The 121896-nt window shown below is 36.3% G+C and overlaps 1 protein-coding gene across 9 annotated transcripts; it reads left to right on the forward strand.

The window, feature by feature from the left end:
• Window positions 1-38557: 38557 nt before the first annotated feature.
• C2CD5 (C2 calcium dependent domain containing 5) lies at window positions 38558-121242 on the forward strand. 9 transcript variants are annotated; one of them, XM_079936962.1, is made up of 28 exons: window positions 38558-38740; window positions 38858-38976; window positions 48615-48701; window positions 50093-50264; window positions 51540-51635; window positions 53916-54071; window positions 54916-55114; window positions 60345-60496; window positions 63393-63584; window positions 65249-65334; window positions 72906-73014; window positions 84799-84913; window positions 87985-88080; window positions 90847-91038; window positions 94564-94750; window positions 98038-98202; window positions 99774-99914; window positions 101820-101883; window positions 102644-102705; window positions 102916-103014; window positions 103485-103574; window positions 104053-104140; window positions 105114-105200; window positions 113633-113683; window positions 114583-114684; window positions 116013-116203; window positions 118924-119070; window positions 119769-121242. In XM_079936962.1, the coding sequence occupies exons 2-28, from the start codon at window positions 38887-38889 to the stop codon at window positions 119898-119900; spliced, it is 3348 nt and encodes a 1115-aa protein (XP_079793088.1). In that variant the 5' UTR covers window positions 38558-38740; window positions 38858-38886; the 3' UTR covers window positions 119901-121242. The 9 variants fall into 9 exon arrangements, 8 of the variants coding, with proteins under 8 accessions (XP_079793088.1, XP_079793083.1, XP_079793082.1 ...); XM_079936961.1 differs by lacking the exon at window positions 63393-63584 and having other exon boundaries at window positions 38717-38740; XR_013830500.1 differs by lacking the exons at window positions 63393-63584; window positions 113633-113683 and having other exon boundaries at window positions 118967-119070; window positions 119769-119905.
• The last annotated feature ends 654 nt before the right edge of the window (window positions 121243-121896 follow it).

The raw sequence follows: 121896 nt of genomic DNA on the forward strand, positions 1-121896 counted from the left end.
TGAAGCTGAGTCCTAGGCAGCTCAGTGTTGTCACTTACAGAAAGGGGAAGCGTACAAATAAGTTCACACTCAGTGTTTTAAAGTTCTACTCTGGATGTGGCATATATTACTTCTGCTCAAAAGGACTTAGTCAGTGGCCACATTTAGCTACAACAGAAGGTAGGAAATGTAGTCTTCAGCTGGGTAGCTGCATGTCCAAACATAACTATGTTACATGAATTTTAGTAAGCAGCTAGCAATCTCCTCCACACTCTTGTAAGAAAAAATAGTTTTTACAAATTTTGACTTATAGAACAGATAAATGAGAAAGTGCGTTTAGCTGATCATTTCTTTGATGCATAAACTTCATAAGTACTTTTGTATAGTTTAGTTAGATGAAATATAGTTTCACATCGCAAACCTATAGCAAATAACCTAAGTTAGGGTAGAACCAGGGGATTAGCTCACCACAAAGTGGTGAATTAGGTAAGATTTATTTCAGTCATGATAACATTCTCATTCTTATCCATTTTTTTCAAATACCCTCTCCACTTCTCTCCCATTTTATGAATCTCATCTTTCAATCTTAATTTCCAATATTTTATTTTGAAAATTTTCAAACGTACAGAAAAGTTGAAAAAATAGTGCAAATGAATACCTGTATACCCTCCATCTAGATTCAATAATTGTTAATTGTTAATATTTGCCTTATCCTTCTTTCTTTATTTAATATTATATGTATATATTATATTATATATATATATATTTTTCTAAACAAATTGAATATTAGTCACAGATGTCTGGGAGGAAGAAATTTTCCTCTGTCCTTCTAAGTTCTTCTGCCTGCTCCAAGAATTAAATTGGCATGGGATGGATTAACAGGAGAAAATCAAACAAAAATTTAATAGCATGCATAAATGGGAGAGCCCCAGGAAAACTGAGTAACTCACAAAAATGGCTGACATCCTCAGCAGAGATACCATTTTCAGCTAAAGACGAAAGAGGATGTTGGGGGTGGTGGTTTGGGACTTCAAAGAGGAGGAAGGCAACTGACATGGAGATGGAAAGGCAAATGCTCCAGGTTGCAGGTTGGGTGCAGGTGTACTCTATGTGTTTCTACAGCAGCTACCCAGGTCAAATCACCAAAGCACAAGAAGACAAGACAAACTGTGAGCACACATAAAGCATGTGCTCACACAATTTCCTATCATATTATATTCTGTTGGCCAAAGCAAATCACATAGCCAAGCCCCAAATCAGTGGAGCAGGAAAATAGAGTCCACTCCAAGTTGGAAGAGGGGTAGAGTGAATATTTGTGAAACATTTATTTTATCTATTACACTAAGATTTCCAGGAATATGGACACAGAAGAGGATAGAAAGGATAGGCTTCAAAGGGCAGGACACAGAGAAGCTTAGCTCTGGCCATGATTGGTGTCGGGAAGGGGGAGATTTACCCCTCTAGCTTTCTTGGGTTCTCGTGGCTGGACTAAGAGTAAAACTGACAAAAGTCAGATTAACAGGAGTAAAAGGAACAAATGTTGATTCACAGAGGTCTCATAGAAATGTGACCTAAGAAGTGGACAGGGGAGGCAGGTTTTATACTTTTTAGACAAAGAAACAGTAAAACTGTGAGGAATTGACAAGACAAAGAAACTTATGTTTGGGGTGCTTAATTGGTGAAGAATCTAAATAGAGTTTAGTCCTGCGGTAATTAATTAAATAAGTAACAGGGTTTTCAATTATATCTCAATAGAACTGGAATAATTTAAAAAAGGACGGGCTTCCCTGGTGGCGCAGTGGTTGAGAGTCTGCCTGCTGATGCAGGGGACACGGGTTCGTGCCCTGGTCCGGGAAGATCCCACATGCCGCGGAGCGGCTGGGCCCGTGAGCCATGGCTGCTGAGCCTGCGCGTCCGGAGCCTGTCCTCCGCAACGGGAGAGGCCACAACAGTGAGAGGCCCGTTTACTGCAAAAAAATAAATAAATAAAATAAAAAAGGAAAAAAAGTAGTAACAAGGTTGGTTTATAGAGGCTTTTCAGCCTAAATTTCCTACCTCTGTCAATAAGGGTGTCCTCCTCCAGAGACTGGGAATGCACCTTGCACATGAGACATTTATTTTTTGCTTGACAGAAAGGAGGGTCAGGGTTTCCCTCTTTCATTGACAGTTTCTTAAGAAACTTTAATTTAAAATAATCAATATGCCATTGAGACATATTTGGGGACAGCCTACCCTGGGTCCCAACATTAGAGATGGAAAAGGAGAAACAGCTCCCCAGACATCAAATATCAAGAATTAATGTGGAAGACCTATGATGTGGCGTATGATGATAATAGTGATGAAATGATGATGATGCTATAGGTATCACAAAAAGTCATAGACACTGATGCTGGGGAGAGAGAGGAAGAATCCAGAAATAAGAGGGAAAAAAAATTTATTTTTGATTGTGTATGATGAATTACAGCTATTTGTGTGAGCCGCTTAGCCTTTATGATTCACAATCCTTATGTACAGTAATGATCACAAACATTGAATATGTCAAATTGTGTTATTTTAGTTATAGTAGAAAATTTATAGAATGAGTATTTATATATTTTTGGCATGCAATCTGATTTTTTGCTCATAATTAGAGGTATGCATGATCTAAACTAGGATAGAAACTAAGAGAATAGAAATTGTAAAATATATTTTAAACTATTTTACATAAATTAGGATAGTCAATAATTGGATTAGGTTTAAAGGAGATGGAAGAATGTAAGATACTTATGTACACAAGCCTATGTGACTTCTTGAATAGTACAGTCAACGAAAGCAAATAAGTTGTGAGGGGTTTGAGAGATAATCTCCAAAAATGACTGCCAGCAATTCCTGTCCATCCTGTACAACACATGCTGCTCCTCTCATTCAAACTGCCTTATGACTTGTTTTGACCAATGAAATATGGCAAAAGGTATATTGTACAGTTTTACCGGGCAGTTATGGGCCTTTTCTTCAAGGAGTGATCTTGAACTTTTCAGCCCTAGCTGAGCTCCCAGCTGGCTGTAGCTATAAGGGAAACCCTAGTCAACACCAGGTTTGCAGAGTTACCATTCAGCTGAACCTAGTGGAGTCACAGAATCATGAGAAATTATATTGTTTTAAGCCATTAAGTTTTGGGATAGTTTGGTACTCAGTAATAGATAACTCAAAGAGAAATTGGTACTGGGCGTGGAGTCCAGTCACAACAAATACCTTAAGATACACAGCATTGGTTTTGGGATTGGGTGGTGGACAGAGGAGGGAACGATGCAAGGAGACTGTTGGGGGAGGCTGGAGAATCAGGGAAGAAGCTGTCAATAAAGGCTGGAGAAATTGCAAGAATAACACTTCGTGGAGACTGGAAAGGCAATGAGGAAATTACTACTGGGGACTAGGAAAGAGGAAGTCGAAGTACGTGGTGGCAGAACAATTAGCAAACATGATAGCTGTAGTAACTTGGAAGAGAAGAAGTACTCGGTGAACCTATAAATTTCTTTATGGAGTTTTCCAGGCAGAACATTGAAAGTGCCAATTGGTTTCTACTGACAACAACATATGATAAGGTATTACAAGAGAAAAGTGAGAGTTAAAAAAGGGGATTGTTCCGTTTTCAAGCAGACTTTAGAGGCCATATAAAGGGCCCAGGACGGTCTTTCCACCAAGCAAAAATGTCTCAAGGCTAAGAAATAACCTCAGAGCAAAGTGAAAATTCAGAGTTCTGCCAGTAAGACACAGTCAAAGCAAGTCAAGGGTGCAGCTGTAAGACCCTTTGTTAAGACCTCAGAATGATTAAGGAAGTGTCTTGTGGATCCTAAGAGTTACACAGAAGGGCTTCTAAGAAACATAAGGGCTTCTAAGAAACATAAGGGCATCTGACCATGGCAGCCTAATATGCCCCAAATAGAAACACATGCCCCAAAATTCTAATGGTAGAAAGCAGGCTGCGAGAATGACTTATGGAAAAGGAATGATAATGTAGGGGAAGCAAAGATCCCACAGAGGCTAAACCAAGAATCAATTAGACAATGAATTTGGAAAACTCCCAGGGATCAGAACTGGGACCCATCCATGGGGTCTGAGGACTGGGTCACAAGCTGATTTCAGATTGCTATGGACCAGTGACTTACATGTACCTTTCATGTCCTTTTTTAGAACTTGAGTTCCTCTTGCAGTTATCTTATCATTTTCTCACCAATGTATACTGGTATGTCGGGGAGTAGGGAGTGGGGATGGGTAGACAGGTATTTTTAACTCACAGGTCTCCAGGTAAAGATGAAATGAACCTGAAGAATCTCTTCCACAACTGGACCTAATACAGATGACAAGATCGTGGACTTTTTGCTAGCAGCATAATGGGATGAGATTTGGGGGAGAGGGAGAGATGAATGTATTTTGCATATGGATGGAAGGTAAATTGTGTTGCTGGAGGCTAGACTGTGGTAGATTGTTTCTCAAGATAGCTATCTTAAGAAACAACTGAGCCAACAATTCCTCCCATCTCTGAATGTGCATGTTACTTCACCAATCCAAAGGTAGATTCTAATTTCCCTCCCCCAGAATATGGGTTGGATTGCAATTTACATGGACCTATAGAATGTATTAGAAGTGATGATCTAAGTTATTAGAGAAATGCAGATCAAAACCACAATGAGGTGTCACCTCACACCTGTCAGAATGGCCATCATAAGAAAGTCTACAAATAATAAATGCTGGAGAGGATGTGGAGAAAAGGAAACCCTCCTGCACTGTTGGTGGGAATGTAAATTGGTGCAGCCACTGTGGAAAACAGTATGGAGTTTCCTTTAAAAACTAAAAATAAGACTACCATATGATCTAGCAATTCCACTCCTGGGTACATATCCAGAAAAAACAAAAACACTAATTCAAAAAGATACATGCACAGCAGCGCTATTTAAAATAGCCAAGATGTGGAAACAACCCAAGTGCCCATCAACAGACGATTGGTTTAAGAAGATGTGGAATATATATACAATGAAATATTACACATTCATAAAAAAGAATGAAATAATGCCATTTCAGCAACATGGATGGACCTAAAGAACATACTAAGTGAAGTAAGTCAGCAAAAGACAAATATATGATATCACATATGTGGAATCTAAAATATAATACAAATGAATCTATATACAAAACAGAAACAGACTTATAGACATAGAAAACAAACTTGTGGTTACCAAAGGGGAAAGAGGGGGAGAGGAAGGATAAATTGGGAGTATAGGATTAACAGATACAAACTACTATACATAAAATAGATAAGCAATACTCATTTACTTTGTAGCACAGGGAAATATACTCAAATCTCGTAATAAACTATAAAGGAAAATAATCTGAAAAAATACATATATATAATTGAATCACTTTACTGTATACCTGAAACTAACACAATATTGTAATTCAAATATACTTCAAAAAAAAAGAACTGAGATTCTAGAACATCCAAGCACAGGTGGCCTTAAGAGGTTTCTACTTTTAAATTATAGTACAGATATGGATTTTAGGCCTCAAATCTCTGCTCTTGGTCCTTTGTATATTTTTTATTGTCATTATTATTGTGACAAGCCAAAGTTGAGCACTTGTTCTTGTGTTCAGTATTGTTTGTGGGCATTTGAGACTACCTGCATGAATACATTGGTGCAGACTTAATCACTCGATGTCCCTTTTTAAAGTAATAGTTTAACTACCACACACATAGCTGTTTCAGTAAACCCCTTTATCTGAGAAATATGGTTAAGTGGTTATGGTCTTAAGGTAAGAGTAATGAATATCTGCTACTGTTTTCTTCCCAGAATCTACCCTATTCAACTGGCAACAGTATCTGAAATTTTCTTAGGGGAAATGAATCCTTTATAAATCGGCAGTGTGGTTACCGTGGGACGTGACCCTGCCCAGGTTCGATGCATCACACTTTCCCTGCCCAGAGAGACTGATTCCGAGGTTGGTGCATGAACCGGGTCAGGCCAATTAGTCAATGTACTGGAACCCTTTAAAAAGAGAAGCTATTTGTCTCAGAGTCACTGCTGGTAGATTTAAGCTTAGAGCTGCTGAATGCCACTTTTATTACCACATATGTGGAGAGTCTGCATGAAAGTGAATCCTAGAGGGAATAGAGCCAAATCGAGGGATGGAGGGAAGCAGAATCCTGATAGCATCATCTGAGTCTTGGAATCTAGCCATACTTGGGCTTTTCAGTCATGTGTATCAGTCAGTAACAGTCCTTTTTCTTGATACATTATTAGTTCTTGATTATTATTTTCATTGTTATATATCATTATTAAGTCTTAATAAATAAAAATTGTTCTTCAGCCTATTTTTTAGGGTTTTTTTGAGTTTTTTAATTGAAGTATAGTTGATTTACAATGTTGTGTTAGTTTCAGGTACACAGCAAAGTGATATATATATATATAGGTTATTACAAAATGTTGAGTATAGTTCCCTGTGCTGCACTGTAGGTCCTTGTTAGTTATCTAGTTTATGTATAGTAGTGTGTATATGTTCCAGCCTATTTGAATTGAGTTGTAATTAATGACTAAAGAAGTCTGACTAGAGCTTGTTTGCAGAGCAGAGGTAGAGTCACAGATGTGGAGGGCAAACTTGTGGTTGCTAGTTGGGGGGGCAGGCGGGGAAGGGGCAGTGGGGGGAGATGGATTGGGACATTGGGATTGACATATACATACTACTGTATGGAAGGGTAGATAACTAATAGGAACCTGCTGTGTAGCTTGGGGAGCTCTTCTCAATACTCTATAATGACCTGTATGGGAGGGGAATGTAAAGAAGAGTAGATATATGTGTATGTGTGACCAATTCACTTTGCTGTACAGTAGAAACTAACACAACATTGTGGATGAACTATACTCCAATAAAAATTAAAAAAGGAAAAGAAACCTGACTAATACAATGGCATGTAAAATCATCAATTCTAGAACTTGGAATTTCAGATTATTCTGATCTTACCCCAGTGTCTTTCCAAACTGAATATTGGCTAAGACTGGGCCATACTAATGAATAACACTTTCTCCTTATCTAGAAGTGAGTTGTAAGAACCAGTGCAATTGTGCTGCTCCATCCACATGCATGCTTATCCCACAGTTCCTGCACAATATTTTTTTTTTCCAAAGGCGTGGAGAATGTTGTAGTATAATAGAGGAAATAAACAGAGCATTCTTAAGTGACCGGTTTATTCATTTTAGGAGAGAGTATATATAACGAAATGCAGTTTTGCTCAGAAATGAAAAGGGTCCTTCTGCTACTGTCAAACTTGTTTTTATAAATTCCTATCTTATATTTTATTTTGGTTTCTCAATCTTGAGTACTTTATCGTCAGGTCTTCATTGGTAAACCCCTTCCCTATGACAGTACAATGTGTACTCAATTTTGGAGCATAGAAAATACATGTGCTTGTTTTGGACCTGTAGTTTGGATATATAATTGACAGCTTTGTGCTTTGGTGTTTCAAAAATTTTAAGGCTATAATGAGGAGTCACATTTACAATATATTTACATCAATATATTCTCTACAATGAATATGCTCCCTTAATTAAATCATGATACTGGAAAAACACACACACAAACACACACATACACACAAAGAGGTTTCTACTTTTTGGGGATCCAGCAGCAATATAAGTAAGCTTGGGCTAGACCACTGAATAGTGAGAGACCATGCACTTCAAAAGAAAAGCCTGGCTGCCAGTGCTCCCTGCTAAGGCCCCAGACTTATAAGGGAAGTCGTCCTGGGTATTTCCATCCAGCTTAGCTCTTAGATGCATGAACGACTTCAGCTGGCACTATATGAAACAGAGATAAGCCATTGCCACTGAGCCCTGCTCAAACTGCAGAATCATGAACAAATAAGTGATCGTTTTTAAAAGCCACTAAATTATTGGACTGATTTGTTATGCAACAATAAATAACTAAAACAGGGTGCCTAAGAACATTTTTGGGGATGGTGGAACACATTTAGGGAAACAATGGTTTAATAATTAGGGATTCAAATATGTTGAATTTGAGATCAGAGTGGGATATATAAACAGAAATGTTCTGCTGTCAAATTTATAACACCTTAAAGGAGAATAAAAGAGGATTATGTATTTATAAAATAATTTAAGTACTGATTGATTTAATAACGATTTACTGGTATCTATTATGTTCCAGGCATTCTGCTAGGGGTTGAAAGACAATGTAAATGTTTCAAGATGTCTTAAGTTAACTTAGCCAGTTAGCAATTTTGAGAATATTTTTGTATGTATTTGTAGCTCTCTCTCCATTCCCAACAGCCTTGATATCAGTAGTATCTTACAAGAAAGATAAGCCATAGGCCAAATTCTGACAGATGTACTAAGATTTATTAGAATATCATTTTAATTTATATAAAAATTATGGCCCTTCCATGATGAGAAAGCAGAATTCTATTTAAGAAACGCATATTAAAGTGATGAAGGAAAGCAAAATTACAGTATTAATATTTTCATGGTAGGTTTGAGAATAAGTTGTTTGTCATTGGTATATTTTAATGTTTTGTGTTTTGCTGCTTTGAGGAGTATGGAGTATTTAATATTTTATAGATTATCTTTATGATTCCAATATAAAAATTTCATTGATTTATGTTTGCAGTTTCAAGTTGAAAGGCATAAGACAAAGTTATTAGGCTTTATAAATAGCATTATAACTTTTAAAATAACTTAAGATTCAATATAAATATATACACATATTTAATTTTCTAGATTTAGGAGTTATTTACGTACTTGGGGAGTTTTGCCGATCAGACAATTGAACTATTTAACTAAAACTATAAATGTGACCAAATATTAATCAAAAGCCTCTTAAAAGTAATTGTTAAATTTTTTCAGATTTATAAATTACTAACTTGGTAAGTGAAATTAAAAGCTTAAGAACAGATAAACTGACGGGCTTCCCTGGTGGCGCAGTGGTTGGGAGTCCTCCTGCCGATGCAAGAGACAGGGGTTCGTGCCCCTCCGCGGAGCGGCTAGGCCCGTGAGCCATTGCCGCTGAGCCTGAGCGTCCGGAGCCTGTGCTCCGCAACAGGACAGGCCACAACAGTGAGAGGCCCGCGTACCGCAAAAACAAACAAACAAGAACAAATAAGCTTTTTAACTTATAACTTTAATAAATCAAACATTAATTTTAATTTTAATAACCTCAACTAATCTTTTGGAGTCATTGCCAAGGACACCAAAATATTCTCATTGGCATAATGCAGATCGAGAGTTCATCAATGTTAGGTGCAGTCTTTGTTGAAAAGGAATAAATGCTACCATGTATGTGTGTTCTTTCGCTTTGTTTTTCTATTTGTTTAACGGCTAAAATTTACATTTCTAAAATTTAGTTTGAATGTTTAAGTATTTCAAGTAATAAACTGCTAAGAAAGAGATTTTTCTTTTCTTTTCTTGAGTACTACAACGTGAGGAGCCGAATTGTTTAAAAATGGCCCAGAGAACTCACTGCAGTTTTCCCAGACAAAAAGCAGCTATCTCCCAGGGGGCGGGGCTGCCGTTGACCTCAGCTATCCATCAGCTGGTGGCTTCTTCTACCTAGCAGGAGGGTTACAATTTTCCATGGGTCGAAAGATCTCCAGAAAGGGCTGGATCTAGGATTTGTGGGGCCTGAAGTTTACAGTCTCCTTTTGATAACTTTCATTTTTATTTCCCCAATAAATCTTACTCTTTAACCATATCATGTGACACTGTGGAATTCACTTTGACCCGCTTCTTAAGTTCTGCTGTTTGTGTGCTGACTCAGTGCTATTACTTTACATCTCTTTCACATGCAGCAATGGAAGAAATTAATTTGAAATTTTATCCTGCTCAAATACAAAGGAAGTGTAAGATGCAGCACTGCAGTCACAATTACGTGCAAGTGGAATGTGAGAAAGCTTAGAAAGACACTTAAAATAATTAAATTATAAAGTGTCATTCCTATGAGCAAATTACAACAGATGTGAAAAATGTTTTAGGAATAAAAGAGGATATTGCTGTAAATTATGTGTTTTTGCACTATACAACCCTTTTTCATCTATGCGGTTAACGTACCTTTTTTAGTAAATACAAGATCTTCAAGAGAAAACCTATCTTGAAAGAAAAAAACCTATCTTCAAGAAAAAAACATCTAAGAATATGAGCTTTGGTTTCTACACATGCTCCCGAGTGATAAGTAGTTTTACAAAGAAGACTCTAGAGGTTGGGGTTTTGGTCCTGGCTCTGCTCTGCCTTTTTCCTGCCATGTGACTTCACTTGAGATCCCAGGTAAAGCAGAGATCATACAGCTTACTCTGCCAACCTGACAAAGTTATTTTGTCGTTTAGCCAAGTGGACGTGAAAGGATCTTTAAAGTTCAGAAGAGAGGTGCTATTGTACCCATGGCTTAGTCATTGCTCCATAATCATGAGCACACAGCCTGCCCCGTGCCTGGAATACACTGCGTATTGGAAGGGCACTTCCCCTTTAAGTCCATGTTCAAGAGCTATCACTTCCTAGAGCTTTCTTGTGGGTGTTCAACTTCATCTGAAGTCTTCTTTAGTCTGAAAGCATTTACTGATCATCGGATTATTTAGCTCATACTTTTTGTTATTTCCTTGAATTATTGTATATGTATTTTTTAATTTGGCCACGCTGTGTGGCTTGTGGAATCTTAGTTCCCCCACTAGGGATTGAACTCACACCCTCGGCAGTGAAAGTGCGGAGTCCTAACCACTGGACCGCCAGGGAATTCCCAATTGTATTTTTCTAATGGAGTGTAAGGTCACGTATTGAAGGTAGGAAGCGTATAATATTCAACTTCACAGGCTGAGCGGATGTCTACTTATTTTTTGCTAGGCAATGTGGCGATTCTAAGGTGAACATTCTTCCTCTTTCTAGGAGTATCATAATGTAGTAGTAGAGATGAGACATTTTGCTTATTAAATATTCATATTTATTACCACTGAACACTATAAAATCATTAACATCTAGACGGTATCTGAAGCCCTAGGAATAAAGGAGCTTGATCTGAAAAGATTTTAGAGAGAAGAGAGCCTAGGGGAGAGAGCCTCAGAGATTCAATATCTAAGACATCAGGAGAGGATACTGAGAGTCCAGGGAAGGCTGTGTGCCTAAAACTGCTCTTTCAAAAAGTCTATTTTTAAAAAACGAACACCGAAAAAAAAAATTACTCAGTGTCATAAGTCATGAGGGAAATACAAATTAAAACCACAGTAAGACACCGCTCCCCATCCACTAGAGTGGTTAATTAATTTATTTATTTTTGGCTGCGTTGGGTCTTCGTTGCTGCCCACGGGCTTTCTCTAGTTGCAGTGAGTGGGGGCTACTCTTCGTTGTGGTGCCTGGGCTTCTCACTGCAGTGGCTCCTCTTGTTGCAGAGCACAGGTTCTAGTCTCGCAGGCTTCAGTAGTTGTGGCTTGCAGGCTCTAGAGAGCAGACTCAGTAGTGGTGGAGCACGGGTTTAGCTGCTCCGCGGCATGTGGGATCTTCCAGGACCAGGGATCAAGCCTGTGTCCCTTGCATTGGCAGGCGGATTCTTAACCACTGCGCCACCAGGGGAGTCCCTTTCATGTGGTTTTAATTTGTATTTCCCTAGTGATTAATGATATTGAACTTCTTTTCACGGACTTATTTGACACCTTCAGGTCTTGTGAAGTATGCGTTTGCACACAATTATGAATATTAGTATACAAAACGAATTTTTCCTCCACAGATTTCTTAGTTTGTTAGGATTATTGTTTTTACCGTGATGCTGTGATTCATCAGTAGTTTGTATTTGAATAAACTTTGCAAAAATTAAGTTTCAATGCTGATATCTTTAAATGGAATTTACAGTAACCTTCACAATCATGTTAGACGTTTAGATGTTTTACCTTTGACAGAATGACTCTCAAAAACTTAATTTTGATTGCATGAATTGTATTAAAAATTATTGAAATGAACTGATTTTTTAATTTGAAGCATCTGATAACACTGACATAAAAACAGGCACCATTTAACTATTTGCAAAGCTCTTATTCTGCTAATGGAGCCAACACATTAACAGCTCTTGCTCCACTTTTCATAAGAGCACAAGAAAACGTTCAATAAACGTTCAATAAACGTTCAATAAACGTTCAATAAAAAAATGAGTGAAATTAATGGAAACAGTCGTTTGACCTAATGCATCACAAAGTGATATGTTAATGGGTTTTCTACATCTGCACATGTGAAATTTTTGGTCTTTGGGCATAGTCTTTTTAAAATAAGTACTTACTTTTCAAGTATGCACTAATGCTCCTTCCAATGATTTGTGTCTTCTGGATTTTTAGCAGTCATTTAGTAGTTATTACTGTTGTCCCCATGGTAGATATAAATAGTGGCAAATATATTGTGCAAGTAACACTTCTATCATCAATGTTCTTAAGAAATGGAAACACAGTACTTAATTTTTCATTAAACATGCATGTTATGGGTTGAATTGTATTGTTTTCCTGAAAATTCATATATGTTGACATCCTAATTCCCCACATGACTGTGTTGGAGATAGGGCCTTTATGGAGCTATAAGATCATGAGATCAATGAGATCATAAGGGTGGGGCTCTGATTCAATAGGATTAGTGTCCTCATAAGAAGAAATGCCAGAGAGCATGCTTACTTTCTCTTCAACATGTGAGGACACAATGAGAAGGTAGCTGTCACCAAAGAGCTCTCACCAGAACCCACTTATGTTGGCACCCTGATCTTGGACTTCTAGTCTCCAGAATTGTGAAAAAAATAAATTTCTGTTAAGTTACCCCGTCTATAGTATTTTGTTAAGATTTCCCAAGCTAATACAGATAGGAGGACACTAGAAGGTTTTGAGACAAGGAGTGACGTAATCTGACCTTTTATAGAGACTATTCTGGCTGCTATGTTGAGAAAACCTAGACAACCATAGGTAGCTAAGGGAAGAAACAGGAAGACCAGTTAGAAATGTGGTGGAATAATATACATGAGATATGATGGTGGCTTGAACCACTTGGATAGTAGCTAGCAGATGGTGAGAAATGGTAAGAATCTGGTTTCTGAAGTTACAAAGTGTGCTGACAAATTAAATGTGATGTACAAAAGAAAGAGGGTATCGAGAATGGCTCAAAAATTTTTTGCCTGAGCAAGTGGACATATGATGAGAACAACTAATGAGCTAGGGAAGAATGCAAGCAGTAATTTAGGCGAAGACTTACTAGTAAGATCAGGAATTCTATCTGAGAATGTTAAGTTTGAAATACCTATACACATCCAATCTGCAAGAGAATGATTCAGGCTGTAGATATAAATTTAGGAGTTGTGAGCACTTAAATAATTTTTAAAGTCATGATGTAACATAGAAGAACAAATCTGACTCCATATTGAATCTATTGCTTGAGTTCTAACCCTTGTGCTCTGTTACCTGTGCTTATCATGCTGGCTCTGCACCTTTTGTAAAAGAATGTTGCCTATAGCCTGAAATATGCAGGAGAGCCTATCCTTAAGGCTCTGACCTTGAAAAGTTCTGACCTTGAAAAGTATAACAATTTTCCATATAGATATAGAAAGTTGCAGAACAGAGAATAACATTTGTCTTGTTGGAGTTTTGTAAGAACGTTGTGACCAGACCTATGTGGACAACTGCAAAAACAAAGGATTCTGGCACCAAGAAGTTTGCAACAACCAGCCACACTTTTTCCTGTTTTAGTATAAAAGAAGCCTGAATTCTAACTCGAGTAAGATGATTCTTTGGGACATTAATCTTTTTGGTTTGCTGGCTTTCTGAAAAAAATCGCTATTCCTTGTCCCAGCAACTAGTCTCTCAATTTATTGGCCTATTGTGTGGCAAGCAGTATGAGCTTAGACTTGGTAACCCTTCAACCAAAACAACATAATTCCAAAGGATTGAGTAAGAAGCAGAAATCAGCATCCAGCTGGCTCCTATTAAGCTAGACAAACTAGACCAGGAATGGGCAAACTTTTTCTATAAAAGTCCAGATAGTTAATATTTTAGGATTTGCAGGCCATATGGTCTCTGTCACAAAAATGCAACTCTTCCATTGTAGCGGGAAAGCTTCCATAAACAGTATGAAAGTGAATGAGCATGGCTATGTTCCAATAAATTTGTATTTACAAAAATAGGCAGTGGGCTGAATTTGGCTTGTAGGACATAGTTTGTGGACTTCTGGACCTCTAAAATGGACAGTAAAGAGATTTTCAAAAGTGTAAAACAATGTCAGTTTTTTCACTAATTTCTTCTGAAGAATACAGTTTTGTTTCATTTTTCTTTCATTAAAAACATGCCCTTGTACACTGCTGATGGGAATGTAAATTGGTGCAGTCACTATGGAAAACAGTATGATGTGATCCAGCAATACCACTTCTGGGTATTTATCTGAAGAAACTGAAAACATTAACTTGAAGGCCATATGTACCACCATGTTCATTGCCACATTATCTATAATAGCCTAGACAAGGAAACAACCTAAGTGTCCATTGACGGATAAATGAATAATGAAGATGTGATACACACACACACACACACACACACACACACACACACACACAGTGGAATATTATTCAGCCATAAAAAAGGAGAAAATCTTGCCAATATGAATGGCCCTTGAGGGCATTATGTTAAGTGAAATAAGTCAGGTAAAGAAAGACAAATGCTATATAATCTCACATATATGTGGAATCTTAAAAAAAAAATGAGCTCATAGATACAGAGAATAGATTGATGGTTGCCAGAGACAGGGGGTGGAGGTTGGTGAAATGAGTGAAGGGGGGAAAGGTACAAACGTCTAGTCATAAAATACATGTCATGGGGATGTAACGTATAGCATGGCAACTGTAGTTAATAATACAGTATTGCATATGTCAAAGTTGCTAAGGCAGTAGATTCTTAAAAGTTCTTATCAGGCTTCCCTGGTGGCGCAGTGGTTGAGAGTCCGCCTGCCGATGCAGGGGATGCAGGTTCGTGCCCTGGTCCGGGAAGATCCCATATGCTGTGGAGTGGCTGGGCCCGTGAGCCATGGCCGCTGAGCCTGCATGTCTGGAGCCCATGCTCCACGACGGGAGAGACCACAACAGTGAGAGGCCCGCGTACTGCAGAAAAAAAAAAAAAAAAAAGTTCTTATCACGAGAAAAATTTTTTGTAACTATGTGAGGTTACATACCTAGTAACTAGACTTATTGTGGTGATCGTTTTGCAATATATGCAAATATTAAATGATTATGTTGTACACCTGAAACTAATATATGTCGATTATATCTCAATAAAAAGAAATTTTTTTAAGGGAATTCCTTTATTTTTTATTTATTTATTTTTGGCTGTGTTGGGTCTTCGTTTCTGTGCAAGGGCTTTCTCTAGTTGCGACAAGCGGGGGCCACTCTTCATTGCGGTGCGCGGGCCTCTCACTATCGTGGCCTCTCTTGTTGTGGAGCACAGGCTCCAGACGCGCAGGCTCAGTAGTTGTGGCTCACGGGCCTAGTTGCTCCGCGGCATGTGGGATCTTCCCAGACCAGGGCTCGAACCTGTGTCCCCTGCATTGACAGGCAGATTCTCAACCACTGCAGCACCAGGGAAGCCCAATAAAAGTTTTAGTAAAAATAATTTTTAAGTATTTATGTTAACATGTAATGGGTTTTTAATTATCATTGTAAATGAATTAATAGATTTTCTAAGTCTCAACTTTAATTTTTAAGGGAGTAAATATTAATAGATATAAGCCACATAACCAAAATCTCTTTGAGGTTCTCAATAATTTTGAAGAGTATAAAGGGAGTTCACAATGTTGGACGAAAGTACTGCTTTAGAAGTTGGGGACTTGAGTAGGAACCAGAAAATGGGACCAAAGAGGACCAGCTCATGAGGAAAGAGGAAAACCAGAAATGTGATGTCCTGGAAGCCAAGTGAAGAAATTGTTTTTCGGAGGGGGTGAGGGTAATTGTGCCAAATGATTGTCAAAATTCTAATGATAAGGACACAATAGACAAGAAATTGTGGAGCTTCAAGGGAAAGGAGGGCCAATTATTTGTGGTAGAACACTGAAGAAGAAGAAGGTGATGGCATCCAGAGCACTGGTTGAAGAATTTGCCTTAAATGAGTGAAAAGTCCCCACTTCTACAGAAACAAGAGGTAGTAAATGAAGGATGAGGGCAACTCCTGGCAAATTTGTAGATGCAGGAGCAGGAAACTGAAGGAGTGCCAATCGAAGGGCTTCTATTTTCACCGAGAGGTTAGAAGTGAGACATCTGTTAGGATGAGGGTGTGATGTGTTTGGAGGCTTAGAGAGTGGAAAAAGTGAAAGGTGAGAAGATAGCTGACTAGAGAAATGAGAAGGCTAAGCAGGTAATGTTGAATTTCCATGTGGGGTTAGAGATATGAATGTATCATCTAATTCACCAATTGATGTAATTGATGGATTTTCTCTAGCAAATATTTAACAGCTCAGGTGTTGGGACAGAGAAGACAGACAACAGAATGGCTGGACCAGTGATAGGTAAACTTTTTCTGTAAAGAGCCTGATAGTACATATTTTAGGAGTTTGGGTCATATGGTCTCCATCACAGCTATTCAGCTCTGTCTTTGTATTGTGAAATCTGTCATAGACAATATGTAAATGAATGAGCATTGTTGTGTTCCAATAAAACTATTTACGGACACTAAAATTTGAATTTAATATATATTTTTTGTATTTATTTATTTAAATCAGTATTTTTTTAATTAAGTAATTTTTTTTTTTGGTCACACCATGTGGCATGTGGGATCTTAGTTCTCTGACCAGGGATTGAACCTGCACCCCCTGCAGTGGAAGCACAGAGTCTTAACCACTGGACCACCAGTGAAGTCCCTAAATTAGTTTTTATATATTGCAAACTATTATTCTTCTTTTGATTTTTTTCAACTGCTTTAAACTGTACAAGTAAATATTAGCTTGTGGGCCATACAAAACCAGGCAACGAGTGGATTTGGTCTGTAGGGGCCAGAGTTTGTGAGCCCCTACACTAGACAATGTGACAGATTAGGAAAAGTTGCACCCTTGAAGAAGAACTGTCCCAGAACTTTGAGTAGTGCTAGGATTGGCTTCCATTTGTAGGGTGCACTTGTACAGTACACAAATGCACCTATGTATGTGATGGTGCTCACGGAGTTAGAGTCTATCCAATGACATGACAACAGGAAACAAAGCATAGGAATTAAGGATATCAGCACAACAATGGCTGAAGTGATGTGTCACTGCAGTGTAAGCTGAATAGGAGTGGAAGTGAAGGTGGAAAGGGGCTGATAGACACCCAGGCAAGTGAGTCAAGGGCCCTTAAGTCTTGATAAGCCCAAGGAACTGATGTAGTAGGAATGGTGAAAGGAAGAGTTGGAAGGAAGATGAAAGTCCTAGAGTGGTGTGTTTGAGTTCAAGATTTTAGAGTGAAAGGTTTTCAGATAATAACAAGATGTATGTGGCTCATCCAGGGGTCAAAGTCTGTGATGAGAAAGAAGGAATAAACAAGTTGTCAATAAGTGAATGTACAAACAAAGGTTAGAGTTTGCTACAGCTGATAACATGAACCATAAAGGAATAGTGAGGGTGAAAGTGTAATGATCTGAAATGATTCAGAGCCAGAGAGAAATCCATCAGTTGCTCTATCGTAGGCCTGATAGTCCCTGACCATCTCCCTTCCAAAAATTAGCTCCCAGATTTTTGTTCCAGCATCCCAAGGAATTAAGTCCTTCAAGACCCATTTCTTTCCTCCCCAAGAATCTGTCTGGCAGAAAAACAGCAGTGAAGAAACTTAGAGGCTAAAAGGTGAGGGAGTGGGAAAGCTGGGTAACATGTTTTGCTTCATTATATTCATATATTTCAATTACTAGCGGTGCTCCAGCTGAAAGTATCAGAGGCTTCTTAAACTAAGTATATGCCCAAACAGAATTTAATTTTCTCCTTGACACAGTCTCCCAGCTCCCCCTACCTAAAATTTGCCTCCCTTGAGTATACTCTATTAGTGAAAGACATCACCAACCCTCCCCTGCCACAGCTCCTTTCTTGGTTCTCCTTAATCCCCAACTGTGTTGAGATCCATTGCTGCTCTTCTGCTTTAGGCTCTCATCATCTCTTACCTGGATGATGACAACATCCTTTCAATGATCTCCCTAATAACTCTGCCTTTATTTAAAATTTTCATATATTGTTCATCATGGATTTTTTGCACTGTTTTTGAAAATATTGCATTAAAATATTGATCTTGTTGACTGAGTTTTTGGGGGCCTCCTTAAATGGTGCACACAAAGGAAGGGCTTCACTCACTTCACCCTTGTCCCAGCCCTACTTAATATCTCTGTTCTTGTCTCCCACAATCTGTTTTCCATTTAGCGAGGGCAGCCAACTTAAATACATATGTAATCATGTCACATTTCTACTTAAAGTTCTTCAAGGGATTCCTCTCAGGCTAATTCGACAAGACCTCAATAAGCTCAGTCTTTTTCCAATTCCCACTTACTATTTTAGCCTCTTTTCTAGATTTCCTCCTCCTTTTCTCATCATCACGATGGCTAACATCATGTCTCAGTACAGAATGAACAAGTTGTTCTTAAAGCTTTCCATGTATTATCTCACTCTATATAATGAGGTAGGGTAAATACTTTTACATTATATTATTTATTTATATATTATATTGTACCCAAAGACACTGAGCTATAAACTTCCACACCTCCCTTCCTCTAGGTTTTTTTAAGCCTTTTCCACATGTTTCCACTGCATGGAAGGCTCTCCAATCTCCTTTTATGGTTACTTCCTGTGGTAGACTAAATAACGGCCTCCCAAAGACATCCACAGCCCAACCCCCAGAACCTGTTACTTGACATGGCAAAAGACACTCTGAGGGGCTTCTCTGGTGGTGCAGTGGTTAAGAATCTGCCTGACAATACAGGGGACACGGGTCCAAGCCCTGGTCCGGGAAGATCCCACATGCCGTGGAGCAACTAAGCCCATGTGCCACAACTACTGAGCCTGCGCTCTAGAGTCCACAAGCCACAACTACTGAGCCCACGTGCCACAACTACTGAAGCCCACGCACCCAGAGCCCGTGCTCTGTGACAAGACAAGCCACTGCAACGAGAAGCCCACGCACCACAACAAAGAGTAGGCCCCACTCGCCACAACTAGAGAACGCCTGCACACAGCAAGAGAGCCAATGCAGCCAAAAATAAATAAATAAATAAATAAAAGAAGAAAAGAAAAGACACTCTGAGGATGTGACTATATTAAGAATTTTGAGGTAGGGAAATTATCCTGGATTATCTTGGTGGCTCCAATGGAATCACAAAGGCCCTTACAAGAAGGAGGCAGGAGGATCAGAGTGGGAGAGAATGTGACATAGAAGTAGAGGTTAAAGTGATGCCATTGCTAGAAGGGGGACATAAGCCAAACAATGCAGGTGGGCTACAGATGTAGGAAAAGACAAGGAACCAATTCTCCCCTAGAGCATCCAGAAGGAATACAGCCCTGCTGACACCTTGACTTTGGACCTCCAATGTCCAGAACTGCAAGATAATAAAATCATGGGTTTTTAAAACTGAGATGTAATTGACATAGAACATTGTATTAGTTTCAGGTGTACAATAAAGAAGATTGGTATATTTATACAATGGACTATTATTCAGCCATTAAAAAGAATGAAATAATGCCATTTGTAAAAACGTGGATGCATCTAGAGATTATCATATTAAGTGAAGCAAGTCAGAAAGAGAAAGACAAATATCATATGATACTACTTGTATGTGGAATCTAAAAAAAGTGATACAAATGAAATTATATACAAAACACAAATAGACCCACAGACATAGAAAACAAACTTATGGTTACCAAAGGGGAAAGTAGGGGAGGGATAATTTAGGAATTTGGGATTAACATAAACACACTACTATATATAAAATAGATAACCAACAAGGACCTACTGTAGAGCACAGGGAATTCCACTCAATATTTTGTAATAACCTTTAAAGGAAAAGGATCCGAAAAATAATAGACATATATGTATAACTGAACCATTTTGCTGTACACCAAAAACTAACACAACATTGTAAATCAACTATACTCCAGTAAAAAAAAAAATATATATATATATATATATAATGATTCAATATTTGTATATAATGCAAAATGATCACCACAGTAAGTCTAGTTAACATCCATCACCACATGTTACAATCTTTTTTCCTGTGATGAGAACTTTTAAGATTTACTTTCTTAACAATTTCTAAATATGCAATACAGTATCATTAACTATTGTTGCCATGCTGTACAAATGTGTGTTGTTTTAAGGTACTAAGTTTGTGGCAACTTGTTACAGCAGCAATAGGAAACGCTTCCACAGGGAAGCCTTTTTTGATGCCCCCAAACTGAGTTAGATGTTCCTCCTCAATGTTCTCTCCCCTCCCTGGCCTTGCCTTTCTTGTAGTACTTGCCTTGCTGCCTTGCATTTCTGGGCTAGGAGTATAGAGGAGCAAGCCTTGCTATCCACAAATGTCTCTTTGGCATGAAAACAATCAAGGCCCACAAGACTCAGGAAGAAACTTTGACCTTCCCACAACTGCCTAAAAGAATTAGATAGAGAACCTGTTTCAGGAAGGAAGCCAACGTCATAGATAACTATAGTATGAGCTATTTGTGTAGACAGAGAGGAACGTAGCAAAGTCTGTTAAAATTTCTCTCTGGGTCTCATTGTCTCTGCATGACCCAGCAAACATTTGTTTACCAAACATTTGCTTTTCCATCTCTGTGTAAATTGCCTTCCTCCACTTTGAGGTCCCAAACCACTCTCCACAACATCCTCTTTTGTCTTTAGCTGAAGATGACATTTCAGGTGAGGGTTTCAGCTATTTGGGTGGGTTACTCTGTTTTCCTGGGTTTTACCCTCATATACATGTTATTAAACTTTTGTTTGATTTTTCTCCTATTAATCTGTCTCATGTGAATTTAATTCTTGGACCAGCCAGAAGAACCTAGAAGAGTAGAGGAAAATTTTCTTCCTGCCCCACAGGGGACCATCTCTAACTCTAGACTGTAAATTCCTTCAAAGGAGATCATGCCACTCCTTTGTATCCCCAGAGCCTAACTTACATATACACAACTGCAGTTCAAGAGATTTGTTGAGTGAATGAATGAATGTGACTTCTCAATCAAAGAGGGCTGAGATTACGTGTCAACTGAAATAAAAACACACACCACTGGATAAACAACAAGGTTCTACTGTATAGCACAGGGAACTACGTTCAATATCCTGTGATAAAACATAATGGAAAAGGATATGGAATATATGTATGTATATATGTATGTATATGCATATATGTATAACTGAATCACTTTGCTGTACAGCAGAAATTAACACAACATTGTAAATCAACTATACTTCAAGAAAATAAAATAAAATAAAACATAAAAATTGTGAGTTAAGGGCTCCCCTGGTGGCGCAGTGGTTGAGAGTCCGCCTGCCGATGCAGGGGACACGGGTTTGTGCCCTGGTCTGGGAAGATCCCATATGCCGTGGAGCAGCTGGGCCCGTGAGCCATGGCCGCTAAGCCTGCGTGTCCGGAGCCTGTGCTCCGCAACGGGAGAGGCCACAACAGTGAGAGGCCCGCGTACCGCAAAAAAATAAAATAAAATGAAATATAAAATTGTGAGTTAAGCTTTATTTGGGGAACTTACTGAAGACAATAGCCTGGGAGACAGCCTCTCAGATAGCTAAAGTGAAGCAAAGTGTTCTTTACCCAAAGTGAAGAACCTGATAAGAGCTCAATGAGAGATGAGCAAAAGCTCTATCTATATAGGCTCTTCCTCGGCTCAAGTCAGCTGAGTTTCTAGATTTCACAGAGTGGGTAAATTATCTATTCATGCTTTGGAATTTGTGCATTGTTTAGAAGATTAGAAATCCAAAGATTTCCCAAAGTTTCCTTTATATTATGCAGAGAACCAGAATTTTTAAGCAAAACCGTTGTGACTTTTGTGACCACACAATAGAGAACAATATAATAAAAAGTGTAAAGCACCCAAAGAGCAAGGTACCTATTTTCTCCTAGATACTGTTTCTGTGGTTTCAGTTACCATCACCATGTGATGAGCCCAAAAATGTATTCTTCTCTGTGGATAGGCTACACTCTAGGCGAGAAGAGAAGAGAGCTGAAATGAGCCTTTGATTCAGTTAATTATGATTGCTACTGTAAAAAGTATTTAAAAGAACTATTAAGTTTTAGCTTGTTACTTAATGAAACATCTAAACAAAAGCATCATATTCTGACATGACATCTCTAACTTACTTATTTAATTTGACTCCAAGCAAAAATTTTCCAGGCAAGTTCCAGATGCTGTTCACCAGCTATTTTCTCCTCACATCTTCCTTATTAAATCCTCATGCCTCATTACTCCAAGCCTGTAATAATTGAGGTCATTGACGAAGATGTCCTCACTCTGCTAATCCCCACTTATTTTTTCCCAAATTACTAATCTTCAGGGAATATCTCAAACCATCATTTCTATTTCTGAGTCAGAAAAACAAAAAGTGGACAAAGATGTGGATGACAAAGACTCTTGGAACATTAGACTTTAACATGGGCCATGTGACAATCTCTCCTTTACCTGGAAAGAGATAGATTTGATACACTGTCATTGGAAATTCAAGGTGCCCCAAAGCTAGGATTATTTTATTCTCAATACATAACTTTTAAAAACTAAAACAAGATCTAGGGAAAGAGTATGAAGGATGTTTTTGTCTTTGTATCTTTCTCTCTGTTATGAGAATTTTTGTGTACATGTGTTGAGGAGGGGGAAATTTCCCCCTCTAGCCTTTTTGCATTCTTGTGGCGGGACTAATAATAAAATTGACACAAGACTGATGAATAGGAGAAAAGGAAACAAAATTTAATTCATGCATATGGTGGACCCATAGAAATGGGACCTAAGAAGTGACCAAAGGAGGCAGCTTTTATATATTTTAGACAAAGAAACAATAAATTTGTGAGGAATTGACTGGACAAAGAAACTTAGGTTTGGGGTGCCCAATTAGGAATCTAACCAGAATTTGGGCTGGGGGTAGTAAATTAAAGACGTTGCCAGGTTTGTTTATACAGGCTTCTCAGCCCCAATTCCCTGTCTCTGGTGATAAGGGTGTCCTTCTGCCTCCGGATGAAAAGAGGGCACCTTTCACATGAGCCATTTATTACCTGCTTTCAAGGAGACAGAGAGGAGGGTCAGAGTGGCCCTATTGCATTGGCTGTTTCATAAGTAGCTTTAATTCAAAATAATCAATGTGCCATTGAGGTACATTTTGGGGTGGCCTACTCTGAACCCCAACACATGTAATGCTTCAGTTAAAAGAAGCCGACCTTTAAAGGCCCTAAATATAAAAAAATAAAATGTTTTAATTTGGTGTCACTTTAGGCATCAAGGTCACTTTACAAGGAAAGAGGCAACTAGGTCATGACAATGGGTCCTGACCATAGATGGACTTTTCAAACTTTGGAGACAATTAAGGCAAGAAATGTCAGCAGCAGGTAGCTTTTGGCCTACTGGAATTCTGCCTGAGACTACCACGCTAGAGCTAATCTAACCCGCCATAGGATGGCAGGCCATCTCAGGAGACCTGAGACCTGTCGCTGACAGCCAGTGCAAAACTGTCCGTCTTGTAAGGCCACATTCCCCCCTGGCCAACCTATATGCAGCTACATGAGTGGACCCAGCAAAACTGACAAAGGAGCCATCCAACCAGCCCCCAGAACTGGCATAAGGAATCCTTGCTTTTAAGTCACCAAGTTTTGGGGTGGTCAAAACAGATTGGAACAGTTGAGGAAGACATCATGAAACTCAGCTAAAAAGGAACAACAGGCCCCAAATGGAGTCATTTATGCGAAGCCCACATCACCAAACCAAGACTTAATACCTAACCTAATTGCTATCTCAACCCCCTCAGAACGTGACCTTTAATGAGTCAACCTGGAATTGCCTGTCAGCACTAATCGAGGTAATTTGCCCAATAGGTACTTTCTTTCCCCTTAGGAAGGTGACCCTGCCTGAAACTGCATTCTTTGTGAATAATTTTCTGTTTCTGTCCCCCTTTTTGCCTTTAATAACCTTTCCTTTTCTGTAACTCAAGGGAGCTCCTATCTATTTGCTAGGTGGGTGCTACCTGATTACGAACTGTTTAATAAAGCCAATTTGAGCCTTAAATTGACTCCATTGAATTTTTGTTGTTTAACAACATGTACAAAACTAAACTCAATTTTCTCGACTTTCAGAGTCCACTTTTTCTAGTAATAGTGCCTTCATTTCTATTCCATTGTGTCTTGAAACAGAGGCATACTTTTTCCTTCGTTTTCTTTATTTCCGTCTCTAATGTAGAGTGTGTAAGTCTCATTAATTCTTCCTTAATAATTTCCTTCTCCGTTTTCCCTTCTTTTAACACTGTTGCCATGTTTATGTTAATTTAATAACTAAAGCATAACAATGATTCTTTGTTTTTGATCTTTAGCAGTTCAGTTTATCCTGAATCCTCATGGAGCTCTCACTGTAATAAAATATTGCTCTAATTATGCTTCTTTCCTCCAAAAAAATCCTTAACTGGCTTCCTTTGCTGACACAACACTGTTCTTACTCCTTCACTTTACTGATTGAACCGCCTCCCTCCCAATTCTGGTTGCCATGTGTAGTTCTGAGCATAACCTATCTTTCTTCCAAGCTATCACTTTTCTCCCAAACCCCCAATTTCGGCCCAATAACAGTAGTTATTATTTCTACACTATTCCATAAGCATTCTTTCTTCAATACTTTTGCTCTTCCCTGACCATTCTCAGATTCTTTTTTAACTCCTTTAATATTTTGTCCAAACCATGCAATTAACACCCACTATATAGGCATTTATTATAGTTACAGTTTTCATATGTAATATATGTTCTAACCACACACCTAAACCACAAACTTCTGGAGATCAAGGTGCATACCTCAGACCTTGTATAAGGATAAAGTGTTGTCAGAATAAAGAGTGATCAGTAAAGAGTAACTGATACTGAAGGAAGCAGTCAGATTTGGGTAGGTGGGCAGAGAAAGGGCATTTGAGAGGAACAAGAGGAGCAAGAGAAAATGCACCGCTTGTTCCAGAGACTGGAAATATGATATCAAATAAAGGGTCAAGTTAATTCCTGAACAACAACAACAAAAGCAGGGCTCAGCTGTTCTTCTTCCCCTTGCTTACTTTTCTCCAAGGCACAAGGGTGGTCATTTTTGCCTCAGGACTTTTACACTTGTTGTGGAAAATATAATCACCAAAATAGAATTTTAAAATTACTTTGTTGTTTGCAAGAGCCGTGTTACAGGAAGGAAAGAGGGGGAGGGTTCACGAACTGTAGGCAAATTACCACCGTACCCCAGTTCCTTAACATACAAAATTACAGGATCTATTTTATCCAACTCCCCCGCCCCCGCCATCCTCCAGGGTTGCCTTGTGGTTAGCAGCGGGGAAATGCCTCCTACACCCAGCAGGGTGGCGGAAGGGAGGGTCCTGTAGTCAAAAGTTCCTGAGAGCTCTTTAAAACGGGCGCTGTTTGCATATATTTGAGGGTATTTTTAGTTTTTAATTTTTAAAAATTTTTAAATTTTTTGGCCATGCTGCGCAGCATGAGGGATCCTAGTTCCCCAACCGGGGATCGAACCCATGCCCCCTGCAGTGGAAGGGCAGAGTCCTAACCGCTGGACCTCCAGGGAAGTCTCTATCTGCATGTATTCGAGAGGGTCACACAGCTGGTCCAGTAAAACACTCAGGAACCACCATTTACACAAGCCCTTAACTTCTCTAACAACTGATACGAAGTGCTGTAACCATTCAACAAACTCATTTATTCGACAAATATTCTCTGAGTACTAGAGAATATTTGAGATAAACACTGTTCTAGAGGAAACATGCCTCACAATTAACAATATACAAAAATCATATACACAGAAGTTTTATGAAAGAGTAGGGAAATATATATACCATGAGAATACTGATCAAAAGAAAACTGGTCTAGCAATATTAATATAAATGAAATACACTTTCATGCAAGAAAATATTACTAGCAGTTCACTTGTAATGTTGAAATGATCATGAGGAAGACATCACAATTTTGTTTCTGTATCCTCTGAATAACAGCCTCAATACATATAAAGCAAAAAAGTTGACCTAACTGTAATGGAAAATAAATAAATCCACATTCTTAATAGATTATTGTGGAGAAGCTAATTTCTTTACCATCCCTTCTCTCCCTAAATCTTTGCATTGCGTATTCCTCTCCTTTTTTCCTGATATTATCTTCTTAGAGAGCTAGTTTCAAGTTATTCTATTTAAAATAATGCCTCCCTATTATTCTTTTTTTTCATTAAATTATTCTGTAATTTAGACAGTAAATATGGTCTATTTTTGCTTCTTTCCAATAGAATACATTTGATCACATTTTTTTTAATACGGCAGGTTCTTAATAGTCATGAATTTTATCCACATCAGTATATACATGTCAATCCCAATCGCCCAATTCATCACACCACCACCACCAGCCCCCGCTGCTTTCCCCCTTGGTGTCCATACATTTGTTCTCTGCATCTTTGCCTCAATTTCTGCCCTGCAAAGCAGTTCATCTGTACCATTTTTCTAGGTTCCACATATATGCATTAATATTTGTTTGGTAATCAGAGATTTGCCCCACCATGAAGGTAAATCTTTCAGATAGAAAAGTTACCTCTGGTAATAGCTCTCTCTCTGGGCCAAGCCGCCTATCTAAATTCTTTTAGACAGTTAAGAGAGAGAGAAAAGTTTTTCTTGAATCTGCTGGGTCTTGATTGCCTTCAGCTCAAAATAATCCATATATGCAGAGGGACATATTTTGGGGTGGTGTATTCTGCTTCCCTTCACTCTAAAATACAAAGAGTTAAAATAGCTATGACACTGTTATTATGCCTAATAAACATGATAATATTATCAAATTTCCGGTCAAAGTTAAAATTTTCCTGATTGTTTCAGAAATGTTCTTGCAGTTGATTTGTTAACATAAGGATCCAATTAAGATTCATACACTACATTTGGTAGAATTGCTTCTTAAATCATTTAAAGTATGTAATATTTTGTCACCTTTTTTTTTTTTAAACAGTATGTTTGTTGGAGAAATTGTTCTATAGACTTGCCCTTAATTTCGGATTTTCCTGATTGCAGCCCCATGATGTTATTTAACATGTTCCTTTGTCCCCTGCATTTTCTGTAAAACTGGTAATTAGGTATAGAGATTTGATCAGATTCAGGTTCAATTTCTTTTGGCAGTAATACTTCATAGGTGTTGTACACATCCTATGGTATCAAATCAGGAGACATATAAGCCTAATTTTCTCTCCTTTTGTGATATCAGGAGCCATTGATCACCATTGCATAAATCCAGGATTTCATTATGGTTTGCAGTCTGGTAATATATTTGTTGTTGTTTTTTAACTTTTTAAAATTGAAGTATAGTTGATGTAAAATACTGTATGTTACATGTGTACAATATAGTGATTCACAATTTTTAAAGTTATACTCCATTTATAGTTATTATAAAATATTGGCTATATCCCCCATGTTGTGGAATATATCCTTGTAGATTACCTTATACCTAGTAGTGTGTACCTCTTAATCCCCTACCCTTATATCGTTCTTCCTTTCTATCCTCTCCCCACTGGTAACCACCAGTTTGTTCTCTATATCTGTGAGTTTGCTTCTTTTTGGTTATATTCACTAGTTTGTTGCATTTTTTAGATTCCACATATAAGAGATATCATACAGCATTTGTCTTTCTCTGTCTGACTTATTTCACTTAGCGCAATGCCCTCCAAGTCCATCCATGTTGCTGCAAATGACAAAATTTCATTCTTTTTATGGCTGCGTAGTTTTCCATTGTGTATGTGTATATACACACACACACACACACACACACACACACACACACACACACACACACATGTCTTCTTTATCCATGCATCTTTTGGACACTTAGATTGCTTCCATATCTTGGCAATTGTAAATATTGTTATGAACATTGGGGTGCATGTATCTTTTCAAATTAGAGTTTTTGTTTTTTTCTGGTATATACCCAAGAGTGGAATTGCTGGGTCATATTGACAGTTCAATTTTTAGTTTTTTGAGAAACCTCTATACTGTTTTCCACAGTGGCTATACCAGTTTATTGATACATTCCCACCAACAGTGTACAAAGCTTCCCTTTCTCCACTACCTCATCTACATTTGTTATTTGTGTTCTATTTGTTCATACACATTCTGACAGGTGTGAGGTTATATCTCATTGTGGTTTTTTTTAAATTGAAATATAGTTGATTTACAATGTTGTATTAGTTTCTGGTGTTCAGCAAAGTGATTCATATATAGTTTATATATATATATAAACTATAATGGAAAAGATATATACATATAAAGAATATATATATATTCTTTTCCATTATAGTTTATTGCAAGACATTGAATATAGTTCCCTGTGCTATACAGTGCAGACTGGTAATATTTTAATATTACTATTCCATCTTCAATTATGAACTGGAATACATCTATATAGAGAAACTTTCCCTTATAAACTATTCCCTCAGGTTATCCTGAGGTGCAATTCTTCTAGGAAAGGCAAGATAAATGCTTCATTCATTCTTTGTTTAGTTTCTGTCTTCAGAATAATGTGTTGGTTTCCTAGCATTCTCCAAAGGGAACGAGGCTTTTTATTCTATTGTTGTAAATATCACTATGACTTTTACAAATTTTAAATGTTCCAATAAAAGTATACATACATTGATGTGGTCCAAGAATAAATGTATGTATATTACACACATGTATACAACACCAATATTATTACTAACAATTTGATCACAGAAAACAGATTAAGATTTCTTTGCAGTTATTTTTGTCCTTAGGATACTTCCCAGTGGGGATACACAGATAAATTCCTATGTTGTAAAGACATTTGGAATAATTTTTTTCTATGTGATTAATCTGTCATTTTTCTACATAATTAGGTTTACTTATTTTATTTCAATTATTTTTTAAATTTTACTTTGCTTTAAACTTACATATTTGCAAAGTCTATGCTACAAAACAAGGTACCTTTTTGAAAAGATTAGCTTCTTTCCTATCTCACACACCCTGTCTTCTCTATCCCCTCATGGCTACCCATTTTTATTAGTTTTCATTTATTCTTCATTTAAAAATAATATATGTGAATACATTTCTCTATATTATTATTCCTTCCCTTCCTTAGATAAAAGATACCTGGTGTTTTTTTTTTCCTAAACACATTTGTTTTCTAAACATGCTTGTTTTTCACGCTTAGCCAGTATATCCTGGTAATTACTCCACAGTAGTATACAGATACTGTCTTTATTCATTTTACAGTTGTGTACTATTTAAATATGCAAAATAACATAGTAGTTTATTCAGCCTGTCTTTTCATGATGGGCATATATGTTGTTCTTAGTCGTTTGCTGTTACAAAGAGTGCTATCATTTATAGTCTTGTGCATTCAATTTTCTGTGTTTTTGTTAGTGTTTCTTTGGTATAGGTTTCTGGAAGTGAGAGTTTTGGGTCAACACAAATGCATTTGTACTTGTCCTGAATATCACCACGTTCTCCTCCATGTCGGTTACGTAATTTTGCATTCCCACCAGCAATGTATGGTAATATCTGTTTCCCCACAGCCTTGCCAACGGAGTATGTTGTCAAGCTTGTGGGTTTTTCTCCATCTGATATGCAAGAAATGGCAACTCATAACGGTATTAATTTGCATCTTTTTTTAAAATTATGAGCAGCTTTCTATATGGTCAAGGATCATGTGATTTTTTTGTGAACCATCTGTTTATATTTCTTAACCATTTTTCAAAAGCTCTTTTAGATGTTCTTTATACATCAGGGGTAGTGCTCCTTTGTGATACAAGTTCCAACTATTATTATGTGAGGAAAATGTACGATTTTTCCTTTTCCATACAGCTATTCAGTTATCCCAACATCAGTCATTAAGAAATGGAACATGGCATTGTTTTGCAGCTGAAAGGGGACCAATGTAGTTGGAATAGGTCAGTGGGAGAGTCATGAAAATAAAGCTAATAAAGTTGGTACGGGGTAGATTATATAAAATTTTACAGTACAGATTAGAAATTTTCAATTTTATCTTGGTAGCAGTAGATAGACACTGCTGTGGGGGTGTTTGAGCAAGCTACCCTTGGCTGGGGGTGGTGGCAGTGGATCAATTTCTTTACCCAAGTTGAAGGCAAGACAAGCCACAGAGGTTAAGTAGTAGCAAAGGTCCCAAGGTATGTAGCTGAATTTATACTTGGAATATTTATTCAAATCCCAACATATTTAGTATTAAAAGACATGTAGTTGACTTTTCTTGTTCCAATATGGTTCCCATAGGTATTGCTAAAATTTCAACTGGCCGCATCTGAATTGCAGTAGCTGTCTGCATGGATGGTGCCTGTAATGTGTGAAGCTACTCCCTCCTGTGGGAAGCAACTCAACCTACAGCAGGTCTAGAAATCCCTTATGCAACTGTCTGGAACAGAGTGCATAGGCATCGTACCACAGTGGGCTGTACAGGGATACTAGCCATAGATTCGGCTCACTTCTGTTCTTCCCATCAATTGCAGGAATTACTAACTGCCCCACCTGTTAGCACCCCTCCTCTAAATAGTCCACAGTGAGTTCAGCTTGGAAGCTGAATCTTGCTCAAGACACATTTAGTAAATATATATCTATAGTTTTACTTTTTTTTTTTTTTTTTTGCGGTACGCGGGCCTCTCACTGTTGTGGCCTCTCCTGTTACGGAGCACAGGCTCCGGACGCGCAGGCTCAGCGCCCATGGCTCACGGGCCCAGCCGCTCCGCGGCATGTGGGATCTTCCCGGACCGGGGAACGAACCGGCGTCCCCTGCATCGGCAGGCGGACTCTCAACCACTGCACCACCAGGGAAGCCCTAGCTTTACTTTTTAAGGTACATTGTATACATTATTGGACAGCCCCTCTAACAAAATGAAAATATTGGAAGTTAACAAAGGGGGTGGGAAATTATGTATCAGTGTAATCCAGTCATTGTTACATAGCAGCGGTCCCCAACAATTTGGCACCAGGGACCGGTTTCGTGGAAGACAGCTTTTCCACGGACAGGGGGTGGTGGGGTGGGATGGTTCAGGCTGTAATGTGAGCGATGGGGAGCGATGAAGCTTCTCTCGCTGGCCTGCCGCTCACCTCCCGCTGTGTGGCCGGGTTCCTAACAGACCTCGGACTGGTACCGGTCTGCAGCCCGGGGGTTGCGGACGCCTGGCCTATAGGATCCTAAAAACTCTCTTAGTGCCACCTAACTGGCAAAGGAAAAAATAACGTAAATACAGTGTTGAGTTAAAACTTTTAAGGGTCAGGTTTATAACTTGTAATGAACTGAGGTGAATTGGGATCTATTTCAGTTCGTATATGCTGAAATGAAACAATTCATTTGAAAAACAATCCCCTTGAAATGGAACAGTCTAGCACTAGGTGATAGGGTTAACACAGGTGGAGCATCATGGTTTGACTTGAAACAAACCCAGCAAGGCAAAAATTAAATAAAAAACCCACTTCTGACTGAGGCCCTTCTCTTTAAGTTCTGAACATTCTTACTTTCTTATGAAGAAAAGGGTCTGACAAGAATAAAGGGGCGTCACCTGGTCTTTGGCAAAAAATTCCCCTAAAATAGAGTGATGCAAATATATTCACTATTTAAAAACATCACTTTGGCTGCTTCACGGTGAATGGATTAGAGGAAAGCAAGAGTGGAAGTGGGGATACCAGTCATCCAGGTGATAAACAATGGAGGAAAGTAGATGGATTTGAGAGATGTTTAGGAGTTATAAACCATGGGACTTGGTTTGTCAACGGTAAGGAAGAGGAAGAGTCAAAGGGAATCGTCAACTGTGGCTAGACTTTTCCAGATAGACCTTAAGTACACATAAATGGAAAATCTCTCAGCTTTGCAGTACAGACACTAATAAAGGGAGCTTGTCCTGGTGCTGGCACGATAAGAAAGTCAAGGCCTTTAGCCGCTTTTTACACTTGCGTGACATGGCTCACTGAGTGCACTGTTGGTTACTGACACAAAGTAGTGGGTTCCGCTTTAATAATCTAACGATCTGGAGCACATCTTACTCAATGTGGTGAGGATGCCCACCATCCACTGGGCTTGGCTTTATGAGATTCAAGGAAACCGATGGGAAGATGAGCCTACCTAGCCGCCTATTTGGCTCATTTTTATCCTTCATGCGGCTGATTTGCTGCTTTAGAAATGAATCAATGCAAAAGTAACTGAACCGAGTTCAAGTTGTCATTTGTATCTACCCTCAATCTTAAACCAGTGAGTCTCTGGCTTGAGCACTTGACTAGGCATCTGGTTGCGCTACTGTTTGAGATGGGGGCCACAGTGGAGGAGAACTGGGCCTTTTATTTTGCTGCTGTTGTTGTAACTGCTGTTGCTGCAGCTGTGTGAGAGGTAAAGAAAATAAATTCCGTTTTGGATATGTTGACTTTAAGGTTGCTTTGATATTCCAAATGGAAATAGGAACTAGGCAGTTGTATATATGGGTCCAGATCCCAGAAGAAAGTTGTGGGCTAAAGATAAAAAAGTGAGAACCCTGGGCTTCCCTGGTGGCGCAGTGGTTGAGGGTCCGCTTGCCTATGCAGGGGACACAGGTTCGTGCCCCGGTCGGTCTGGGAGGATCCCACATGCCGCGGAGCGGCTGGGCCCGTGAGCCATGGCTGCAGAGCCTGCGTGTCCGGAGCCTGTGCTCCGCAACGGGAGACACCACAACAGGGAGAGGCCCGCGTACCGCAAAAAAAAAAAAAAAAAAAAAAAAAGTGAGAATCCTTAGCCAAACAGATAGAAATGGAAATTATGAACATGAATGAGATCGCCTAGGGAGAGAATATAGTTAGAAGAGGAGCAAGAACGGGACTCTGAGAGAAACATGTTATTTGTCAAGGACAGAGAGTGGGCTGAGAAGACAGATGTATATAGCAGAATAGGGAAGAGAAGCTTGGGAGACTGTTTCAAGGGGAACGTGATCAACTGTCCAATGCTATTGAGAGTCCTGTAAAATGCAAACTGTCCACTGGATTTAGAGAGCAAAGTTTATTGATGGGCTTAAGCGAAAGCTGTTTTGGTATAGTGGTGGTAGCTAAAGCCAGATAGAAATAGTTTTAGGAGTGCCTGGGACGTGAGGAGAGGACACCAAATATAGACAACCCTTGAGAAGCTTAACTTTGAGGGGATGGAGAGAGATTAACAGATTTTAGGAAGCCAGGAAAGAAGAGAGAGCAAAGTAGTAATAGTATATGTGCTAAATGTTACGTAAATTTAATTCCACAAACATTTGTTGATCACATGAGGGGCACAGGGCGGGGCACTGAGAATTGCAAGATGAGAGAGTAGAAAGCAGTCCTTCCCCTCAAGGTGCTCAAAGTTGAATAGGGGAGAGACAGCTAAATAATTATGTATAAGGACAGTGCAGTAACACATGTGCTAGACACAGTGGTAGCATAGTATGTTTATTACGAAGGAGAACAGGGAAGACATTTGAAGTCACGTTTAAACTGAGTTATGAATTCTTAATTGTTTTCTCGGATGACTATGAGAAAGGTATCCCAGGCAGAGAGAAAAGCATCATTTACCGGAAAACTGCATACAGCCTTTAAAGAATATGGGTTCTTGGAATGGCATTGTCTAGATATAAACCCTGTCTCCAAAATTACCAGCTCTGTGACTTTGGGTAATGACCATACCTTTGCCAAGCCTCAACATCCTCATCTGTAAAATGAAAGCTGATAATTCCTATGTCAGATTTTTCGGGAGGCATAAAAGCTGAGATGCACTGAATTCAGCAGCTGGTACACAGTAGATATTCAATATACATTAGCTCTTGTTATTACTGTAGGATTTAAAATGCAAAAAGTGTGGCAAGGTATGAAGCTAAAGAAGGTAATCAGGAACCAGATCATGATGGATTTGTCAGGAAATTCAGCATTGTTCCCAGCACTAATGAAAAGAAACTGGTGCAATTATTAGAAGACAAACTGAAGTCAGGCTTAATTCTACCAAAAAAAAAAAAAAAATCTTCAGGAAGCATCTTAATTATAATCTCCTGTTGATGAAGCCTAAGGCAACAGCTATGTACAAGTACCTCTCAGGCTACTAATTAGGAGGCTGAACTGCTAACCTCTAACTGTGCAATTTGCAATTTTTTTTTTTTACATTACAACATCTTGTAACACAATGTATTATTTTTCATTAAGATTGTTGCTAAACTTCAGTTTTCTAATTCTTCTCTTTATATTTTTTGGTATCTAAAATGAAAAACTGGTAGTATGGCAACGCTTTGATTTCAGTAAAAAAGCTCTTTCACCTCTACCACCAAAACAAAACAAAAGACACTGGGATTAGCTGATCGTGTACTATAGGTGACCTTGAGAGTATGATAAGGGCATTTTTTTTTTTTTTCCTGTGGTACGCGGGCCTCTCACTGTTGTGGCCTCTCCCGTTGTGGAGCACAGGCTCCGGATGCGCAGGCTCAGCGACCATGGCTCACAGGCCCAGCCGCTCCATGGCATGTGGGATCTTCCCGGACCGGGGCACGAACATGCGTCTCCTGCATCGGCAGGCGGACTCTCAACCACTGCGCCACCAGGGAAGCCCTGGTAAGGGCATTTTTAAGTGTAGGGTTAGACACCATAAAAAAACTGCAGGTAGATCTAAGGAAATTTGCATTGGAACTGTGGTCTCTATCCTTTTGTCATAGTTTGGATGGATAAAGGTTTCCCTAGTCCAAAAAGTCAGTGGTTTCTCTTTTAGATTTTTATTTTGAGGTAGTTCAACTTCTCACTTACGTAAGCAATATTCCTTCTGTAAAAGAATTTTTTGCTTTGAAAAGATAATTCTGGGTCACCACTGCCTAGAGTACTTAATTTAACCCACTGAGTAATTTTTTTTAATTTTTATTTATTTTTTTATTATTTTTATTTTTCGTTTCTGCAGTACGCGGGCTTCTCGCTGTTGCGGCCTCTCCCGTTGCGGAGGACAGGCTCCAGATGCGCAGGCTCAGCGGCCATGGCTCACCGGCCCAGCCGCTCCGCGGCATGTGGGATCTTCCCGGACCGGGGCACGAACACGCGTCCCCTGCATCGGCAGGCGGACTCGCAACCACTGTGCCACCAGGGAAGCCCTATTATTATTATTTTTTAAACAAATCCATTTATTTATTTTTGGCTATGTTGGGTCTTTGTTACTGTGCACGGACTTTCTCCAGTTGCAGTGAGTGGGGGCTATTCCTCGCTGCGGTGTGTGGGCTTCTCATTGCGGTGGCTTTTCTTGTTATGGGGCACGGGATCTAGGCACATGGGCTCAGTAGTTGTGGCTCGTGGGCTCTAGAGAGCAGGCTCAGTAGTTGTGGCGCATGGGCTTAGTTGCTCCGCAGCATGTGGGATCCTCCCGGACCAGGGCTTGAACCCGTGTCCCCTGCATTGGCAGGCGGATTCTTAACCACTGTGCCACCAGGGAAGCCCTTTTTTTTTTTTAATTGAGGTAAGATTGGTATGTAACATTACATTAATTTCAGGTGTACGACATAATGATTTGATATATGTATACACCACAAAGTGATCAACACAGTAATTCTAGTTACCATCCATACAATTGACCACTTTCACCCATTTTGCCCACCCCCAACTGTCTTCTCCTCTGGTAACCACCAATCTTTTCTCTGTATCTATTAGTTTAGTTTCGTTTTGTCTGTTCATTTGTTTTCTTCTTTAGATTCCACATGTAAGTGAAATCATATGGTATTTGTCTTTCTCTGACTTATATCACTTATCATGATACCCTCAAGTTCCATCCATGTTGTCACAAATGCCAAGATTTCCTTGTTTTTTTTTATGGCTAAGTAGTATTCCACTGTATATACATACACATCTTCTTTATCCGTTCACCTATCAAGGGACACTTAGGTTGCTTCCATATCTTGGCTATTTTGTAAAATGTTGCAATTCAAATGCATACATCTTTTCAAATTAGTGTTTTTGTGTTCAGCAAATACCAACAAATGGAAGAGCTGGACCATATAGTAGTTCTATTTTTAATTTTTTGAGGAACCTCCATAATGTTTTCCATAGTGGCTGCACCAATTTACATTCCCACCAACGATGTACAAGTGTTCTCTTTTCTCCACATCCTTTCCAACACTTGTTAAATTTTGTCTTTTTGATAGCAGTCATCCTGATGGGTGTGAGTTGCTATCTCATTGCAGTTTCGATTTGCATTTCCATGATAATTAGTGGTGCTGAACACCTTTTCATGTGCCTGTTGGCCATCTGTATGTCTTCCCTAGAAAAATGTCTATTTAGATCCTCAGCTCATTTTAAAATCAGATTGTTTGATTTTTTTGCTATTTAGTTGTTTGAATTCTTTATACATTTTGGGTATTAGCCCCTTATCAGATATATGGTTTGTATTCCCATTCAGTAAGTTGTCTTTTAATTTTGTTGATGGTTTCCTTTGCTATGCAGAAGCTTTTAAGTTTGATGTAGTCCCACTTATTTTTGCTTTGGTTACCTTTGCTTTCGGAGTCAATCCAAAATTTCAATGCCAAGACCTATGTCAAGGATCTTACTGCCTATGTTTTCTTCTAGGAGTTTTATGGTTTCAGGTCTTACATTCAAGTCTTTAATCCATTTTGAGTTAATTTTTGCCTATGGTATAAGATAGTAGTCTAGTTTCATTCTTTTGATGTAGCTATCCAGTTTCCCACTGTATATTCTTGGCTCTCTTGTTGTTAGTTAATTGACCATATATTTGTGGGTCTATTTCTGGGCTCCCTATTCTGTTCCACTTATCTGTGTGCCTATTTTTATGACAATATCATACTGTTTTGATACTATAGCTTTGCAGTATAGTTTGAAATCATGGACTGTGATACCTCCAGTTTTGTTCTTCTTTCTCAGGATTGCTTTGGCCATTTGTGGTCGTTTGTGGTTTCATACAAATTTTAGTATTGTTTGTTCTAGTCGTCGAAAAATGGCATTGTAATTTTTGATAGGGATTTCATTGAATCGGTAGAATGCTTTGGGTAATATGGACATTTCAACAATATTAATTCTTCCAATCCAGGAGCATGGAATATTTTTCAGTATTTTGTGTCTTATTTCTTTCACCAATGTCTTATAGTTTTCAGTATACAAGTCTTTCACCTTGTATTAATTTATTCCTAGGTATTTTATTCTTTTGGATACAATTATAAATGGGATTATTTTCTTAATTTCTCCTTCTGATAGTTGGTTATGAGTTTAAAGAAAGCAACAGGTTTCTATACATTGATTTTGTATCCTGCAACTATAGTGAATTCATTTATTAATTCTAACTATTTTTCCATGGAGTCTTTCTTTATACAGTATTATGTCAGTTACAGTTTTACTTCTTTCCTTCCAATTTGGATGCCTTTATTTTTAAAGTTAAAAATACCATCCTGATATCTTCATTTGGGAATTTTCCACTCCTGATGAATCCAGTGGTATAATCTTTTTACTGGAATGGTTAGTGCTGATTTTAGTATTTGATATGGCACGTATTGTTATTTCTACTTTTGATGCGTGGTATGGAGTGATTTGTGTTACCTCTTGCGTATGTGTGTTTCAACTTCCCTAATTTTTTTCTGATGGTCTGAGCTTATAAATTAGGCCTCATTTTAGCATGTTTATGTATATATACAATTGGGTCGATTCTTCAAGATGTTTAATCAAGCTTATCTGGTCCAATTAGTCGAACACAATTTCCTATGATAGGAGGTCCTGAACTACTGCCAACATTGTACGTCTTACTTTAGGTTTGCAGATGTTTAATAACCACACTGAGATGATCTAAGAGTGCAGGGCAATTTCTTTCAAGCAGTGGCTTTGGATTTCGAAATTTTTTGGGTTTTTTCCCCCCAAAGATCTACGTTAACATCTGTCACCCAGTACACGTGTGTATGACTGAATAAACAGTGTTACTGCAGAATACTTACTCGACTATCCAAGATGTTCCTGAAATTTTTCACTTTGTTTCAGATACAAGAAAAACTGTACCCTTTCCAGGTGGAAACCAGTTAAGCTGATTTCACGAACTACTAGTGGGTTGTAAAAGGCAGACTGAAATCGCTCCTCTAGTAGTCTCCGCTGCTTAACTTCTGTCCCAGCCTTTTGGAAATGCATTGCAGAAGTTACCTAGCCGCAGCTGCGGTTCATTCCCAGAGGGTGGACAGGTTTTCTTCCTGGGAAGCAGCAAGGCGCCAAACTACAGCCCCAGAGTCGGTGGATGATGCGGGGCTCGACCCGTTTCCCTGCCTACCAGCTTCCTCGAAGTCCGTCCCGCCTCCTTTATCTGCTCTCCGCGAATTTAGTGCCTCCCAGGAGAAGTGGGCCGAGCGCCGAGCGATCGATGCCTCCTCCCCGCCCTGGGAGCCGCCATTTTGGGGGGAGGAGAAACACTCGTATGGGCGGCTGCGGGTCAATGGGATGTTGACTGGCTTCTGCTTCTCTTGCCAGCGCTGTGGAGCCGGGGCAGAAGCCTCCACCGGGGTCGCTCCTCCGGCTGCCTCTCCGGAATGAGGCCTCAGTTCCCGCGCAGGACGGCTCCCTTTTTCTTCCGAGAGTAAGTGGCGGCGCGGCGCGCCCCCGCGCGCCCTCCGCTGTCAGTTACCCCGCGCGCCCCCGTCCCTCCCCCGCCCCGCTGGGCGCTCGGCTCAGACTCGCTTGTTTATTTCTGCAGGAGCCCAAGGAGAGGCCGAAGCCGAGACGATGCCTGGGAAGCTGAAGGTGAAAATCGTGGCCGGGCGCCATTTGCCGGTGATGGACCGAGCTAGTGACCTGACTGATGCCTTCGTGGAGGTTGGTGCGAGGTCCTGCCCCTCCAAACACAGGGAGCGCCGAGCCCTGTGAAGGATCTTAGTCACCTCGCCCGCAGCCTCTCAGCCTATTCCCCTGTCGACCGCCCTGCTGGGTGCAGTGCTTGTACAGCCCTCCCTGGAGGGCTGACTGCCGAGACTGCAGCCCATGTGATAGGAGCACTGCTCGCAGGCGTCCGCGGCGCGCTGTGCCGCGCGGGGAGGCTGTTACTGCTCTGCCTGCAGGTTGACCCTGATGTCAGGACTCCTAACAGGCCACCTGCCAGTCAGGACATCCCAAGGTGTGACCACGCGGCCACTAAAACACACACATACACATACACACACACACACACACACCCTTCGTTGGCGGGGGGAGGGTAGCTAGCTTTTAATGCTAGAGTGATGGAGATGTTTAAAAAAAAAAATTGTCATGATGAGCCAGAGCATTAGAACGATAATCATTTGGGCTATTAATGTTTGGAGTTGATAGATGCATGATAATATACAGCCTGATTCAATATCAATATAAAATATTGTTGATGTTCCCTAAAGATTCTCTGACCTAATCAGACATTGCCATGGCAGTACTCAAGCTCAACTTCATTTTTATGTGAGAAACAGTTACTGGGTGTGTTATTGGGCCAGATGATAGGTAATGGGGATACACAGATTGCCAAAGCCTAGTCTTTGCTTTCCGGTATCTCAGAGACTGACCCACACAGTTTAGGTTAATAAATAATAGCTAATACGTATTGAATCTCATTATTGCCAGGTCTGTGCTAAGTTTTTTTCAATTCTTAGTCCTTATAACAGTCCTGCTCTTGTATTATTTTCCCATATTGTAATTGAAGTACCTGAAAGACACAAGTTTTTTGTTTGTTTGTTTGAATATCACATGGACTTTTGTTTCCAAGCAATATATACATGTAATCAATTAAAACATATCTGAAAGGAACCATGAAACCTGAGAACTGCTATGGGGACTTGCTGGTACATAGGAGCCTAGCAAATTCAGGAAACAAGGGAAAATGTTCTGAGATAACATTTGCGTCGTCAATCTCTATTGACTGTTTTTACAATTAAAAATATTTTATAACTTCAAAAAAACTCTAGGAACAGTAAATAATTTGCCCAAGGTGCCTTAACCTTGTAAATCTCCAAAGCCTAGTGGTTTGTTAATACACGGTGCAAATACTGCCTCTCCAGACAAGATGATGAGTGTTTCTGTAGACTGTGGAAACTTAATTCTGTCTCTGAAGGTTTAGGGAGGCTTCCTAAAAAAAGTGACATTTGAACTGGGCCTTGTAGGGTACCCAGGATTTTACCAGGCAGAGGGAACATCAGAGGCACAGAGTGGCATACATGGTGTGTTAGGAAACCATCTTAGTTTGGGATGTGTCTGAAGTCAAAGCGGATGTGTGCGTAGTGGAGGTTGTGAGGGATAAGGCTGGGAATGTAGGTTGGCACCAGCGCCCTTTTCTGTGTTTTTTGTAAATAGAGGGTAAACGGGGGAAGTTCTTCAAGCAGAAATGAAGTAAGATCATGTTTGGATTAGGTTGTTTCTTTGTAGGATGACTTGAATGGTGATGTTATCGATGGACTGGATAGATGAGAGATGAGGCAAGATCAGCTAAGAAGGTGGTAAAATTACCCAGACAATATGTGCACGTTTAGAATGGCAATGGGAATGGATTAAAGGGGAAAGATTTGAGGGACATTTCTTAGGTAAAATTCTCAGGGCTTGGTAACAAATGGCTTTTGCTGGTGAGGGAGGGGTTGGATTAAAGGGTGACTCATTAATTCCTTCTTTCAACAAATAGTTACTGAGTGTCTGCTCTTTGCCAAGCCCCATGCTAGTCACCGATCTAGCTGATGCATATGTGATGGTGAAGAAAATAGACTTGGTTCCTGTTTTTATGGAGTGTATATTTTGGTGGGAGAGCCAGACATTAAAAAGTAAAGAAAGAGTACATTTATTTATTTATTTATTTATTGGCTGTGTTGGGTATTCGTTGTTGCGCGCGGACTTTTTCTAGTTGTGGCGAGCCGGGGCTACTCTTCATCGTGGTGCATGGTCTTCTCATTGCAGTGGCTTCTCTTGTTGCGGAGCACGGGCTCCACGGAGCGCAGGCTTCACTATCAGTAGTTATGGCTTGTGGGCTCTATAGAGCGCAGGCTCAGCAGTTGTGGCGCACAGGCTTAGTAGCTCCACAACACCTGGGATCTTCCTGGACCAGGGATCGAACGTGTTTCCCCTGCATTGGCAGGCAGATTCTTAATCACTGCGCCACCAGGGAAGTCCCAAGAGTACATTTATAATTACAAGTTGTGATGCGTGCCATGAAAGAAAACGATAGAGAATCTCAGGAACTTTAGGTTGAATTATCAGGGGAGGCCTCCGAGGAAGTGCCAGTTAGGCAGAGACCTGTGGACGAGAAGGAGCTAGCTGCTCAGAGTGTGCTTGTGTGTGTGTGTGTGTGTCTGTCTGTCTGTCTGTCTGTGTAGGGGAGGGGCCGGGCAAAAGAGGCTGGAGGATAGGAGAGTCTCAGCAGAGGGAAGATCCTGAGGGTTTGCTTTGTTTTAAGAAGTGAAGGAAGATGTGTGTGCTGGCATGTAGTAAGTGAAGGGGAGAGTGCTGTAAGGTAACGTTGGAGAGTTAATCAGGGAGCCAGTTGTGTAGGATCCTAGAGGCCATGACTGAAGGTTGGATTTTATTTTCAGTTCAGAGGGAAGCACTTGTTGAGATGAGCACTGTTGTTGCTGCTTGCAGAATGAACTGCAGAGGGGAAAGAGCTGAAGCAGGCACCTAGTTAGGAGATTCCATTATAGTTCAAAAAAGAGGCAGTGAGGGTCAAGGTGATGGTTTTGCTAGTAGAATGGATGGATTCCAGATACGCTTTGAAGATAGACAGTAGGGGATTTGTTGGTAGACTGGAGTAGGGATCAGGGAAAGGGAGACTGAAAGGTGATTCCTAGCTTTCTGGAGTCACTGGGGCAATTTTCTCACTCTCCATAGAGTTGAGAGAGATTGAGTGGGTTGAGAATCAACTTCCATTTGGGCATGTTAAATTTGAGATGTCTTTGGTTCCTTTAATTGGAGTCGTCAAGGAGAAAGTTGGATTTGTGAGTGTGGTGTTTCGAAGAGAGGTATGAGTTAAAAATAAGTGCACACAGGCCAGTGCTTCTCAACTTTGTGAGACCCGGTCCTGCCTTTATATGGCAGGTATTTTGAAATCTTCCCTTTACTATCTTGGCATGATATCTATAGCTAATATAACCTATCTATGCCCACAGTTTAAAAATATCAATATAATGCTCTAACTGTAATATGATAGAGAAGTAAAAGTATTTTTTAATGTGTTTCAATATGGAAGTGCTTGTTAATGAGCACGAAAGACATGAAGTAATCAGGTTGCACCCATGATATTTACTGAGCCTTTGTATATATCAGATACTATACTGGCTGTTGTGCAGCATGCTGGGGATAGAGCAGTGAGCAAAATGAAAGTTTCTGTAGTCACGGAACTTAGGTTCTAGTGGAGGAAGGAGTTAATCAAAAAAATAGTTAAGTAAGAGATAAAGTATGCTAGATGGTGAGAAGCTCCCCATGTGGAGAAAATAAAGCAGAATTCAGGATAGGAAGTACCTCCCCTCCCTGTAAAATCACGTGAACATGACTGCTCCTCTCTCAGAGTGAGACAGTTGTGTAGTTTTGGCATCTCGGATGGGCCTTCACTGCCATTGGTTATCTGATTTCCCAAAATACACTATAGTCAGCTCATGGGAAAAAAAGAGAGTTGTCCATTAATTTTCACAGTGGTTGCATTTCTTGACAGTTAATGTGTATTAAAACCCATCATAATATTCTATCTATAAACCTGAGTTAGGATCTAGGTAGGTTTTTCACCCATGTGGCTATCTGGTGTGGATATTTGAAAGTCATGACATGAGACAAGTCTTCATTGTTGGGGACTGTCTCTTGAATTGCAGGACACCTAGCATCTCTGGTCTTCCTTACTAAATACTATTATTATTCGTCCCAAAAACGAAATTTTTGAAATTTAGAAATTATTCGTCCCTAAATTTGTAAAGTTTCTTTAGAAGTTGGTTCTGTCCCTTTTGCGAACCATTGACTTAGGGGAGAGAAGAGGGAGCGAGAAGACGGATGGATCCTTGAATGAACATGACATTAAGAATTTATTAGAGGTAGAGGACTAGGGGAAGGAAACTGAGATTGTTAGCCAGTGGGTGGGAGAAAAATCCAGAAAGTAATGTCTCAGAAGGCAAGAGAGGAAGTTTCTAGAAAGAGGAAATCCTCAACTGTCAAATGGCACTGAGAGGTCAAGTAAGGGGACAGAGAAATCACTGGATTGGACAACATAAGGATGTTAAGGGTCCTGGCTTGAGGAGTGTCAAGGACGGAAGCCCATACTGTAGTGATTTAGAGGGTTAAAGTACATGGGAGTAAGGAAGTAGGAGAGGCGTGAATAGGCAATTGTTTCAGGAAATATGGCTGTGAAGGGAGAGAAGAAATAGTGTGTTATTTGGGGGGGAGTATGCAGTTTTTAGTACTTAAAAAAAAATAAGGTGGAAGATATTAGAACATATTTGTGTGCTAATAGGAATAATCCAGCAGAAAGGAAAAGATTAATGCATGAAAAAGGGGATAATGAAGGATTACAATATAATAAAGGGATAAATTTTGTGATATGGGATAAAGGGATAAATATGTGATAAATAAAGGGATAAAATAAAAAATAAAGGGATAAAAAATAAAGGGATAAATTATGTGATATGAAAGATTTCTGTCTTTGTGCTGGGCTTGAAAGATGGTGCCATTTCCATAGGCAGAGAGGAAAAGGGGGCATTTTTTGGATGAAGAGGATAAATGATAAAAGCAAAAGGAGGGAATATAGCACATGTAATTGAAGGGAGGGTTCTTGTTAAATAGAAGTGGGAAGTAAAATTTGGCTGGGTAGAGAGGATGCGGATTACTAAGTGGTCTGAAAACGATGGGGAGAAGTCTGTACAGCAGATGCTCTCTTAACCAGTTTCTATTAACTGCCTCATTACAGTGCCCAGTGCTCTGCATTTCTGCCATAAACACATTCTTGAATACCCCATACCGTTAGATTATACTCCAGTGTGCCTGCTTCTCCCATCAGTTGGCTGATATGCTTTACCAAGAGGCAGTTGCGTTTATTCCCTAACCTATTTATGCCAACACTATTTGTTATTGTTATTTATTTAAATGTTATACAAATCAGTGAAATAAGTGGGATAATGAAGTTGATAATGCTGTGTAAAGCATTATGGATACAGTTGCTAAAAATTGCTCTTGAATTAGATGAAGATTGTAAAAAATCTAGGATTCTCTATCCATAGTTATTTTACCAGTGATTTTAAGTTTTACCACATTTTAAAGAAACCCAGACTGACAAACACAGATGATATGTTATGAGAGACTGGCAAACACAGATGATATGTTTTGGTTTATGCAAAAAAGATGACACAGAACTGTCAACGGTGGACCCTTACTCAAAGAAGAGGCTTCAGTCTTACGATAAAAGATAGAGGAATGAATATTTATTTATATGTTTTATTTGAAAATGTTTACTGTTTGTATCATTTTTAATGATTATCTGATCTAACCAGATTATTTGATTGACTAATCAGATATTGGTCCTGATTGCGTTGGGGTTGAGGGAATTTCTACTATATATGATGTGAGGAGTTTAGGAAGCCAGTGAAGACCAAGTAGTACTTAAGGATGATTATTGTGGGAATCTCCAGGATGAACAGGATGGGATTCTGTACCAGGGGAGTATTAATCAAAATATATCCCAATATTAATGTGCATGTTACAAACTGTTCCGCTAAACTACATTATCATTTTGTGTTTATCCAGGAGCCTTTGAGGGAACAGGGAGAGGAAAGGAAATTAATATTTAATGAGCATTTTCTACCAGACATTTTGCTAAGTCTCTACATACATTATCCTGTTTAATGCTCACAGCAACTCCCCTTTTCAGAGGAGGAAGCAGCTTTAAATAACAGGTTAAATAACTTTCTCAAGGTAATTTAGCTAATGAGTGGGGAAAGAGAAAGCGTTTACCTTACTAGGGAATCTTGTTAAAATCCCTGATGTTCTTTAACTAAATTGTAAGACATTCATTTAATTGCTGAGTAATAAAATCTCCTTCGAATTAAATAAGGCCAAATGAACTCTGATTCTTCTTTAGTAGAAGGGGAATCACCACAATGTTGGCAAAACATACACTCTAGCCTTTTTCTTCTTCTAAAATCTTGTCTTTTGCTTGTTTGTTTAGTATAGTGTGGGGACTATCAGATTTTTACTATATCTAGAATGGACAGTTTACCAAAAAAAAAAAAAATCACAGTATAGCACTACATTATAATGGGACAAAACTGAAGAGGGCTCTGAAATCATAGCTTAAGAAATGATATGCTGTTTTTGGCAGTTGAGCCAAACTCCTTAAGTACATTTGGCTTTTGAATGGTTTTGAATGCTTTTATGAATCCTAACGACATTTTACTTCAAATAAAGCAGTTTTTAGGTAAATTAAACAATAAGTATTTCTTTGATATTTTGAATATTGAAATGTAATGAAAGGTAGATAAGTAAGATTTCTTAAGTATGAGCAGATTTCTTCCCAGGTTTCTTTTTCCTTGTTTCATTTCTTTAACATTTGTGATTTAAAAGTAAAAAAAAAAAAAATTGTGCAGGTAATACATTTGGCCCTTCGTATCCCTGGGTTCCACTTCCTCGGATTCAACCAACTGCAGGTAGGAAATATTTGGAAAAAAATTCCAGAAAGTTCCAAAAAGCAAAACTGGAATTTGTTGTGTGTGATTGCTGTTTACATAGTATTCACATGGTATTTACAACTATTTACATAGCATTTACATTGTGTTAGGTATTAAAGAGATGATTTTAAAGTGTATGGGAGGTTGTGCATAGGTTATGTGCAGGTACTATGCCATTTTATATGAGGGACTTGAGCATCCACAGATTTGGGTATCTGTGGGATGGGGGGATGGGTGGGAGGAGTCCTGGAACCAATACCCGTGGGTACTGAGGGATGACCGTACATGAATAGCTCCTGTTAGAAAAGATTCAAATACTCAAGTAAAACTTGAAAGCCCCTTACTTCTTACTTACAACACTATACTGTGTTGTCTACACCCTTATCAGTCCCTTCAGAGATAATTGCTGTCACTTCTTTGGCATGTATTCATCTACTCCTCCTTGGCTTTAAAAACAAAAACAAAAACTTTTACATATCATATTTTTAAAAACAAATGTAATCATACTTTTTATATTCTACTACTTGGTTTTTTCAGTTATTATGCCATTGACATCATCCCCTGACAGTACATGTAATCAACTCCATTCTTTAGTAGGGAGCATGTGATTTATTTAGTCATTTTCTTGTTGTCACTAGGTTTTTGTATATCTTTTGGGAAGGGGCCATATGTGAAAGTACTTCAGGAGAAATTCCCTGCAGTGAATCCAGAATTTTATAACTGAATCAAAACAGTTTTTGCCATTTGAATTTTATTTTAATTTTTGATGTTTTTGAATTTTAAATAATCCATTTAAAAAATAGGTAATATATGTGCATGGCTCAAAATCCAAAATGTACAGAATGAGTCAGCCTCTCATGGCCTTTCCTTTAACCGATCTGTCTTGTTTCGTTTAGTGGCCACTGTTAACATTTGTTGTATATCCTTCTAGAAACAATCTGTGCATATATAGGCACATATCATATGCCTTATAACATTTTGCCATTTTTTTTCCTCCACAAAGAATGCCGTACACACTGCTCTGCAGTAGAGGGATGTATCTTGGACATTGTTCCATACTAGTGCACGGAGAACTGCTTCTGTCTTCTGTATAGCACTGCATTGTGTGGCTTTCCCATACTTAATTTAGCCAGTTCCTGATTGATGGACTTCTAGGTTATTTCCAATCTTTTGCTACTGTAATGCTGCTTATATATGTCATTGTGCACCTATGTATGAATTTAAAGGGTATAGGCATTTAAAATTTTGATAAGTGTTGTCAGACTGCACTTTGTGAAGATTGTTCTAATTTGCATTCACAGCAACAGAGTATGAGAGTGCCTCATTCACACTGTGTTTTCAAACTTTTTGATCTTTGCCAACCTGGGTAGTAAAAATGTCGGTTTAGTTTGATTTCTCTTAGTATGAATGAGGTTTTCAGCTCTTGATATACTTAAAAGACATCTATATTTCCATTTCTTTGAATTTCCTTTTTTTGGTTGGTTTGTTGATCTTTTTCTTATTGCTTTGTAGGAACTTGTTAGAAATTGAAGAAATTAGCTGTTTGTGACATATTTGGCAAATCCTTTTTCTCACTTTCTTATTTATCTTTGACTTTATCATATTCCTTACCATGCAAGAACTCATTATTTTTATGTAATTTCTTAAACCTTTTCAACCCTCTGACCAAACTGCCTAGGTACCAAATGGTTGGTATCATTCCTTGATAATTCAAATTGCATGATAAAATAACTAGAAAAATGTACAGAAGATAATAACTATAGGTTTGGGTATTTTGCTTTTAGAACATTTTCTGGACTGATTAAACATTAATATCTACAAGTATTATAATACCAATAGTAGGGTTGTAGGTCAAGAAGGAAAGGAGATTTCATAGATTATCTGATTAAACCAGCATTTCCTAAGTATCTACAACATGCAAAACTCTTTACTGGGTATCGGGATAAACCTTTAATGAATTTTGAGGTTAGAAAAGATACTTAATGGTGATAACTGATAGAATTAGGGAAGAGCTTAGAGAGATCAAGTTTAGGAAAGGTGAAACAATCTAGGAAGTAGTTTCTTAACTGTTTTGCTCTTAAGCTTCCTGACCGCTTCTCAAGTCCAGCCTGAGGTTTCACAATCTCCATTCTTTCTTAGAAGCAAGTCCCAGGGATTTAGCCTCCTTTCTGCCTTCTTCCTTTTCTTCTTATTTACTTTTGCATTTTGATTTAGTATCTGCCAAGACTGGCTATGAAACAGGGTAGTCTCCCCATTCCAACCCCTTTTATTGTCCCTGAAGATAGAAACATAAAACCCTTAATGACCATAGTTTATTGCTGATCACTGTGTATGCACAGGTAAGGATTTAAAAAGTAACAAATACTGAGGAAGTGAGAAAATATGAGGATATGTTACTAAGTTCTTATAATAATGGGCTGTAGTTCTGGATTCCCTTGATGAGATGGTAAGAGTCAGTTGTCCTTTCTACCTTCTGATTGTATTTTGCTGGTCCTCCACCCTTAAGACTTTCCCCTTTTGTGTGAGCTCCTGTTTAGTGAAGACCATGTGATTACTTTCTCCACACTGACATAATGGTCTGATTTTAATTTCCCTGTAGAGCTAGTCAGGCAGAACAGTGGGTGACCCCTTGTTCCAAGTGTAGTCTATAAACTTGCCTGGACCCATCCATACTTTCTTGCCTTTTGTCTCAGGGGATAGTTGTCTTTTATCCCCTTCATGGTTAATCCTCCTATTGTTTAGCTGATGTTAAATTTTAATTTTATTCACATTTTTAATATTTTTATTTGAACTGTTCTTACTTGTTTTTAGGTAAAATTTGGTAATACCACCTTTAAAACAGATGTGTATCTCAAGTCCCTCAACCCTCAGTGGAACTCAGAATGGTTTAAATTTGAGGTAAGTTTTTAAATGTCAGCATTTTTGCGGTGACCCTTTTTTCGCAGGAATGATTGGACTACGTTTTATTTCAGGTATAGTAGTTTTCCTACACCATAAAAATATTTCCTCAGAATATTGAGTTTTCAAAAAATTATGTTACAGTTCAGAAAATATCATATATGAATAGGAGAACCCAGATTAAAAAGGTATTATATTATTATATAGTAATTTTCTCTGGATTTTAGCATATACCAAAAATCACTTAAGAATAATGTACAGATTAAACATCTTTTTGAATTGAGATAAAAATACGTATCATAAATATTGCCATTTTAGCCATTTTTAAGTGTACAGTACAGTAGCATTAATTGCATTCACATACATACAATGTTGTGCAACCATCACCACTATTTCCAAAATTTTTTCATCACTCCAAAGAGAAAATACTCATTCAGCAATGACTCCCCATGCCCTCCTCTCTCCAGCCCCTCGTAACCTCTAATCTACTTTCTGACTCTGAATTTGCCTATATAAGCATTTCATATAAGTAGAATCATAAGTATTTGTCCTCTTGTGTATGGCGTCTTTCACTTAGCATAATGTTTTCAAGGTTCATCCGTGTTGTGTAGCATGTATCAGAATTTCATTCCTTTTTATGGCTGAATAATAGTCCATTGTATGAATATGCCATATTTTGTTTATCCTCTATCTGTTGATGCACACTTGGGTTTGTTTCTGCCTTTTGGCTATGGTGAATAATGCTGCAGTGAACTTTGGTGTACCAGTATCTGTTTGACTTCCTGTCTTCAGTTCTTTTGGGTCTATACCTAGAAGTGGAATGGCTGAGTCACGCGGTAATTTCTGTGTTAAGCTTTTTAAGGAACTGCCAAACTTTTCCACAGTGGTTGCATCATCTTACATTCCTACCAGCATGTGTGAGAGTTTTGGTTTTTCCATATCCTTGTCAATACTTGTTATTTTATTTTATTTTATTTTTAAAATGTAAGCCATCCTAGTAGGTCTGAAGTGGTATTCACAGTATAATTTTAATGTGTATTTTTATTATGAATGAGGTGAGTTTGCTTTCCTATGGCTAAGGACCATCTGCATTCTTTTAGTTTGAACTGTCTCATATTTAAACCACCTGAAGAAGGTATTTAGGTTTCGGAGGTTGACTTCACCAGACTTGATGACCAGTTTAATACAAAGAATGTAGATGTGAGGTGTTATCTAATTGGTTTTGATTTGCATTTCCCTAATGACTAATCTCTCTACCTTTGCTTAGAGATAAATGTATAAGATTTCTTTTCCTGGAAATAAGTAATCTTTTACATTTGGTATATGTATACATTTATGGTAATGAAGATTTTTAAATTATAAGATTTAATTTTTAAGATATACTTTTTTAGGTGGATGATGAAGATTTACAAGATGAACCTCTCCAGATCACAGTTCTTGACCATGATACATATAGTGCAAATGATGCCATTGGTAAAGTGTACATTGACATTGATCCTTTACTCTACAGTGAGGCTGCAACAGTCATCTCAGGATGGTTTCCAATTTATGATACCATTCATGGTAAGCAATACATTTTAAGAAAATAAGTCACAGTCTTTTAATTTATCCTTAAAGACTTTTGTGTTGTGCCTGGTATTTTTAAAATACATATCTTCAAAAGATGTCTTCTCTTTTAATAGACATGTGGTAGTCTGTATTGTTGGTAGAATTGTAACTTTTCTGACCATAATTTGAAATAATGCCTGCTAAATTTGTACAATATAGTAAGCAAATGTATCATGTGAAAATCATCTAATATTGCTACTCTGTTTCTAAAACACATTTTAAAATGAATAATCTTGAAACTTTTCTACTTAAAAATTCTTGAAAGGAAAAAAATTCTTCAAAGGCTTTTTGTTGCCTAAAGCAAAGTTCTCAAAGTATGGTCTTGGGACATCTGTGGGTCCATGAGATACTTTCACAGGCTCTGTGAAGTGAGATGAGAACTGTTTTCAGGATAATACTTATATGACATTTGCCATTTTTAGTCTCACTTTCTTACAAGTTGTACAATGGAGTTTTCAGAGGTTTTATGATGTATGATGTTACCACACATTGAATGTAGAGCAGAAATTAGAATCTAACTATTTCATTAAGCTACACACTATAGAGATTGGCAAAAATGTAATGTAATGCCACTCTTATCACTAAAATTTCTTTTGTTTTTCAGAATAGTTATTTTTATAAAAGTGTTTATTTTGACATAAATCGATTTACTGCTACTTTAAATGAAGTAATAAGTAAATATTTGTCTAAATTCTCAATTTAAATTTATAATATGGTAAATACTGAAGGTTTTGACCTGCATAGACAAAGATTCTTTGAGATCTTCAGTAATTTTTGAGATTGTAGAAGGGTCCTGCAATCAAAAAGTCTGAGAACCACTAGCCTAAAAATATGTCATCTCTTTAAAATGGCAGAGGGACCATTATGGGCATAAGGAACTGGCAGATGCTTCTGCCTACAGTCTTGCATTTTTCTGTCTATTTTACATTTTTGACCTGGCAATTACATTGATAGTAGTTTATTATAAGAAGATAAGATGTTTGATGAGATTTATGTGTATTGTAACATTCATATTCTATATTATTCATTGATGTTTAAAATGGTAAAATAAATTGGAGAACAGGATTTACTTAAATAAATTAGAGCATCTATAGAATGAAAATAATTAGGAAACAAAGTTAGCATTGCTGTTATGATTGATACATTATTTTTAAATCATTATTTGCCTGATTATTTAATTATACTTTATTTTCTTAAGGTAGAAACTTGTTTTTCCTTTTGAAATTATAGGTATCCGTGGGGAAATCAATGTAGTTGTCAAAGTAGACCTCTTCAATGATTTAAATCGATTTAGGCAGTCGTCATGTGGAATCAAATTCTTTTGCAGTAAGTAAATATATTTTATTACTCATTTGACAGGAAATTTAATAATTGTTAAATATGAGAAATCAAATTAATGTTTCAGAAGTCTAATGGAAAACGTATTATACCTTGGTCTTAATGCCAGAGAGAAAATTGTGAATTTTTCAGAAGTAATTACTGTAGCTCTGGGAACTGTTTATCTGATTTTAAAGTAAATGATATCTAATTTTTCACAAGTTCATAGAAAGTTTTTTTAGAAAAATCCAGTGGGGCATGTGTGTGCATGCGGTCATCATGACAGTGACACTGTGGCCCACAGGGAGGCTGCCTCTGGCTGTTCCCCACATCCTCCCTTCTCTAGTCTCTGTGCCAGCCTCTGCCCACAAGAGTGTGATTAGAAGGAATCACATTAATCATTGCTGGTTACAGTCACTTAACTCCAGTAGAAAGGGTAACAGGTGAAGATTTTTGGATCTTTTTCAGAATTTTTAAAGAAGAATCCATATATTAATGAGACAATATTTACATAAACCTTATGTTTAGTGATATTGAGTCTGAGGTGGAGAATTAATTGTTAAAGCACTACATAAGATTACAGCTCTGAAATACTTAAGAATGACTGGAAACAAGATTGAAAATAAAGGTGGAATGTTTTTTCCTGCAATGCAGCAATTTAATTCATCCTTAGAGAAATCAGATATGGGAATGCGAAGTGTGCATTTGTAGGTGAGCTGTGCATTTGCTACAGTCCTAACTCAAAAGCCAACAATTAAGGGAATAAACCCAAACGGACCTATACAGAAAGAGTCCACAATTCATTCAGGCCACATGTTGAAAGAAAATCACTGCATTGTTAAACTAGGTATGTGTCTGCATAATATAAAACATTGTGATATGAAACAGATGATACGCTGTATCTGAACAGTAGCCTATGCTACTTTGATGTCAGCGGGTTGTCAGAGGTTAGCGACAACATAGGGGGAGAGGACTTGTCACACTTTCTCAGCCAATGAAAACAAATCCCATTAATGTCTACATTTGGGAAACAAATTTGATGAGGCTACACGTGTGGCATATTCAGACTTAATTCAAATGGGCTCTTCAAAACCAGGCCATACAGACGTGGAGCCATTTGTGGTGGATGGACGTGTATATCTTGCAGAAGTCTCAAATGGCTTTAAAAAGCAGAATTATTTAAAAAGTATAATTACTGGACACTAATTTATAGAGAAGATTGCAAGCTAATCATCTAACGTAGATTTTACTCTTGTACCAGTAGGTCAACAAAGGTTAAAATAATTTTCACGTATTTGTCTTACTTTATAAAGGTTAATATTTTATTGCCCATTACAGTTCTTTCAAAAGTTAGAACAAATTACTTTTGTCAAATGTGTAAAAGATCTGACTATAATTAAGCTTTGAATACCTGTCAAAAAAAGAAAAAGCCAGTGGCATTTTATGCTGGTATAGGATGCTGAAAGATAGGAGTGGAGCACTAGAGGCGGCACTGTGGTACTATCCATAGTGACATAAGCATCTACAGGTATGGAGCCCTGCGGATGCCATGAAATATGGGTCACAATTAAACAGATCTGGGCAATTCATAGCCAGCCTGGACTAATAGGGTTGAAAACTCCTATGTAGTGGAGTTAGTTTCAAGGCATGCATATAGTTTGGTATAGATGTTCTCACATTCTCCCCTTTTTAATAAATCCTGTGACGTTTGTTGTTCTATGTATTGAATGAGTCTATTAAGTAGTGTAGTGACTACTGAACCAATTGGCCTTATAACCATGGATTATTAGAAACTACAGGCCTGTATGACTTCTCAGATTATGTCAGAAAGGTAATGGCTTGATTTTTAAGGCTGCAGTATGTGGTGTGCAGAACTTTTTCAAAGGGCTTCCAATGATTAGAGTGTTTTGGTATTCATTATCTGCTTTCTGATTTTTTATATAATATCAGCTAGCTCACTTTAATTTTGACTTTTTTACACTTCGTATTGAACGCTATTTAAGATGGTCTGTAGCTATTTTCTAAATTATAAAAATACAGTTTATATCTTACTGTGCTCACTTGAGAAAGGCAAGAGGCCTCATGAAGGAAAATGATTATTTCTAAGAATAAAATGGAACTTAGAAGACTGTTTGATTGAAAGTATTATTATGATTGCATTGAGGTTATCACAGTAAAAGATGTTCTTGTACTATGTATCCAAAAGGTAAGAACTTAGTTGTACATTTTTAAAAAGTTAAATTTAGCCTTGTGATAAAGAGAAGCATAATAGATAATTTTTTTTAACAGCGACATCTATTCCAAAGTGCTATAGAGCTGTAATAATTCATGGATTTGTAGAAGAACTTGTGGTCAACGAAGACCCAGAATATCAATGGATTGATCGAATTCGCACACCAAGGGCATCAAACGAGGCCAGACAGAGACTCATTTCTTTAATGTCAGGTATTTAAAAAAAAAAAAAAAAAACTTCATGGCTGATTGACTTAATCCTCCAAAATTCTTCACTTCCTTTTGACATGCTACTAAAACTTTACAATGAAGACTATGAATTGTTAACTGACTGATTCCCTATCCCTGGCCCCGTCCTCCTGAACACATGTGCATTGCCATCTTATAACAAGACAAAATCTGAATCAGAAGCTTATAGTTACTTCTTAACTAGGTAGTAAAAGGAAATTGGGCTTATGAAGTGGCATGGTAGAAAATGCCCTGAACAAGGAGTAGGAAACTGAGTTCTAGTTTTCCTCCTTGGAGTGTTTATTTGTTGTCAGAGCTTAGGTAATCTCTCTAAGGCGTTTCGTTTAAATGTTGCCTTTTCATAGTCCTTTTCTGACAACTTGTACCTCCTTTTACCCCTACTCCCCCGCCACTCTTACCCCATTACTTTTCTTTATTTTCCTTTGAAGAACTTATTTCCATCTAAAGTTTGTATTTATTATGTACATATGTGTGAGTGTATATATACACTCACGCATACATACATACACACACACACACTCATACAGATATATCACATAATAAATACGTTATATTTAATAAGTACAAATGTTTATAATAAATTTATGTATTTAAGTAGAAAATAGAAATATATTTATACTTATATTAACATGTTAATTATATTTAATATTTATAAATACATACAAATGTTATATTTAACATAATGTTACACTTAATATATTAAATAATCTATGATTTTCTGGACTCTTTCCTATTACCACCATGTCCAGCTTTGTATTATGCAACATGCAGATAAGAGGCCGACTGTGTTTTCTTCCTTTTTTCGTAGGTGAACTGCAGAGGAAGATTGGCTTGAAAGTACTTGAAATGAGAGGAAATGCAGTTGTTGGGTACTTACAGTGCTTTGATCTGGAAGGCGAATCTGGGTTAGTGGTACGAGCCATAGGAACAGCGTGTACACTGGATAAATTAAGTAGCCCAGCAGCATTCCTTCCTGCATGTAATTCCCCGTCCAAAGAAATGAAGGAGTAAGTATGAATCGATGAATTGTTCTTATGGAGCTCTTTATCTTTTGTCTACATATTTTCATTTGATTTGAAAAATTTTTTTTTTTTTTTTTTTTTTGGTGGTACGCGGGCCTCTCACTGTTGTGGCCTCTCCCGCTGTGGAGCACAGGCTCCGGACGCGCAGGCTCAGCGGCCATGGCTTATGGGCCCAGCCGCTCTGCGGCATGTGGGATCTTCCCAGACCAGGGCACGAACCTGTGTCCCCTGCATCGGCAGGCAGACTCTCAACCACTGTGCCACCAGGGAAGCCCTGATTTGAAACATTTTAGTAGAGTTGTTCAACATACATTTTTTCCTGCAGCAGTTTTCTTATCAGAGATGACTATCAAAATTTGAAGCTTAAAACTATTTAGATATTCCTAATATTTTATTTATACTGTCATGAAATTCAAATTAAGTAATATAAAATTAAACTTGTTCCACATCTTTAGACACTGTATATCTAAAGCTTATGCATTCTGAAGAATTTTACTTGTTGTCTGGGGAATGCTTAATACCCTATATCTGATAATCCAATTATGCCTATCATTAGCAACATAGTATAGAAAGCAGGAAAGATTGACCTGTGCAGGGGTCTCAAACTCCAGTGTCTACAGAGGCCAAGTAGTTTATATAAATAAAATAATTGGGTATAATGGAGAATACTGGGGACTGCATAAAGCAGATGTTGGCAGACTTTTTCTGTAAAAGGCCAGATAGTTAATATTTCAAGCACTGGCCATATAGTTTTTATGTTTGTTTACCCAAAAAAAAAAAAAAAGGAGTTTGCCAATCTTGATCTAAAGGAATTTAAACTCTTACATTTTTTTAAAAAAGTATTTGTGATCCAACAGAACATTTCTTTTGGCTCCATTTGGCTAATGTGTCATCGTTTGTGCCTAAGGCAGAGATTCTCAACATGGTGTTGGTGGTGCTATCAACAAAGAATGCTTGAAATGAAAATTTTCTGTCGTAATGCTTGGGGTGAGCAGGATGATTCTATTGGGGACCAGAAATGCTGACTGTCCCACACAGCTAGGGACAACTCTGTACAACAAAGACTTGTTCCATACTAAATGCCAATGGTACTTCCATTGAGAACCATTGCTCTAGAGATTCTTCTAGATCAAGGGTCAACAAACTTCTTTGGTAAATTACCGGAATGGAAATAGCAAGGACTCAACTCTGCAGATGTTGCATGAAAGCAGCCGTCAATAGTATGCAAATAAATGAGTGTGTCTTTGTTCCAATAAAACTTAATTATTTTCGAATCAGATGGCAGGATGGATTTTGGCCTGTACTGTATATAGTGTGCCGACCTCTGTCTTTTATCATCAGGAGGTCAGAGTTCTTCTGTAGTCAGAAAACCCAAAATGTTTCCCAGTTCAGCAGTAGTCAAGAGAGGTTGCCTAGAAAGCAATCACAATTTTTTTTTCAAACAGTCTATGTAAAAGTGAGATTCTTTATCAACTTTTTCTTTTTGTTTAATTGTTCCTTTCTGCTGGCCTTTAGTTATTTGGGTTAAATTTTAGTCACAAGAGGGAGCACAGTATTACATATATTTTCTAATTTTATTTGGAAATATATTGATAAGTGAAATGTTTTAAATGATTTATTGAGTGAATTTGCTTTATCTTCCATTTAAAATCTGTCTTAAAAAAGATATGAACTGCCTTCTGCTACAGGTAAAGTCAGATTGCAGGTATAACTTTTTGAGGGATTTAGGGTTTTTTTCTCTTTCCGTAGCAAATTTAAGTAAAGAGCTGGGTCCCTCTTCCTTCTGCCACCCTCCAGCTTTATCTGTACTGCCTGAAGGGGCCTGGCCTTTGCAATTGTGATGTCTGAAGTTTTCCTCTTTTCACTGAATTACTTAGTGGAAAGAAAGCTGCAGTACCTGTTGGTGCCTTAAAGTGACATATGGATGGTAGGGGAATACATTTCGCCTTCATTCAGGAAGGCGAACATTAATGTAAATCTGAGCTTGTCTAAGTTTTCTTTTTCTAATTTTGTTGTAGCCATTTGCCTTAAATTGTCAGCTATTCACTCCATGAAGAATTTAAGTGGCTTCATTAAGATTTCCTAATGGCATATTACTGCATAAGTCATGTTATTTAAAAAAACAAAAACAAAACCTCAGGCTGCTTTATTTCAACCAGCTTCTTTGTATTTTTGTTAATGAATCAGTTTGGGCACTAGTTTAAAATTGTTTTATGAGTCACCTGATTATAATTATTTTGGTTTTTAATTTTAACATTGTTGATTCTAGACAGGGATTTGATAAGGTAGTTTGGATTATGTTCCTGCCTGAATAGATTTAATGTTAGAAATACCACTAGGGTATTCTTGTAAGGCAACCTTTCATGCAAGGAGATTGATAAGAATTAGGACTCAAAGAATACATTATGGTGATGCTCTCTCCATTGTACTTGGATTTTAATTTGATGTCATAATTTGAACACTTAATGATGTTCATTTTATTTTACTTTTATTAATGGTGTGTTCTGCTCCATCAGTTTGTGTTTTCCTTTTAGATATTTAGTGTATTATGGAGTATAAAGCTCTTTGGTGTTTCCTAGCTGAACTATCTTGATGGTAGAAAGTGCATTTAAATATGGTTTATTGATTCTCTAATTTAAAAAAAAAGTACTTTCTAGGAGACATTAGTCATAGTTTCTCCTCTGTACGGCACCGATTCTTAGACTTTTTAACTCCACTAGCCACTTACTTCAACAGAGAAAGAAAAAACAAAAATAAAACCTCACCCAGTTGCTTGTGTAGAAATTAGTCACCAGTGAGATATTTGATTTTTACCAGTTAAACACTTTAAAAAATTAAATTAGCAACAAAAGCAGACACATTTGTCCTATAGTAAAAGCAGTGATATTTTCAGAAAGTAGATGGTCTTTAAAAGACCATTATTGCCAGTTAACGAAAACTCATGTTTGGATCTTGATAAATTGTGATTATTGGGAATGTTCACAGGACAGCGGAAAAGGAAAAAAGGCCAGGAAAAGTTGGGCTCTCGATTACTTTTAATTTGAATTCTAAAAAATGGGAGTATGGTAGTTTTTCAGAGTGTAGTGACTTAATTCATTTCCCCTCATTGTGCATAAGGGAAGGCATTGCACAATGAAATAGTTGCTAATATGAAGTCTAGGATTCTTAATTATATAATATACCTTTTTTTCCCCATCCACTATAACTATGCTCTTTCGGCTAAATTTCTTTGTGAAAATTTAAGTGCCATAGATGTATGTTTCTGGTCTAAGTGTATCTGGTCTAAGTATCCTTTACATGTGCGTAGATGTAATCTATTGCAGGATGTTAGTTGATATCTTACACAATTTCAATTTAGAATGTAGTTTAACTAAATTCTGTTTAAGTTTAATAAGCTATTCTGTTTGAAAGCTACACAAAAGTCATTATATTGCTTAATTAATGTTTTTTTTTTTAAAGCGGTGTCCCTTTGCTTTGTTTTGTTCCCAGTGTAACCTGGTTTTAAGCTATATACTTGGGGTGCTGAAATATGGAATAATTGGATCTATTTATATTAATTCAATTCACTCATTTCTCTTTATGCTGTCATTTTCATATTCTTATATAACTCTGTCTTGATATGCTAGACAGAAACAGTTCTGTTAGTTAAACTTCCTTTGTAGAAAAATATATCAGCAGTTATTCATATCTCAGTTTCAAAGTAGTGTAAGAACATCATATTTGGCTTTTCATTTTTATGTGTGTTTTCTTCCTGAAATATTGTTTAGTAAGCTCTGTGGTGATCAAAATAATAGCAAACATTTTAAAGTAACTGAAAATCCAAATTTTAATCTTTTTCTTATTTAATTCCACTGGCAGTTCTGCTTGCTATTTTTCTTATTCACATTCCTAATTTATTAATCTGATTCTTTGTAACTATTTCTTAACAAATTAATATTTAGCTCTTCTTTTTTATCTCAACTTGTTTTGTGCATGCTAGGGATTAAAAAATAATTCCTGTCCCCTAACTACAAGCTCCTTTGAAATTATTTTAACATAACTTTGCTATCTCTTGTATGTATTGTTTTCTTTTCTTCCACTTTGACCACAAATTCCCTCAGGTCTCCGCTGGTTCATCCTCCAAGCCATGGATGCCGCTCGACTCACAACAGCCCAATTCATACTGCTACTGGCTCACGACTTACTCAGAACTTCTCTGTGTCTGTTCCCACTCTCATCTATACTGGTACGAGACTGCTCAGACTCCAGAGCTGGGGAAGCAGGCCACGGGCAGAGTGGCTGCAGAGGGCAGGCAGGCAGGTAGCGTAGGCAGGTACCACAAGTCTTTGCTTCCTCCTTTTCTCACTCGTAGTCCAGTGGCACTGAAGAAGTCCTGTATTTAGCCGCCGCAGAGGCTCTAACTACATGGAAGTGAAAGTGTTCTTCCAGCTTCCAAAGTCTCTTCCATAGATCCTCTAAGAACCCTATCTTGTATATGTATACTGTGAGTTTTTAGGAGAATCCTCCAGTATGTATTTTTGCCATTATTTCTGCATTTGGTTAGAAATAAAATTGATGATTGGACTCTAAGTGACATAGCTGCCAAAGCTTCTGATTTGCTTATTTTCTTTATATACAAAACTTGTAACAGTAGGGTCTGTTTCATTCTGTGGAAGAGAGCTGTTGGAAAACAGGTAAGCGACTCTTCTGCATAAAATGCAATGTTTCTGTGTAGCCTATATTCATTTTCCACTCTGCTGTGTTTTTAGCTGTGGCACTCTTGATGCTATAGGATAAGGAAACATGTTTTTCTTTTCAAGATATCTGTGTGTGCAAATATAAAAAATATTGTGAATATTTACACACACCATTTGCAGTCATCATTTTTTCTTTCGTAACTTAAAAAAGCATTGTTTGTTTGAAAATATTTTTATTCATGTATTTATTCTTTTTGTTTATTTCTTCTTTTAATGTTTTTTTACCCCCTTAGTCTGCCATTTCATGCTGTTTTGCTTTTTTACTTGGCTTATTAACTGTTTCAAGGCAGATAATTACTTATCTGGAGAATGATGAATGGTTAAACAGCAATTGGATGTCTTTGGCCTCATACCCAGCTCCACACTTAAGAAATGACTGCTGGCCCTGCCCCAATACTTCCCTGGTGTTTAGATCATGCTGCCTCCGTCAAGTCCTTTGGCACATGATTACTTAATATTTCTCCACCTTCTTCTGGCAGGATTCCCTTCAATGAAGATCCCAATCCCAATACTCACTCATCAGGACCCTCAACCCCTCTGAAAAACCAAACTTATTCCTTTTCACCTTCCAAGTCCTACAGTCGACAGTCCTCTTCTTCTGATACAGATTTGAGTTTGACACCCAAAACTGGTAAGGCACTTCCACTCACTTTTTCTCTTTTTTTTCCAAATATGTTTATGTTCCTTATTAGCTTTCCATCCAAGCCTTTCTTCCTGTTTTTGGCATTTAAGTTAAAAGATAATGTGAATACTGATCATTTTCAGTTACTACAATTAAAATGTGAAAATTTTGTGTAGTTCAGAAGTTATCTTGTTCAGAGAGCGACATTTTGTTGATTTAATCATAGCGTAGATAAGAAGGCCAGAATTTATTTTTGCATGTAGTCATTTTCCATTTCATGCTCAAATTAAGAGGAATAACATCATAAAGCATTTGGATAGAAAGTAACACTAGTAGCTTGCAATCCAATTCCTCATGCAGTATAAGCATTTTTGAATTCATTGTTTCTATTTTGGAATTTAATTCTAAGATTTTATTAAGAAAAAATCTTACAACTGATTTGGTTATTTTGGAGTACATGTATCTATTTACTAGCTTATTATTTAAAATATTTGGTTTTGCTAGTCTTACTCTCTAGGTTAGAAAATAGCATTTTTGCTTTACTTATTCTTGCATATTTGCCAGGGTATGAAATTTATAATTTTTCCCTCTCCTATTTGTATTTTGTTAATCTCTGAGTTTTTGTGAATATGTTTTATGATAAAAACTGATTAAAAAAATCAAATTAATTTCTTACTCCTTAAAATAGAATTAGCTTATTTAAGTCATTGAATTATTCTTCTTAAGAAAAATAAAAAATAAATAAAACATTTAAAAGTTAATAGTTTGCAATTTTTGCAAATAGCATTTTTGTCTGGGAGTTTCCTTGCCAGATTGATGAAAACATTTTGCCTAGTTTATTTGCATTATTTTTAATTTATCATCTTTAATAACTTTATTTTTGTGTTAGACAAGAGATTTAGAAAATGACCCCAGATTTTACGAAAACAATGAAAAGAACCAGCACTACTTCCAAAGTAAAGAAAGGGCATTTTTAAAAATCCTATAGACATAATATCTATTTTTATAAATGTAGTCACAAAATGTAAAGAAGATAATTATTAACACCTAATTCTTTGAAAATAACTGCTTTATTTTTACATGTATAATTATAAATAACAACTTAAAATAATGTGATATTTGATAGTAATGGATGCTTTGGAATATGGCATCTTCACCATATTTGTGTCATAAAAACTGAACCATTGAAATTGTAGTGAAGTGGGTTTTTTGTTTTGTTTTGTTTTTAAATAAAGGCTGAGGTTCTGGCCTTGAAATTCATAACAATGAAAACAATAAAGACCTAGGATAGCATTTGAAGAGTAAGTTTTCTTAAACATATTTTTGAGGCTTTGTCCACTGGTTGTTTATTTGTGTATTCCAGGTCACTTTTCAGTATTTCTTACCTTCCTTTTTTTTGCCATACTACAGACACATTTTTGAAAGTATTTCCTTGGTCTTTCTGTTTCTTTTTTTTCATTCACCAGAAAAGCCAAGTCTAAAGAAGATTGTGAAGTAATAAATTAACTGAAAGAGACTTCTCTTCCCTTAGCTTTCTAGTAGGCAATCAATTGTACTATCAATGAAAACTTTTTTGCATTTTATTTTCTAGCTCCAAATTTTTAGTTTTTAAAAATTAACTTACAAAAGAGCTATTATTCTCATGTATTTCTACATTTATAAGCTGTCGCTAAATTAATCATTTTGTTTTACTATAACTATTCAATACCTCAATCGCATATTTATAGGATATTAACAATTTTTAGTTGTTTGGCCTTATCATGGGTCCCAAAAATATCTTCGAATACTCCTGAGGAGCATTGCTATTTCTCATGGAGATTTAAAGTGGCAAAATTATGAATGTTCTAAAGTTCCTAGAGCTGTAGTTCAGCATGTATTTCATGATAGAGTAGTTGTTTATGATTGATTTATTATAGGTAAATTGGAGAGCCAAAAAAATAGAATAAAGTTAATAAAACTTAGACTGAGAAAGTTGTTTTTCTGTTTGTAGTTAAAGCTATCACCCACCTTCAGATGGGTCTTCAGATGGGTTTTTAAAAAATTTCATATTGATTTAAATATTTTTATAGAGTCTAATTTTTGACATTTTACAAGGTTTTATTTTCATTTTTTTTCAAGTATTCAACGAGTAGGAGTGGCATTTTAGAATTCTAGTGTTAGGATATTGATGTGACACCTGACTCAAGCCAGTTTTTACTTTTTTTGGTCAGGCTTTTTGCCATGTATGTTTTTTGTGATCCAGAGGGTATTTCTTTGGCTCTTAGGTACTCAAATCTTTGTAAATATAAACAGTCCTGTGATAGGATTTGCGTATTTAAAATTTTAGAGGAAAAAGAAAATCATTAATGTACATCTCAAAGATGGACAGAAAGAAGTTAATATATTATTTATTTAAACTTAATGGCGACTATCTGCCTAATGTGGTAGCAAGTGTTGATTTTTTTTGAATGGGTATTCAATTAAAATACTCATAAGTGGTATGTTTTAGTTAATAACATTTGAAGAACTATACTTTTACCACTTTGAATAAGTTTTTATATTTGAGACAACAAATTTCTGGCTTTAAAAAATGTGGTACATTTTAGCTTTACACAGCCTTAAGCAAAAAATGGCAGGAAAGTCAGCTAAAAGTAATTAGAATGGCATAAAATCCTATGTTAGTGATTTAAAAATTTTTAATGAGTGCAGAGTTTGTAAAGGTTTTGTTGAATTTTAGACTCTGCCTTTTATTTATATTATGTTGAATAGATGATCTTGCTGATGACTTCATATGCTTACTTGATTTGTGTATGCATTTTACAGTTCATTTCTACTGTTATGTTTTGCTTCATCATTGCTTTCCTTATCCTGCATTTTCTGGTCATCTTCTGAATCTGCAACTTTTCTCTGCTACTTTCCTCCACAGCACCTTACCCACAGGGGGCTAGGATTTACCTGTGTCCCAGCTCCCCCCCTCTCTCTTGTGGTTCCCTTCATCTTAAAAAGTCCTGTCTTCTCCTCTCGGAACCTAGCCTTCCCCCTCATCCTTCTAGCCTTGTCAGCCCAGTTCTGAGGAAAAGTGTTTCTTTCAGTGAAGAGCTGTTCCTGGCTGCTTCTGGTAGGATCATATTATGTCAGCTTTTTAATCCCTTTATTTTAAATCATCTTTGAAAAAAATTAATTATTTCATACCATATAGAAGTATTGGGTATTTTACACAGCATGTACTCTTATTTTTCTTATTGGCAGACAGTTTAATGGTTAGAATTATTATGAGGACATGATTGAGGATTACTTGATGGATAATTATGAATATTCTGCTAAAAGAATTTTATGTATTAAAAATTATATGTCTAAGGACACGTAGATCTGCATATTTCCAATAATTTTTAGATTCTCATTACCAGAGTTTCTGTTTTAGATGCTTTACTTTCTTTCCCTTCACACCAACTCCATTCATGTTGGACCTATACCATCATGTTGCTAAACCATATAGTTACATTAGTAAATTATTCTGTTTGAATCAGTTTAAGTCTCATTTTGGTGATATTCTTTCATTATCCATTTTTTTTCTGTCCATTGCATTAATTTTCAAGTTATTCTGCTCTATTTTCTGATATTTCATTTATCTCTACAAAATTACGTTTTATTTTATGGTTTTCAATATGCTTCATATAAAAATCTTAGTTTCATTTCTGTGTTTAGTATTGTATAGTCTCTAAAAATTACATTTAGGTTACTACAAGAAAAATACATTTCTTTTTTATTTTTAAAGAACAGAATGGGACTATACACATGCTAACTTTTGTTTCCTTATCCAAGAACAGCTAAAAATGTAAAAGTAAATTAGTTCCTTTTTTAAGTCATCGTACATAGTAAATCTGCCTGCATGTATCTTCAGTTTTAAAAGGTGGGACTAAACTATAAACTCTAGTTTGTAGAGCACTGGCTTCTCACCTGTCCCCTGCTTTCTATAATTCTTTGACCATAATTGGTCTATTAGTATTATCAAAAGAATAAACTAAGATAGGGAAAGAAATTTAAAATTAAGCCTTTAAAAAAATACATCTAAGAGCTTGGGAAATGTAATTTTCATCCATGACTGTGTACATTTGTGAGGTGTCTATTATATGCCTCTGGTTTTTTAAAAAAACTCTTTACGTTAATTTTTGCAAACGAGTGTTGAAAACTATGATATGACTATTAATACTGTTTTGTCATGAATGTTATGTTTAGGAATGGGAAATTATCAGAAAATAGATGTGACTATAATTCAGAATTGCCTGAAATTATTCATGCTCTTTAGAGAATTTTAGAATATTTTAGATAAGCCCAATTAGTGCTTTTTCTCTATATATATTTACTTTTAAACAAACATTTAATTTTCTCTTATTTCTTTTAGTACTCTTAAATTGTTAGCATGGTATAAATAATTGGTATTATATTGATTATTTTTTATTAGAAGATTCAACTTTTAAAATTGAATATTATATAAAAATTTATCACCTTAATATAATTTTATAAATGATTTTTAGAACAAATTAAGTCCAAAGCTTGCTGTGATCAGTAGGACTTTGGCATCTTGCTTCTAAAGAAAACTTTGTGAATAAAAAAAGTAAAATATGTGCTTAGTTGCCATCACAAATACTTTAAACTTTCTTTATACTTTATACTTTCTTTTTAACAGATTTTGACTCATGATATTTATGAAGATGAATGCAATTAAACTGTCTGTTTCTCTAGTTGTTTTTTGGTTGTTATTTATGTACTGATGTTCTGTAGGAATGGGAAGTGGTAGTGCTGGAAAAGAAGGGGGGCCCTTTAAAGCTCTATTAAGACAACAGACTCAGTCAGCATTGGAACAGAGGGTAAGAGTCACTCAACATTCTTTATTCTTACACTGTTAATATGATTTTATTATCATGCTTCCATGTACTTATAACTTATTTTTATAATTTTATAATAAGTTTATTTTATAAACTTATTTTTATAAACTAGTTTTGGTCATGTATCTATAATACTGTAATTTCAATCCAAAATATATTTAAGGTATCAGAGTAATTCATTTATGAATAATTACTTTTAATTTGGAATAATTCTATAAATATTTTTGTTTTGTCTTCCAATATTATATTAGAAATAATCTATTTGGAAATATCCATTGAATGATGAAATCATTTCTGATTTTACATTAAAGTTATAGTATGTAAAAGAAAATAGATAATTTTCTAGAAAAAATTTTATTGATGTTATATTAAAAATAATTCTTTAGTATATTAATATATTTATTTTCTGAGATGATTTTTATCACTGGCCAATGTCCTTGGGGTTAAGAAATGCAGATTCCATATTTCTACAGATTAACATAGATAATGTGGTTGTTCAGTATGTGAATGCATCACTTTTAATTACTATAAATTTGTTTTATTAAATATGTTGTATGGAACAATGAATAGTTAAAGTTTTGGGATGATTTTCTCTTTTTATTTTTTTGTATAAACGTCATTGCTAAGGGAGGATCACCTCATAGGTTCTGTAGGAGGCGGGTATGTTTCTGAACCTGTGTGAGAACCTATTTCATGTATCGGTAGCTTTTGTAGTTTGAATCTTGATCATTTAAATTTTATTTAAGCTGTTAACAAATGTTGCCAGCTTTTTTTCTTTTCATAATGCAAAGTTTTCTTTTTTTAATTTAATAGCACTATGAGGCTCATTTTTTTTTTTCTACTTAACTAATACAGTGCATGATTTTATATGTCATGTCAGTTATTTTAAGGCACAGTTCCATAGCTTTCATTATGTCTGATTTGGAAGTTATAAGCGTTTACAGAATTTTCTTTTACATGTTCCATTTTATACTAGCATTAAATTAAAATAAAAGAAACATAGTGAATGGCTGTAAAAGGGTGTATTTTATAAACCAAAGGTATTTCTTTTCTAGAGGTTGACTTTTGAGAAGAGTGTTTTTCAGATCCTATTATTATAAACAGTACAATAAGTAATTTTTTTAGACTTTCTTTCCTAGTGCTGAAAGTATCTGTGTACGCACTGTTTGCCTTTTAGACGAGGCTCCAGAGAACAGAGCTGAACAAACAGAGCGATGGGACTTTAGCAATACCTAGTTCTTTGCCTTATGCTCTGTCAGGCAGCAGTTGCCTTTCAGCTACTCTCACATCTGGCAGGCATACCAACCAGGCCATCAAGTAGCCCACCTAAACATTCAGACTGTGCATTGAAACCAAACATAGACTAACAACATGGGGAAGAAGGTCAAATAAAGGTGTGTGTCACTTACAGTTTTTAGGCCAGAGAGCTCTTAGCTCTTACTCCCTACTCCCAGTTTTACACTCTCTCGAGTCCTGTACACTAGGAATATTTCCTGTAATCTAATTACCATTCTAGAATTCACAGGAACAGAAAAACTTGAGTTGCCTTGACGTTTGCTATAATGAGATTTTGCTTGTATGTTAAGCCCATGACTTTACTCTCTGTACTAAGAAGTTTGAAGAGCACCTAGCTTTAAAACAAAAAAAAATACTAATCAATGAAAATTGTTTTGGATTTAGTTTGGATAATATTTATGTTTTCAAATATGCTTTCAAAAATTCTTAAAATTTTGGACACATTAACATATTGGGCATACATTACTAGATAATCCTCGTGGCATTAACAGCAAAGGTATGGAGAGCTACAGTTTTCATTTACAACTTTATAAAGCCTCAATATATTTACATTTACATTACATATACAAAGCAATATATTTACATTACCGAACCTTGCAGTGGCAGTTACTTGAATTTGTGAGCCTCCCTCTCTACCCTGCGTACGTAATAATAGAAAAAGCATTATCTTGTTTGGCTTTCCCATTTACCTGTGGTTGCCATTAGTATGGGAAAAATATGTACAGAAGTATGAAGAATTCTCCCTGTATGTGTACAGATATGCCTTAACTCTGCCAAGTTGAACACTCGATCAAATTGAACACATGATCTACTTACCATTTTATATATTCATTTTAAAATACTCATTTCTACCCCTTGCTACCTTTAATAAACTATATGGCTTTTTTTTCTTATGGAAAAGAGAAGCTTTATTTGTCCATCATTTTTTTATTTTATGAGTTATTCAAGTAGCAGTTCTCAAAAATAAAAGTGTTATTATTTTTTTTCTCTCACAAAAGCATTAAAAAATAAGTTGACAAGATCTTGGTAACAGGTATCAGATTACTGGAAGATGAGAAATAGAGATAAAACTTTTATTTAGATTTAGGTTCTGCCTATGAACTGTTTGCTGTAAAGCAAATAGATTTATTTTTTCAATATGATTTTTTTTCACTTGTAAGAAAAATGAAGTTACTTTTTAGATTCCGGGATGTATATTCTTCTTCAATAAAGAAACCTAATTGACTTAGTTTAACCTAGTATTTCCCAAATATATTTTACCATGGAGTCTTCCATTTAAAGAAAGAAACTTTCTTTAACTTTGGGAAACTTAGATATAAAGCAAAGTCTTTTGACAAATTATCATTTTAGAAGTGGGGATAAAATTATATAATAAATCATAGTAGGAACCTGGCATGGAGTTTTATATCTAGAAAGTTTACTCTGGTGTATTGAGATAATAAAAAGAATCTCTGATTTCAAAAAAAATTGCTTAAATATCTTCTAAGAAAAATCCTATTTAAATCTTAAAAAAAAAATCCATTTTGTTCTCAGAATTTTCAACTAGCCTGTCTTTGAGCACATGCTGTTAAATGATTTATGCTGCATGTACTTGGCTTATGTCAAAGTATCAACATATCAAGTCTTATCTAGGCTCCACAGGGCAAGATTTTTTTTAAAATGTATGTATGTATGTATGTATGTATGTATTTATTTATTTATTTATGGCTGTGTTGGGTCTTCGTTGCTGCACATGGGCTTTCTCTAGTTGCAGTGAGCAGGGGCTACTTTTTTTTTTAAAAAAATATTTATTGTTGTATAATTGATTTACAACGTTGTATTAGTTTCTGCTGTACAGCAAATTGAATCAGTTATCCATATACCTATATCCACTCTTAGATTCTTTTCCCATATAAGCCATTACAGAGTATTGAGTAGAGTTCCCTGTGCTATACAGTAGGTCCTTATTAGTTATCTAATTTATATACAGTAGTGTGTATCTGTCAATCCCAATCTCCCAATTTAAACCTCCCCCCTCCCTTACCGCCCGGTAAACCATAAGTTTATTTTATACATCTGTAACTCTATTTCGGTTTTGTAGATAAGTTCATTTGTAGCCTTTTTTTAGATTCCATGTATAAGCAATATCATATGATATTTGCCTTTCTCTGTCTGACTTACTTCACCCGGTATAACAATCTCTAGGTCCATCCATGTTGCTGCAAATGGCATTATTTTGTTCTTTTCTATGGTGGAGTAATATTTCATTGTATATATATACCACATCTTCTTTATCCATTCCTCTATCAATGGACATTTAGGTCGCTTCCATGTCTTGGCTATTGTAAATACCACTGCACTTACCACTGGGTTGCATGTAGCTTTTCGAATTATGGTTTTCTCTGGGTATATGCCCAGGAGTGGGATTGCTGGATCATATGGTACTTCTATATTTAGTTTTTTAAGGAACCTCCATACTATTCTCCATAGTAGCTGTATCAGTTTGCATTCCCACCAACAGTGCAAGAGGGTTCCCTTTTCCCCACACCTTCTCCAGCATTTATTGTTTGTAGATTTTTTGATGACGGTCATTCTGACCTGTGTGAGATGACACCTCATTATAGTTTTGATTTGCATTTCTCTAATAACTGGTGATGTTGAGCATCTTTTCATGTGCTTTTTAACCATCTGTATGTCTTCTTTGGAGAAATGTCTATTTAGATCTTCCACCCATTTTTTCATTGGGTTTTTTGTTTTTGTTTTTTTAATATTGAGCTGCATGAGCTGTTTGTATATTTTGGAGGTTAATCCCTTGTCGGTTGCTTCATTTGCAAATATTTTCTCCCATTCTGAGGGCTGTCTTTTCGTTTTGTTTATGGTTTCCTTTGCTCTGCAAAAGCTTTTAAGTTTCATTAGGTCCCATTTGTTTATTTTTGTTTTTATTTCCATTTCTCAAGGAGGTGGATCGAAAAAGATCTTGCTGTGATTTATGTCATAGCGTATTATGCCTACGTTTTCCTCTAAGAGTTGTATAGTATCCAGCCTTACATTTAGGTCTTTAATCCATTTTGAGTTTATTTTTGTGTATGGTGTTAGAGAATGTTCTAATTTCCTTCTTTTGCATGTAGGTATCCGGTTTTCCCAGCATCACTTATTGAAGAGACTGAGGGGCTACTCTTGGTTGCGGTGTGTGGGCTTCTTATTGTGGTGGCTTCTCTTGTTGTGGAGCACGGGCTCTAGGCGCGCGGGCTTCAGTAGTTGTGGCACGCAGGCTTAGTAGTTGTGGCTCGCGGGCTCTAGAGCACAGGCTCAGTAGTTGTGGCACAGGGGCTTAGTTGCTCTGTGGCATGTGGGATCTTCCCGGACCAGGGCTCGAACCCGTGTCCCTTGCATTGGCAGGCGGATTCTTAACCACCAGGATATTTTTAATATAAGGGCTTTCCAGAGAAAATGTCTTCTGTAGTCCCTGGCATTCCCATCTGGACATTGAAAGCAGGGTGTGCTTGGGCTGATCTTAAGGAGGCTGTCCTTTTCAGTGAAAGAGAACTATAGATTCATCAGGTATAGTAACAGACTAGAGATTAAGATCAATTCTTTAACTCAGTGTTTTAACCAGAAATGGCAAGAAGCCAGGTGATAAAGTCTGTGGTTCAGAGAGAACCTAAGCCCTCTTCATCTCAGTTTTTGACCTGAAACACGGAGATGATAGTACCTCTGTCTCAGGGTGTGGGAAAGATTGTGAAGCATAGTTTTAAGCTACTGTGCGTAGGACTGGCACGCTGTAAGTGCTCCATAGTAGTCATTGGTGATGGTAGTGGGAGGATAGGTATTTAACAGCCAGCTGAGATACTGGCAGTAGCTCTTCTGAGAGAATTGTCTGAAGATGCTAGTTTGGGTTGATTAACGATGTCATTTTAATTGTAGGTTAAATTTTGTGTGTTAAACTGAGGGAGTGTGCTGGATGAACTGGGGACAGTTAGGACAGAGTTTAAGTTGGTAGTGTGGGTCTCCGCCTCTTTGGGCAGCCATTCCCCTACATTTTCTGCTGTGACCGGCTCTAGAGTGATGCTTTCCCTCCTGTCCCTTTATCCCATCTTCTGAAATCTGGGGAGAAGAGTCAAAGAATCCTGAATAGAGAAATCATTTAGGTTCATTTTTTTCATACTTATCTGAAATCTTATATGCAGATGGTTTCCAGCATGGAATTTACCTAATTTATTTCTCAATTTTTGGTGGAAGTACTGTTTTCCATTTAGCTTACAAAATTTTCATTTTCAGTGTCTCTTACCCAGAATATTTAAAATGTTCACTATCAAGATTAAGTGTAAAGTGTTTTTTTATACTTGGCCACAGTAGTTTGAGGAAATTTAAAAACTTCCGTATTCTTAAAATTGAAAAACCTTAGAGATCTAACTTATTAGGTAAAATACTAAAGTTTCCAGTAACATAAGCTTACCTGTACATTCCTCATTTAAAACTTATATTTTAAAAAATTTAGATGGAAATAAGGAGCTATCTTGACTAACCATTTTATAATACTTTTAAGTAAAATTCTCCTCCCGTCGTCTCCCTTCTCTTCCTTTTCCTCTTCCTATCAGCTGGGCCAAACCTGTCCACTTCCATTGACTGTTTTTTTACTCCTTTCTGTATAGCCTAGGTTTTTCTTGCCCTTGTTAAAGATTACTTTTAAATTCGAATGAATTTATTTCTAAATATGTATGTGTGTGTATGTACACACACACATGCACACACATATTTTTTAATACTGTATCTCATGAGTTATTGAGGTGTGCAGGACTGTTTGCCTCTGTGGTAAATGGCTCCAAGTTGCTATGCTGTGTGAATTATGCTTTGGTCAGTTCGTATTCTCCATGCTTTAAGCAGACAATCAGTAATCTTGCTGTTTTTAATGTGCCTGCTTCTAGTAATATTCTTTATCTCCCAGCTTTTATTTGCTGCATTTAATCTGCTGTGGGTCCAGAAAAAAAGATACCAATAGATTTTAGAATATGTTCCTAACATTATACATTTATAATTACCATATATCATCATATGAATATGGTCTGTGGGGATCTCTTATGAATGAAGTACCTGAAGTTTAGTACTTGGAACTAACAGTTCTTTTGACTGTTGAGGGCCCTGTTTTGCTTATTTTCCAGTTCTCAGTTATGTTCTGAATAGCTGAGGCTACTGGTAAGTGACTTCTGGTTAAGTGAGCTACATTAATCTTGCAGCTAGACAGGTTGGATGTTAAGTTTCCCATACTTGCATCCAATTTGTACCACGCGAGAGGCTTCTGTATTTGGGCAACCACAGGAACTCCCCTTTCTTTCTGGGTGTTGTTTCAATGAATTTCCTTTCTCTGCTTTGCCATTTCTCTCTTGCATGCTTCTCTTTGTCTCTAAATTGACAAGTTTGATATCCTTGAGAGAGAAGGGGAGAATAAAGCCTAAAAGAACTTGTAGAATTTTATTGCCCGCCTTACTGTCATCTGCATACCTCTCCCCTTTCTTAATACGCATTTATGTTTTTACATTTTTTTCCTGCTGCCCCCATATTAATAGAGAAAATAATCTCACACAATGATTCTCTGCCCACCTGAACTTGACATTGGCTCTTCTCTTCACCTTTCTATGTAGCTCTTAACCTGATCTGCTCATCTCTGTCTCCTCCTCCCTGAGTCCCACATTCTTTTCCATCTCCTGCCCCAGACCTTCAGTCTTTACTGGTAGCCCGGGATAGGGTATGTGTGTTGAGGGATAGTCTACGCCCACTGAGAAGTAGATGTGGGGTAGCGGGGCAGGCAGATTCCCCCCCGCCCTCCTGTCTCATTGCCACCTTGCATCAGAATAGGAGATTGCGAGGAAGGAAGAGTGTGTTCAAATACCTTTTTTTTTGGGCCATGCCGTGTGGCTTGTGGGATCTTAGTTCCCCGACGAGGGATTGAACCTGGGCTCTCAGCAGTGAGAGCGAGGAGTCCCACCCACTGGGCCGCCACGGAAGCCCCCTGTTCAAATATCTTAATTTGGAACTCTGAGAACGTTTTTTTTCTCATTTAGAATTGATAAAAAGAGTGTTCAGACTTTGTATAACATGTGGGAAAATGGATTTAGAGCTCTAACATCCAAGAAAACTTTTAATTACAAAGCATCTGTAATGCATAATTGGTAGCCTTTTGTAAGGGGTAAATTCATTTCCTTATGGCAAGCTTTTTAATAAGCACATTTTTTGTACTTCACACATGGTCAGTTGTTTTCTTCCCCCGTTCTTTCTACTAGGAATTTCCATTTTTTACCTTGACGGCGTTTCCTCCTGGATTCCTCGTGCATGTCGGGGGAGTTGTTAGTGCACGCTCTGTGAAGCTTTTGGATCGTATCCACAATCCTGGTATGTATTTAGAAGTTTGTTTTCGATGTTTCATTTACTTACATTGTGATTATTAACATTGATTTTTATAATTTTTTAAGCCAAATCTATCCAGAAAGAAGAATGACAAAGAAAGTATGAACTGACGCACGTTGCTCTAAAATATTTGCAGTAATCTTAATTAAAAATAATTAAACTAAGTATATATTTTAGTTACGTTTGTATACAGAACAAATCTTGATTCATCTTTGGCCAAGGTGTATCACTTTGAGGGAATCCTTAAGTCACTTTTGAGTCAGCTATTATTTTCTTTGACCCATGCAGATAACAAATTTTACAATTTGATCATTGTGGCCATTAGCTTAAGATGTTAATTCTTGTCACTAGCAATAATTCTTTATGGATTTTGAGTAATTTCCTTATTCATAAAAGAAGTATTGTTTTAAAATGTAATTGTAAACATTGTGTAGAGTACCTTAAGAGTTTAAAAAAGGCAACTATTCTCTTTGGGTCCTTGGTTTCTTTTATGTAGCTATTTGTTCCATATAAGTGAACAAGAAAAAATGACAGCTCACTTCTTTAAAACACGGGGTCTTGATTATAAAAGAGAAGAGGCATGGAAGTCCTAGTAATTTCAAGCCCTTGGACTAAAAATGCTTTGATGATTTTTCTAAACCTAAAATAAGCATGATAAGTATGGTAGGAACTTTCCTATGGACTCTGTTCTCACATCTCTCATTGACTAGATGCCCAATAACTTGCTCAAATCACTTATTATTTTGATGACATACCTTAAACCTGAAGTTATATTAATATTCTTACTTGGCACATATCAGATATGTTTTTGAAAATTTTAAATTGTCACTTCCAGTAACCTCTTCCTGGGGCTTGTACCGACAGCTATATAAAAGAGAAAAATGCTTTGAAATTATTGTATGCAAAACACAAATAGTGATTTTGAGGATACAGAGCATTACCATTCTTTTAGATTTTTAAGAAATTTAATCTGTGTCCTATGGTTTGATGTCATTTGAGTTAAGCAGAATGGAATTTTTCTAGACCCTGAACAGGATTTCAGAAAAGCAAGACTAGCTAGGATTATTTAACTCTAAAGCTGAGCAAATACATCTTTTAAGCACAAGTCTTCTCTTTTTCTTCTCTGGTTTATTTTTTTTTCCCTGTTCCTTACTTTTTGAGTCAATCTGAGATCTTATCTTCATGTAGTATTTGCGTATTCTGCAGTAATTAAAAGGCATGTTTAGACTGAGGCCAGTTTACTGGATTGAGACCTTGAGGACTATGCCAAGTTTCATATCTATGTGTTTAGGAACTTGAATTATTTGGAAAGTGCAAGGAAATACTGAGTTAATACTTGACATTAACTGGGTGACCCAAGGCCAAGTTACCTGTGTTTCTGTGGACCCTTGACTCAAATATTTTGATAGACGGCACCCACCCATGGATCTAATAGCTCCAAAAATTCAGGAATATATTCAGTTGTTGGTGATGTCTTCTGTTTATTGAAAACATTTTGATGTCATCATTGCTTCCACATACTCTGAGTAAGCTGTAGAGTCTGGGAGAACAAATGAAGGTTACTTAACTAAGTTTAAGTAGAGAGCCATATTTTACATGGCATTACTTAAAAACAACAACAACTGCTTTTGGGGGTTTTCCATACTTGCCAGTTTATTCTAGCTGTGTAAGAAATGTAAGAATCCAGACCCAGGGAAGAAAACACAAATCCTTCCTTATTACAGAATATATTTTGTGTATTGTAACTACAGCTCATCCATTCTCTTCCTTTCCTTCTCTATCAGAATATTTTTTCAATTCACATGGAGAAATTCTCAGTTACTAATGTTTTATTTCCCAGAAGATTGTGGGCATATACATATAAATACTTTAATGTTTTGTAAGTTGTATTTCAGTTTTGTTTTATTTTCAGTTAAACACAAATCAATTACATAGTCTAATGGTTGAGTTATTATATTATTTTGATACAGTTATCACATTCTTTGCATTGTGTTTTTTGTATGTGTATTATGCATTAAAAAGGAACATTTGCTTAACATTTTCTTAATCTCCAGGCCCCTTAAATAATTATTTATGAAAAAAATTTTAATTTTGAAAAGAGCTGAATGTTAAAACTCAGTTAGCATCTACCATAATGATGATGTATTAATTTTATGACACTGAGTTACTCTGCCGAGAGAAAATTATGATGGATGAGGTGCATGTGCTAATGTTAAAAGTGCTGTATTGGACTCTCAGATGAATCTTGCAGCTATTTTTTGACTAGTGAATATGGGAAATTTTCTTTTCACACTGAGTGTAAAAGGAAAAGTCTTATTTTAAAATCACAACCACCTACTACATGGGTTGTTATTTTGGAGTTATTTCTTTTAGAACTTCCTCTTTTTAAATATTAAGCAAACAGGGTCATACAATAAGGGAAAGAGTGGGGTGGTTTTGAAAAGGTAATTATCTTTAATTAGACTTTAGTTAATGTTAGATTATGATAGCATGTTCCTTCTTCTCTATCTATTTCTACTTCTTATTAACTCTGCTGTCTGTGTCTTTCTAGTTCCTGTCAAGTGGTGTTGTCAATTGTGTTCTTATTTGTAGTGTTTTTTGTTTTTTTCTTACTATTCTGCACCTAAAACTGATCTACTAATTTGCTGTTTTGAACTCAGCCTTTGTCGGAATTATGGGTAACACAAGATCTTACAAACTGCTAGACTGGAATAGTTTCAATTCAGGTATTTTAATGGTCATTCAGTACTACATATGCTGACAAAAATTATGGCAGCTCAGTGAAGTTTTTAGAAATGTTCTAGATTAAATAGGCTTAATGTCAATTCAGTTATACAGATACATTTTGCAATACATATGTGATAACTTTTGTAATCTCCATGGAAATGGCAAACAAAAATGTGTTAACTAAAATGAATTAATCAAAACCATAGAAATACCATAAATTATGAATGACTTCTGTTAGGTGATTAACTTTCAGAATGATAACTTTAAATTATATTTATTACATTTTGGACAGTTTTTTCATATCAGGTAAATGACACTGGCATTAGCTTTGTGATTAAGGAAATATTAATTGTTAAATGTATAAGTATTAAATGACTAGTTTAATAATCGTAAAGTATATTTAAACTTCAATTGAGATTTGATTATACTATATTTAGTGTTCTAGAAATATTATAAAAGTATAGCTTAGCATTTTTATTTATAATTCTAGAGTGTTCCAAAATTTGGTAAGTAAGAGCAGATTTTGGGGGGATTAACAGCTTTCATAAGCTTTCCTCCTTCCCCTTCGACATGAGAATATATTTTTTCTTTTTAAGTAATTTTACATATGAATATAGTTTGTAGCTTTTAAAGAAACTAAACTAAGATAGCTTTACAGCTGATGATGTGGTTTAGAGTCAAAGGCAATTTTTCTTTTTGTTAAAAGCATGTTCTGTTAATATAAATATCTACATTTTTATGTTATTTCTATTTTAGATTTAAATTAAATACTAGAGCCATTTTGATTTAATATCAGAAACTGGTATTTTCCTATAGAACTTTTTCAGTTAATTGCGTCAGAAAGTACATCTATTTACAGAAAAATAAAAACAGAAACACCAGGAGGCTTAGCATTTGAGATAATATCCCATAATCTTTTCAGTATTGTAAACTTTTTTTGTTCTTAGGAGTCCAGGATGTAAGTTCTGATGTAAGTAGTGCATGTTTGACTATGAAGTAACTCATGTTCATCATGTAGATTTACCTAAAGTCAGTCTAGTACACAATCTGATCAAGTCCAACCTTTGCAGATTTAGACCGACATCAATTGGTAAATCTTTGGGGAAATTACCTCTATTTCCTATCCAAGTTTTTGCCAGCATGTTATCACATTGATTAGAATTAATCATTTGTAATGTCATGCTTTATACTTAATTTTTAGTGAGAAATTAAAAATACCCTGCTGGATTCATTTAATAAAAATAAGAATATATATTTAAAACATAGGCAGATTAGGGTAGTGGGCAGAGAAAAAGGCTAATTACATAAGTACAGGACATTGAGGGCATAAATCATTAATAATTTAAGGAGCCTGAAACCTTGTGAGGGCAAATATGTTTAGAATGAGAGATGTATTAAATGATAGAACAGTTTTGGAAAAGTGGAAAAGGCAAAAGTTAAATCTTGTAGACATAATAAAGACTTTGTCCCATGTAAGCAGAATTACAGAATCTGGCGAGGAAAAACATGGTTGAGGAAGCAGTATATCTTGCCATCATTTAAAATAAAGTCCAGTAGTAAGTATAAGAAAGAAAAGGTGGATATGTTACAGCGTATTAAAAGATGACGCTTTTAGTTTAATGCGCTCATAGTTGTATGCTTTTGATTGAGGTGTTAGAATCGTTTGATTCCAATAGTTGGCACATATTCAGAAACCAGGTTTTTTTGGATACTAGTTTCAGAAAAATAACTTGATAATTCTGAAAAAAAAGTGATTTATTTGGTAAATATATTCAAATCATTTATATATTTTTCTCCATCATTAGGGAATATTTAGCCACTCCTGTCCTGTATTACCATAGAAAATCAAGAATTGACCACATCAGTAAGAAAAGTAGTTGTTGATACAGTTTCTATTAATGCTAGAAACTGTTCATCAATATTGTATTTTCTGGACCCTCTGAATACCAGGTGTTAGATGCCTTCCAAGAGAAAAGAGAAGGGAACACATGGTAGTCAAACATACTTACTAATTATTAGACATTCCTATTTCAGAAACATTAAAATATGGGAAACTATAGAACATTTTATATCACACAATAGTATTTCATGAAATACGATATATCATGCACACATTTATTAGAATTTATTTTTTGCCATACAGTTCACTAGATAATAGGTGTGCAAAGGTGCCAGTCCTCCTATTTTCAGAAAGCTCATATTCTGGGAGGATAGAAGAATATGTAAATGGATTACTGTGTGTTATGGAGTGATACAAGATACAGAGTTAAAGAGGAAGGCAGGATTAACGCTGTGTGGCAGGGAAGCTTATAGAGGTGGTAATTCTTGAGCTCAGTGTTGGATGGTATATGGGAGATTCACGCAGATTTATATTTCAGACAGTGTATTTGGAGCCATGTTAATACATTCTGTGAATGTAGTTCTGAAACTTCAAGCATGTGCAAAACAATATCCTAGCCATTACTCATTTGATGATGTTTATTACATAGCTACTTCATACTTATTTTAAGTTTTTTGCCATTAATTTAGAATGTCTTTGTTAGTTTACCTTTTTTTTCCTGCCCCCTTTTCTCCTGCTTTGTTGTCTTAGTTTGTGTTAACTACAAGTGATAGAAAATATTTTTATAGAGCAGGAAGAAGGGAATTCAGTATCTGAGAATTTATTTAAAAATTATTACCTTTTCTTACCTTGTTTCTTATTTTTTTGGCCTGGTAACAGACTTTGAGAAAGACAAGATGAATCTTGCTGCTAGGAAGGAGGATGTAACATTTGCGGATCTGTATGTGACATGCCAGGAGCAGGAGGTGCATAGGAATAAGACAGGGTAGCCCATGACCACATTTGCATTAAATCATTGACTAGAGGTTGGAGAATGGATTTAAAAGCAGCAAGACTAGAGACAGGGAGCCCAGTTAGTAGACTGCAGTGGTCCTGGCCAGATAAGTGACCTAGGATTTGGTGGTAATAGGAGAGCTAAAGGTTTATAGTACACTTACTATGTACTACATACTCTTCTAAGTGCTTTATGGTAGTAGATCATTTAATCCTCAAAACACAACCCTGACATAGGCATTATTCCTATTTTGTAGATGAGCAATATGAAATGTAGCAGTTTCCCCAAAGTAAAATAGAAAGTGACTGAGCCAGAGTTTCAACCTTACTACTTTGGCTTCAGGACTTAAACTCGTAACCATAAATTTACGAACTATTTATAATGTAAAATCCACAGGACTTGGTGATTAGTAGGATGTGGTGAGTAAAACAGGCTCTTGGCAACTTTCAGCTGAGAGAGAAAGATAGATTATGGTTATTCCACATGTCTACAAGTCTGACATCCCAGGGGGCATGTGGAAACTCAAGTCTATTTGAAAGTTCAGTTGTAAACTTTTAAGAGTAAATTTTCATAGCCCGAGCTTATTGTTTCTCAGATGGCTATGATCTTCTTTTTTCTTCTGAGTTTACCACTAAAATTATTTCTGAATAGCTCACACATACATGTTTCTTAATTAGTAATAGTCTCAGTGAGTTGAGTAAAATTTGTTATTTTTTCTTGTGTAGGATGCCTGTCAGCTTAGATAATTTTTTCAGGAAGTGACAAGAGGAAATATAAAGTAGTTATATAATGTGGTTTGAAAAGTACTAGTTTGAAATAGCTTATAAACTTAGACAATATTTTTAAGAGTGTTTTTAAGTCCTGAGTTAGTAAAACAAGGTGTTTGAAAACTAACTTTTGTTTCTGAGAATATTCTAAAAAGTTTTTTTTTTTTTAAGTTTTAGACAGATTGTAGATTTTAAGACATTAGGCTGAAGATTTTCTCAATCTTATAGTAAATGAACTTTGGCTAGTGATAATGCAAGCTCTAGATTAGTGGTCTGAATTCAGAAAATATTACTCTTTTTTGTTAGTTTTTAGAACTGTAGTTGTTTAGAAATTTCACTTTATTTTGGGGGCAAAAATTAGTAGTTAAAACCTAAGAAATGTATAGTTACTGCTTTAAAAATATTTAATTTTAACAAAATATGAGTCAGCTGATATATAAGGAAATATTTATAGAATATACATAGCAGTCTGATCATGCAAATATTTCTTCAGTGGTTGTTTGTGGAGTGCCCACCATGTCTTGAGCACAATGCTGGGGATTGGGAACACCAGTGTTCATCCAGTGTAAATCCTCATCCTTTTTACATACCTGGTCGAGGCTTTTTGTTATACTATTTTGCTCTGTGAGTGTGTGTGTGTGTGTATGTGTTAGTTAAATGGAGATAGGCTTTCTTGGAACTTGAATTCTGCTGATAATCTCAGCAATTATTATTTTTCTATGTCTGAGAGACACTCATGAGCAGCTGTGCAAACTAAGCCTAAAGTAGTTAAGCAGCTTTTGGTTTTCAGTATTTTAATAAGGTTTTCAGGAAATAGATATATAGAGTTCAAGAAGGCATAAATATAGCATGCGTGACATGTGAGCTTTTCTTTATAATGTGACATACAACTGTAATACATAATTTTCCCTCTATACATAATGTAACGATATTCATTACTTTTCATTCTTTACTGTTAAAAAAAAAAAGTCAGATGGGTAATCTCCTTAAGTGCGAAATTTCACTCTTTTCATATATATGTATATGTAAAGTGTAACTGGATATTCTGTTACATTATTTTAATGTAACATGTAAATGTAATATATCATTCTCTCTCTGTATAAAATAATGTAACTGGCTGCCAGTTACATTATGTATAAAGAGTGAAATTTCACAATCAAGGAGTAGATTACATATTTGACTTTTTTTTTTTTTTACAAATAGTAAAGACTCCAGTTTGATCCAACATGGATTGTATCCCAGCCACCATCCTAACATTCTAAATTACTATGTCTTGAAGTTTTCTCTGACTTGCACATCACTTCTTCTATAATGAGACTCTTCTTTTTAGTCTTTACTGAATCACCATCCAGTTTAAGGCTGTATACTCCCTTGAACCTGAACTCTCTAATTTCTATTTCATTAGGGGAAATATGTCTTCTTCAAAAGGTTGTTTTGGGTTGGAATATTAATTTCAGGTATTTGAGAATGTAGCTTTTTGTGCTGTCCGTTAACAAGATACACTATCATTGTACTGAAAATCCTACCTAACACTTCATCTTTCTTGCTTATTTAAAAATTAGATTGAGTAACTATCCATTTCCTATTTTTCTTTCAACTAGATTAAAAGATTCCCAAGGACAGAGTTATTCTCTTCTAGAGCTATATAAAAATAGAACTAAATTGAACACTTTAGGTAGTCAGCGTTTCTTAGTTGCAAGTGTGTAATTGCCTAAAATCTCAAAGGGATTCAGTTTTATAAAAGCATGTTATGTTGAGTTGTTCATTTCTTTACTTTTTGAGGTGTAAACTATTACTGTCATTTTAGGAATCTTTACCAGTGTCACCTGTACTTCAAAAACAAGATAAAATGCTAAAACGATGGCAAGATATCAAGCTATGGCCATGCTCTAGACAAGTAACAGTAGTAAAGTGAATTGACTGTGGTGTCAACCCAGGCACGAAGACATTACCCCTAAAAAAGGCATCAGTGAGGTCTAGAGCTCAGTTCATGCCTACGATTAAAAGGATATAGTAAAAGATTTGTGTATTAGCAATGAAGAGTTTTGACCCTTAGAAGAAAAACATAAAATAGTATGAAGTATAGTTTGTATAAATATATAACTTTTAATATCTCCTAAAATGATAATCTTTTTATAATTATAAGTAATTCTATAGATTATTAGGAGGAGCATGGTATTTAAAGTGAAAATATTTTTTTCTTGACATCTCTGAAATGTTTATTTGCAACCCTCGCATCTCAGCTGTATATCCTTCAAGTGACCAGATTGTATACAGTTTCATATATGGCATGTATAGTTGCCAGCAAATTTTTAAGCCGGACTCTTTGTTTTGCCTTTTATATTAGTATGGTAACTCCTTAGTTTTTACTTTTGTAGGGTGAGTAAAACACTTCAAATTCACTAGTGTGTTTCCTGTAAGAAATGTAATTAGCTGTTTCTAAGCTTTAAAAATTCCATTAATAGGGATTAAATACTATGCTATTTCTGAATTTTCAGTGGTAATAAGTTAGGCAACTATGATATTTCTGAATTTTCAGTGGTAATAAGTTAGGCTGAGTTATGATTACTACTTGAATTTTCTCTGGCTCCTCTCTGGCATTAAGTATAAAATAGGCTTTGAAGATAAATTTAACTTTTCTGTAATATTAAATAAATTGATTTATCCTAATTTTATCTTAATTAACCCCTAAATTTAATAGCCAAAAAGTTCCTTTGACTTCTTGCTTACAGTTGTAGGTAATTATTGTTAATCCAATTACTAGTTTGTGATTAAGTGCTCCCTACTGTATGCTTGCCTTGCTTTCACCTAGAACCTAGGGCCATTACTTTCTGTAACCATTTCAGTGAGCTGCCATAGTTTTCAGTCTGTACTGTCACCTGATCCAAGCATGCGCCAAAACATCCACTGTTTCTGGCTCTTGTCTGCTGAATCTGCTTTGCAAAACCCTTCGTTCTTTGAGCTTTTGCTTTAGCCAAAAACCAAATTTAAGAAATTCTTTGGAGTGTGGACATATGCCATTTGCTTCCTTAGCCCCCCTGTTATGTAACTCTTTAGCTTTTATTAAGCTTGTAAATACTTTATTAAGTACAACAGTGGCATCCCCGTGTGTAATTGTGTGGCTCATGTGTCAAAAATAAAGGCTGCTTGTGAACTTGTCAGAAGAGAATGAATGCTCTACTTGCGCTGCATTCAGCATTTTTTCTTGTTTTTTTTTTTTTTTTAAATCAGCCACTTATTCTTTCATAGTGTTTGGTTTAATTATCTGATTATTTTATGTATTATACCAAGGTAAGTCTGATGTAAAAAAACTTTGTATTCTCTGTGGTTACATGTATCTCATAGTAATTATTATTACATATTTTTCCATTTAGGCATGCTGGCCTTTCTAAATAAATAGATCTTGAACTTAAAATAAGTAACTTCCTCCATTTTTCATTAATTTAAACAACAGTATTGTGGATTACTTCCTGTAAAATTCATTTTTAAAACAGAAAAGCTACCATGTATTACTTGCAGCAAGATGTAGGCAAACCTAATGTGAGAAATCTAAAAATGTAGTGTACGATTACTTGGTTTAGCAAGTAGTATTGTAAACTACTGGGATGAGGTAAAAAGTAAATAGCATGTTCTACTATTAAATTTTAGAAAAGTTAGACTTTTTGTTTTACATAGTTTTTCAGGAAAATAATTATTTTCTAAACTGAGATATATTTCTCTTATTTGTGGTATCTATTTTCAAAGAATCATAAGTACTTTGATAGATTGAGCAACTACTTGAATAATAGTTCATCTTAATGATGTAAAATTTCCCTATTAGGAAAGGATGATGTTAAATAGATATCCAAATTGGTCTGAAAACATGTATGTCCTAAAAAGAATGGATTTGAAAGTGTATTTGTGCTGTTGACGTCTACATGTCAGTTAGGAATATGAAGAAGTTCTTTAACATAGTAGTGTATGTGCAAAATAGGGCCGCCTAATTGTCTCACACATTTCTTAATTCATAATATTGATTGCTAACACCATATTGTAGTAGTTTCTGTTTCTTTTCCTTCTTTATTTTATCTCGTACTCTGATCTTTTCCTAAGTTTCCTGGAGTTTGCCTTTCTTTCTTTTCTTCTGAAAGAAAGTTTTAAGGTAGCTCTGTATTGGATCCAAAACTTTAAATCAAGAACTGGCTGGCATCATTTGTAGTTCTGGCTTTTATCTCCTCATTTCTCCCCTTTGCTGATCTCCTCCCTGTGGGGGAGATCATAGGAATGTGAGCTATACCAAGCCTTTTAACCTTTCTTTACTTTGCTGTCTTCAGTATTTCACTAGTGAGTATGATTCTACTTATTCTACTTATTTTGAAAAACGTATTTGAAAACTGCATAAGTACTGAAATTCAAAAAGAAGGCTTTTGGATTGTTTGATTTCCAGTCTTAATAGTGCCTTTTATGTGGAAAATTTACAGTAAGAACTTAGCATATTATTTAGAGTTGTTTTTTCTATTCCAAATTGTTCCCAAACGGAAGTGCCACAAAGAGAAACAAATTAGGATATGCTGATTATAGACCGTTTCTTTTTTAAACATCTTTGCACTTAAAAAGTTACTATATATGCAGCTGCTGTTCATCAGTAGTTTGCAGCTAAATGCAAGTGATTAGGAAGTATGTGTGACAGATGCTCCATCTATAGTGCTCCATTACAAGCAATATTGGACTCCTTATGGTAATAAAATGCAATTCTGTGATTCTAAAGCATTTTCTTAATGACAGAGCCACTTATGGAGTTACAGTGTTCTATCTGAAATTTGTCCTTATGAACATTAACCAGATTCTTTGTATTAATCTTTTAAATGTATTTGCTTTCCTTATTTTGCATTGGCCAGTCCCTTTATTTCTTGCCACTTTGCTTCAGGACCCACATCTCTTTAGAAGAGTGGCTACAGATGGCTTTCTGCTTTTTCACATTGACAAATCTTTGCCTTGGAAAGAACCCAGAATATAGCGCATTATAAAAAATAGGTACCAGGAAATGAAATCAGAATTTAAGTTAAATTTATGGATATAACTCATGAGGTATCCACTCAGGGAGGTGAGACATAGGATGTCCTTTTAGGTTAAGATTGGAATCTGGAAACTCTGGGTCTACCTTTCAAGTTGTATCTAGTAAAATACATCCCTGTAGGTGTCCCTTAAAGTAATAAAGCAAATAGAACTAGGTGGTTTATCTTCTAGCAATCGAGTTTAAAATGTTAAACTTTTTGAGAAGTAGCATTAAATTAAAATGTTAATAAGCTTTTTGAGAAGTAGCATTTTAAAGATGTGAAGTTTTAAAAACTGTTGTAGAATAGTACTTCTTTGCCTTCCAGAGTATGCTTATTTTAACCATTTCTTGTTCAAATAGACAACGTGCTATTGAGTAGTGAACTGATTTAAAATTTATTTTTCAGATGAACCAGAAACTCGAGATGCGTGGTGGGCAGAAATCAGACAAGAAATAAAATCACATGCCAAAGCATTAGGCTGTCATGCTGTAGTGGGCTACAGTGAATCAACTAGCATCTGGTAAATGAAAACAACTTGATTTTCTAGATGCTGTAAGTTACAGATTGTCATCTGAAAGGGGGAAAGCTTTATGCAGATACAGGGAAAAGAAGAATAGTGGAGTGGTCCAGGAGCATGGGCTTCTTTAGAGTATATCACACCGAGGTTCATATGCCAGATTTGCTACTTAATTAATGTGAAACTTTGGGAAGGTTACTCTACTCCTGTGAGCCTCAGTTTGTACACTGAAGTGGAGATAATAACTGCCTATCAGTTAAGGTTATTGAGGGATTAAATGAGAACATAATACTGGCACATAGCAAGTATTAACTCTAGGCCTACTTTACTCCAGTTTGTGACTCCACTAACTCCTTCCTCTGGGATTTTGGAACCCTTGATCTATTGTAAATGAACTTGCCATGTGTCTTTAAAGTTCATTGTAAACTCTTTCTGCCTTTTTTTTTTACTAACTGTAACTTAACTTTCTCCTGCCAACAAATCATCCTTTCTAACTCTACCCAGTTAGGAGGGGACTTCCATACTCCTAGTTCTCAATCCACTTTTCTCCTACCTTTCATTTGGATAGCCTCTCCTCCTTAACATCCATGACATTCCACAGTTTAGAATTTTCTACCTCCAAAACTTTCTTCTGCCTTGTTCATTACTGCTTGGCCAATCTCCTCCAGTTAAACAAGGTTATCTCCCTTGTAACAGCCTGGCATTGTACTTTCTCATTCTCAAATCCTCTATCCCCACGTGACTTTCAGCCTTATTTTGGACCTTATTGTCGCTTGAAACTGCTTCTCTTTAAAAATTTGAAACCATAGGGCTTCCCTGGTGGTGCAGTGGTTGAGAATCTGCCTGCCAATGCAGGGGACACGGGTTCGAGCCCTGGTCTGGGAAGACCCCACGTGCCGCGGAGCAACTGGGCCCGTGAGCCACAACTACTGAGCCTGCGCGACTGGAGCCTGTGCTCCACAACAAGAAAGGCCGCGACAGTGAGAGGCCCGCGCACCGCGATGAAGAGTGGCCCCCCCTTGCCACAGCTGGAGAAAGCCCTCGCACAGAAATGAAGACCCAACACAGCAAAAATAAATTAATTAATTAATAAACTCCTACCCCCAACATCTTCAAAAAACAAACAAACAAAAAACAAAAAAAAAATTGAAACCATAAAATTGCCCTCTTGGATCACAACTTAATATTTTTCCACCCATCCCATTTGCTCATTTACACCTAGTTTGTTTTGACCCTTATCCTAACCAAGAGTTTTCCCAGTTCCTTACATAGGTTCTGACTTTACTTGCTATCTGCCATCCTTGAACCCTACTTTCCACTCGTTCAGAAGTTTGTATTGGATATCATCTAGAAACTGTGTGACCTTCTGCTGTCTTATTTTTCCACCTTGTGTTGGATAATTCTCACTGCCAGCTATTACATGGATAACTCTCTTGTGGTGGTGGCGATCATTTTTGTTGGAGAAAAAATGATTAGACTGTAGTAAATGAGGATGTTACAGAGCCATGCTATTTCATCTTCTGAGGACCCTTTCTTTTCCTTTGCAGACCACGTATTATACCCTTGAACTGCTGTATTCCTATAGTAGCTGTTCTACTTTTGTTAAACGACTAACTTTGTTATGCTTATCCTGCCTTACTCCCCAGGTAGTCTTGCTTATTCATGGATTTCGTGTCATGCACTCTCCGGTCTTAGGGATATGGTTTTAAAAGACATAGTTCTTGCCATCAGATTCACATTCTCCTGGAGAATTATGACAAGTATAATATATTTTATGATAGAGACATCCTAGGATGCTTTAGGATCTCAGAAGGCTGGAGGTTAGAAGTAGGATTGGAAGAAAGTGTTAAGGAAGTAACTGAAGCTTGAACTGAATCTTGGGAGATGAGCATGAGTTATATCAGTGAAGAGAAAAGGCATAGGGAGGGTTTTCAAGGCGAAAAGACTTAGCATGTGGAGAAGGCCAGAGGTGTAGATCAGTGGCTGGAGATAAATCGCAGTTGCAGGAGTCTATAGAAATGAGTTCAATTAATTTACTTAGAAGTTTGCATTCACCTGATACAAATTTCTCTTTTCCCTCTAGACCTCAAAATGTCTTTGTCTTTAAATCCTATCTTTACTAGTTTTTTCTGTTCTAACCCATCCTACTTACTATTATTGGATTCAGTTCCCTGAGATGCATACCTTGAAATGCACACCTGCCCTCGTAGCTCCTTGATTTGGCGCCTTCTGTGGCTCCCCGTTACTTTTTCTGACGTTCTCAGTGCCCACTTAAACATTGTAAGCCTGGCCTCTTACAGACCATTTCTTTTATATCCTTTCTTCTGGTCCATTTACTCTTTGTTTCCAGCATTTCATCCCTAGACTGCTACTTTTCTCACTAGCTTTGGGTGATCTCATTCAATAATTATGTTGATTGTTTAATTTTTTTGGCTTTCAAGCTGGGTGGTATGTAATCAAGAGTTTCAAAGAATTCTTTTGAAAATCAGTTTTTATCATACATATAATGATGTACCAAAAGCTCTGTTTAGTTTATTTTGTATTTTATTTGTTTCAGATATCTTTTTATTATTAAGTTTGAATTAAGCTATAACAATATAGATATTTACATAGTTGTGCCTTTAGAATAATTTTAATACAATTCAGTACACATTTAAAGAGTATTTTAATACAGTTTGATGGGTTATTGCTGGATATTTTGAAACATTCCAGTCTTTATCAGCTTTACCATGTTTTAAAGGAGTCACACTGCTATATTAGAAATAAAGTGCCTTTCCATGGAAAAATAAAAAAATAAAAAACAAACAAAAAACAAAATAAAGGAATCAGTTGTCATTAATATTATGCTTTATCTTTTACAATTTTTAAATAAGAAAGAATTCTTATCCTTTCCATTTTAACAACATTATTTCTGTTTTCTATTCTAGGTTTAGGAGGTAATCCTGTGATACTAATATTTAGTAGAGTCTAACTTTAAATTTAAATTGTCACCCTTGTATCACTTTGATAGTTAACATTTTCCAAAGTTAGATTCCCTGAAAATGTTAACTTGTTTATGTTTTTTTCTTTTGTAGTGAAGAGGTCTGTATTTTATCTGCATCCGGCACAGCAGCTGTACTGAACCCTAGATTTCTGCAGGATGGCACCGTGGAGGGCTGTTTGGAACAGAGGTTGTCATGACAGCCTGGCTTATTTTCCTTAAGGGCAGAGAAGGGAGAGGTTGACTTTCTTCCTCTCAGAGCTGGGCTAGTCCTTCTCTATGAGGGTGGGTTATAGGTGTGCAATTTTGAAATCAGGACCAGGCACTTTACTGATTTTTACTTAATCCATAGCAACAAAGAAGTGTTGGGTTCTGCACTGTATGACACATCACTATTTCTATTATCTTGATAAATTACACATATGATTACCAATCGAAGGATTTCAAGTATACATTTTTTTGTTTGCTACAGTGTAGAAATAATTTATTTTATTTGAGTTTTCTCTTCCTTTCCTTTTCCTTTCTCTTACCTCCAAAACAGGAAAAGGTCATGAAACAATTTTCATAAAATTCTTAATTTACAAAACAATCAAAATACTATGTTATCCGAAAATTATGTATAAAAGCTTCAATTATGTTATAAAAGCTTCATGAAATATAACTTTAATATATGTGAAAGAGAAAGCAAAAATGAAAGCATTAGGTAAAATGAGATTACTTTTTGGTTTATTTGATTATTGGTCCCTTTAATCTGTTAGCTTCCATAAATGTCATAAGTATTTTCCATAAAACGATGAAGTTATCAAATATATGTACAAAAAACTATTAGTTTGGTACCAGAGTTTGCCCAAATAATATAAATTTTAAATACCCCTTGCTCTACACTATGCATATTTATTTTCCCCCGGTATTAATGTATTAGTGTATATTAAGGAAAAAAGCAAAAAAAATTCTGTATGTGATCAAATTTAGAATAAATTTGCAAGTCTCTGTATAGCAAAGAAAGATATGCTAGCTCTGGTAGGCACACAGAAGACCTTGGTCAGTTTCTTCTTTTGTCAGTATTAAAAATGGGTTTTGACCATAATATATTTCTGAGCATTAAAAGTCATGGTAAATAGGAAAGTGGAGGTGGGACATTTTGAAGTATATTGAACAATTGGAATATTCCTTTGAGAAAACTGACTTTGCCAGTGAGTTGTCCCAGTCCTGTCATATAGTTCTCACCTGTGTCAATAGATTTCATTCTTCACTAGATAGAAGCCTAATTAAACAAACAACCTTTGCCATCCAGCTTGGTTGTTTCGGTATTGTGGCTTGGATGGACACAGTGAGCTCTCTTGAATGGCAGACTGATGCAACAGATACCATCCCTACTTGTAAAAGAGGAAAATGTCTTTTTCTTTCTGCTATGAAATTACTAGTGCTTACTAGAGAAAATTTGAAAAATGTAGGAGAGTAGAAGAAGAAAAAAATTCCCTAGGGTATGAGTATTCAAAGATAATGCCTTTTGTACATTTCATATTTCAAATGCTTTCATAAATTTTAGCACTTTTATTTTTTATGCCTTATGATGTTACACCACTTATGTTCAAATTTCTGTGAGGTGTTTAGTTAAAAATTGCCCCAGTTTTCATCTTTCTGTGTCCCCTTGTAACACATGGGCTTTGGATTCAAATAAACTGGCGTAAGAATCTGAGGTCTGCTACTTAGTACTTAGTGTGACTGAGCAAGTTACTTAATATCTCAGCTTCGTTTCAGGCCAAGTGGAACTAGTTTTTGTTGCCCTCTGTTGGGTGTGAGTATTTAGCTATAGTTTTCTTACTTAATCTTCAAAAAAACCCAAAAAAGACCCTTTCTAGGTAGATATTGTTGTTACACTTTTATAGAGGAGGCTCTGAGAGGTAAAATGACTTGCTCAGAGTCACACGGCTCTGCCCAGATCTGTCTGATTCCCCTGTTACTTCAAATAGGCGAGAATGCCATCTCAACAATAAAAGAATAATATCTGGGAGAAACTTAATTTGATTTAGAGGGTTATTGTGAAAATTCAGTAAAATAATGTATACAAAGAATACAGAAAGTCTGACTCTTGGTAGGTGTTGTATGAGTTTTCTTTTCCCTTTTTAATGTGTCTACTTGCCAAATTTCAACTTTTAAAGGGTTGCTTTAGATGAAAGGGATTTGAGAACCCACATCTTACCAGAGCCATAGAAGATGTGGCTGTGTGAAAGCTGGGATTTCTCCATGGAGCTTCCCTCTGTTTCCCTTCCTGTTCTCCTCATTTCCTCATATTTAATGACTGAATAAATACTTAATCATTCTAAAATGATTTCATAAACAGCACAATACAACAGACATTTTACAGTGAATAGGGAGGTTGTGGGTTGTTCATTTGTGCTTTATGTATGATGGATATTCATTTCTGAAACACAGGTGTTTTGGTTTCGCAGAAATGCTAAAACAGACATCATAAATTAGAAACTTTAGAGTATGCCTAGCTTTAACTTACATTTTTTCCTCTTAAAGAGATTTGTTTTTAACCATAGAATTTTTTCAGATTTTTAGGTTGGTTAAAAAGTTTTTTTTCTTAGGAATTATTTTGTGATTTTATTTGTGTTATCTTTGTCACACAGTAGAAAAATGTCACGCTTATTTGTTTTTATGTTGTATCCCAAAGGAAAGACCATTGGAATAATAGTGGTTTTTGTCAGGTGATAAGTCATCAAACATAAGAATTGATGCAAAATGACTCTACTTGTATAAGCCTCTTCTTTCATAGCACAGTGCATGGTTCTGATTTCCTGGTCATTTCTTATCAGTCATAGTGGTACTTAACTATGGTCAAAGTTGTGGTGTAGTTTGTATACAAGTACTGGATATGTAATGTATGTTTTTGAAAAAATGCATAGAATTTTCAAGAATAACTTTTTTTTTCTTAATGTATTCTTAATAGGCTAGAAGAAAATTTGCCTGCAGGCTGTGGATTTTGCCATATACCGTATGATGAACTGAATATGCCATTTCCAGCTCATCTCACATATTGCTATAACTGCAGGAAACAAAAAGTTCCCGATGTTCTCTTTACAACTATAGACCTCCCAATGGATGCAGCAGTTATTGGAAAAGGTTGTCTTATTCAAGCAAGGTATGTTTGTGAAGACGGTATTTGGGGTCCTTGAAGGAGTATAGGGTATGGAGTCAAATAGACGTATTTTCAAATATCTGCTCCTTCCTACCTGTGTGATCCTGTGCAGGCTTGGCAATTCTATCTGAACCTCTTATTTTACTCTATGGAAAATATGGAGGAAAAATATCCTCTTTATGAAACTCAGATAAGTTTATATGCAAAAGCAGTTTTAAACATTTAAATTCTGTACAAATGTGTATTATTATGAGGATTATTAATTAACCTGTTGCAGGCTGGGGGTGTGACTCAGTATGCTTTAATGACATTAAATATCTAATACATTGTGGAAATTGACTTTTTCATCTTTTTAAGAACAGTGCTATGTGGTGTTTCCTTTACAACTTCAGTTAGCTGTTAAGAATTCCATTTAAAGTGTACTGGAATAGGAAATGCTAAATTGTGGTTGGCACACAGGAAACAGCTGCAGCTATCTAGGTCACCAACAACTGCCAGGCTACCAAATCCATTGAGCATTTCTGTCCTCATTTTACTTAACATCTCAGCAATAATCACACACTTGATCATTTTCTCCTTCTTGAAACTTTTGACTTCACAATGCCACACCTCCTCCTTTTTCCTACCTTTATGTATAGTCTTCAGACTCCTTGTTGATTCCTCCTCATTTCTTGTTCCTTGAGAGCTGTGAGTTTGGACCCCCTTTCAAAGCTTTCTCCCTAGTTGAACTTGTCAACCCCTATAAGTCTGTATGCTGTCTGTAAGTCTAGGACTCCCAAATTTATAGCTCTAGTCCAGAACTTTCTTCTGAGTTTCAGACCCATATACTTTCCTGTCTGCTTTACACATCATTTTCTTAGGCATCTCATACTTGTTCCAAATTGAACTGCTGATTTTCTCCATTTCTTTCTTTGGTCTTTTCTGTTTTCATAAGTGATACTTGCTGTATCCAGTTCTTCCAGATATGGTATTCTACCTCCCCATATCAAAGTTATTACAAAGGCATGTTACATCTCTAAAGTATGTTTCTAATCCATTTACTTTTGCTTTCATTCCCTGTTGCATCTTAGACCTTCCATTTAGGATTGTTTTTCTTTTGCTTGAGTTATCTCCTTGAGTATTTTTTTTTGGTATTTGCTGGTGGTGAACTATTTTTACATGTCTGAAAATGAATCTCTTTTATCTTTAAAAGATATTTTGGGCTGGCAGTTATTTTCTTTAAGCACACTGAAGATACCCTTCCACTGCCTTCTGGCTTTCATTGCGACTGTTGAGAAATAACCTATTAGACTAAATGTTGTTCCTTTGAACTATGTCTATTTTTTCCCCTCAGGCTGTGTGTGAGCCATTTTATTTGTCTTTGGTTTCTGCAGTTTCCCTATGAAGTGTTAGGTATGGAGTTCTCTTTATCCTAATTGTTATACCTTGGGCTTCTTGAATCTGTAGATTGGTGTCTTTCATGAATTAAAAAAAAATTTTAGATTAGTTCTGTGTTTCATCTGTTCTCTCTTCTTGATACTCCAATTAAAAGTATTTTAGACTTTCTCACTGCCTCCTCTATGTCTGTTATTTTCTTGTCTTATGTTTTTAAATCATTTTGTTTCTTTATGTTATATTTTGGATGTTTTCTTATTTATCTTTCAATTCTTTAATTTTCTCTTCAGCTGTCTTTAATATGCTATTACACCTAATAATTGTGTTTTTAAATTTTTGATAATCTATTTTTATTCCCAGAAGTTTTATTTTGTTCTTTTTCAAATATATACTATAGTCTTCGATTGATTCTGTAACTGATGATTTTAATATCTAAAATCTTTTTTTTCTGTTGTTTCTGCTGGTTATTGTTCATTGTGTTTTACTTGCTTTGACTCACAGAAAGTTGCAAAAATTGTACAGAGTCCTGTGTACCCTTCAATGAGCTTCCCCCATTGGTGACATCTCATGCAACTGTAGTATAGTATCAACTAGGAAATTGACATTGTTATAATACTGTTAACTATGCTACAGACCTTATTCAGTTTTACACTTCTTTAAACTTGCATTCATTTATGTATTTGTATATATATGTATAGGTCTATGCAGTTTCATCCCACAAATAGATTTGTGTAAACCACCACCGCAGTCAAGATACAGAACTGTCCCACCACCGCAAAAGAATTTCCTTATGCTACCTCCTTAAGTTTGTACCCGGCATTGCTCCTTGCCCTGGTCCTGTGATGCTTTTAGGAAGATTTTTAAAGATATAGTTTATTCAGTTTTTTTTTTTTTTTTTTTCTGTTTTAGGTAAGAGGGGATTAGTCTTCATCAGCAGTTCTCAGAGTGTGGTACCTAGACCAATAGCATCACCATCTTTGGGGGACCGTATAGAAATGCAAATTCTCAGGTCACGTGCCAGACCTGTTGAATCGGAAACTCTGGGGATGGTAATTGTTTTTTAACAAGCCCTCCAGGTGGTTCTGATGCAAAGCGGAGTTTGAGAACTATTGGCCTAAATAGCCTGGCTTGCCAGTTTGGGGATCTTTCCTTCATCTTCACAGCTACCTGTTTTAGTCCAAGCTCTCATTGTCTCTTACCTAAATTTAAGCCTTTTGTCTGCCATCCCCACATCAGTTCTCTTATCTTTACTCCATTCTCTGTGTAGCAGTATAAACGATGTCCTAAAATATACTTTGGATTGTGTTACTATGTAAAACCTATGTGGGGGTTCCCATTGCTGGCAGAATAAAATCAAACGTCTCACCATGACCCGAAGCCCCTAACATGCTCATGCCCATGCTTAACTGCAGCCTCATCTGTGCTGCCCTCACCCTTGCTCACTTCACTTGACCTACAGTGGTCTCCTTTTGTTTCTTCTAATATGCCAGCTCCATTCCGTCATTGTCTTTTTCCAGCACTCTCAACTCCATCGTGCTTTTAGGATCCCAGTTCAGGTGTCATCTCTGCTGTGAGGCCTTACGTCGAGTTACTCTCACTTTTCTTCACCTGGTTTATTTTCTGCACAGACTGGATTCTTAAGCATTATCTGTGGTTGCCTTGTTTCTTTGTTTATTCCTACTCCCCTCCCCTCTGCCCCCACTGGAATATAAGCACGAACAGGGACTTTGTGTTTTATTCACTGATCAGTGCTCACCACCTAGAACAGTGCCTGGCACATGGTGTACACTCAAGTAGGCTTTGTATTCTTTTAATGAGTAAATTAAGTTTTTTCCTTTGCTATCCACCCATTATATGATCACAGGGAGTTATGAAACCTAAGATGCAAAATTATATTCTCTAGTGATTTTGATCAGTATTTATTTCATTTCTAGAGATTTTGAGATTTTTTTCCTTTTTATTCAAATAGGACTTTTAGCAAAAGTATGTACAGTGAAAAAAGTGACAGAAAAGATTATTGATAAAACTTAAGAAGTCCGTTTGAAACAAGTAAATGTTTTATCAAGCACACTTTTAGAAACTTTAAAAAAATTGGACATTTCTTAAGATTGTACCAAGAACACTCTCCACTGACTAAATTATTTTCCTTAACAGGTTGTGTCGCTTAAAAAAGAAGGCACAAGCAGAAGCAAATGCCACAGCTATCAGTAATCTGTTGCCATTTATGGAATATGAAGTGCATACTCAGCTAATGAATAAACTAAAACTCAAAGGAATGAACGCTTTATTTGGACTGAGAATTCAGATCTCAGTGGGTGAAAATATGTTGATGGGCTTAGCGGTGAGTTTCGATGTTTTGTTTTTGTTTTGTGATTCCTATAGTTGTAGATTCTGTTTTATGTGATTCAAAGAGTCTCCTAAAAAGACTTATCTAAAGATCTGGCATTAAGACTTTTAAGGCTTTAGGGACATTATAAGAAGTAAAAAAAAGCCTAGTGATAGGCTTTCAAATGTTTTTATATTTATAAGATTATTATTTGAAATTAAATTAATAAACTATTATATAAATTTATTTATATTTTATACTATTATTATATTTTTGTATTCTGATCATAATTCCTATGGTCAGATTTCTAAGAATTGCCAGGTATAGCTTGTTTTGTAAGTTGGCCACCACTGTTCTGAACTTTATTATTGTTTGTGCATTGCTAAAACAGGGTTTCACCTTCTTGGCACTATTGACATTTGGGGCTGGATAACTCCGTTATATGGAGCTGTCTTGTTCATTGTAGGATGTTTAGCAGCATCCCTGACCTCTGTCCACTAGATGCTAACAGCTTCCCCACAGCGTGACAACCAAAACTGTCCCCAGACGTTACCAGATGTCCTTTGGGGGACAAAATCACTCCTGAGCGGGGAGGACCACTGTGCCAAAATAATCTTTCGTTTTAATGGAGAAAATCAGTACATGAGAGACATGTGCACCAGTGCTCAGCAGTGGATTGTGCAATAAAATACGTGTGTTTCTGAAGTGCTAATAAATTGTGAGGCAGTGAAAAGCTCTTTATCTCACCTTCATGTTCACCTTGGCTTATTAGAAAATAAGTTCTGACTAGAAAGTTATCAGTGGGGAAAGTGAGAACTGCCTTTTTAAGTAGCCAGAGAACTAGATACCTGCAAAATATTTATGGAAATTCTCTCATATTCTCCACACTTTGCCAGCCAGAATTTTTGTCTATGTCACCAGTACTTTTCAAATTGGAATTCTCTGTCATCTTTCTGAGACATGCATAGAAATTTAATTTTAAGAAATTTATGGGGGACTTCCGTGGTGCTTCAGTGGGTAAGACTCCGCACTCCCAATGCACAGGGCCCAGGTTTGATCCCTGGTTGGGGAACTAGATGCCACATGCCACAACTAAGAAGTCAGCATGCCGCAAGGAAGACCCAGTGCAGCCGAAATAAATAAATAAATTTATGGAATTTGGTTTCTTTTTCTCAGTATGCATTTGTAGATAAAATGCTAAATTGTTTCCTGCTTCATCTTTCTATAAAAGCAAATATGCAAATTTATGTATGTAGGGGATAATTGTGTGTTGATGATTAATTAGGAAATCTCACTTTTTTAACAAGATGAATTTGCAGTGATTAATAAAGGTAATCTGATTCATATTAAAATACTTGATATTTAGATTAACTTGGGGAAAAGAGTGTTAGTTATAATTCACCCATCTAAAAACTAACAAGCTTAGCGAGGGCATAACGTAAATGTGTAGTCAGGCTGAATACAGAACTGTAGCTAGTGGTGGGTGTCTTGGGAACTAAGAGCTTGGTTTAGATTCAGAAGTTTAAAGAACATTGTGCCGATTGTAGCAAACACTTTTGCTACAGGAAACTAGTTTGTGACCCTGGTATAATTCTTCAGTGCCTGCCTCGAATGCTGCCTTTTCTGATTCTTACTAACCTTTTCTTCTTGATCACTAGTGGCACTCGTTATAACCGTTTGAGCTTTTGATCTTTGTGCTGTTTTAGCCTGTGCAGTTAAATCTCAAGGTCCTCCTGAGCTACTAAATCTCAAGTAGCCTCCATGATAGCTAATCTCCGACGAGTGCCTCCTGGGTGTCTGGCACTGGGCTGCTCCAGAAAGAACGTAATATTATCTTCACTTTATAAGACGAGGAAGCGGATGCTGTGATAGGTTGAGACTTGTCCAAAGTGATATGGTTACATGTACCGGAACTCAGTTTCAAACCCAGGCCTGTCTAGTTCCGGAGTTTGTGTTCTCAGCCATTCTGGGCTGTTGCCTCATTAGTGAATGCAGTTAAGCAAGTGTTAGAGATGGGGCACTATGGCGCAGAAGGCGTTCTGAGCTTGAGCATCAGAGACTGGGTGGTGAGTGCAGTCATGGACACATGAACAACCCAGGAGAAAGAGCTTCTGGGGATCAGTTTCATCTGGTGCACAGACTTCATCATAGAGTACTATAACGTTTCTAGGAAAGACTTTTACAAAATTGGCAATTGTGTAATAACAATAACAACAACAACAACTCTAACAATTCAAAATACGCAAATATCCAGAGTTAAAAGAATTGTCTTCTCTTTTCTCCATTCTACTCCTTTGATGTTAACAATTTGATGTTTGTACTTTTATACATTTTTTTTTGCTTTGCTTTCCTTACAGAAGCATATTTAAACATATATGTACATAGGTGTGTGTGTGTGTGTGTGTGTGTGTGTGTGTTTTATCTTGTTTTGTATTTCCCCTAATAGTTTTTCAGTACTAATGGCATGTAGTACTGTTACAAAGTCACAATTTAGTAGTTATTTAATTAAATATTTAAAATAAGTCTGTATCAAGTTTCCTCTCTTGGTGATTATGGAGGCAGGATGGTATAGTGAAAAGTTCTTGGTATTTGGAGTCGGAAACAGATTCAAGTCTCTTCCCCACATTTATTGACAGTGTGATCTTGCTTAAGTTTCCTGTCCTTTCTGAACTCAGTTTCTTTACTTGCTTTGCATGTTTCCCTTTTACTTTTGCCACTTTAAATGTAAGCTACTCATTCATGAAAAATTTACTTTTCAACAACTTTCAATCATATTTTTTTTTTTTTTTTTTGCGGTACGCGGGCCTCTCACTGTTGTGGCCTCTCCCGTTGCGGAGCACAGGCTCCGGACGCGCAGGCTCAGCGGCCATGGCTCACGGGCCCAGCCGCTCCGCGGCATGTGGGATCTTCCCGAACTGGGGCACGAACCCGTATCCCCTGCATCGGCAGGCGGACTCTCAACCACTGCGCCACCAGGGAAGCCCTTCATATTTTTATAACCTGTTTTTTTCAGTGCAGATTTTTACAATCATAACAAAAAACTTTAAAGTCCAGTTGGGTATGTAGTGAAAAGTAAATCATCCTTTTACTGCTGTCCCCGACCTACCCAGAGTTCTTGCTGAAGTAACCAACCCCTGTGTCCAGTTCTGATTTTCTGTGCCCTTCCACATATGTCCTATGCAAGCACTGATGCTAATTATCTTTTTCCTTCAGGGCAAGGACCACATTCCTGAATATGAAAACTTAAGGACTATTATTCTTTAGATATTTTTTTCTGATTATTTCCCCATTATTTTTACCAGTCAGCCACAGGTGTGTATTTAGCAGCTTTACCAACGCCTGGCGGTATTCAGATTGCTGGGAAGACTCCTAATGATGGCTCATACGAGCAGCATATATCTCATATGCAGAAGAAGATAAATGACACGATTGCTAAGAATAAAGAATTATATGAAATCAATCCTCCGGTAAGTGAAATAAATCTCCACTGTGAATATGTAAGTTGCTATTTAGATTTTAGTACATTTTTAGGTTCTCTTAAAGATTTTTCTGCCACTGTCTAGATTTGCTCTCCTCATTGCTCATTCTTTCACCTCCCTTTACATCCATGCTCAAATGTCTTATTTTTTAGGGAGGCTGACTTTGACCACCCTATTTAAAAAATTAACTCTCCTGTCAATTTTTGGTACTTCCTATCCTCCTTCTGTTTTATTGTTTTCTGTTGCTCTTACCTCTGTGTGTCTTTATGTGTGAAATATGTTTTTGATTTTTGTCTACTGCTTGCTACTCCCAATAGAATGGAGCTCCATCAGGGCTGTATTCCTAATGGCTAGACCAGTTCTTCCTGGTAGTAGCCTCCTGATAAATACTTGTTGATGCCTAAAGAAATGGCCTAAAATGTTCTTTTTTAGTAAAAAGAAAGATTGCTTATCTGTGGTAAAAATGTTCAAGAATACAGAGTCTTTTCTTTCTCATTTTGTAGTCACTGTAATAGGTACCCTGTCAGATTTATCTAGGGCAGGTTAATGTGAAGTGTAAGTAAGATAAATGGATGCGAAGGTGCTGCAGAGGTAGCTGTGTTATGAAACTGTGTGGTTGCAGTCTTATGCAAGGTATGCCCTAGCAATGAACATTGAAAACATTTTTGAAAAACCTTTTTTAAAATAATCCTTTTTTTTTTTTAAAGATAGTTCTGTTACACCAACAACAGGCTGTGTCTTTTACATTTGTGCTTACATACCCACATTCTCTTGATATTCCTGTGGCCAGCAGTTATTTAGAACCTCTGATTAACTGTGATCTTTGGCTAAAAAAATGGGTGAAGGCTTACTAACCCATATAAGATTGTAGCCTACACTGACCTCAAAAAGATCATTATTGTAACTATCAAAGTTTATTTAGCTAAATAAGTTGCATAGCAAATACATGTATAATAAATATGTGTATTATATAAATATACACATACATAGATACATATATCATATTCCACATTTTACTATGTGAGGCTTTGAAAAATTACCACTGCATAAGATATGGAAGATTAGAATCTTATTTGGGTACATAAATCGTTAATTCTTTATAGATTATTAGGACTTTTAAATGCTGAGTAGAAAATACCTTCTGAGCTGGAAGGACCGCCAATTCCCTACTAATTGTACTGTCCTCTTTTTACACTAGATGTCAGTGTTGCCTTGCTGTGTCTGTGACAGTTTCTGGATTAGTGTATGAAGGTTGCTATTATCAATTAAAGGAAATAGCTATGTACTCTATAAAAGGTTAATTAGTCATAAAGGTTATAATTAAATATGGACTATGAATACATTTTACGTACTCCCCTCCCCCCCGGTAGTTTTCTGTTAATATAAAAATGTAAAACCAGACTGAAGCATACAAATATCAAATCATTATGTTGAACACCTGAAACTAATATGTTACATGTCAGTTGTACCTCAATAAAAAAAAAAGACTGCAGTTTACAAAAAAAACCCAAAACAGAAAAAGACAGTCATATGATGTAAAGCAATTATATTTCTTTTAGGAGATATGTGAAGAGATTATAGGATCACCCATTCCAGAACCTAGACAACGCTCAAGACTTTTGAGATCTCAATCAGAAAGCTCTGATGAAGTTACAGAATTGGACCTTTCACATGGGAAAAAAGATGCATTTGTTTTGGAGGTATTATTGCATTGGACTAATTTCTTAAAGTTTTTGGAAGATAAGATATATATTTTTACAGTCAGGTCCTAAATTGGTGTGATATTTTTGTATCATTACAACTGTGAAAAATATCAAAAGAATATTTTATTATAGAAATTACAGCAAACTTGGTAACATATCTTTTGTTTAACAAAAGTTAAAAAAGAGTTTTGGAAAATTAGTTTTGGAAAAATTAGTGTTTGGGTTGAAATATAATTAAAATATTAAACTTTTGGAGCTTTTTTTGTAAACTTGGATTAATTTCAATAAGAAGTTTCTCTTCTTTCACTTACTATAATTATTACCTGCTTTATATGTCATAACATGTTACTATAATTATAACATTTTTACATGTAACACAATAATATAAGCACTGTGAATTCCGAGTGTAGTGTTTTTTTTACTGAATTCAGAGGGTGTAATTGAACTTTCATTGTAAAAACACATCCAGAATGAACTAACTTTCTTGGAGAATAAATGACATGAAAGGTTTATGGAGCCTGTGCCCTCACAGATCTTCTTCCCATGCACTCCCCTGTAGAATGGTTAGCTTTGAAAGGATAGACGATCTTCCTTTGATATTGAAGGAAAGGAAAATAAATGAGGATACTTAGAAATGTTTTCTGGTAAGGTGCCAGTTGAGAGAAAAAAATCATATGCCTGGATCTCAGTAAAGCAGGAAGGTGACAGTAGAATTGTATTGGGATGGGATTGGAGGTTTGAAGAGTCTAGAATAGTGCCCTTGAATGTGATCAGGATGTCAGCTGTGGGAGATGCTCAAGGCTTAACTGAGGTGAGACTGTTACCTTGTAGGAAACTCAAACCATATGAATTTGTGCCTCTTTCTCATAATCTCTACAGTCTGAGAATGGAGAAAAAAAATGGAGGTTGGTAAAAGGTTAAGGAGTAAAAAGTTCCAGGGTAAAGTTTAGAGCAGTTAGTTGTACTCAAAGTGCCCTGTGATGGTGGCATCAGCAACAGCTGGGAGCTTGTAAGAAATGCAAACTCTGGTGCCCCTACTTCAGACCTAGTAAATGAAAATTTCAAAGTGGGGCCCAGGAATCTGCTTAGCAAACCCTCCAGATGAGGGTTACTTTCACTTTGATCCAGAGCATTTTTCATGTTTTCTGATCCAGGGATCCTGGCTAAGTAGAGAACAGAAGTGCTTGGAATATGGGCAGAAGAGGGCAAGGTGTAGAGAGATGGGGGTTATAGTTGATGCTGGAGATCTGAGTGTAGAATGTTTTGGGGAATACCACAATCGAGTTATGGCCTTGACTGTGAATGGCTAAAGCAAAGTGGAAGTGAAAGTGGTTCTTGACATCTCGGGTGTAAGTCAGGACTTAGATCCCCAATGTACAGATGAATGTCAATATATGTCCAGTTGGATATGTTCATTACTTATAATTCACAACAGAAGATTGTGATGTAGGAAAAATGGAGTTTGTACTTATTCTTTTAAGACATGCCTTTAAATTTACCCCTATGTAATTTTATTTTAAAGCAGTTCTGTATTTAGTCAAAAGATTTTTTTAAATTGCACTTTATTAATTTAAACAAATAGAGATAATGATTGCTTGTTATCTTTGTAAATCTTTTGGAACATGCCCTCATAAAGACTTGAGAAAAGGCTTGATTTTTAAAAAACTCAATATACTTTATGATGTATAATATTTCATTTAGAAGTATTTATAATTATTGTGGAAAAATTTATAGATACTACAAAAATTTTTTCAAGTTTTATATTTTAACTTAGGGAAAAATGGCCCTACTTTTCCTTGACTCTTATGTTTTCTATTTAATAAATAATAAAAGCGATTTTTAAAAATTTGAAACAATTATATATTTACTACTTACGTGATAGGTTCAATCTTTCATTTTCAGATCGATGACACAGATGCTATGGAAGATGTACATTCTCTACTCACTGATGTTCCGCCTCCTTCAGGTGAACAGAGAAAAATTACCTGGAGATGAGACTAGTTTTGCATATCAGTATTTCAGTTCATAATTATTATAGCACTAACTTTATTTTAACAGCTTTATCAGTGTTACTTTTTGTCACGTTCTTTGCTGCTCCAAGATTGAAAACATCGTTTAAAAATATTTACATTAGAACTTAGGTGAACTGATTTTTAATCTTTTTGTTTATGCATTACAAAAAAAAACATGGTAATTTATTAACATGGTCTAAAGTTTCCCAGAAGTATAGAGTTTTAGAAAAAAAGAATGAATGGATCTTAGTTAGAACTTCATGTAATAATTGAAAAATGTTATTCTTTTTTTTTAATTAATTAATTTATTATTCATATTTGGCTGCATTGGGTTTTCGTTGCTGCATGCGGCTTTCTCTAGTTGCAGCGAGTGGGGGCTACTCGTCGTTGCAGTGCGTGGGGTTCTCATTGCGGTGGCTTCTCTTGTTGCGGAGCTCAGGCTCTAGGCACGTGGGCTACAGTAGTTGTGGCACATGGGCTCAGTAGTTGTGTCTCGCGGGCTCTAGAGTGCAGGCTCAGTAGTTGTGGTGCACGGGCTTAGTTGCTCCACAGCATGTAGGATCTTCCCAGACCAGGGCTTGAACCCGTGTCCCCTGCATTGGCAGGCAGACTCTTAACCACTGTGTCATCAGGGAAGCCCCGAAAAATGTTGTTCTTTAATACAAAAATAAATGAAATGTTATCATACGTTTTCCCTATAATTTATTTTGACAGGCTTTTATAGCTGTAATACAGAAATTATGCCTGGTATAAATAATTGGACATCCGAAATACAGGTAAACCTTTTATTCTTTATTTTAAGCAAATATAGCATATATGATTTTAGCAAGTTTTTTCTTAATATATGTTTTCTTTTCGGCCTCTTTACTGCAGTTAAAATCTTATCTTTTAAAAAAATACCACAGTAGTTATGATTGTTTATTTTCTGTTACAGTATTTAGTTCAAAATAATGAAATGACATGCCATTATATCTCCCCATATTTAGATGTTCACATCAGTAAGAGTAATCCGATTAAGCAGCCTTAATCTAACTAATCAAGCCCTCAATAAGAATTTTAATGATCTCTGTGAAAACTTGCTCAAGGTAGGAACCTTTTGACTAACTATACTTTAGCTAAAACTCCTCAGGATCATGAAATTAAAGAAGAAAAGTATTTATATTGTCTGGAATACCTTACACAGTTGCAGGCCGAATTATTTTTATTTACTTATCAGTCTTAACCTGCCATCAAGTAAAATGCTAAAGATGTCCTCTCCATCTTAATATGCCACACTATAAAAGGAATATATTTTAAGTTATTTCGTAGCGTTAAACTTCATAAAAATCTATATTTGTAAATTTAAAAAACGCCTTATTTTTTTATGACGTAGAAATATGATTAAATCTTCTTGTCTGCTTAGATATTAAAAATGTATTCTTAATGAAAGAATAGACGAAACAGAAGTGTTTTACTCTACTCAACTTTATTTGCCATAGTATAATGTACATTAAAAGATCAGTTTTTATAAATTTTTAAATTAAAAGAAATATTACTAATATTTTCTTTTGTGTAGAGCCTGTATTTTAAACTACGGTCTATGATCCCCTGCTGCCTTTGCCATGTAAATTTTACAGTATCTCTCCCTGAAGATGAATTAATTCAGGTAACTAAGGTTCAGTCTGTTATTAAAGAAGATTTCTAACTTTAGTCTGTTTTAATATTATACATTTGCCATAATTAAAGAAGTATAAGCTGCTTTACTTCAAAATATTTTTAAACGTACTAGTATGAGGCAGATCTTGTCTGTCTGTTTCACTTTTGTGAACTCTAGTTATCTGAAGGTGTACTCATATGTATGTTCCAGCGTATGTACACTAGGTGTGCTTCTGTACGACTTCTCTAGACCCCATCTTTCAGAGAAGGTTTTTGAGCTCTTTCTGGAATACCTACGTTTAGGTATACATGTTGGGCTTAGTTGTAGTCGAATGTCTGAGCTTATGTGCAGTTCTGGTTGAGAATCTTAACCAGGAAAGGCAAATTAGCCAGTTTGTATAAGTTGTTCCATGGTACTGAAAAAGAATTATAAGAAGCTTTTTTGGGGAATGATTGTTTTGCTAATCATATTGTTTCTGTGATTCTAGGTTACAGTCACAGCAGTTGCAATAACTTTTGACAAAAATCAGGCGTTACAGACCACAAAAACACATGCTGAGAAGTCATTGCAAAGAGGTAAACCTGTGGTAGATGGGAGCATAGTTCATGTTTGTCTGTGTTATAATTCAGTGATAAAATATAGAGGATAGGTAGAATAAATAAATGACGTGTTTCTTGACAAGATACTGTCACTTTTTCTGTTTTCTTTATCAAGATAACTGTGTGGATAAGCATATGGCTGATGATATTTTTCACACATGAATAGGTGGTTGGCTGCTATTTACATAGAAAATGCTGCTGTTTTTTAGAGTTAGCTTATAACATTAGTTCTGCAGTAATTTAGAGGCTCCTATCCTAGGAGCTCTGGGGAGGTCCTCAAGGCATCTGAGAACCAACTGATGTAGCAAGCACCATGGATTTTTCTCAGGAAAGGTCCCATAGTGTTCAGCAGATTCTCAGAGTTGTTCTTTATCCAGTAAAATTTAGGAAGTACCATGCTTAATATATTCCAAAGAAATGCAAAATCTTAGAAACCATTTGTGTGTTCTGAAAAAAGAGAAGAGGGAAATAGTATACTTTCTAAAGTTTAATGACTTACTGGCTAAATAAATATTCATAATTAATCTAAAAATTTTTAAGTTGAATATATCCTACATCTATAGCATTGAATTAATGTCAGATGTATTAAATGATTATGCGTTCAGATATTTATCAAAAAATACAGATAATAACTGGTTTAAGTGTCATAGAACTAGTATAGTACAAAAAGTAGGATAATAATCATCATTAGTGAGTGCTTATTCTTTGCCAGGCACTGTGCTAAGAGATTTATATACATTACCCTTTCTAAATCTCACAACAGCCCCACCAGAGAAGATAGCAACCACTCTCAGTGTCCGCAGGTGAAGGACCCCCATGGAAGAAAGCAAGGACAAACCAACCAGAATTAACTGAGTTGGGGGGGAAATTATATGTTATCCCAGAGTAATTTTTAAAAAATTAATAAGAGATCATTACTAATTAACTTGTGTTTTTCCTGCCTCTCAAGCCTCTACAGATAATGAAGAACTTCTGCAGTTTCCCCTCGAACTCTGTTCAGATTCACTTCCTTCTCATCCTTTTCCACCGGCTAAAGGTTGGTTAAGTAAGGGAAATGCAAGCACAAATACCAGTTTCTAGATCCTTTCTCTTGCTTCTTCACTGTAGGTAATCTTAACTTAATTTTGAGATGGAGATTTATTCTTCATTTCCTCATTGTATGTTTCTTCATGTTCATAAAGGGGAGAGAGTAATGTTCCTTTTATTTTAATTTCTCAAGTAATCTCATCATGACTTATTAAGGTAATTTTTTGTGTGATATTCCATTCTTGTAACTCAAATGTATTAAAGTTTTATTTTCAGAGATTTGGATTTCCCAAAGTAACTATTCACATATGGTATATTTTGATATTTATATTATATCTGGTAAATTTTTTTCTAGCAACACTAACCTTCTGCAAAAATTTTTAGATTTTCATAGACAAACAGAATACTTATTTTCTTCAGAAGCTATGTGGAGAGGTTTTGGGTGGAGGTTAGTACAAGTGAGAAAGGGATGAGCTTTCTGTCTTTTGGGTGTCTTGGTTATATTTGAGGAACATTTTTTCAAATGCAAAATGATTGTCCCTTAATTCACTAGCAGTAGATCTACTTAGATCTGTACAATCTTTGGAGAAAAGTGGGAGGTGGTTTTTTCCATTTCTCTTCTGATTTCAGCGTAATTTTTATTATAAAAATTTCAGAATTACTGTACCTTATCTTGTAGCATTACATACACAATAAATGTAGTTTGTGTTTTTTCCTAAGTTTTTTATTCTTAGAAATGATGCTTTTGTTATTTAAAACCAAATTGGCATTTCTAATTTTTCTGTTTTATAATACAAGTGACATTATTTTATGGTTTCTACTTATCAGTTACTTTATCTGATACCGTATTAGTTATAATACAACATAGTTTTATATTCACATTGCCTATGTCAATAGAGTCTTTACTAAATCAGTGCAAGGCCTGTGTAGATAAATAGATCTTGCCTCATATTTTGAAGCTGAAAAGAAGCTACTTTCAGATTCTGAACTTTCTAACATGGTAACTGTGGTTCTTTTTCCTTTTTGTCTAAATTAAAATTCTAATTTAGAACTCCATAGAGAATTTCTTGAAAGAATAGAGAGGAAAAATCAAATCCAAAGACAATCTGAGTTCAGATTTATAACTTAAACATAGCTTTCAGAACAAAAAGCAGAACAATCTAGAATCTTCCTTGAACTGACTAGATAGGATTTTTTTTTAAACACGTATTTTCTACAGAAACTTATATTTAACACAGGGTTAGTTCCAAACCACTTTTAGGTATCACTTCATTTATCCTTACCCAGCAGTGGTGGCGAGGGGGAAACCAAAACCAAAAACCCAGTCAGCAACGACGAAATGGTTTGATCAATTGCTAACCTATACAAATATTTATTTGTGGATTTGGGGTCCCTGTTAGCCCAACTTTACCATGTTGTTAATAGCTACTGAATTCTGCAGAAGATTAGATTTAAACTCTGTATATTGGCCATATCTATATTGATAACTTACAATTTCTGCAATAGCTTTCAAAATACTTTCAAAGGTAATGAGAACTAGTGCTTTTTGAAGTCATTAGCATATTTTGTACAAATGATACTCTGAACTTAAAAACAAGGAAAGAAGAATTTGAGTAGAATAAGTCATATCTGAACAGTCCCTAAAATATTTGCAATTTATTTTAAGGAGCATGGAGAGGGACCATAGGTGGAGTAGTAAACCAAGAGACCTGGCTTTTCTTCTCAGTTCTGCTACTGATAAAGTGTGAGAACTTGGGCCAGGTAACCTCTAATTAAGCCACTTTTAGTTCCTCATTTGTAAAATGTGAAAGGATTAAGATTCTCTCTAGCCTTTAAATTTCTCTGATTTCTTGAGTTTCTATAGTTTATGGTTCTTCAATTATTAACATGTCCCTATTATTAAAAACGTAAAAGCTAAATTATGCCTGAGGTCACACTGAGCTTCTGTTAATTAATTTTCCAAATAACTTCAAATCAGTTAAACCAATGATTTTTAAACTCTGTTCCTCCAGACCATAGAGTTTCTTCAGAGGTGCCTCATGGCCTTCCAGGAGGCAAGGTGCCGGCGGGGTGAGAAGATAGGTCTCTAGACCCCCTACTTCTGAACTAGAGCAGCTTCAATGCACTATGCTTTATGTATCAGCTTTCTATATATGATTTTCTTGGAAGAAAGCGTTTCAAAAAGTTTGAAAATCACTGAATCAGATCATACCACCCTTATCGTCATCATCATCGCCACCATTGTCAGCTTCATAATGATCAATATCATCACATCTAATGCTAATATATATAAAACTTTAATACTAAGTGCTTAACTATAAAACCTTTGTGCCTTTCCTTGAATGTTACATTTTAAAATCATCAATGAACACTAAAAAGTTTATCTGTTTACTTTTTTTAAAGTCATGTAAATTGTGGTTTACGTTGCATCCTTATGTATTGTCTTTGCGTCCTCATGTCTTGCCAGGAGAACATGGGCTATGATGTATATATTAGAAAAAGTTATCTCGAAGTGTTTTGGAAAATTTGAGGATCGGATGGGTTTTGAAAAGGTCTGAAAAGTGTAATAATAGAGTGTTATATCATGAAAGTAGTAATTGAACATTGTAACATGAAGGAAGCCTTTGAATAGAGAAGAGAAATATCTGGGAAAAGTTAAGCTTAGCAGTTTAGAGGAAATAGGTGGGAGAGAGAAAGGTGAGGGTGAGGAATAAATGCTCAGAGAACTTCTCTACTTTCTTATCTGCAACCACAAGAGGTTTAAAAGTTAACTACTAATACTGATAAGTAAATAAATATATAGTTTTTATAGTTTTGTTAGGTTAGTTAGCTAAGCTGATCGAGATTTATCTTTTTTAATTCTGAAAACTTTGAATACTAATTTATTTTTCATGTTCTTATCACAAATGGGATAATTTATTAAAATTTTTTATTTCCTTTTATGTTGACAGAGTAGTCTCAAGAGCTATGCACAGTCTGTTTATTAACACTTCCATCTTTTCACTTGTAGATAAACCTTTCCTTATCTTTTTGTGTTATTGAAAATGAGTGAGTATTATGTGACGAAAAGATGCTTCAATAACATGTTTCCTAATTGACAGTGTAGAGTAAGCTTGGGCCTGAATTGTCCATCCATGCTTAATTTTTTTTCCTTCCATCTTTTGTTATATTTGTTACATATTTTGTTTCTCAAGGTAACAGAATAGTTTGATGTATGTCTCAAATTTGTGGTTGATTTGGTGTTACCTTGATAGTTACCATGATTTTTCCGATTTGAAATATTAAAACATGCTGAGCCTAAGTAATTTCTTAAAGGACATTATCATGTGAAGGTCATCAAAATTCTTTGATGAATACTATGAGGAACAGAGATGATGTGGCATCACTATAAATTCCTTTTTTTAATGAAACTGTGTTAAGAAAAAAGATGACTATAGCAAATTTTTTATACCACTTTCATAATGTTTTTTCCTCCTCATTAATATCTACATGTCAGCTTTCTGAATATCTGTCACTTCACTCTGGAATGGTTTTTTAAGAGGCTTTAAAAATGATATATATTTTTATGAAATGAAAATGAAAAAAGATGGAGCAAATATAGTAAAAATAGGGAATCTGAGTGAATGTAATCTGGGTGAAAATTTTTTAAAAATCAAGATATTTCTCATGAACTGTAATTAATCTTAAAAATTTTATGCATGTAATTTTTATAAAAGGTTGGCATGTTACTTTAGATACATGTCTAAAGACCTGAATCTTGAGATATTTGAAACCATATTGAGGGACTTAAGAACTTATATTAGACAAAAGTGTTTGAATTATATACCACTATAAATAGATCTCAAATACTTTATAAACCTAATCTATAATAGGATAATTGCTTTCATTAAAATTCTGAGAGTTTAAGGCTATAAAAGGGTTTAATTAAGTCAGTTTTAGTGTTTATATACTATTGGATAAAACTGTATAGAGGAAAAGTTTTTTATATCACCCTTGTTTCTGTGTCCATTTTGCTTTATGCTGGGGTGGTATCCTCATGTTCAGTGGCATTAGCTATAGCCTGGGAGAAGTTCTTTTTTCACTGAGCAGTTGCTGATGAATAAGACAAATATAGGTCAAATTCTGGATTTCAGTAAAAAAGAAAACAAGTTTGCTTACACCCTCAATATATTATACTCCATAATTAGGTATCCACATTTGAAGCTTTTTTCTTTATTTTTATGGTCGGCTATCAGAATTACTTTTTGTTAAACCAAATTTGATTTTAAAAGATAGTTTAATTTTTTAAACTTAAATGACTTGCCTCACATTATTTTAACTTGTAATTAGAAATATAAATCTATAAGACCTACAAAAGTTAGCTTTTCCTTCTTCCTGCCAACTAATGGTTCCGAATTCTTACAAGTATATATAATTCTTTATGCTAACTAAAAATGTTTTTATGTATTAAGAGTTCATTCCATGTCTGTTTTCTCTCTTATTTTTTTAAGATATATTTTGTCATTGTGACCAAATGGTAGCAACTATGAAAAATGCTAAAGTTCTTCATGTTATCCGTGGCCACAGCAGTGAGTGAGGGCTCCTGAAAGGAGAAAAATGCTGAGGGGAAGGAGAATGAGAGGAAAACAGAAACTAAAGAGTGGAAAATGTGAAAACCTCATCCAAGAAGTGGGAAGGAGAGAAAGAGTTGATGGAGAAGTAGAGATAAGGAATCTTAGCTTTTCCAAGAGCTTGAGAGCAGTGAAATCCAGAGTCAGAGGAAGAGGGAGTGAAAAGCAAAGAAAATTGAATTGGGTTATTGACCCAAAACAAGGATTATTTGGAAAAAAGGATACAAAGGATGGGAGTGAGAGGAAGAGTGAATGATGGGGATTGAAGAAGAAAAGCAAGTGAGTTAGAATGTTGCACACCCGGGGTTGGAAGCTTTAATGACTCAAATAGGGCAGCTAATGTCTTTTGTCATCTACTGTATGTATTACCTGTGTAGCTATGTAGTTGAATTTTTTTTTTTTACTAGTGAAATATCCAGATTGAAGCAATTTGTGTCTTTCTGTATGCCTTAGTAATTTTTAACTATAATATGGCAATTTCATTATCAATCCACCAGTATTTAAAGACCATTATGGACCAGATTTATACTGAATGTTTATGTACATCATTTGTTTAACTCAGTCATTAAGCCAGATTTTATAGTTATAAGACATAGCTGATCAATGCATTATAGATTGATGGAAGTGCTTAAAGGGACATAAAACCAAATTTTGATCATAATAATTTAAAACTAAGAATGGTTAAACAGGAAAATAAAACATACAGTTTAGAGACTCCAGATTGCATATATTTTAATCTGCCAGAGAACCTTTTCAGAATTTGCAGGAGGTTTTTCAAATTTTGTAATTTTCTTAGGGTGACTGGAAAAGATTATCTCAAATACTTTTTAGTTATTCAAAGCAAAGGTGATCTGTAAATTTTAATGGTAGAAAGTAAGTTGTTAGAAGAGTAGTCAGTGTAAAACTCTATCATAGCTAACCCATACCTTTGTCATTGGTTATTTAGGATAATGGAAGCATCTCAAACGTCGGAAGCACTGGCAGGTGTATAATTGAGGGAGGAGGAATTCTTGCCACATTTTTTTTTCTGTTTTTCATCTATATGCTCATTTCCACTAAACTGCTTTAATCTAGGTTAATCCCCCTCCCCACTCCGCTAAGGCCTGTTAAAAATTGCTCAAGTGTAGTAAGAAAATAGTCAATCTGCATGTTCTGTTTGCCTCAGTAACTTTCTAGGGTTGTTTTCTGAGGGATAGCGGGATTATCAGTAACTGGTGACTTCTTAAAAAAGCAAAATTGTATTCAATGGGAAAGGAAATGCTAAGAGAAGTGGGCTGCTGGGTGGCTTGATGTAGACTGTCTTTGCAGCTACAGTGGGGCCTCTCATACGAAGTATTTGTGTCAAACTCTTCCCCAGAGATGTGCAAATAGCCAGAACTGGGTGCCAGCTCCTCAACAAAGCCCAAAGGACTTTTAATAAGATATTTACCCCTGAGTATGAAATATGTTGTCTTTTTAAGTATTGGCTTAGAGATTGCATATGTATTTATTTATTCTTAAGCAGAATTACTGCTTTGTCAGTGAGCCAGACAGCTAATATCTGCAGTTCCTTCTCTTGTGAAAAGCCTGTTATTACCTGGGAAGCCAAACTGTAATTGGAAGGAGCAGAGTGACCGAGAGTCTGAGGTCATTAGATATTTGAGGTGTTCAGACCAGTCCGAGGTGCTGACGTCCAGCTGCTGCCAGGACCAGCTCCTCTTGGGCCTTTTCTCTGAGAGAAAACATGAGCATCCTGGCAAGCATGTTAGGAGATGAACCTGCTCTCCTTCAGTGAGGTCAAAAATCTTGTCGCTCAGCCATGTCTCTAATTTAAAAGTTTTGTTCTTCTAAAATTTTAATTCAAACACATTCATATTTGAGGGCAGGGAATAAATATTTTCCCTCACTTGTTTCTCCTCTTCCCTACCTTTCGTAAAATTTTTTTTGGAAAAGTAGTAAGTGTACTAAGTGTACATGGTGAAAAATTCAAATACTACAAAAAAAATCACATTGTCCAAAATAAAGCTTCCTTCTCCCTTCGTTTTCCTTCGCAAGAGGAAGATACTCTTTAACAGGTTATTGTCTGTCTTTACAAGGATACTCTATCCTTTTTTTAAAACACAAATATTCTACAGATCATTGTATACCTTTGTTTTTTTCCACCTGGCATATTTAGAGATGGGAACCGATACCGTCTACATGTTTAAGCTCTTTTCATGGGTACTTGCCATTAAATTATATACAGTTGCTACTAGAGAATTCCGTATTACCAAGATAATATCAAGGTATAGAAGACAATTTTAGTAATTTTCACTTTTTCTTTTAGTTTCCTTCCCATCCGCACATTTTAAAAACTTTAACAGAATACCTAATGCCGACTATATTTTCTGTGTCTATACTTACCGAGGCTATATATACTGCACAGGACATACGAGAGCTCTGGGACCCTCCTGGGATGTATGAGCCTGGGGTGGGCTATCTACTGTCCCAGCTTCTGCACTGGGTCTGTTTCCAGGCTGAGCTGTCCCTAGAGATCTGGTAAGCCTCTGAATGTCAGTTCTGTTCTGGTCTTCCTCCTGTAGGTCCCATCGCTTCCTGGGCTTCCATTGCCCCTCAGGATGCTGAATCAGGAGGATACTCCCTCTAGAACTACAGTCTGAGGGCATGATGGTCAGGGCGCGTCCAGCGTGCGCTCCTCATAGCCATTGTATGGACCTCACCTAGTGATCCCTTTTATCGGACAGTTCTGTATTGTAAGAGGATTGTCAGCCACTGTACACTCTCCAGTATAGCTTGTGGTCATTGCCTTAAAAACTGGGGGGTGGGGTGGGTGCGGGAGATACTTCCATTGCACCCAATCAACAGAAACATTCTATAAATCCAGTTTTTGAAAAGTATAACTTTTGCTAATTTAAGAATATTACCAGAAGGTCAACACATTAAGCAGAGACAAAAATACATATATTTACTTAGTTTATAATTTAAAAAAAGACTGGCTGACCCAAATTATTCTTAGTGTCTTTATGTGTTATTTCTATCTTGGCCACACTATATTCTCAGGTCTGAAATTCTTTGAAACAAAAATTCAAATAATGCCATTGTGGATAGAGCCTGAACATTAGAAATGGATTATGAAGTTTTCTTTCTTTTATAGTACTGTTTAAATTTGTACAATGACTTAAATATCTATAGTAAAAATACAAACTATCAGGGAGAATGCAGGATGCTGCTTTCATGAGCCTACTGTAAAGGGGATTCTAGTTTGGGATTCCTAGTTATTTCCGTGGAGAGCGGTCACCTTTTAGTTCCACAAAGTCTTGATAGCTCCAGAAGGAGCTGCTGAAAGCAAAGGCCTTGAATGAAGGGGTTGGTGGTGAGGGGGCAGGTCGGGCTGAGGTTTGTGTTTATCTGTGAGAAATAGGTCATTGCCTTGTCTGTAATTTTTAATCTTACTGGCTCTTCCGCCACAAGCATTTCCCTTCTGTTTTTCATTTCAGATTTTCTTCCCAGTAGGTTGACCCTTTTCTCTGTTCAGTTTTCTCACATCCCGCTTCCATCCCACTAACATTTGTTACTGTGTTGATATTTTGTGTGTAGAGTTTCTGAAACCTTTTTTGTGTTATACTAACAAGTAATCTTTCTTGGCATGGTATTTATTAATGAAGCTAGTTTTCATATATCAATAGAAACTGTGTTTTAAACCTAAATACTTCTATTTGGTTTACTTTTATAATGAAGCCATAAAGATTCCCTCCTATTCGTCTGGCTTTTAGAGAGTATTAACCAAGAGCAAAGAAGAGATACTTGCTTATACTTAGCACCCAAGCTAATGTTGTTCATATTGTCTTATTAGAACACCTGGAGAGTGCAAGTTCTAACTCAGGTATACCAGCTGCACAGAGAGGTGAGTTTGTCTAATCAAGCAAATAGTCTCCAAAGGTGTGAAATTCTAGTGTGGTGATTCATGAGCGTACAGACATCAGAGAAATGCACTGGACGATGGAATAGACACCAAAATGTGGCTTTATTGTAGTTAGAATGTGTCTTACAAAATAGTAATTAAACAAATATTTACATTTTTAGCATTTTAATAGTGTCCCACTTTCTAAAACTAAAGCTTTAGCTTTTTAACATTGTTTTTTAGCTCAGCAGTAGTAAAAGTTATTCTTTTTAAAATGAGAACTTGTTAGGCTCACACTTGCCCCTCACCCCATGTTATCAGAAGCTTTGTCGCCAAAATCAGACATGGAAATAGAATATTGACAAAAATGACCCTTTGGCTTTCTTGTTACTATTGGTAGAAAGAAGGTATTTTAATAAAAGATAAGTTAACTAGTGATTTTTTTTCATGTATTCTTCACCGTTTGATTCTCATTATTTTTATTTTTGATTTCAGGGTAAAATTAGGGCAAGGAATTATTCACAAAGTTCTGATTGTAAATTAAAGCCCTGAATATAAACAGCTAAAACAGTGTGAAGTAAAAAGAATGGGAAATGAAGTTAGTTAAAACACAGCGTATGGTCCTTTCCCTGATCTCTCTGTTAGACCCGCTTCCATTCCCCCTAAGAGACCACACAGCTGTGACATCACCAAAGATGCTCAGCCAGCCAAGAACTTGGTTTTCGACAAATCAGTGTCTAAAGCTTGACTCTTTACTATCTCTCTTACCTGACTTGAAAAGGACCACTTTTTCCCCTAAGTTACGGTTAAATTACGTCATCGGAAGGAGTGTTATGACGAGTAAGAGACGTCATCCATATTTTTTCTTTGTTTTTTCTTTTGTTTTCTGTCTGTGTTTTCAGCAACGTCAGTTGATTACAGTTCCTTTGCAGACAGATGCAGCAGCTGGATAGAGCTCATTAAACTGAAAGCTCAGACCATAAGGCGTGGATCAATTAAGACAAGTAGGCGGATGTTTCTACCATGTTACAATCTGAGAAGCATATCCTTGATTTCCCAGTGGTGAAGGCTAGACCTGACTACTCAGTAATAACATTGCCAATCAGTCATGTATTGGAGTGTGAAAGCTGCAGACTCTAAAGGTCATTTAGCAAAAGCTATTGAAGGGCCTTTAGATTTTTTTAACTTTAACTGTAGGGTTGTGTTTTTAGTATTTTATTTTTGTGAAGGTATTCTTGAAAGTATATAGATATTATATCATCTAGTGTAAGGAAATGATGAGCTCTCTTATTGAAGAGACACTCTTCCAGGACCCAAGGTACTAGGTAGTGTACGGTATTTGTCAGTTTACTAAGAGCGATATCCAGAGTGATAAAAGAATGAGGTATTTCCAGAGAGAAAGTGGTCAACTCTTATCTCACTGCTAGACTCAGGATCAGTACTTACATGTTCTTTATCTATACTCCATGTGTTTTGGTAGACTTTGAGGCATTTGAGTGAAAGATTTTACATTAAAGGGAAGAACTGTGTTTTAGGGAGAAGATCACAAGATATGGAACCAGCCAGATATGGTTTTGAATCCTAGTAGTGCCATTTTAATAGCTGTGTGACCTTGGGCAAGTTATTTAAGTTTTGTGAGCCTCAGTTTCCTCACGTGTAAAATGGAGATAACACCTACGTTGCTGGGTTGTTGTAAGGATTATATATATACATATATGTGTGTGTGTGTATATATATGTATATATGTCTGGTTTATAGTAGTTATTGGATAAGTGGTAGCTATTATTTGTTATTTCATGAACAAACAACTTTTAGACAGCCAAGGTCATTTGTTGAATTTTTTAAATTATTATGAGTTTGATCGAGAAGGTTTGGAAAAGAAACCTACTACAACTAGTTAAGATATGGTTTATCTACAAGTTGACAATGATGAAGTCGTCTGAAAAAAAGATGGAAAAAGCTGCACTGGGAAATGTAACAACTTTCACACTCTCCTTGTAATAATTTGTTCCTACAGCAGATAATTTTTAATGCTCTACCGCTTTTTCTTCACTTTATAACGATCATTGTGTGTGTAGCTCCACCTCATCAACATTTTCTTTTGCAGGAATGCCATTTTTCTTCCAAAAGATTCATTCCAGCATTTCCTCTTATGTTTTCCTTTCTCTCTCTATTTTTAATTGCATGCAGTGCATGATAATTTCTTTTCTTTCATGACATGGCTTAGCCTCACAGACAGCTGAATGTTGTCACCACTTATTTGGAAACCTTAGGGAATAATTGAGTCACCAGCATATGATCTTGATGCTTTCTCTTCTTTCTCCAATTTTAGCTGTGACAGTCGAAAAAGCAAGTCCAGTGGGTGAAGGAAATTTCCGGAATCGTTCTTCTCCACCTTGTGCAAATTCTACAGTTGGCGTGGTTAAGATGACACCTCTTTCCTTCATTCCTGGAGCAAAAATAACGAAATATCTTGGGATAATTAACATGTTTTTTATTCGGGAAACCACTTCTCTTCGTGAGGTAATTTTATAGTTGTTATTTAATTGTTTTTGTGCGTTTTCTGTGGTTGAAGATATTAGTATCAAAACCAAACAAGTTTCAAATTGGTTGTTTATTTGCCAGAAGTAACACACACACACACACACACACACACACACACACACACACACACACACACACACACACACACTTTTTTTCATAACCTGTCTGGATTGTCTCTAGCAGCTAGTATTATCATAAGAGTTGTGTTGTGTTTAATCCCATTTGTTATTAGAAACTCCAGGTCCTTATCATGTGGTAACTAAAACAAATAAATGTATCTGCGTTTGATTAGAGGTTTAAAACAGCCCTGAAAGAACAGCTTAGTCTTCTCAGTAGGTATTTGCCTGAGATATATTTAAATAGCAATTTTTAAGGGTTTACATTTAGAAATAGTAAGGGACTGTATCATGGAGAGATGTCTTGGGGATTGTTTATGTCATTTAGCTCTATCGTTTTCTTCCTCTGAAAAAAACTGAGGCCGCTTGTTTTTTTCCCCTCTCGCCGTCAGTGTGTAAAAATGTTCAAGTTCTTACCTCACACTGGCTGGGTATCATTAAACTTTAATTTTTTTTTTAAGTAACAGCAGTTCTAATCTTCTACTTGATGTAGTCAAAGTTAAGAATCAGAGTCAGCCTATTATATTTTGCATTACAGAGGAATTTAAACTCAAGAAAAGATTATATTTCTGTTTGTCTTATGTTTTGGAGCAGGACTGCTAAGCAAATTACTGTGAATGGGGAAATTTTTTAATTATTTAGGTGTGAAACCCAATAAACTCTTCAAAATTTACTTCAGCGGTAGTTTGTATTTTTAAAAAGTGTGTTCATTATAAACATGACTTAACTATGCTTTTTCCCCATTGCTTCATTAGCAGTGTTTCTATACTTTCTTGGAAATAACAGCTTGCTTATTAATTTTTGATATCATGCTCACCCTCCTGCACCTAGCACAGTGCCTGGTGCAGAGTAAACATAAGTTGTTTTTGTGTAAGTGAGGGAGTGACTTCTGACAGATTAACTAATTAGATAGATGTTTCCTTTAAGATAAATTACTTTTAAAATCATATTCTAATTGTGTTGAGATGGGAAAGAAACTATCTTAAGATGCTCTCAAAAACCTTTTAGTGTAGAATTAAAATAGGAGACACTTTTATTAAGTTTGACAAAGAAATTTGGGTGTGAGAAGCTGGCATAGATTGGTGAATTGACCTTTTCCGGTTGCTCTTACTAGCACATGGATATTGTACTATTGAATCCATAAAATTTTATTTCCTAAGTGCCTTCTCTACTGCTTAAGCAACCATACCCCAAAATGTTACTTCACAGTAGATTTCCTTTCAACGGAGATTTGTAATATTAACTGTATGGTATAATATCCCAAATTTATTCATTGCTTGGTGAATTATTTGCTTACAATTATATAATCTTTTAAAAATTACCCCTCTGTAGTCTCTGTTACTCTGCTTTCAGAATTTCTTGATTTGAGATGGAGGAGGGAAACTGATAAAAGTAAAAGAAAAAGCTGTCCCGGGTGATGATTGAGTCAGAGGCAGGCTGACACAACTCAACTTAATTCCTTAATTACAAAGAGAGATACCTGTACAAAACTTTATGTAGCATCCTGTGACTTTTCAGAAAGATGTGACCTGGACGAATGGTTCTTCTAACAGTGTATTGAATTTTGTCCTTAACCTCCAGTTTAAAGTTGGAAATTTCTTCCTAGACTATAAATAACATCCAGTAAAATTTGTGGAAAACTTAGGTTGAGAAGCATTTTAAGCTCTCATTTAGCCTTTGGTTTCTGTTTTGTTTGTTTTTGAACACTGAAAAAGTTCCCCAAACTATTGGATTTAATTCCCTAACTAATATGTACGGACCACTTAGTACGTGCATCTGTTGAAGTAGGTGTTAGCGTATGTAGTTGTGAGCACAGCAGAGTCAGTTCCCGACCTGATGGGATTTAGTCTAGTGGAACTCGGGCATGGTGGACAGTAAATAAATAATCATGTGATTAACAGGTAACTCCTAGTAATAGTAAGTCACGTAAAGAAATAAAACAGGGCCTGTCAGAGAATATAATGGGAGAACTTAATTTAGATCTGATAAGGAAGGTTTCTCTGAGGAAGTCACATGTAAACCAGGACGTGAAGAATTGAGTAAAAGTTACCCTGGTGGAAAATTGGGTGTGGAACCTTCATGTGCAATGACCCCGAGGCAGGAAAAGATGTCACACCTTTGAGAAACTGAAAAAGACAAGTGCGACTGGAACCTGGTTCATTTTCAGAATAGGAGATATGGATAGCAGAGAAGTCTCATTGTTTTTATTTACCATCAATTTATTTGAATGATGATGGGAACGACTTGATAGAGGGAGGTGCTGAAGATGGAGGGACAGTTAGAACTCTTGCTCTGCCATCTGTCCACTAGCTCTGTGGTCCTGGCTCGTCATGGGCACATCACAGATTCTCTGAGCTTCAGTTTCATCATCTGTAAAATGAAGATAGTAATCCCTGTCGTAGACATGTGCTCAGTAAAGGTTTGTTTGTTCATTCATGCAACAAATCCCCATTATGGAGGGAATTAAAATGATCGTCCGTTATATTAAGATCACTTAAGATGTTTTAATATGTATTCTTTGATGTTTTATGTACATTAGTTTACACATGTATCCAGTTTGGTTTTTTGCGCGTCATCATTTAGGAAGGAGGTGTCAGTGGTTTTCTCCATGCTTTTATTGCTGAAGTGTTTGCGATGGTGAGAGCTCACGTGGCTGCACTGGGAGGGAATGCTGTTGTCTCCTACATAATGAAACAGTGTGTCTTCATGGAGAATCCAAATAAAAACCAGGTGAGATGGGGTTAAAAACCTCTGATGGCGGGAACCTGTGAATGTATCCCATGGCCTTTTCACCTCCCACCTTCCCCCGAAAAAGAGAATTGCTCTTTAAAGCTCTTTGACTCTAGAGGCTTAAAACATGTTTTAATGAATATGTTGGTAACCATGGTCCTGCATAGGTCAGATGCTGTTTTCACATCCCCAGTGACTAGTTATTATTCTTAAATACCTCTGGAAGTTTTGCTCCTAAATTACTGTTTCCTCCACCTTCTTGGTGGGTTGTTGGGATCCAGTGATGGCTAACGGAGGACAGTTAAAAGACGCCCTCTGGTTTGGAATGTGATGCTGTCCAGTTCTAATCGCCCTGCTGGTGAAGAGTACATCATGATGGGGCCACACTGTTTATTTCTAATAAGTAATATAATTCTGTTAATGGGGACAAGGGAATGTTGCTTAGGTTAAATCTTAGAATAAATTTCTTTTATCAGTTTTTTAATAACTCACTTACAATTGTTAAAAATCCCTTTAAAAAATTAAATAACTGTATTAATGAGTTTGTTTGTTTCCTGTGAATTGCCTTCTTATCCTTTGCTCATTTTTCTCTTGAAAAGAGCTGCTTCTTCAGCTCTACGGCACTGCCCCCAGGGTAGCCAGAAGCATATGAGCGTGTTGTTGAGTTTGTGACTGAACATGTCCTGTTGTTCTTATAGGCACAGTGTCTTATAAACGTAAGTGGTGATGCAGTGGTTTTTGTTCGTGAATCTGAATTAGAAGTGGTGTCAACTCAGCAACCTGCTGCCACCTGCCAGCCCTCATGTACTGGAGGAGAAGTTACAACCTGAAGTCAGTTAGAAAGAATGAGCTTCACTAAATGACATTCATGGGTCTCCTTTGTTTTGTCATTCATTTATCTTACTAGATGTAAAAAATGGACTTGAGAGAATTGAGGAAGAATTGATACATTATGAGTATATTCGATTTGTCTGGGATCACTTGGAGGCCTGAGAATGTTCAAATCTTGACATTTTAGTTTGGCCAGCCTAGACGGACAGGCCCAGTGGAGCCTTGACCGCACCTCCCCCCCAGGAAGTTCAGATAAACTTCTCTGAGAACTGTAGTAAAGAGGGAAGCTATGTATAATTTATGTTGATTTTAATAAAATCATAATTTAGAAAATGAAATGGTAAGATTATAAGGAAATTAGGATAGCTCTCCTAGTGTAATTTAGAGAAACTAAGCAAGAAATGAACAAATTGTTAATGAGTAAGTCGTCTGATTCAAGGAATGTATGGGGAAAATGGAGAAAAGTTTTCAGAAAACTACGTGGGTTTCTTAGTATGTTATTTTGATGAGGAATTTGGTAACAACTGAAAGGGAAAATTGCTTCAGCCATCTTTGAAAAAGAAGTTAAAATTCTGCAACTGGTATCCATAATATGTCCTAACTACTGGAAAAGAAAAGTAATTAATCAGAGCCAGTGTCCTTCCATTGGAAGTTTAAATAAGGAAGGAGGAAAAACATTACTATATAACTTCGTTTCTAGCCAAGTTTCAATTTGTGTTTAATTTGTCTGGAAGAGGCTTGGCTTCAACTGGGAAGAAAAGGCCAGTGAATTTTGTTGAAGTAGTTAAAATATAATTGATCTAGAAGGAACATAAAATTATTTTCTAATAAAGTCATACTGCACTCCCACCAAATAAACAGAATTTTAGTAATATCTTAGGGATTTTTGATGGTGAGTTAGTCCGTATTTGGCATAGAGTTTGGAAATGTAACTTGAATGTAAATATGCTGCAGAATGTTGAATATATGGATAGAAATACTTTTTTTGTCAATGCCAAATACCTATTACAAGTGAACCTTTAAAAGTACATTCCTCCTTTGCACAACAAAATTTCTTTATAAAACTCATGATTTTGCTCTTCCAGGATAACAACTGCCCTAAAGATTAGGAGTCATTTCCTTGTTATCACAGGTGTCAATATTTTTCTGTACTTTGTTTATAATTTTATTTTTTAAATAAAAAATTTATAAACTGGAATATTCCTAAATCTCTTTTTTTGCCTCTTTGATATAGTACTGTCAGTGGTCAGAAATCACTTTCCATCTGATCATCTCCATTCATTTCTTTAGTCAACAGTCATCTGTTGTGCGTATACTATATGCAAGGCCCTGTTCTTAATTTGCGGGAAAAAATACATATGTAATTGTGCTACTCTCATTGCCTTTGGTAGGAAACCTACAATATTAAGTGAGAAAATGTGTGTAGCTTGGGATGAAGGTAGCTTCCCCAAGGAAATGATACTTAAGCTCAGTCTAGAAAAATAGGCAGGTCCCTGGAATTGACTGACTTGTTCATAGTTTTGTTTATCCATCCATCCATCCATCCAGCAGCTATTTTGGGATTCCTGAGTATGTTTCTGAGTCCTTTCTTGGCAGGGGATTCATAATGTAATTATCACTAATTGAGTACCTGTTTTGTGCCACATCCTGTGCATATGCGTTGTTACTAATTCTTAAAACATAAAACTAGCTGGGTGACGTTATCTCCATTTTGGTCCGAATATTTGGATACTAAACAGAGGCACAGGCTGATTTCTAGAAAAGCCAGAGTTACAGAACTCAGGCTTGCTGTCTGCAGACCCAGGCCGTTTGCTCAGTGTGGGTTACCTGTGAAGTACAGTCAGACCATGCCAAGATTGGCTCCTTCCAGAAAAGCTGATGTTACCTGATGCCCCAAGAGTTGCTGCTGTTCCCTGTATGTGGATTCCCTCAGAAACATCATTTTAGACGTGCTGGGACTTAATCTTTTGGAAATATTGAGGCCAGTTATGGGAT

This window comes from Stenella coeruleoalba (genome assembly GCF_951394435.1).
Source record: "Stenella coeruleoalba genome assembly, chromosome: 11".
NCBI lineage: Eukaryota > Metazoa > Chordata > Mammalia > Artiodactyla > Delphinidae > Stenella > Stenella coeruleoalba.

Coding starts and splice junctions, on each gene's coding strand:
- C2CD5 (XM_079936962.1), top strand. CDS start 38,887: ATGCCTGGGAAGCTGAAGGTGAAAATCGTGGCCGGGCGCCATTTGCCG. Junction 84,914..87,984: donor AGTGAATCAACTAGCATCTG/GTAAATGAAAAC, acceptor TTTCTTTTGTAG/TGAAGAGGTCTGTATTTTAT. Junction 91,039..94,563: donor GGTTGTCTTATTCAAGCAAG/GTATGTTTGTGA, acceptor TTTCCTTAACAG/GTTGTGTCGCTTAAAAAAGA.